The sequence below is a fragment of the Lycorma delicatula genome, chromosome 11 (genome assembly GCF_047948215.1).
Source record: "Lycorma delicatula isolate Av1 chromosome 11, ASM4794821v1, whole genome shotgun sequence".
Lineage (NCBI taxonomy): Eukaryota > Metazoa > Arthropoda > Insecta > Hemiptera > Fulgoridae > Lycorma > Lycorma delicatula.
Genome location: NC_134465.1, coordinates 20,973,803 through 21,117,981, shown reverse-complemented (window position 1 = coordinate 21,117,981; position 144,179 = coordinate 20,973,803). Strand labels below are relative to the sequence as shown.

Here is a 144,179-nt window from a genome sequence, read left to right as displayed (position 1 = left end):
TTCAGTTAGAGCGACCAAGTAATGGAGCTACTCACTCTGTGGCTTCAACCAGCCACTATCACTTACCTTGTACCATGGGCCAGGGTCAAGGCTTTACCCCACCTGGTCTAGTCTAGTGGTTAACTCATCATTGCAAGTCAAATGATTTCAAAGTCGAGAGTTCTAAGGTTCAAATCCTAGTAAAGACTTTTAAATGGATTTGAATACTAGATTGTAGATATCAGTGTTCTTTCATGGTAGGCTTTCAATTAACCACACATTTCAGGAATGGTCGACCTGAGTCTAAACAAAACTACACTTAATTTGCATTCATACATATCAATATCTTATGGTGGTTCCAGAGGCTAAACAGAAAAAGAGAGGGTCAGAGCAATGTTTTAGACCCCAGTTTACATCATCGATAGGTAACTTTCTCTTTTGATACTGCAGTTACTTTTATTTCTAACTTTTTTAATAATTTTATGTACATCTGGCATTAAATGTCATGTGAAACACAGAAATTTGGTATGGCAAATTACAATATAAATAAAATAAAGGAAACATCAGTATAATAAAGAGAAGAAACTTAGTAGCGTTACATATCAAGGTGCCAGTATCTGGTCAATGCTTAATTTGTCTCTGATATATATTTTATTTGAAATATACCACCAAAACACAATAATTAGATAAAATAAACTTGCCATATTAATTTCCACTGGCTGTTTTTCGCAGTACCCTGCATCTTCAGTCTGTATTAAATTCTATTTTTATTGCATTAAAACAGTTTTTTTAATGAGTTCTCTTTTTTTAATATAAATTATAATGTTATCTATTTTGAAATTTTAAATAATATTATGAACATAAATGTAGTTGTCAAAATATTTATAATGAAAAAAAATTACAAATCGATTAAAAAGAATAAGTTATAATTTATGCAAACTGAAGGTGCAAGGTACTGACTGCACAAACCAGTTACTGGAAATAAATAAGGTAAGTATAAATAATCTAATTACTGTGTTTAGGTGGTTTATATTTCATATAATGTTAAATTTTATATATATATATATATATACAAATATTTATGAATTTTGTTAGTTACTGCAGTGAAACTTCGTAAGCTTATTATGTACATCTTGGTGTATGATATTTCAAGAAGACTGTTATTCATATTTTAAACCTTTCTAATAATATTTTTAGTATTTATCAGTTAACAGTACATCACCTGATGTTTTTCATCATTGTTAATAAAATTGAAATGCAATATATAATTTAACTAAATTATTCGTTTTGTAGGCAACAATTATTTGTTTATAATGTAAAGAATAGCCATGAAAAACAATTGATTTTGAGAGATTTCATCATGTAGAATAAATGAAATAAGAATCAAATTATTCTTATGACAGTCATGGTTTCACTTAGATACCCCCAAACTTTTAATTATAATAGAAATGAATTTTATCTACGTTTACAGATCGAGAATGGGTTTTGATAGATGAAATAAAGCGATATCTTCATTTAATGTATTATTTTAATAGAAGATACACTGTGTGAAAATTTAGGAGTAGTTTCACAAGTTTTTTAATTTTTGACATGGAAATTTTGTTTAGTCCGTTATTGTTTTGCTTGCTTTGGCAATGAATCTCTTGCCTGACAGCGGTTTGAAAATTTAATGAAACCATGCTCGCACCTCTTTGTCAAAATGTGTAGAACATACTTACAAAGTAGATGGTACAGAAATAAATATTTCATGAATTTTAAATACCAGAGCGATCAAAGCAAGTGGAAACCTATACAAAATTGTAAAAATAATAAAAAAATAAATGATGCAGTTCATTCTACAAAAAATTAAGTATGATTTGAAAAAAAATAATATAAAAATTAATAAAAGGATCAGGTGGTGTACTGAACCGATATCCTGTATTGAATTTTGTTACCATTCAACATTATTCTTAGCTGAAAAGTTTAGCTCGGCCAAATAGGTTCATATAATACACATTCCTGGATGCGGTATAGATCTGTTACAATCTGTTCACATATCAGTGAACCTTAATTCAGAATAATTTTTTGCTCCTATTCTTGGTAAAAGCTCTGATCTTGTAAGAGAGAAATCCCTGCTGCCTTAAAAGAGGCTTAGAATTTCTTTGAGCGAGTCGTCTTGTTTAGCAATCCTGCGGATTACTCCTTTCTAACCTCCACTTTTTTCCTTTATTTTCTTCCACCTTGATCTATTAAAATTGTATTTTTCAATGATTTCTCACTGGATATCTAACGATGTGGAGGACATAAAACATTCAGTGTCCTTGGTATCTATCTAGTCTGGTGGAGGGTATAGCTTTTATTATGTACCGACATAGCTATTGATTCTATTTCTGTAAAAAAATCTCTGTATAAATAGTTCTACGTCAGGCTAAATATTTAAGGAGTAAAAATGGACCACCTAATCATTGCTAATAAATATTTTTGTTACAAAAAGGTCAATGCTATCATAAATGAAATGAATTTAATAACTAAAACAAAACTAATTTCACAACCGCTAAATGAATGTGTTATTTTTTTTTGTTTCAGGTAACTCAACGGTTCATTTAATAATCTAAGGGAGAGCTGCCATGTAAGTGGCCCTCCTTACATTGTGGTACTCCCTTTTACTATAGGGTAATTTTTTACTAAAGGTACTTTCTTTTGTTATTATTGTTTAATATTATAAATTTGCATGTTAGTAATTAAGTTGTGTAGTTTTTAAGTTGATAGTATAATATTCAGATAAAATCGCAGTAGGTCCCAAGTCCCGGTAGTGTCCACTGATAGGAACTTTCCTGTAGGGATTTTTTTGTGTACTTTTGTGTATGTTTCTGTTTCAACATAAATTTTACATTTTGTTATTATTGTTTAATATTATAAATTTACATGTTAGAATTAAGTTGTGTAGTTTTTAAGTTGATAGTATAATATTCAGATAATATTGCAGTAGGTCCCAAGTCCCAGTAGGGTCCACTGATAGGAACTTTACTGTAGGGATTTTTTATGTGTACTTTTGTGTATGTTTGTGTTTCAGGTTCAACATAAATTTTACATTTTGTTATTATTGTTTAATATTATAAATTTACATGTTAGAATTAAGTTGTGTAGTTTTTAAGTTGATAGTATAATATTCAGATATCGCAGTAGGTCCCAAGTCCCAGTAGGGTCCACTGATAGGAACTTTACTGTAGGGATTTTTTATGTGTACTTTTGTGTTTCAGGTTCAACATAAATTTTACATTTTGTTATTATTGTTTAATATTATAAATTTACATGTTAGAATTAAGTTGTGTAGTTTTTAAGTTGATAATATAATATTCAGATAAAATCGCAGTAGGTCCAAAATCCCAGTAGGATCCACTGATAGGAACTTTCCTGTAGGGATTTTTTCATGTGTACTTTTGTGTATGTTTCTGTTTCAGGTTTTATATTAGTTTTACATTAGAACAGTAGTTATATTAGTTTTACATTAGACAAGTAGTGTAAATTAAGTTTTATGCAAATAGATGTAAAATTTTGTATATGCTGTGTATGTTTTTTCAGGTTCAACGTAGATATTATTTTATTATTACATAGTTAAGTCGCGTCCGCGATCCTAACCCCCAAATAGGGTCCCAGTAGGTTTCCCCATTGATAGGATATGATTTTTTCAATGTTTTTGTGTCGCATGGGAACCATGTTCATGCTTTGTAGGTAGGTCCAGTTCCTATGTCACAAAGGGGGAGGTTTTTTAGTCGGTGCGAGCCCGACACTACCGTCTGTTGCGGGCGCAGACGGTGGCTGTGAGAGCTTTTTCCTCCTCCTACGCAAAACAAAAAAAAAAAAAAAAAAAATTAATAGGTTTTATTATGTACATTACTAATCTTTTTGCCAAGTGATTTTGAATTGTAGGAGCTGCACTGGGAGTACTTTTAAATTCGTGGAAGCTGTGATAAAAAATGGTTGCTGATTACTCAAATGTAACTTTAAAATGGAAAATGATTATGGACGCTAAAGAAAGTTTTAGTTAAAATGACTATTACCGTAGTTTCAAATCTGGATTGAATAAAAAGTGAGTGTTGTAAATGACTAATAGAATTTTTAAAACGCAGCAGAACAAAAAAAAATATGTATATCTAGAATCGTACATGGTGATTTTAACAAATTTTGGGTGCTGAATTCAAGATTTATAAAATTTTTTGTAATACATTGCATTTTTAGATACACACGATTTATTTACCAATAAATGCATAATCAGTGTGATACCAATATTTCAAAAAGTTATTATTATGTGTATGCATTTATAATTTGTTTAAATCAATTCATTTATTTGTTTATTCAAATACAGATAAATTGAAATACATTTTTACAGTTTTTAAAAGTTTAAATCACGATATGAATTTTTAAAAAATGTTGACAAATGTTTTCGCTTGTACGATGTTTGATCAATTTCTCTAAATAAAAACGCATCATTACAGGATCCAATTTTCCTTGGTATTGATGCTCCACGATCAGGATATCCTGATGGAAATGCTCTTACTGCTCAATACTTAGAGAGCCCAAATTTGTGGCGTTGAACGGCTCGCAATGTAAATAACAAAATCGTCAACAAATAGAGAACATGAGACAGGAGCCTGTACACAATTTGTATTACTGTTTATGGCCACAGAAAATAAGGTGGCACTTAATACACTACCTTGAGGTATTCCATTCTCCAAGACGACACTATCTGAAAGTGAATCGTCTACACGAACACGAAACGTTCGGTGATTTAAGAATCCCCGAATAAAAGCAAGCATATTGCCCTTGATTCCCCATCCCTTGAGAGTGTTAAGAATACCATGTCGCCAGGCCGTGTCGTACGCCTTTTTTTATATCGAAGAAGATAGCAACGAGATGCTGGCGGTTTAGGAAGGCGTTTTGTGAGGCTGTTTCCTTGACACTAAATGGTCAATGAAAGATCGTCCTTGTCGGAAACCATACTGTTCCGAAGACAGAAAGCCATGTTTCTCCAAGTACCATGTAAGCTTGCAGTTTACCATCCTCTCCATTATTTTACACATCACGCTTGTTAAAGAAATAGGGCGGTAGCTTGAGGGATCGGTTTTGTCTTTACCAGGCTTTAGTATTGTTATAATAAATGCTTCTGACCAGCCGGGCGGAAAGACTTATTGGGAGAATAAGCCATTGTAAATATTCAAAAGATGATGTAGTGCTGAGTTAGGAAGGTGTGAAAACATACCAATGATTTGAGAAATCCACCACCAGGGTAGCCATCTACAAACCCCGTGTTAGTTTTATTATACTGATTAACAGACAAATCTTTATCTTAATAAAGAGATGGTATTAGAGCCGAGTCCATTCTTTAGGAGTAACAATAAAAATCTCCAACTTGAACAGACAACTACAGTCTTTGAATGGCCTATAGGGTAAGGTTATGCGTTTTCATTCAGAAGAATAATAGCCATTGCGAGCAGCCTGCACCGTTTGATTTGTTTAACCTCCTACAATTCATAATAAGATTCTGATATCGCTGCAATCCCAAGTTCCATGAATTCTACTAGTAAATTCTTTTCTTCTGAAAATGTTGTGACAATCATTTTTCAGTTAAACAATACCAGTGCCATGCTTTGAATCAGCATGGCACGCTTCTGTCTGATTTTCTGGCATTATGACTATGTCCCTCATAATATTAGTATAAACATGAGATTATCATCTACAGAATTCAGATTCACTGTATGCTTGCTCACAAAAAATGAATTAGAAAACATATCTCACAGTTGGAAATAGCAATATCATCACGTCCTTCATCAATTGCTCTTTACCAGCACTAAACAGAATGAATTAGTGGATGAATGTGAGATTAGATGGTAAATTCCCGATCTGTGACTTCTGTGCTACATATGTCATGTGACATATAAGTGATACCATATAAAGTTGATTTCTTTAAAATTACGATGACAATATATAAGCTGTTAATGTGATGAACAGAGTAAAGGGACCAATTACAGGGCTGAATATCAGCTTAAGTTTAGTGGGTTTCCCGTGCTGATGTGCAATAATTTTTGCATACAATGCATCAAAAAAACACTCAAAATACTCATTTTCATTGGTAAACCTAACTTGTGATGTTGAATTTTTATTAAGATTGGCTCAGCGTTTTTTGGGAATAGATATATGTCATGTCAGGTTATCTTTTGAGCTATAAAAATATTAAATATCATTATTATTGTGAACTAGACTCCTTGAGTCGATTGGAATCCCTCATCCTCAGATAGATTCCAAAAATAACGATTGCATTTTTAAGCTTTGCTTTGAAAAAATTCTGGATATTTCTCTTAGGCTGAGGCAATAGCTACTTTCTTAATGGCACCTTAATAGAGCTATATCTGTCTGTTTATGTGACTTATTTCCCAGGCAAATTATTATATTAAAAGCACAACATACTAAACTTAGATGTCTTGATGAATTAATTTATACTTCTTATAATTTAATCCACAAAATTTCTTCATAACAAAAAGCATAAGATAAATTTTATAATTTATTTGTGGATTGAATTATGTATCAAGAGTATATCATTAAACAAAAAATTACACTAATACAACTTAGAGACTTGTTTGATATTTATTTGTAATAACTTAATAATAACTAACTGGTAAGTTTTCTTTTTCAGCAATGTCAGAAGGGGTACTGTTACGGAGGACTTTTATTCCAGAATTTAATCATAAATAGAATCTTCATTTTCATCAAATTATATTGGAGAGAAATGGTAATCTGTGAGTTTTTAATTTTATTATTACAATACATAAAATGTGCAATACAATAAGTAAAAACCATTAAAAAATTAATGTAGAAAAGTGGTATCATCAGTGTACATTTAAAGAGTGTCCAGCAGCTCTTAGGCAGGGGAAGAGAGTTGTAAAAAAAGATTACAAGTGCTTTACTAAAAAAAAAATAAACCCCATATGTTATTTTAAATTCAGAGAAAACATTTAAAAGGATTAGTAAACTTGGAATTAACTCATCACTTCTTGATTCTACAAATCCTTATTTATTTTATAATAATAACTAAGGCTTAGCTACACATTGAGGCTTATGAATGTAACTAAATTACATTGTATCAAATTTATTATGCCTAAATATTTTCTTTTAAAATGTGTAATGTTCAATTTTTAGGCTTCTTAAAAACATAACCTAAGAGAAAAAAAAAATGGGCTTTCAGATCATTACTGATGCATACTTCATGAAAAGGTAACTGTATATAATCAGTTGCTCATCAATTTATTTTACAATTAAATGATTTAGTTTTACAGAAACAATATTTTTCTGTTGATGAATTAAAAAAAGGACAATTATATGATTTATCTGCGACCAATTCTACATGTACAGATATTAGTAAATGCTCAAAACTATTTTCAGTAGCGATTTCTTTACTGTTAATTATTTTGTAGTAATATTTCATAATTAATTAATTTACCTTAAACGCCATTTCATGTGTTTGATTAAATAATTAATATGAACTTTAAATACATCTATTATTTTTTTGAAATTTTATAATTTGTTCCGATCAGAAAAAACATGTATTTATAAAGTAGAAAGTTAGGTTAAATAATTTATTACAACAAAAATAAAAATCAGCCTTACCAACAATTTATATATATATATAGTTTTCGTGATTGCTGGTTTCATAAAAATATTTGCAAAAATTTAATTTTTTAATAAAAATATCAGGGCTATAGTAATGTTTGTTATAAAATGTGTTTAGCGTAATTCGATTTATCTAAACACTCTTTCTTTATACTATTTTCTTTAGCTCTAATAGAAAAAGATCGGTTGGTCATACCAATGTATTCTAGACGGCAATCTTCACATTTTAAATTATGGACATCTTGTTTATTTACCATATTTATGTATTTGGAGTTTATTATTTTAGTAGGATCGTTATTTTCTATAAAATTTATTTTATTCGATTTTTATCGTCTTCCTGAAAAGAAGTAGAACGTAGTAATTTAAGTCTCCACCTGTCGTGCTGGTTGTAACCTCCCAGTTATAGTGGCGCCGTTTAAATACAGAAATACCTTGTAGGCTGTTTTTATATTATAAAATTTATATATTTTGACAAATTTAAATTAAAAGAAATTTAATTAATAGAACTTTAAATGCATTTATTTTTATTATTTTTCTTTTTTTTATAATTTGTTATGATCAGAAGAAAGCTTTATAAAGTAGTCAGGATAAGTATGGTGATCTTTGGTGGTTGGATTTCAAGTAACTACACAACTCAGAATGTCGAACTGAGACTGTACAAGACAACTCTTTATTTACAGTCATACATATCATGCTCATTCAACCTCTGAAGTATAATCTGAAAGGTAATTACTGGAGCCTAAACAGAAAAAAGAAAAGAAATTGAGATTGCCGCCTCTGTGGTGCAACTGGTAGCGTCTCGACCATTCATCCGGAGGTCTCACGATCGAATCCCCGTCAGGCATGGCATTTTCACACGCTAATTGTCATTCATCTCATCCTCTGAAACAATATCTGACTGTGATCCCAGAGGTTAAAAAAAATTGAATTATATAGAAAGCGTATGACTAAGTTCTCCCGGGATTATCATAACATATTCTGCTCATGAAAACAATGGAAAAAGTTCATATAAACATATGATTGTGACTAATGGCTAATTAAAGATTTCACCCGGATTTCAGCAACCTTGGTAAAATGAGGCCTTATATTTGGTTTATATTAGATTTATGTTTGACGTACAGTAACTTTGTTAAATGGGGAATAAACACGTAAAACTATTAAATAAAATTTGTTCAGAATTTAATTCTGAATAAAATGTGTCAGATAAGTAGAATAAAACAAAGTATAGAAAATTTAGAATTTTATTTAGAAACAGTATAGTAGATGGTACGTACCAGTTTATAATAAATATTCAAAAATAAGCCCGCCAGTTTCAAAACATTTCTTGGCTTGCTTCTGTAGCTCTTTAGAGTTCAACAGGGCTATTCTTAAGTTTCTCAGCAGCATCCATAATGCGAACAATTAATTCCTCCTGAGAATGTATTTTTGTTTTATATACGATATTTTTCATCCATCCCCAGAAGCAAAAATTTAAAGGTGTTACATCAAGTGTTCTTGGTGGCCAGAAAGGTGGACCTCCATGACCGATCCATTTCTCAGGGAAATGATGGATACATTATCCATTAGATTTATTTATTTTATCAATTTTTTTTTAACTAAAGTATTTAAATGCTTATTTAAATATCTTTGCAGATTTCATCAAATGTAGGATCATCAAGTCAGAGCGAGTACAGCACTTATAATTTAAGATCTAATCAAATGATCATCAGGTTCAGAAATTAAGGTTTTGTTACCTTCATTGGTTTGTAAATATCAAAGGTCTTAATGATTAACTAAAAAGCTGTTTACAAGGTATTTAATGTAAAAACCATTGACAAATTAACTAACTTAATTAGTTGCATTAATTTAAGAATATAGTGTGAGTTGTGTTAAAATAATATTATTTATATTTAAATTTTGATTCTTTTGAATACTATTGTTGATGTATTGAAAATTACTTTTTTAAATTTGATGGATGTTCAAATCCACTGAAATTGATGAAACAGACTTAAAGACTTGCTGGAATAGTCTACATTTAAAATAATATCAATTGGGCATTTTATAAATGCAGATATACCATTTTCAAAAATATTTATTCAGCTCGCGAAATTACTAAAAGCTCATTTACCATTGAAAAAAGGTTCCATACATTAAGTTAAATTAATTTTTATTCCAATAATAGGCTGTGCTATTATCTATATGTTTTATGTCTTACTGAGATCATGATTACACATAAACTTTGAACAAAGTTGAACATTTTGAGGTTGTAGAAGAATATACCTTCAAACTGATTTCATAATCGACCATCAGCTACATAATTCTTTCATCCAATAGTTACTGTACAACCAGTTATTATTCAAATTCTCAATTATGGAAGTTTTTTTATGACTGTGCAGAGGAGGTTGGGTCGATTGCATTTTTTAGTTATATTTGATGATGGTTGTGTCATTATATTGATCGATTACTACTGTGAAATCAACTAACAAACTTTAAAAATTAAAAGCGTCAAGTACCATAAAACATTTGATATTAAAAAAATCACATATTAATTGAATAAAATATTATTGTTGTTGACAATAATTATTTTCATAACTTTCTGAGAAAACAGCAACATTCAAACAATGAGAGTCCCCGAGTCATCTAATTGACAGCACATCTGTCCAATAACAATAACTTTAAAAAAAACAAGTGTGTACAAAATCAAGGTATCTTCTAACTGAGGACCTTAAGAGTTTAAAGATCAGGATTTTTATCGATACAAAACCTGTAACTACATTTATTTTATTTTATGTTCTACTCTTTATGAGTCATTATGTTTCAATTTCATTATTTTTTTTTTTTTAACTAAGAAGGAAATAATGTATATTCCTTCATCAAATTATTATTATTATTATTAAATAGTAAAGCAAAATAGGTAGCACAGTTTTTACAAGGTGGACAACAAGACTCCTCTCATGTTATGGAATAAGATCTTACAATTCAATTACATAATTATACAGGGCGACGCAAAAGTAACTTGACACTTGTTTATAAAAGTACTGAATCTATTTTGTTTTATTTATTACAGACGATACCTACAATTTAATTATTATTTTATTTTCAAAATGTCCATCTTCATTAATACATTTTTGCAGTCTTTTGGGAACACGGTTCACACTCAATGGCAAAGTTCTCTATCACTGCCCAAATCATTGAATGTGTTGTAAATGTAATATTTCAGTTTATTAATAGTATAAGGCTTCTAAAATCAAAACGACTCCTTGACAACATCCCATACTTAAAAAAAAAAATTGGTACAATATCTGAAGAACACGAAGACATGTTAGTATTCGCACATCTCTCTCTTCTGCCAATCATTTCATTCAAATAATCGTGGACTGCAATGGCATAATGCGGTGGAGCGCCATCATGTTGGAAGTAAATTTCTTGAATATTTTCAGCATACATCATGAGTCCCTGGTACTACATAATTTTTAAAAGTATGGTCGAAGTACACCAAAAGATATTGCCCCCCAACTCTCACAACTGATTGAGTTGTTGCTCTAACAAAAGATATTGGCTTTCAATGTTTCAGTAAGTGCAATTATGCCTAAATTGGCTTCATCAGACCATACAATTTTAATGAATAACTTCGGATCTTCTTTCTGTTTGTTAAGCATTGATTCACAAAACTGGAGACATCGATCTGTATCATCTTTAAGTAGCCCATGAAGTAAACGTGGAATGTAACCTTTAAATTTATGTTTGTGTAACATTCATTGTATGGACTTTCGTGATATCTCCAGCTCATAGGCTAATCTTCTTGTTGATTTTCATGGACTTTGCGTCACTGCTAAACATATGCGCAATTCATTTTCCTCTGGTGCGACTGTTATGAGGCACCCACATCTTGTTGCATCCATGATGTTCAAATATATATAACATCGTGGACTAAATTTATTGTATTCCACATTTTGCTATTGTAAATTTTTTTTTTAATACTTTTGCTGTGTCAAGTGACTCTTGCGCCACTCTGTATGTAATGCTATTTTTTGGTTATAAAATTACATGCCAGTTTTCTTTATTATTTAAATGTATATAATTCTATTCTAATGGACTACAAGATTCATCTGTCAGCCTCAAAAAAAAAAAAAATTAAATTATAACAATTATGTGTTATAATTATGAGAAGTCATCCTGAAGTTAAAAGTATTATTAAAAAACTGAAAAAATTGATTTATAAAACAAAAAGGAAGCAGATTCAAATACATGAAATAAAGAAAGGAATCAATTTTATAATGGTCATTTAAAAATATAAAATATGTGAAGAAGCAGATATGGATTCCAGTCAAAAGTAATTTATGAAGAACAATCTATTTATAATTACACTCATTGAAATTACACAATTAAAGAAAAAGGTTGAAAAAAATAAATGAAGTACAGTCAAATTAAATGAGAATGATGTAAAGTTAAAGCCAAATTAAGTAGGAATGAGTTTGCAAATTATTACAAAAGTAGATTCTGTAGAAAGCCAAACGAATAAATTTTAATCATGGAAATAATAAAGTTAATAGAGTTGATATATTAGAAGGAACGGATGAAAATAAGAATGTAGAAGACAAAGGATGCAGTAAACGGTATCAAGTTAAATGCATTCAATGAAAACCGGCTAAGGAAGATTGAAAGGTGCTGAGAAATAAGAATGACAATAATTAAAGGAAACAGTCGTAAGCAAAAGTAAGGGAAAATTTTAGAGAAAATAAAGCTAAAATGAAGTAGCAAAAGTGCATACGATAGCTTTTAAGGAGGTAGAGAGTTCTAATAAGTATCAGAAACATAGCAAATGACTATACAGAGTGTAAAGTTATATCTTTACTTAATCTGTAAAGACATTTGTAAATGTGTGATCTTAACATTAGGAGTAGGGCTCCTTCCTGACAAGAATATGTTAAAAAAATATTAGATTTTTCTTTCGTAATTGATTTTATTTCAGAATGTAATATAATTGTAAGAACATATAATTATTTGTGATTGTAACGTTTATTTTTTCGTAATGCTGAATGTTTTAAAATATTGTCGATATTCTGACCAAGGTTTTACCATGGTTTCCTTTGGTTGTAAGGTAAATATCAGAACAGTTCATTTTGCTTCCATGATTTGTGCTTAGATTTTTTCTGAGTGTATATTTTAATTTAATCAGAATAATCAAATGATATTTGTTTCATTGTAACACAAATTTGTTTGAAAATATTTAATAATAATAATGGACATGCTATAAAACCAGACAGGAAATTATGTAAGTCTATTTATTTGTCTTCACCTTGTACACCTTTTTTTATTTACCTTTTTTCTATTTGAATAGGTACTCAAATAGAATAAAATCTAGCAAAACTATTTAAAATTTATCTTCTCCATTGCCATTGCACATACAGTACAGTAGAACCACATGCAACATTAATGACTTGTGTTGTTTTACTTCAAATTTTCTTTTGTCTTCAGTCATTTGACTGGTTTGTTGCAGCTCCCAAAGATTCCCTATCTAGTTCCAGACATTTTATTTCAGTATACCCTTACATCCTACATCCCTAACAAATTGTTTTAGATATTCCAAACTTTGCCTGCCAGCACAATTTTTCCCTTCTACTTGTACCTCCAATATTAAAGCGGATATTCCAGGATGCCTTAATATGTGGTCTATAAGTCTGTCTCTTCTTTTAACTATATTTTTCCAGATGCTTCTTTCTTCATCTATTTGCCGCAATACCTCTTCATTTGTCACTTTATCTGATTTTTAACATTCTCCTATAGCACCACATTTCAAAAGCTTCTAATCTTTTCTTCTCAGATACTCCGATTGTCCAAGTTTCACTTCCATATAAAGCGACACTCCAAACATATACTTTCAAAAATCTTTTCCTGACATTTAAACTAATTTTTTATGTAAACAAATTATATTTCTTACTGAAGGCTCGTTTCGCTTGTGCTATTCCACCAAAGAACATCCACGATCTAGTATTCAAATCCGTGTTAAAATAACTGGCTTTACTAGGAATTTAACGCTGGAACTCTTCACTTCCAAATCAGCTGATTTGGGAAGACGCGTTCACCACTAGACCAACCTGGTGGGTTTGGTAACGCAGACTTATATATTTCCAACATGACGGAGCTCCATTACATTTTGATCGCCGTGTAACTCAGCATCTTAATAAAACATTCTCAGATAGGTGGATTGGCCGAGCAGGACAATAGCATGGCCCAACTAGACCGTTAGATTTCTTTTTATGGGGACACATGAAGTCGTTATTTTATGCTCAAAAATCCAACAATGAACGTGAGCTTTTATCATGGTTGCCGCCCAAGAAATAAAAAACAGCCATAAATGTTGGAGAAGGTAGCGGAGTTCTTAAATCGTCGCACTGAAGTGTGTATTACCAATAGTGGTGAATATTTTTAGCAGCTAATGTAATACTGTAAATTTATCAAATATCAAATTAAATGAAAATACTGTGGAATATTTGAATGAATATTTGCTTAAAATTATTTTGAGAGAAATAAGCCTATAATTTTAATTTTCGTTTGCAGTGTTCAGTTTTCATAACTGTTTAATCGTGTTTGATATTCAATAAAAACAAATTTTAAAACTTTGTGTTCAGTGTTCATAGATGCTGATTACATCACCTGTTTAAGAATTAAATTTTCTACAAGTTTTATCTGCACAAGTTTATATGTCCCCACACAGTTTTATCAATCAGTAAATGCATTTAGACATTATCTTTCATATTGAAGGTTCGAAGTTTGTATAAACAGTCTTTAGAGCAATTCTTAGTTGTAAATGGAGAATTGTTTAATTAATACTGCTCATAAGAGAAGATATCACAGTTTGCTAACCATGCACTTTTAGGCAGTCGCTGAATTCCAGAGCCTCTGTCAATCTGCCACCTTTCAAAATGTTAATTTAAAAAGTTTCTTATTGACTAAGCGTAATGAGTTTGAACTTTTATCTTGCAAAATGGCAGTTAATTCTATCCCAATCAATCAGAGCGAAGAATAAAGTAATTTTCAAGCATGTTAAGGTTTGAAATGCTGTTAAAACTTCTTTTGAAGTGGTTGACCTTATCAAGTGCATTTTTTGTTTTGTTTTTTTAGATATTGCTGCCCGCACCATTGCATGTGTAGATGATCTGTGATTTCCTCATAAAAGTGGAGATTTTCTTTAGACCAAAAATACATACTGAGATTATTATTCAGGTCAATGGCATGTTTGTTGGAAAAGAAAATTGGTTTTCTATGATTAAACATTGGGAAAATGCCTTTGAAAAGTATTGCAACAAGTTTCCCGTAAAGCCATATCCCAGTCTGAAACCTGAGCAAGCTTAAAGGTTTTAAATCGAAGATCTTTTTTCATTATTTTCTCAAGTATTGAAAGGAGAATATTTAGCTCAGGATTCCACAACAATATCAGAACTATTAAAGCCACTGAAAAGATATCTGGATTGTTTCACATTGAAGACTGATCCAGTGTAAAAGGCTTCTTTTTATCTTTTGAAGCATTATTAATGATTGTTTTATATGCTTATGGTCCCTAAAACTAGCAAGTCTTTTTTCAGTTGAATTTGTGTCTGCCATTTTAAATTATCACTGCATAAATCAAAATTTTCATTGAAAACCCATAAATTGATCTTCCATATGGTCAGAAGATGTTAGTTATTTATATCACAAATGTTAAACTTTTTTAATCACTGTCTTCACTGTTTGTAATAACTGCATGAATTTATTTGTAATTAATTGCTCTTGTGATCTTTGTCAGTGACATTACAACAAAACTAGTTCTGTGATTTTATTGCAGTTTTATTTCATAATCAGAAAGAGGATTATGCTAGTATATTGTTGAAAAATATATTAGATTTGACTTATAAATGTTTGCTTTATATTGACATTGCTATGTATATTTCATAACAATCATATATGTTATGATGTAGCCATTTCTTACTTTATTTTTGTTTATATGTAAAATATGCTTGATCGTAAGCATCTATAATGATTAAATTTCTTTTTTAAAACTGAATTCCATTTGTCAGTAATCTAGAACCTTATCCAAAGTGAGCACTTAGTTTTTTCTTTATTTGGTGAATATCTTATAGTTTGTTTTGTTTTCATTTTTTTTGTGTTGGTATTTAATGTTGGTATATTTTTAATTTGATTTTACAGTATCTTAAATGTTAAGTTTGTGTTCATTTTTTCCCTTTTGAAGGTGTTTTCTGTTTGGCCAATAGAGAAAAGGACAATTTGAGCAGTTCTCTTGACATATTTCTAAGTTATGATGAATAAATTCTTTGATCATTTGTTTTATGCCCTGAAAACTATTTTATATCAATTTTTTTTTATATTCATATTCACTGGATAAATTAATCTACTTATCTATTAGTTCTTTAATATTACATGGAAGAACCCGCAAATAGAAATTAAAAAAATTATGTTTTTTTTAATCAAAATTTATTTTTTTTATGCTTGTTCCCCGAAATCTTTATTAAACTTCACCCGGTGATAATATAAAAAAAATCCATTATGGAATGTAGGGAAGTAAATTTTTAAAAAGTTTGTGAAAGTTATCAATAATTCCATTTACTTTAATTGTCTTTGAATACTTTTTTGGTTAAAAAATCATAAAGAAACAATTGTGCTAATAGAAGGGACATCCATTTTGGACATCCATTCCCAAATGTCCAAAATAAAGAGAAAACAGTGTGGAGGAAAGTCAATTCAGATTTTATTTTTGTCTATTGAAATTGTTTGCATTAGTGCATCCTAAACATTTACTTTAACTAAAACTTTACCCATTGGTTTTATTTTTTGCCCATTTTTTTTTACTTTTTTTACCTGAATGAGAAAATGTCAGAATTTTTTTCAAGAAATTGGTTCTCTAGTAAATATTTAAAAATATTAAATATTTAAATTTAATATTTAATTAAATATATAAATTTTAATATTTATTTAAATTTCTAAATATTTAAATATTTAGAAATTGCAGTTGTTGCTAAAAGTTTCATTATGAAAATTTTGTGACTCATTAGAATGAGAAAATTTTCTAGTTATCAAATGGGTGAAAATGTTGGTAATTAGCTCTTTTTTTGTATGAAATGCAGAGATCTGTAAAAAAAGTGTATTAGTAATTTATTGACAAACCTTAACTGATATTTTCCATGTGGTTTGCTGTAAATAAAGTTAATATTTGGCCTTGTATGAAAGTTATAAAACAATAACAATTCTTATAAACCACTTGTAGAATGCTGAGTGTTTGATAAATGAAATTTCAGATTAACTTTTAAGTTTCTTTAATTAGAACTAACAAGTTTTCTTTTAACTTAATGGACTTGTCAGTTGCTTGAATTAAAAGGTGACTATAAAAATAGACTGTAAACAAATTTTTATAGGGATATTTTTTTATAATTATATATACATATTTCATAAAAAAACTATAACATTTTTTATTTAATACATAAATAGAATAGTAAATTCATATTACAAAATAATCTAATAATAAATTTTAAACATTTCAGTTATATATTATATGATGCGAAATATTACATTTGTAATAAATAGTGAATAATGCGCACTAACAAAATTTTCCGTTAAATTGCTTATATCTCAAGAATGCTTGCTACAAGAATGATTTTGTAAATAAAAAAAATTCCAAGCCCCTTCTAAATTTCTTTTGAAGGAAACTTGCGGCTTAAAATATCTTATAGAATATTACGATTTAATTGGCGACTCATTTATTTACACAAAAATTATTCCATAAGTAACCCCTCTTCAGTGAAGATTTACTGCTTCATGATAATTTTTGGTGTAAGTAGAGAATTAGGTGTAAGTATTAATATAATTAATTTAGATAATGATAATTTATAAATTTAGATAAATGATAATTTAGATAATGTAAGATAATTTAGGTGTAAGTAGGGAATTGGTGTAAGTAGAGATAGTTTTTGGTGTAATCTAGAGAATTTTCTGTTTATAATTATGATCTTTCCATAAAGTTTTACATTATGCTGTGGTAAAAGAATTTTATTCACATCAAACTATTGTTTGTCTATGAACATAGAAAGAGACTTTCTGATTTATTTATGATTTACAGATATATATTTTTTGACTTTGTTTTTATGTTTTAGAGTAATTTTCTTTGGCTTTAAATTTTTATCTATTTATTTAGTGTAGAAGTTATTATAAGTATTGTTATTTTGTGTTATTTGTTGTCGTGTGTTCGTGACTCGGTCAGGATATTGAGAGACTGACAATTAAAAATGTTTTTATAATTACAATTTATTAGTTTCAGAACATAATTAAAATCATAAAAATCAATATTAATAATAAGTGTCAATAACAATAATAAACAATGGTTACATACAAGATAGAATTTAAAGTAAGGTTAGGATTTATTTTCAGGTAGTTAAATCATAAAAACCAGAATTCAGTTCAATTGACAAAAGACATTATTTACTGCTATTATTTACATCTTTAACCTGTTATTGTATTACTACAAAGATAAGATTGGTCTGAAGTTCTTTTTACTGCAAATACCTTCCCTGTTCACAAATAAAACTACCCTACACTTTATGAAAGAATTTAATATTTTACCATTTTCACTAACTGTCAGTAACTCACCGAACCATTTCTTATTTTCATGTACTGGAATTACTTGTGATGTCACCTTAATCGAGTCAAACTTGTATGCACTAGAAATTCGCACCTTCACTGGCCTCCTCATAGAATACTTTCGCTTTAAACTTGCATAATAACTCCTTACTTAGAACTTTCTTGCAGTACTATTACAATTCCAGTATTTATACTCCTATCCTCTTAAGCTGCAGGACCAGACCCCCAGTTGAGTATGAGAACGATCGACCAAACCCTTTCTTATGCATTATAGTGTTGTATTTTAAATAGGTGGCGAAACATTTAATTCTTAGCCATTGATCAATTGTTTCATTCCAAGATAATAAAGACAGACAAGCCATTATAACCTATAGTGTTTATTTATTTGTAATTCTACTCATTCATGTACAAATAAAAAAAACAAAGAAACCTAGAAGAAACCTAAAAAAAGCATATCCGTTTTTATAATTCGTTGAAAAATTATTTTATTTAACACAGGATTGAAAATTTAATTCAGTATAATGCAATGTATCTCATAAATATGACTTTAAACTTAAACTTAGTGAACTACATTTCCCCAATCTAATTAAAGCAGTTTAACTCATATATTGAAATATAGAATATTATCAAATTGTCAAATAAAATTCATTTATATAATTTATTTTAAAATATTGAAAGTAAAATTTATAAAGCATAAATCTATGAATACCATTATTGTTTTTTTAGCTGATCCTTAACATAGTTTTCAAATAGAAAATCTTCCTTTGATAAATAAAAATAGATGTTATTACTATTAGAGTGCAAAAAAATTGACAAAGTATTGCAGGACCTTCCCGGCTATTAAAAATAACAAATTATTTACCTGTGTACAAAACAAATTGGATGTTATTAAAAACTCTTGGATGTTATCTCTGACCTCTATGAAAGAATGATAGTATCTATTTCTTCTGAAAGATATCGAATTCAAATCATGATTGACTATAGAATTTCACACTCACTAAAAACATTTTATATTCATAAATATTATATATTTATTTAATGATAATATGATAATGAAATAAATATAATATTCCCATGCAAGCTTTAAGCTAAAGTTGCATTAGTCTTAAAAATATAGTGAATTACTAAAAAAAATTCAGATAACAAAGATACAGATAAATCACTTACTCAGGAAAATTAAGATACAAAAATTTCAAAACAGAAACGAGAAGTTTATTTTTATTAGTAATAAACTAAAATGACTGATTTAAATAACAAACATTTCTCGGATAAGTAACATGTTTTTCAAAAAAACAAAAGAAAATTTTCATTAGATTTTATTTCAATTTATTTATTAAGCTATGTTCAAGACATACATTATTCATGGGTTTTATTCTATTATAGAATAAATAGCTGAGAAGATAATAGTGATGTTATATGGAATTTATCAACAATATACTTGAATTGTATGTAATTCCTATTACTGTTGGCTTGTTTATTATCTTGAGTGCTGGATAATGAATGAGCCATTGTAGATTATGTCATCACATCCTATAACAGTCGTTCCCAATCTTTTCCGAGTCACAGTGCCCTTTTTCAATTAAATTTTTTCCATGGTGCCCTACCCTAAGTAAAGGTATGACTATTTGTAAGTAAGAGATAAAAACAAATAAAACTCGTGTAACTTAATTATTTTTTTACTTTATTAACATTAAATTAACAATTATAAATGTCTTTGTTCTTTTATGAAACTTTTATAATATTTCACGGTGCCCCTGTGAAGAGGTCATGGCTCACAGTATGGGAATCAGTGTCCTATAACATGTTCAACATGTACCACGATAAGTGAGGTAGTTGAAGGTAGTACAGAAAATTGTACTTGTTATGAAAGAGTTGGTGCTCAGTAGTTATTACTGAGAAGTTTTCCTATGTCATTTGTACTTGGAAATACTGCATTAAAGCAAAGATCTTTTAGTCCTTAATTTCTAAAAGCTGACAGACTGATGCCTGAATTTTTGTGTACATTTAGCCCATTACCTTTTATAACCCAGTATGATGAAAGTACTTAATATTATTGCTCGATTGGTTTAATGTCTATATGTGTAATGTACAAATAATTATTTATTATAAGTACGGTTAGTTTTAATTCATTTTTATTATTCATTATTAACATCTTTATATTGAAATGTAATTTTACATATTTACTGATTGAGAAATTTTCTGAGTTACAGATTTTGATAGCTTCGTTTGTTTTGTTGTTTCATTTTGCATCTCTTAACAACCCCTTTTACATTCTACTTTTATATACAATATAATGTGTAAATTCTTGTTCTTAATGTTAGTTATTTATTTCATTTTGTTAATCTCCTTCAACATTGCATAATATTTAAATTCCCCTCCAATAAAAAAAAAATCTGAGTTATATAAAGTTTTTTTTTAAAAACTCTGTCTGATCAATATAAGGTTATTAAACTAATAAAAATAGATTATTGCTCTTGTTAAACCATAATATGAGATAATATAAAGGACAAAAAATCAGGGTACATTCATGTTGAAATGTTTTCTATTATTTTTTGCACTAGTATTAGATTATAATAAATAAAAATAAAAAAAATCTAGCCCTTCTTATATCTTTTTTTTTTTTTAATCAAATGTGTTGATATATGGAAAAGATCTACCAGTATATATATTTTCTGTCTCTGATCTAAATGTTTTATTACAATGAAAAATTTCCCCGATGTGGAGTCTTATTCTTTAAGACTCTGAGGGTTAGCATCCCCACAGGCCTAGCCTCTGCAATTTGTCTTTCCTGCTACGTACAGAGCTGCACAACACTTTACACTATACACATACACTACACCAATTATACATGGGACCAAAATAAGTACTGCACAGATAAACCCAATGATGGTTGGTGGTCCATCTAAAAAAACCACCAATATTAGTTTTGTGAAAAGATCTTGATCACCTTTGTCTGATGATGATAGTTGTCCTGAGGTAAATAATAATTTAAATGGTGACAAATCACACCTACAATGCGCAAATGGCAGAGTTATAGTTCTATGTAATAATAGCAAGGTGGTTCCCTTCATAAGGTGTCACCTTTCCTGATCAATAAGGTAGTAACTGGTTCAAGTGGCTCCCCCAAGAGCATAAGAAAACTGAGAGACAGATCAATACTAATAGAGACTATCAGTGATGAGCAAAGTCGATTGCTGTTACGGCTAAGCAATATGGGTGGTATAAGAATTAGTGCGGTATGTCATAAAACCTTGATTACTAGACGAGGAGCCATTTTTGCCGGGATCTTCTTGAGATGGACGTTAGCAAAATTGCCGAAGAACTTCGTCCCCAAGGTGTTGTAGAGGTGAAGAGAATAATGAAACGATCAGAGTGGGATGGAAGAACATACTCCCTCTCTTATTTTATCTTTCACCTTCCCACACCACTGGAGAAAATTAAAGTAGGATACCTATCAGTTAGAATATAAGCATTCACCCCTAAGCCACGATGATGTTTCCAGTATCAAAGGTATGGCCATATCACAACTTCTTGCCCAAATACCACAATATGTGCTAGATGTGCAAAAGAAGGCCATATGGATACTGACTTCAAGAGGAAGAAAAATGTATTAATTGTGGAGGATTGTATTCTGCTCACTTGAGAGTTGCCTAATTTTTAAAGAAAAAAAAGCAATTCTGAAAATTAGTACCAAGCAGAAACTGTTGTTTCTGGCTGCACGAAAAGAATAAAAAAAGATACTAAATACCCAGAATGTAGTTAAATCAGACGTCTCTTTTGTTGTTCCTACCAGCACCAGAACACATTTATTAATCTATGCATTTTATATCGCTACTGCTTCATCCATCTTTAGTAATTCTACTTCCCAAATAACAAAACTCTTCTACCTCCATAATCTTTTCTCTTCCTATTTTCACATTCAGTGGTCCATCTTCATTATTTCTACAACATTACATTACTTTTGTTTTGTTCTTGTTTATTTTCATGCAGTATTTCTTGCGTAGGACTTCATCCGTGCCGTTCATTGTTTCTTCTAAATCCTTTTTACTCTCAGCTAGAATTACTATATCATCAGCAAATCATAGCATCTTTATATTTTCACCTTCTATTGTTACTCCGGATCTAAATTGTTCTTTAACATCATTAACTGCTAGTTCCATGTAAAGATTAAAAAGTAACGGGGATAGGGAACATCCTTGTCGGACTCCTTTGCTTATTACGGCTTCTTTCTTATGTTCTTCAATTATTACTGTTGCTGTTTGGTTCCTGTAAATGTTAGCAATCGTTTTTATATCTCTGCATTTGAACACTAATTTTTTAAAAATGCTATACATGTTATTCCAGTTTACGTTATCGAATGCCTTTTCTATGTCTATAAATGTCAAGTATGTTGGTTTGTTTTTCTTTAATCTTCCTTCTAATATTAATCTGATGCCTAAAATTGCTTTCCTTGTCCTTTTACTTTTTCTGAAACCAAATTGGTCTTCTCCTAACGCTTCTTCCACTACCTTGCAATTCTTCTGTACAGAATTCTAGTTAAGATTTTTGATGCATGATTAGTTCTAAGAACTAATTATTCTGCATTCTTCACATTTATCTGCTCCTGCTTTCTTTGGTATCATGACTATTTTTTGAAGTCTGACGGAGCTTCCCTTTTTTTAAATATTACACACCAGTTTGTATAATCTAACTATCGCTTCCTCACCTGCACTGTGCAATAATTCTACAGGTATTCCGTCTATTCCAGGAGCCTTCCTGTCATTTAAATCTTTTAATGCTCTCAGATTAATTCAGATCTTAGTATTATTTCTCCCATTTCATCCTCTTCTTCGTCTATAACCCCATTTTCTAATTAATTTCCTCCTTATAACTCTTCAATATATTCCACCCACCTATCTACTTTGCCTTTCGTATTATAAATCGGTGTACCATATTTGTTTAACACATTATTAGATTTTAATTTATATACCCCAAAATTTTCCTAACTTTCCTGTATGCTCCATCTATTTTACTAATGTTCATTTCTCTTTCCACTTCTGAACACTTTTCTTTAAACCACTCTTCTTTCACTAGTTTGCACTTCCTGTTTATAGTATTTCTTAATTGTTGATAGTTCCTTTTACTTTCTTCATCACTAGCATTCTTATATTTTCTACATTCATCCATCAGCTGCAATATATCGACTGAAACCCAAGGTTTTCTACCAGTTCTCTTCGTTCCGCCTAAATTTGCTTCTGCTGATTTAAGAATTTCCTTTTTAACATTCTACCATTATTCTTCTTCATTTTCTACTTACCTTTTTTACTCAGACCTGTTGCAATGTCTTCCTCAAAAATCTTCTTTACCTCCTCTTCCTCAAGCTTCTCTAAATTCCACCGATTCATCTGACACCTTTTCTTCAGGTTTTTAAACCCCAATCTACATTTCATTATCACTAAATTACTGTCATTATCAATATCTGCTCCAGGGTAAGTTTTGCAGTCAACAAGTTTATTTCTAAATCTTTGCTTAACCATGATATAATCTATCTGATACCTTGCAGTATCGCCTGGCTTTTTCCATGTGTTTATTCTTCTATTATGATTCTTAAACTGGGTGTTGGCAATTACTTGTACTTTGTGCAAAACTCTATAAGTCAGTCCCATCTTTCTTTCTTTTTGCCCAGCCCATATTCACCCAGTAATATTTCCTTCCTTGCCTTTTCCAATGCTTGCATTCCAATCTCCAACTATTATTAAATTTTCATCTTCTTTTATGTGTTTAATTGCTTCGTCAATTTCTTCGTATACACACTCTACCTCATCGTCATAACGGGCGCTTGTAGGCATATAGGCGTTAACAATCGTTGTTAGTTTAGGTTTTGATTTTATCCTTATTACAATGATTCTATCGCTATGCATTTTGAAATACTCTACTTTTTTCCCCATCTTCTTGTTCATTATGAAACCTACTCCTGTCTGCCCATTATTTGAAGCTGAGTTAATTATTCTCAAATCACCTGACCAAAAGTCGTTTTCCTCTTCCCACTAATTCCTACTACATCTACATTTATCCTATTCATTTCCCTCTTTAAATTTTCTAACCTACCAACCTTTTTTAGACTTCTAAGATTCCACGCTCCGACTTGTAGAATGTTATTTTTTAATTTTTTGGTGACCTCTTCCTTAGTAGTCCCCACCCGGAGATCCAAACAGGGGACTAGTATACGTCCGGAATATTTTACCAAGGAAGGTGCCTCCATTATTGCTATATGAAAATGCAGAGAGCTACATTTTCTTGGAAAAAAAGCAGCTGTAGTTTTCCATTGCTTTCAGCTGTGCAGTACTTAGAGGACTGAGTGATGTTGATATGGCCGTTTAAGTCGTCCTGACATATGCCCTTAACAACTACTGAAAGAGCTGCTGCACTCTTTCAGGAATCATTCCTTATTCTGGCACTCAACAGATAACTCTCCGATATGGTTGCACCTTCGGTCCAGCTAATCTGTATCCTTGGGCACTCAAGCTCTCTCACCAACAGTAAGGTCTCATGATTCATAGAGGGAAGAACTATTACAATGTATTAAAAAATTGATGTTGCCTTTCTGTGTTTAGGTCAATATACCGAGGTATTGTTACTGCTCTATTGTCCCAAAATCAATGAAATAGATAAATAAAAAAAAATAAATTATTAATTTTAAATTATTTTTTTCAATCATTTTGAGTTTAACTATTTTGTAAAACAAGTTCTTATCGTGTAATGAATTCTTTAAAACATAGTTTTGCTAGCGTAAAATTGTTATTTCACTTAATGATTTTTAAAGCAAAATGATTAACTAATTAAAAACAATTTGTTTAAAGTTCTGGCGGTAAAAATGCGAAAATTTACATTTTTTAGACGTAATGAAGAATGTTTCAGCTTAGTAACTGTTTTTAATCTGTATATTTAAAATTTTTCTCAGTAGGAGCGGTGTAGTAGCATACAAAAGTTTACTATTATTATCGGTAGAATTTTATACACTGTGCTACGAGCCGCCATATTGGAATGATGTGTGGCTTTTGGAATAGTTTAATACAGTGTACACTTTATTCGGAGCTATGTTCATTCATGTTGGTAGTCGGTAGTACGATAGAAAAACGTAGCTTCTGATGTGTTGCCTCACTTGACTTTAGTCATCATCTGGTTTCCAGATCGTAATGTTGAGTCTAGTGTCGGGGGTGGGTGGGTTAGTTCCTAGTTTATCATATGTGTTTTCTTCCGTATCATAACAAGAATAAGAAATTATGTTTATTTGTTTGTGTAGTGAATTCGATTACTGATGATAAAGTAATTAAGATGTCACATAAATCAGACAATTTAGAAGTCATTCATGAAGGCTGGTTAACAAAATCGCCTCCATCTAAAAGGATTTGGAGAGCTGTAAGTGCCATTTTCAAAACTTTTAATTAGGTTTAGTTACGAGTGTTTACTTAAGTTAATGTTTGTTTAAAATTTACCAAAGATTATTTTGATTTTTTAACAGTTATTTCGTAGTGTGTTATGTAACCAAATTATTGTTTCTATGTTGATAAATCATTTCTTGCAATTATTATTAACTAAAATATCATCACTTTCGAGTTATTCTAAGGAATGTTATGTTCGAAATTTGTGTATTAGAATTTTCGTTAATGTTTTAATTTTAAGTATTTCCGACCGTTTTACAAAACTAAAGTGGATCATTTTTTTATAAAATAAGTTTTAAAAGCTTTGTTTAAGTCAAAAAAGTTAAATTTTATTCGTTGATGTAGTAGTTGTCTCGGATAAAAAGTAACTTTTAGCATATTCTCATATTTAAAATAAATCACAACCGTTTCTGTTGTACACTGTTAAGTTCAATACATCTCACATTATTTTCCTTATAATGTATTAAATTTGGTTAAGATAATTAAGTTTTTTGTTAGGATGTTTAAAATTCTATTTAATTGCTGGAATTTAATTTTAAAAGTTGTTTGGTATGTTATTTACATTCCTTGAAAGGTAAAGTTTGATTACTTTTTTTATGAAATAAATTTATAACTTCATCCCCTACATTTTTTATGGAATTTAAAATTGACTGCATCATAACCTTGTCTACATTTATAGTATGTTATACCCAATGTATAATTCAAATTAAATCTTGATTTATGTATTTATTTGTAGTAAAATGTACCGCATGAGTAATTTATTTCTGTTGTAAAATAATTTAAGTACTTAGTTTATTTAATTTATTTTGTTTGAATAGTTCATTGTTACTTAATGATGGTTGTATTTTATGGTCAAATTTACATAATTATTTCATTTCTAAATATTTAAATTTAGATTCTTATGAAAATTTGACAGTTTTTAAGCTTAGGATAATAATTGATTACCCTTGTAATGTAATACAATATTCCATGTTAGTTATACCTCAAATTTTCTATTATTTCTTGGAATAAAGCCTTGTCTGAACTTTTTTGTAGGAAATTATTGCCCAATTGAAAATCCTTAATTTCTCAATCATATCGCCTAAAATTTTTAAGTTGTTGGAGCTTGAGCTACATATCACATTATATATTTCCTTTTATGCCCCATTCCGTGTGTATTGTTAATTTTAGCTTGATTTTTGTTATAGAGTATTACAAAAATTAACTATTTAAACTGTTCCCTATCTATTGACGATTGGTTTTTTTTTGTTCCAATATTCCATTTTTTTAAGATATTCATTTGTGTTAGTATGTATTTTCATACCAGAAGAGTTTTTTTCTAACTATTCAGATAGAGTTCACATATTTGCATCTTAAGAATACTATTATATTTGTGGATTAATTCAAATAATGAGAAATGAATTCACAAATCTTTAAAGCAAGTAATTTAGATAAAAATTATTTAGCATTGGTACTAAATAATTTTAAATCTCTATTTATATATATTTACGAATGTGTAACCTCTGCAAAAAAGGTCATTGTAAAAAAAAATCATTTGTATCAAACTGAACAATGAAATTGTTTCTCGATATTTTGGCCTATGAGAAAGGATCTTGTTATGATTCTATTGCCTTCTTATAAATTTTCTAAGGATCTAAAAATTTGTGCAGTAACAGATTCATAACCTTCCTTTTATAAAAACTTATATATATATATATATATATATAAATTTTTTTTATCCTGTATCAATTTTATTTACTTGTCACCTTCCTATTCCTGTATTGCTTTTCATGTAATTATTTATTCTGAATTGGTATAATTTTTTATTCACTTTTTATTATAGAACAAGGATTTTTGTTTAAAATGTACTTTAATTACCTATTTTATATTATCAAGTATGGTTTTTTTTTTGAGTGGAATTATTCCCATATTTTATCCAGAAAGTTGTTTGAGTTAAACAGACTTTGTAAAATAATTATTTTAAAAAAAAAGGATAAATTAAATATGCTGATAAATGTAAAATATTACAAATCAAACAATTTTACTGTATCAACTGGTATAAAATTTCTATTTACATAAATAATATCTTATTTAGTTTATAATATTAAATGATTCATATAAACTAATATTTATACTTACTAGCACACCAAAAAATTATTTATAAAAATGTAATAAGATTAAGGGATATGATTGTTATAATAATAAAACACTTTAAACATAAATGTGATTATTTAAAATAAATAATTTTACTAATTACAAATGTTATAATTAATTAAGTTTTTTAATAACCTTCATTTATAAAATGAGAAAATTAAATCAAAAGTAACTTCATTACTTACAAGTAACTTCATTACGTTTATATGGATTTGAGTACTAGATCGTGGATACCGGTGTTATTTGGTGGTTGGGTTTCAATTAACCACACATCTCAGAAATTGTCGAACTGAGACTGTACAAGACTACACTTCATTTACACTCATACATATCATCCTCTGAAGTTATACCTGAATGGTAATTCTTGGAGGCTAAACAGAAAAAAAGGTAAGCCCTAGCCTTGCTTTTCTGTGATTTGCTAGCTATTCTTCTGTTCTCAAGGGACTGAGTTATTTGTTTACTTCAATATTTAAGCCTTGGCTGTTCCAGTAATTTTCTCTCACCTCTGGCTGCTTTCGACCTAATACCCTCCAGCAATCTTATTTGTTGTACGCAACATAGACTAGTCACCTTTACAGTGGCCATAATATCTTTATCGTTATTTACTTCTCTCCATATTCTTCAATTTTGTCCCTAGTTGATCGAACTAAATATTTTACATAAGGTTTTATTCTTAAATATACAACATTATTCTTCCTTTTTTTTTATAGAGCACAAGTTTTATAAGTTGGCTGGATTTAAGCTCAGTGTGTGTATAAATGACAGTACTTTCCTGCAATCATTCAGAATCTGTTTATACAGTTAAGTATACTCTCGATTTCTACAACTTCTGAAGTTATACTGTTTAAGTACTCTTAGGTACTTTAACTCATTCAGTATTTTAATGGTTAATTGCTTATGTTATAATTTTCTTTCCTGCCAAGTTATATCAAGAAAGAAGCTAGTAATATAATGCGATTGTATTTCTTTTTTGAAATAAGGTAGTCACAGTTCAACCGGTAAATTAGTTTATGAACTACAAGTGTAAGTCAGAACTTTCTTTTATCATATATTAATTATAAATATTAATATTTGGAACTTCTCAAGAACTTTAAAAATTAAAATTCACAGTGTGAATACCAAAAATAAATAGAATAACATTTATCTGTAGTATGTGCTTCTGAAATTTTTTAACAGATTTATTCCACTTATAAAATTGTGTGAAATTACATTCCTTTTTACAGAAAAACTAGGAAATAAACTAATGGCCTTGCAGTAATTTATATCTGTTTTATACGTATAAAAAAAGCACGTGAATTTTTTTTATCATATAATTTGCATTTGTAGTTTATTTTTTATTTTCATTTTATTTATTAGATTACTGGTAATCTTATAAATACCTTGTCTCCAGGTGAGTAGGTAATACGTACTAGGAAATCACATGCTCAACTAGGTTCATAGGTAGAGTTAGTTTTAACAAACTGCATGAAATCCCAAATGTTCCTTGAAAGATCCGGTGATATCTTTACATATATTGAGAAAAACCTCTGGAAGGACCGTAAAATAAGTTAAACAATCCCATCCGAAGGAGTATCCAAAAAATCCTATTCAGGCATGTGACAATCATCCTACTTATGATCTCTTGAGAGATGAAAATATATTTTTTTAATGGAAATATCTGTACCTTCAGTATTATTTGGTCGTGCTTGTAATTATGTTAAAGATGTGAAATCAGTTTTAGTTTCATACTTTTAATGAAATTGAAGTATTTTAATTAAAATAAGGCAGTTCTCCAATGATATTTTCAGTATTAAATAGTCGATTAAAGCACCAACAGGCATATTTGCTCAGGTATATTTTCTCTGGCATATTTCTTACATTGCACGCAGGAATTATCTATCATATATCTCCAAAACAAATAATAATATTTTTACCGCTAGTTCACGTACTTTAGAAGATCCCTTTGTGTAAATTTCAGGTTTTATTTTGAGTCTGCTTTTAGGTAAGACGTCAAAAATCGGAATTTTTAAACAAATGTCACATTTAATGGGTATTTATTGTTTGTATGAAAGAAGTTAAAAATTATGGACTTCTTATTTTGTATGTATTCTACCGCTAAATAAAATTCAGAGTACCGGTTTGTGTATGTATGTATCTTATAAATGTTTAAATTCATAAAATTATTTAACTCTTAAAAAAATTTCAAGCCCCAAGGTTTAAGTTGATTCTTATATTCTAAATAAAACATACCTACCAGGACATAAACGCTATACTTGCGGTTTGTAATTTTCTTAATTAAGAGGTTATTAAATTAAATTGATAACTTAATACGAGGGTTATTTTTTTTCAAGGTCCGATCGGTCACGAAATTAAAACCACAGTGAAAATAAAAAAAATTTTATTTGTAAAAAGTACTTGCATAGTTACTCTATTTGTCTACGTAGTCGTCACTCCGATTTATACATTTGTCGTAGCGTGGTCCAACTTTCCAATACCCTCGTCATAGAACGGAGCCGCTTCTGTTTTCAGCCATGTTTCTGAACGTGGCTGAAAACGCTGGTCTGCGGCTCGATATCTGTGCCAAAATGTTGTCCACCTAACCAGCGTTTCATGCGAGCAAAGAGGTGAAAATCAGATGGAGCCAAGTCCGGGCTGTATGGTGGGTGATCAAACAGTTCCCGACGAAAACGCTGCAGGAGCTTCTTTGTTACAGCCGCAGTGTGCGGCCGAGCATTGTCATGGAGAAAGACAACATTACTCTCCGCTTATTCTGAGTCGCCCTTCGTAGACGTTGAAGAGTCACGCAGTATGAGGCTGCAGTGATGTTCGTGCCGCGTTCCATGAATTCTACCAAGAGAACTCCATTCCGGTCCCAGAACACAGTAGCCGTTCGCTTTCTGTTGGAGAAGGTTCGCTTGAACTTCTTTTGTTTACTGGGAGAATGAGAACGCAACCGCTGTTTGATTGTTCTTTTGTTTCTTCAGTTTCGAAATGGACCCGTGTCGTGACCCCTGTGATAATTTTGTTCAAAAAATCTTCTCCTTCATTGTGGTAGCGCTGGAGAAACGTTAGGGAGGCGTCCATTCTCATTGTTTTGTGACGGTCGGACAGCATCTTGGGAACCCATCTCGCACACAGTTTGCGGAACTGAAGTCTCTTACTCACAATGGTGAAGAGAGCCGACCTTGAAATTTCAGGAAACGAATCGCTCAATACAGAAATTGTGAACCGACGATTTTCTCGAATCGCCTCGTCCACTCGCTCAACGAGATCATCTGTTGACAATCGGCTTCCTTCCCTGACCGCCTGCATCATGGACATCTGTACGTCCTGCTTTAAAGTTACTGCACCATTTCGCACTTTGCTGTCACTCATTGAAGTTTCACCGTGCACATTACTTATTCGTCGATGAATTTCAGCCGCATTACACCCTCTCAGCCTGAAGAAATCGAATTACCGCACCCACTTCACACTTGGCAGGAGATGCTATTCTTGTAGACATGTTTACGTGCCAGCTGCGTGTTCAGAACTAATCGAAGTGAAGCGGCGTGATTGAAGGCCATACTAGAGACGCTGCGCAACACACATATGCACAAAGGTTCTTCCGGTTTTTTCGCGACCGATCGGACCTTGAAAAAAAAATAACCCTTGTAATTGTAGAAGTTATTAGTAGAAACATAAATGCTTGAACAACAATTTTTAGTAGTTGGGGCGACCACTGGATGTTTTTCGCTTGAATATGTTTGTTCATTAAAATCAATTAATGTATTTCTGAAGTCCATAGACATAGAGAAATTATAGTAAAAAAAAACTAATTTTTCTTAGAAGGTGCTGCAGCATTTTAGTTCAAATCAACCCTAAAGTTTTAACTTTTAATTTAGTCATCATCTTCAATATAAAAAAAGCAAAGGATGAGATTAAATACAATATAAGTAAATTTAAATCAATTCATCACCCAAAAGAGTTATTTTACATGTTGTTATTTGATATTTTATGGAATCATTGTACTTCCCCATTTTTGATGTTCTAGTTGTTAGTTGTTCAACCGTGCCAGTTCCATATTGAGGATAGCAGAATTTTATTTCGCTGCATCCATGATGGGATGTGGTTATCTGGTACTATGTATGTGTAGAATTGCCCAAAAATCTCCATTAACTTCAAACAGCCCGATAAACGTAAAAGTTTAAGTACCCGCTGATTTAAGATGGGACTCCTAATCCTTTCCAAAATACAAATACAATTCCTTCAAAATTGTATAGGTATTTATAAAGTTCTAATTATACTGTAGAAATTGTTTGATTGGTTCCAGCTAGAGCAATATAATTTTTACAGTGAAGTTGTTACAACATTAGGTTTGCAACACTTGTAATATGGTGTCTCTTTATATTATGTTTTACATATGTTAGTTCTAATCATAGGAGTTTTAATTTTGATTCTTTTGACTTAAATTGCATGTTGGATATATTGGAGATAGCAAACTTATAAGATACCAACATTTAATAAAAGAGTTCATTACCCTAAATACCTAAATAACAACAAATCGATAAAGCCCATTACTTATAATTCCCAAAAAAATATATAACCTGCGATTGCTTTTGATTTAGTCCCTGACATTTAGGAATTTATTATTTAGGGTTTCATGGGTTATACGACCACCAGTATAAATATCTGTCCATGTTCGGTTATGATAACCAAATTTATATATATATATTTATTATAAGACCCACCAAATTTAACCTACACTTGCTTCGCTCACTAATCTTGACTAGCGAGCGTAGTTTCATTAGATTATTTCATAGTTTCATAAGTTTTGTTAGATTATATTTATACACTTAGATTTATTTATTATATAATTTGGTTATCTCATGACCGAACATGGACAGATATTTATAGCGGTGGTTGGATAACCCATGAGATCCATTATTTATCTAAAAATAGAAAATTCTTAATCTTACAAAAATATTAAAAAATTTATATCAGATATTAATAAAATAGTTTGATGAGTAAAATCAATTTTCTGTATTTTTAATCGATGTGACTTGATCTTATACTTTCTAAATCAATAATTTTCCAATTATCAGCATATAATTGATTAAGTAATAAATAAATTTTTTTATAGATTATTCAGAGGTCAAATAAAAGATTTTCCAACAGAGAATATTCTTTTATGAAATACAATATGTTAAAGATATGATTATTATTTAGATGTTTATCGGTTTATAAATACCAACAAACAATATCGAAAGTTTATATAATAGATTTTTTAATGCAATTCATAACCTTTATAATTCCAGTAGATTTATATAAAACCAAACATGCATAACAGTAATGATTAAAGTAGATACTTAAATGAAGTAGATACTTATTAATAAGACTCAATTATCCATATACTGTAATCTAATCTATAATAATAATTTTTGTAAAGAAAGTTTTAGATGACACTTTATAATATATTAAATTAGTATATTTACCAGAGTGTGTTACAATTAAACATATTGCAAATGGTAAAATTTTATATTTAATAAGTTATATGTGAAGAAAGAGTATGTTTTGCTTTGATTTATAATTAGAATTGTTTAATAATGATGATTTACAAAAAAACTGAAGAAAACATTTTCATATCACTCGTTAATTTCCCCTTCCAAAAAAAATACTTTAAATACATTAAAGTTTGTGTAATTGTTTTACGAGAGCTCTTTTGAGTGTAAGAATATTTCAAACTTATTTAATTTTAATAAATGTTAATTAGTTTTAACAATTATAATAAATTAGTGTTTCATGTAATTTTTTTTTACAATTGTTATGCTGTCTAGAACTTTTAATTAGATCGATTTTTTAAAATTAAACTAGAGTAAGGTTTACCGATTCTCTTACAGAGTAACAGAGTAACATAGTAATAATACATTGTTTCCTCAGAGAAGAATGCATTAATTTGTTGGTTTAAACCATCTGTTCCCTACTGTTTTTTTTTAAGTAGATGAAGCATCTAATGTGCCTGAGATAAATGAGGATAGTAATCAGAATAACATTTTTTTATACAGCAACATTGTGCAGTGAACTTAATGAAGGTGTCAATTCTTTTAAGTATCAGCTGTGTGCTGATATTAGCTTGGTGTAGAAGTTAATGAAACTACTTCGCTTCAATTTTCTCATTTCTTAATAAAACAGCAATTATAATGTATGCTTGTTCCTGAAAATGACTTTTTTCACATCAATTTGCTTATGTCGTCAATCTGTTGTGTAGTTTGAAATAATATTATTTTTTTGTTATTAAATTTGGATGTCTTTTTAATAAATGGCCACCAAATTTAATTTATTTCTAAAAGATTCTGCCAGAAATTTCTAACCTCATATTAAGACTTCTCCATTTTAAATTTTATCAATCAAACTAATTTTTAATATTATCCTGTAAGTTGCGCACAATATGTAAATTTTTATATTTTGAGGGAATAGCTTTTTCAGTGAATTAAAAATTAATTTTTTTTTTGTTCAAATAAACTAAAATGGTTTAATTTTTTGTAAATTTTATTTTTGTCTTCTTCTAATTTATTCAGACAAAGTATAACAATTTTTACAAAATTCCTCACCAACAAATTACTACCTTTTTACACCATAATCAAGAACTTATAATTAAAAAAAAAAAAAAATTATTTTGTTCTAAAAACAATATTTTTATTAAAAATATGCTTAATACATTGATAAAAATGATTTAAAATACTTGACATAATTTTAAAAAAACAATGGTTTTAAAGTAAAAATCCATCTGAAAATGGCAGAAAATGCTTGAACGGTTCTGTTTTTTTTTTAATTTATTGGTAAAAGGTCGATTTACATTTTTATTTTTTATTAATTTTCACTCTTAGGTTATGAATAAATTTGAAAAATTGTAGGAAAGAATATTGTAGATCGAGGTTTCACATGTGCAATTCTCAGACTAGATGCTAATGGTGTAAATGGTTTTCTACCCTCTAATTAAAATTTTGGTGGATTCATTAGAAATCTGTGATAGAGTGAATCGCATGTACTGATGCGATTCACCTCTATATGTATGGTTGCTTCATTATAGTTAGTTTTCATTTACAGATTTAAAGAAATGTCCAGTGTACCCAAGATACGTAGTATCAAAATATACAGAGGTGTACCATAAGGCTCTGTGTTAGGGCCATTATTGTGGATATTAGCTTATGACGGGTTTCTGGAACTACAGTTGCCCGAGGGGATGGAGATGATATCCTATACAGACGATCTATCAATCTTGGTGCGTGGAAGAAGTAAAGAAGAAATTCAGGATAGAGGCAATCGCTCATTGGCTATGATTAATAATTGGATGAGTGCACGAGGACTAAATCTAGCACCCACAAAATGTAGATACATTGTCATGACCGGCAAACGAAAAATCTGACCAATAAATTTAGTGGTAAATGGAAACCAGTTTATGAAACCAACTCATTAAAATATTTAGGAGTGTTTTTAGATAAAAGTGGAAAATTTACTGACCGTATCATCAATAGCTGTAAGACGGCAGAAAGAACGGTTAGCACGTAATACAATACTAACATCAAAAAGCGGTCCAAGGGCATCTAAGAGAAAGTTAGTAGTATCAGCGGTGACCTCCTCTATTTTATACGCAGCATCAGTGCAGGGGAAAGCCTTAAGAGTTGAAAAGGAACCTATCACGTGTGAATAGTGTGTACAGAAGAGCCCTGATAGGAGTAGTTTCTGCCTATCAGACAGTTTCATAAAAGCATTGTGTGTTCTTGCCTTGGTCCCGCCAATCGAGTTGCAAGTGAATGAAAGGGTAGACATAGCACAAGCCCTGAGTAAGCAAGATTGATCACCGAATGGAAGAACAGTTGGACAGCAAGAGGGGTGGCACAGTGGACCAAGAGGAACGTACATGATTTAGAAGCGTGGAACGGAAGGAAATTTAGAGATGTGAACTATTACACAGCACAGATTTTAACGGGACAGTAATTTTCAGAATTACTTACATTAAATTGGAAAATGAGAGTCATCAACCTGTATGTTTTGTGAGGAGGAATACTCTGTGGAACACACATTCTTCAGATGTTTACAATGGGACTGACTGTGGAATAGGGCTGGAATTACTAAGTGTACACCAAACGACCTTGCGGACTTCATGTTAAGCAGTGAAGATCAATGGAGGAGAGTAAACGCATACGCTGAGGAAGTGCTACAAAGTAAGGATCAAGAGGGCGGCACCTGGGCTATTAGCGTAGGGTAGAGAGGACAGCCCCAGAGGCAAGGGCTGGCATGCCTATGTGTGACAGTACCAATGAACCTCTGGGGACTCCAGGGGATAGTAGGCTAAACACTAGGAGAAAAGACCTGGCGCTGTGTTTGGCAGAACATTCCTCAAAAGAGCTGACCGGTGAGCCGACCTACCATGCCAAATATTCTCATTAGAAGAGCAACCAGACACTCCTTCAGGTGGAGTTATACCTACCAGTTTAGTCCGACCTGGAGGAGTAGAGGGGGAAAAAAAGATACATAGATCTATTTTTTAATAATGCAACATTATTTATTATGTTTTATTAAACAATAAGTTTTATTATTTTAATTATCATTTATATTTCATCTTTGTTATTTTTATTTTTATATATGAATTTAAAAGAACCTTGAAAACTATGTAAGAAATAATATTAATATATATACGCATATTTAATTACTAGTAAAAGAACTTTATTAATTAAAAAAAAAATAATACATCTGGACTGGACATCTGGTGGTACTACTGGTACGTGAGATTTAGGTGCATTAAATCAATCTAGATTTAAATCCTAGTAAACCCACCAGGTCGGTCTAGTGGTGAACACGTCTTCCCAAATCAGCTGATTTGGAAGTCGAGGGTTCCAGCCTTCAAGTGCTAGTAAAGGCAGTTACTTTTATACAGATATTAATACCAGATCGAGGATACCTGTGTTCTTTGGTGGCTGGGTTTCAATTAAACACACATCTCAGGAACGGTTGAACTGAGACTGTACACTTCATTTACATTCATACATACCATCCTCTGAAGTAATACCTTACGGTGGTTCCAGAGGCTAAACAGATAAAAAAAGAATAATATATTTTTATTTTTCTTAGATATGATAAGGACATTGGTGTATAAATAATTTCTATCTTTAACCACTTTAAAGGGGAGCCTTTATAAATGCCAGGAAAGTTTACCACATCCTCGTCCAGCCTTTTCTTTTTTTTTGCCTATATCTTGCTATCCTTTTTCAGTTAAAAACAGAGAAATTTGTATCTTTTTATACTAAAAGGTATTTTTTATTGAAAACAATTTTTTTTTACAAATTCTATGTAATAGTTATTATTATTCTTGTTTCTGTTGTATGTAAGTGTTTATTGTATACTGTCTCTATGTCACCTGTACATTATCCTGTTTCCAAGATTTATTTTGAATTTTTTATGAAAAATATGCTAGAAAATATTGGTAGATGTGAATGAATAATTTATATATTTATTTTTGCATAATCCTTCTGTCACCTTTATAATTTATTATAAACCGATATCTTGTTTCTTTTATTTATTTATTTTTGTTCTTTTATATTCAATTTGTAACTTTTTTTTTGGGTTGAATAAAAATAATAATGATAGAAACTAACAATGGTTATTTTATTTCATTTATTTATTTTCTTTGTACACTTTTGTGATCAATTTTATCATATAATATGTATGGTCAGCTGTAATTTTTATTGATAGAAAGAGCTACAGTAAATTTTATTGAGATAAATTCATAAATAAAAATTCTCAGAAACGAATAGTTTCTGAGAATCGTTTTAATTAATATACAGTCATCAGTAGATACTGAGGAATTAGTATTAAAAATCCCAGATGCTAGTGTAAAGTAAGGATTAACATTACAATGTTAAATAATTGTAATTGATAACAAAATAAATAATTTTTATTAAAACATTACGTGCTTTTAAAATTAAAATAATTAAAAATTGTACATTATTTTTAGATAAAAATAATGTTGCTTGAAAACTAGAGTATAATTTTATATAGTTTCAGTTCAAAGTCATTGGTTTACAAAAATACAGAAAACCATAGAATTTGGCTGTAACTGAAACATTTTCCTTGAAACTAACCGAAAATTTAGTTTATTTTTATCAGAATTTTAAAAACATCCATAATAAATAAGAATTATATAGTTGGGAAGCTTATCTTATTAGTGATGATGATGGAAACTTTGTTATTGAGTAATAATAGAGGATAAATGTATAAAAAATCCTTTTGTGAATGTTTTCTGTCATGAGAACATTAAATAGTTTCCCTTTCTCTTCTAAAGGCTCATGTTATGTTTAAGTTATTATCATGTCTCTCTTATAAAGGTGATGAGGTTGTGGTACCGATCTGGGTTTTAAGTTCTGCCACTTTAGATTCTTTTTTAGCGGCCAATTTTCCACTTTTGATTGGAATTGCCTAAAATTACTTCCTTTCTTTTTCCTGTTTACCTTCCAGTAATTACTATTCAGGTAATACTTCAGAGGATGAATGAGGATGATATGTATGAGTGTAAATGAAGTGTAGTCTTGTACGGTCGGTTCTACCGTTCCTGAGTTGTGTGGTTAATTGAAACCCGACCACCAAAGAACACCGGTATGTACGATCTAGTACTCAAATCAATGTAAAAATAACTGACTTTACTAGGACTTGAAAGCTGGAACTCTCGACTTCCAAATTAACGGAATTGGGTAGACTTGTTCACCATTAGACCAACCCATGGGTAAAATTACTGTGCATAGTTTTTGTGCAAAAATATTTTTATTTTATCAATGATAAAATAAAAGATGGTATGTGTTAAATAAATATTGTTTATCGAGTGTTATTATTTTATCATTTTTTTGTTTGTATTAAAAATTTGGCTTTTTCACATATTCATTGTTAAGTATCTACTAAAATCATAGCAATTAAAATAGCTATCTAGATTTATATTTTAATTATTTAAAAAAAAAATAAAAATATATATTATAATTATAATATGTATTATTGTAATTATATTAATTATATTTATTTAGGGAAGTCAACACTACTTGAAACTCGTAATAAACAATCTGTGTTCCCTGGCTATTAAAAGGCGCCTGCATGTCATTATTGATCAGATGGGGCTTTCCCAAGTTTATATTTCCATAGAAGAATGGATGAAGAATAAGGTGAAGGGATTTGAATTAGGGGATGATCAACTCGCATAGAATCCTCTGATCAGAACAGACAGTTTAATAGCTTGCCCAAGACCAGTGAATCGCTTTAGAGTACTACAATAATATAAATTGATCTGCTGAATGGAGTGCAGAGTTTTATTATCATATAAACAAATTTGATATTATTGTAGATGTTTGATAATTTAGCATTTTAATTTTTACTTTATTTAAAATTTTCCAATACATTCTGTATTAATTTAGACCACATATCTGATCTTTTGAAATAAATACCTTTGAATTGAATAGAGAATGGCTTTATTTTATTTTTTCATAATGACCCAGCCATTAATCTGAGTGGAATAGTTCTACCCTTAATAATACAGTTAGGGATAAACTTACTTTTTTAAAGAACTTATTTTGTTTAACTAATTCAAAATACTTCAACATTTACATTCAGGCACTTTTTTAAAAATATCTATATTTTATAATATCATATGACAAAATGCCTCAGCACTGGAATTGAATTTGTGGAACTTTTTTTTTAGTTAAAAATTATAAAAATGGAATGCTGAAGAGCTGTTCCAAAATATAATGTAGTATAATGTGCAAATTTTAAATAACCTATTAATAGTAGATACATGGAACAAATAAAAATAAAAACAAATCAGAATTAAGTGTAATTTTTAAAAAATAAATATTTACCAAACACTGTATTTGTTCGTCGTATTTTTATTGTTAGAGTGTTACTTTCTATGCTTATTGGTTTTACAAATCAGTTGTACAGCAAAGTAAATATCTTCAGCCTTTTTCCTGTGCCAGGATATCCCAGATCGTGATCAACAGTATATCTGTGTGTACTTTCTGAAACATCATTAAGCTAACTACATACCCAACTTTTCTGTGACCTCTTCATTTTAGGATTTTACAAAGCGCCTAATAATACTATATATGCGTTTTATATGATGAACATATAAATATATATATATTCTGAAAACTTCCAAAAACTTTGAGCAGCTAAACCTAATCAGAGCCAATAAGAAGCGTCTTTGCTTATTCCTAAAGCAACTGAACATATACTTTTAGACATTTTACCACAATATTTTGTTAATTAAAGTTTGAAATTTTCCTCAAAAATTTCACGTCTGCTTCATGCTACTTACTTTTTTCAGTATTATCTAGAGTCCAATCACCAATGCATATGTTACATTAGGCAGATAGCATGTCTCAAGACATGTAAGATAGGAATAAATTGTGCTTAACCTTTTAAGTACAATTATTGCCATGTATTTAGAAATTCTTTTGCGGCATGTCTGCTCTGTCTTGTCTTTTGTATCATTGCTGTGTATTTTTTAAATTATTTTTCAATATTTTGCGTTCTCAATGTTTCTAATTATGTACATAACTTAATCTGGTTATTTCCTCTTATCTCCATATACAGGTGGTTTATAAATAAACATCTTAGTAATAAGATCAGTAAAGTTGTAAAATAAAAATAATTATTGATTTATTACTAATGAAGAAATCAAATTACTTATTTTGTCCAAATGCTAATTAATTTAGCAACGTCATTTTTTTCAGATTCTTCAGAGATTTAGTGGTAAATGTAGTGCTAGGAGTTAAGCAATTTGAGGCCCGGCTAGATTAGTTCTATTTTAGTGCTAACAGTTTATCAGTATTGCCTTTTAATCACCATTAAGTTGTTAGATTTTAATTAACAACATATCCTATCGTGATATCTACAAGTACAGGGTGAGCAACATAAAATCGAATCCATAATGAAACCGTTAATGAGTCTTTCATAAACATCATTTATGAAAGACTCTCGAACAACTACTGCGACTAGTGGATGTGTATATTACTACTACTAATTGTTGCTGCCATTTTGTTGGAGTGCAATACTGTGAGTGCAGTTGTGTTTGTGTAAAATGCCGTATTCAATCCAAGAGAGGATAGCTATAGCTGACGCCTATATTCGTTCTGGATCTTTTGAAGAATCATGTCGATATTCGTAGAAAAATTTCCGAATGCCTGTATCCCAGCGAAGAGTAGCTTAGAAAAATGGCGTACAACAGGTTCAGTTTCAAATGCAAAACAAAATAGGCAACCTTCCGTTAGGACTTTAAAGGCCATAGCCGATATTGAAAGGAGAATTACTGCCGGTCCAAAAAAATCACTACGCAAGGTATCCCGACAATCCGGTATTAAATACATATCTTGTAAAATTCTTCACGACAGATAGACCCGATGTCATATCTCTTGTCAGACGAGGCGTGTTTCATTTATCCAGCCGTGTTAATTCACAGGACACAAAGTATTCGACGGTGAGGAATCCTCACAAGATGTTTGAATGTCCACTTTACGATGAGAAAATTGATGTTTGGTGTGCCATTTCTGGTAATCGTATAGCGGGACCAGTATTTTTTTGACCGGACTATCAGTACACAGGTTTATCTCACAATTTTCTAAGAATTCTACGTGCACTTAATCGATAATGAAAAAGAATACAGCTTCTTCCAACAAGATGGAGCAATGCGTCACACATCAAACGTTTCACTAAAGCACGTTCATGTAGCTTTCACAAATGAACCAGCTGTCAGCAGAGAATGGTGGCCTAGAGCTGTCTACTTGCGATTTTTTTCCTTTCGAGCTAATTAAAGAAGAGAGTTTTCTCATCTAATCCTCACACTATTGATGAACTGAAGGTAAACGTTCAACAAGAAATCAACACAATCGACAATGTTTTGCATCAGACAACTCTCAGTATGATCAGTCGAGCCCTCAAGGGTGGTCATTTTGAAAATCTTTTGTAACAATACGGTAAATAAATGCTACATTTAAGTTACATTTTATGTTTTTCTTATTTAATTTATCCGAATCATTCATAAAATTTCATTCCAACATAACCTACCGATTCTGCAGCGGTTACGTTATGGGTTTGGTTTTTATGATGTTGCTCACTCTGTATAACATGTAAAGTTGCTTTAGGAAGAAACAATGAAGCCTCTTATTGGCTCTGATTCAGTTAAGTTGTTCAAGGTTTTTGGAAGTCTTCAGAATATGTTAAGAAATTATTCATTTTAATAATAATAAAATAATATATATATATATATCACTGCTGTTAATAATCCTGGCATGGGATGTATGCTTGTTATCCTTATGAATGGATATTTATGTCATTTTCAGAAGTAATAAGCGACTTGAGTCTTGTCATTATTATTATTATAACGCTTAAAAAATTATTTGTTGCTGTATACATAATTTTTAAGCTAAATCTTAATTTACAGAAAAAAATAAAATTACCGTCTCCCTTGTAAAATATTTTACTTTATATGATGTTAAAAAAAAAAAATGTAGGCTATGTTGTTATTTATAAAAAGGAATTTTTTATATGTTTACACAAATAAAATGATGATACCTGTTGAAGAATGCAGTTTCATTAGAAAATTTGCAATCTCAGTTACATCACTGTGTGTGTGTGTGTGTGTGTGTGTGTGTGTGTGTGTGTACACACACACATATAGAACATTGAACTCTACGTTTATATCTTATTTTATGTTTATTGTAGATTTTTGTAATTTTTTTCTTCTTTAAATAGTTCATTTATTATTTGCTTTGTTTTACTAACATATCTCTAAATATATACACAAAAAATATGTGTTTGTGATACATATATCACATATAGATAGATATATATCAATAAAGAAATAAATCCCATATGTGGTGTGTGTGTGTGTGTGTGTGTGTGTGTGTGTGTGTGTGTTAATGAACTTTTTACTTTATATATATATATATATATATATATAAAGAGAATTTTTATGTTATTCATATTTTTTTTTACGTAATATTATTGGTTATTTTCTTCCCTTCCCTCCCCACCATTGTTTCACTCTCTTTCACTTCGTTCTTCGTCTCACTCTTTCCCTTTCTCTCTCTTCTATCATGGTACGTCGTAAATTTTGTATACATTACTTTAAAATTGAAATTTTTTGTGAACTTTGATCGGCGTATAATTTGTATATATATATATATATATATATAATTTAGTTTTTCTTGTTTCATACAACATTTAAAATAAATTAGCTTTCTAACTATTTTTAATATAATTTGTCGGATGAGGGAATGTCTCTGATTTTAACTATATTACTCGCGTTATATCTTTGCCGATCAATTTGAAATTTATTATATCGCTTCGTAATGGTAATCGATTGAGAGATTTTTTATTTTTTTTTTTTTTACTTCCCGTTCGTATTTCTATTAATCTGTATAATTTTATTTTATTTCTGAAATTGTTCTTTAATAAAGGTATTATTTAGTTCTATAAATGACACGACTAATTACGTAGATAGCGAGCATCACTGCTTTAAGAGAAAACCACTCGTAATCGGTTAGTCTACGTTTGTCTAAACCGTAATAACAGATATTATGAAATGAACAAACAGATTAATGATCTGTTTCCTTTGTAAGATTATACTTAATTGAAGAAAATATAAAAAAAAGAACCCTTTCAATTCTTTTTTTAAATTAATTCAGTTTTACTCCCTTTTTTTTATAAGATTACTTCACCAAATAAGCTAGAAGTTTGTTCACGGGAGTATGTAATGGAAATATTTTCCAAATAGCGGTGTTTTAATTGGGAATGGTAATTTTTTAAAAGCGGAAAAAATCTAGTTTGTCCTTTTAATGAGCCGAATAAGTAACTGATTATTTAAAGATGAATAAGTATTTAAAAAAATAATTGCTTTATTAACTGCTGTGGAAGGAACTACTTTAACGATCGCATAATAATATAGAAGACTATACCCGAGCTTTTTAAAAAGGACTTCGAAACTTTGAAAGCATATAAGAATGTATCTAAGATTCGACCGAGGTCTCATTTCGTAGTAAAATATATAGTTTTCACTAATGTATTTGATTAGTACTGATTTCAGCCACCAGTGCTATCACTATTGTTAAAAACGGATACATTTATCGGTGCGGAACGTGATGGCTGAGTGTTTTGGTTTCACAATTTGCAGGCAACAACTGCAGTTCAACGTAATTTTCGTAGAACACTAGGCAGCCTCCTAGTAGGCATAGAGTTTACTATCGGCATAAAACTTTCGTTGTTCTGTTAAATATACAAAATCACCAGGATGCCCACGCTTCCACGAAGCTGCTGTGAAACAATTCAGAGAAAGCTTTCCGCGTAATCTGAAGAAATCAACTCGACGTGCGTCACGTAAGACTGGCATTCCACAAACGACTGTTTGGGGCGTATTACGTAAACGATTAAACTCGAATTATAGAAACTAACCGTGGTTCAACGCGTTACAGAATAAAGTTGCTCGGCTGCGGTTTTGTATGGAAATGACGGATAGAACTGCAGACTACGTTTTTAGACGATGAAGTTTTTAGCGAGTCGACGTTTCACATCGGCGGCAAGATGAACACCCGTAACTCCCGAATACGGGGTAGCGAAAACCCTCAACAAACTTTGATAGTTCTAAGATCAATATTTTTTGTTTCCTAAGCAAACAAACTGTACGGCCCGTTCTTCTTTTAGGAGGCGACCCTTGACGGTATAGGTTATCTGGACGTGTTAAAGAAGTTTTGCTTAGACGATGATGATCAAGATGGACGCCATTATTATCAGCAAGACGGGGCATCACCTCACTACCGCCTCGATTCCCAAGTCGGCGGATTGTCCTGATGTTTCAGTCGCATGGCCACCTTGGTCCCCGGATTTGACTCCTCTAATTTTTTTCTACCGGGGTTTCATTTAAGTTTACGTATCGCCTTTGCCTGTTTATCATTTAGAGCTAAGACTTCGAATTAACGCCCGATTTGCTGGGAGGAAATGGACTTCAGGCGGGATGTGTTTGTCGCATTAAAAATGGAAGCCATAACGAACCGAAGTGAATGTCGGGTAACAAACTTAATAAGTTTTTCTATGAAACGAGACTTCAACCGAATCTGTAAGTTATTTCAATAAATTTCTATACGCTTTTAAAGTTGTAAAGTCCTTTTTGAATCACCCGGTATGTAGTAACGGTGGATTGCTCCTCATAAGATATGCACTTTCTAATAATTTTCTTGCCGATGTTGCAAGAACGCTCGATTCGATTAAGTCGAGAATATTTTTATTTTTTATTTTTTTTTACCCACAGGAAGTCAACTGATATTACTTTTTATTATTTTTGCTTCAGTTTTAAAACAATAGCTTAATTATGAAATGAAATTTTGTGATATTACAGAAAAGTGACTAGTCCACTTGTTTTCCCCCTTTTACTAACTTTAAAACTCATCGGCAAAGATAAAAGTCGTACGGTGCAGTTTAGGCCTGTTCCTAAATTGTTCCGCATCCACTTCTTGCCGAAAGAAAATAATCAACATGCAGCTGATATCAGTTTTTCTAAATAATTTTAGAATATATCTATCGAAACATATAAAATTTCCGGTTTGATTAAACGTTTTTATAATTCAGTTGACTATTTTAACGTTCCACTCAAGGATTGTTGGTTTAGAAATATTCCATCTCTTGACGAACAATTTTTTTGCAATATAGGTCATTAGAAAATCGTTAATTAAAAACACGCTGCTGTCATTTCCTGAAGGATAATTGACGAGGGTGGACCGCCATTGTCTGGAACGGTTTATGAGATTTAAACGTAAGTCGGGTAATTTATGTACTGTGAGGGAAGATATCCTTTTTCAACTCATACGTCTTTTTTTCTTGTACTTAATAATCCCTTTCCTACTAAGGATATCGTGGGTTCTTTTCGCTTCTCTGATCGTCGGTTGAACCCGACTACTGCATCTGAAGAAATCGAAATATGTAGAATATTCATTCTTGGTGTGATCTAATGAGGAGAGGTAGGTCCCCTTCTAGAAAGGTATTGGCTAAAATGACCTGTATCGTTACTTCCTGTAGAGTTATCGAAGATAAGAACGTGAAACGTATGTCGCAGAAGAATATTTTCACTAGTTTTATCGTTAGTTATTTAATGCCCCTCCATCTTTCGTGCGTATAATTTTGTTTTAGCGTCACTAAAGCGATGAACAATTTGGACGGTTACCGTTTAATGTGTCGTGGTGCGAGTGGTACCGTTTCCGCCTTTACCCGGAGGTCCTGGGTTCGAATCCCGGTCAGGCATGACATTTTTCATACGCTACAAATTTCCATTCGGGCTAAATGATCTTAGTAGTCGATTACCGCAAATCTCGTAAAAAAATCTGCTACTCTTATTATTTTTTTTAACGTCCTTAATTTCTTTTCGAAATTTATTTAAAAATTGCGTAGGTTTCATCGTTATTTTTATATAAACGTGTTATTCGACCTTGTACGACTGGAATTTTACGACAAATAAATATTTACTGTGAAAGAAAATAAGCTTACAACAAAGTCATTCAAACAGGTATCGATACGTACAAACTAAATTAACGTACGGATACAGAAACGAAAGTGTAAAAGTTGAATAATTTCAAGAAAGAATTCTCTGAATCCTGAAAAACTGTTTTAATTTTGTAGATGGATTCTTTTTAGTTAATAATGCATAAAATTTACATACAATTCGCTTCGTTATTTATATTGTTATTTATTTTTTAAATTCTTTTCGGATTACCAAGAGTGTACACGTCGCAACGAGAAGGTAGATCCTTCTGGAATTGAATATCAGCTGGAAGCCTGCGTTTATTTTGTAATTATACAAGGTAAAGACTACCTATTATCTCGGCTTAAAACACGAGACGATTCAAGTAATACACAACCTGCCGCTGTTTTGAAACTAGCTCCGCTTTTTTATTTACACAAAGCGATAAATGCCATCATTGATTTTACCAGTCGAAAAATTGGCGATTAATTACAGTTTCAGTGAACTTTTGTAGTATCTTATAGCCAACAGGGTGGCTAACACTCGCGGTACAGATACAGTGTTAAGTTTTCGTATACGGATCAATAGCCAGTCGTATAGCCGAGATGCGGCCTCCTTCAGTTACATTTCTAATCGGGAAGTGAAGGTTGGCGTATAACACAATAATGAACAATTTTTTGCCGTTTCATTGATGAATTTAATTTACATAAGCAGTTAAAATTGTACTAAGCTTCCAGTAAAATAATTGGTCGTGTCCTCTTTTTGTTTGAATTTTATAGTAATGGCGGTATTACCTTTTGTTTTTACTTTTATGTACAGAGGGGAACAAAAAAAATTACTCTCCGTTTGCTAGTACATACCTTGTGACATTGACGTGACAATTTTTGGCACTGAGAGAGGGTTACGGTTTGCATTCGAAACGACCACCAGCAGCTTCTATACAACGCCCCTGTCGTCGAATTGTACACCGAACTACGGCTGTCGGTGTATCTGGCGTAACGGCAGCATACGATTTTTTCACGTAGCTCGTCGATTGTTGCCGGTTCTTGTCGATACACGTCATTTTTGACGATCCCTTAGAGGTAGAAGTCCAAAGGTGTCAAATCAGGAGAACGAGTGGGTGGGTCTTCGACCCACCCACCGTACGGGTAGAGTTTTATCGAGATACAACCTGACATCTCGATGATAGTGAGGGGGGTCTCCGTCTCATTGGGCGTAAAAAAGTTCATCACCGTACAAGTTTTGGATGGCAGGCAAAATCCTTGTTTGAAGCTTATCAAGATACGCCTTACCGGTTACGGTACCCTCGAAGAAGAAAGGACCGATCAAAGTACACACTGATAAACCACATCGCACAGCAACTCCGGTAGATTCACTACCCTATCCGCATGAGCGTGAGGATTTTCAGGAGCCCGATAGACACAATTGTGGCGGTTCACAGTAACGTTAAGTTTGAATTGCGCCTCGTCAGTCCACAAAAAAACTTCTCTGTAAATTCCTCATCCTCGCTAACCGTGTGCTGAAACCGTTCACAGTACTCCATCCTTCGATACTTCGTCCTCATTCATCGCGTGTAGCAGTCTTGGAATGTACACTTTCTAATTTGCGCTCTTCAGAATGCGTCTTACAGTTGACCGGCTCACCCCGCTTTCGCGCGCTTCCTGGTTCACTGATTTTTGCGGTGATCGGATCTTTCCTTGTTTCAAATTCTCTCTGCCCCTGCCGTTATATGTTCTCGTACTTCCGGTACCGCTTCAGTACATCCTCGCGTTCAACAATCTGTGAGCGAACCTCAGCCGTGGTTGCTACTCGACTGTCTTCTGCTGCACTGGCTAATATGACGGCTCGTTCCACCAACCACCCGCGCATGCGCGGCATAAATTGCCAGCTCCGCCTACCACGACAAATTTAATACCTTACACTACACTGCACATTAGATTAATGAGTATGTCTTTTTTTAGATATTATTTAATTACACACGGGGAGTACATTTTTTGGGGCCCCTCTGCGTATGTTAAGATATGCGTATACCGTATTTGTGAACATTTTGTCCGTGTTAAATATCACAAATCTTTAAATTTACAGGAACGTTTAAAGAATTTCAATCCCGGTGTATTTTATGTACATACACGTATAATATTATTCTTAAATATATTCTTTGATGAGTTATCTTGTATTTTTTTAAATTGTTTTAAACTGTTGACGTTTCAGTATCTTCTTAGCTTAAAAAAAAACAAAAAAATATAATTTTTTTGGAAGATGTATGTATTTACGTTGAATATCTCCTGACTGGCTCAACATAAATCAACAAAGATTGGGTCAATATATATATATATGAAGCATTTATGGCAATAAACTTTGGACAACATAAAAAAGGAAAGAATAGTTTTCGAAATTCTGAATTTTTGACTATTTATATAGTGGTCGTAGAAAATTGAGCTTTACACGATAAAATTATAAAGTTATTTAAAATTCCAAAGTTTTAAATCAATCAAGCCTTTTTGAATAATATTGTACTAAATTGGGCTAACTTTTACACAATATATAAACTTTAAGCCTAAAAAACAATGGAGTTCAATGTGACCCTTACTTAAAATATAATTTTTACTTCCTTGTATGAAGTAAAGAAAGTATTGTGATCTCGAAAAATTTCGGTTTTCAGATTTCAACGGAAATATCCATTTTGACGACCATCCCTGAATCCATTTTGACAAGTTTTGGCGTAACAACTTTTGACAAGTTTCTGTACGTACGTATGCATCGCGTAACTCAAAAAAGATTAGCCGTAGGATGTTGAAATTTTGAATTTAGGACTGTTGTAGCATCTAGTTGTGCACCTCCCCTTTTGATTGCAATCGACTGCACCAAAAGTGTCCAAGAAAGCCCAAAATTTAAAAGATTTGGATTTTGGAGTTTTTGTTAACTGCAGTAATAAGCTCTCATTGAGAGCTTTTCAACGATATGTTATAATAGGTACTTATTTTCATCGGTTCTAGAGTTATATCCTAATGAAGTTTTAATTAATGAAATATTTAGATCTTATAAGAGGAAGACACATCGGTTTGAATCAGACTTCATCATCTCCTTTTTTTTAAATTTAAATATATTGATTTATTAATAATTATTACCTTTTGATTTTTAAAAAATAAATTACAATGAAATAATAATTCAATAATAATAAAAAATATAATAAATATGAAAAAATTTCAGAAGTTATTAACGAAATCAAATTTTACGTACTTTTCATTAAAAAAAAAAAAAGTGAATTGTAATTTAATAGGCGTACAAAGTAAGTCATGTGGTGTCCACATGTATTTTTTTTTTTTAATTTAAAATTTTCAAGATTGAAAATTCAACTGCATTTAGTATTAATGTAGACGACACACGATCTTTTTTTTATGCATTTTGAATACTATATCTGCTTTTCAAGTTGTGCCTGTTATTAAGAATGTTACAGAGATTAGTTTAGTTAATTGGACCCACATTTTTTTTACTGAAAATTTTTATCGTTTTCTGTACTTCTAAATATCGCATAATTAAGTCATTAATATTTCAAGTCCTTACGGGATATTTTAAAATAAAAATTTCTCAAGGAAAATCCGGGAAAATTATGCAACTTTTTGCCGGCTATTTTTTTTACTGATTTATTTATTTGTACAGTAACAACAGGCTTACGCTCCCTTAAAAATACCGATAGATGATATTGAATTTTGTAGCGTGTGAAAAATGCCATGCCTTACAGGGATTCGAACCGGGACCTCCGGATGAAAGGTCGAGACGTTACTACTCCGCAAAGGAGATAGATGAAGTTATTCTACTTGGTTTTTTCTTTGCTGATCTTTAACTTCAACAAATTTCTTATTATTTAATGCCTCGGTTAACTCTTATTCATTCAAAATTATGTTTTCCTTTTTCGTATTTTACCTCTATTATCAGATTAAGTAGCCGGATATCTATCAACATATTTCGTCTTCACAAAATCCTGTCGTAAATTTCGTATCTCACATAGCCGTCTTTCACTTTATCAGCCCAACTAATTTTCAACATCCTCTTTTAATACTATATTTCAAAGATGTTTTTTGCTTTTTCCTGTTGTACGTGTTTCGTTTTTAAATATGATGTAATATTCGAACGTATCGCATCCCCTTGATAAAATAATTCAGTTACAAACTATTAATTCGCATCGGTTGCTATGATAAGAATCCCGGATATGGAAAAAAAATTGTTGCAGACAGATTAGAAAATTTAACTTTCATTCCACTCGGAGACAATTTCCAGTTCTCTTCTACGGCGTCAAAATATTCCTACTGCAATTATCAATCTAGAAATAACTGAAAACTGGCAAAATTACCCTCGAACTAAATTTTTTCTCGTCCTTTTATATGAGAAAAGATAACTCTGACGATTTACATACAGCTATATTAAATGTATCTAAATCCAAATACATAATCTTCCAGTTAAAGGGTGAGTAAACTCTTAACTCGCATGTTAGATATCGTAATCTTACTTGCTCTAGAATAGCTGATAATATTGATAAAGTCGATAGATAGTATGAAATATCTTGGGGTAACTATTGATTACAATCTTTCACGGGAAAAACATATTCTTAGTCTAAAGAATAAAATGTTATGTTACGCCAGAAAGTTTTATTATCTTCGGGATTTCTGCGCGATTTGTGTTCTACAAATGCTTTACTTGGCTTTGGTTGAATATCGTTTAAGGTATGGAATTGAGTGTCGAGGTGGTGCGTATTTTAATAAGATCCGATTTATAGTGGTAGGCCAGAAACATCTTATATGTATAACACGTAGAACACCTGCTAGGACACATTCGTTCCCGTTTTTTTTTGTATCTTGAACTTGCTTCTTTTGAGGCATTTATACTTGGTTTAAGGTATTTAAACGTTTCTTTCGTAGGAGTGGAGGTAAGGCTCTTAAATATAGACTAATTGACCGAGATATGCGAAGCAAAGGTAATCTTGTACTTCCTAGACCCCGAAAGGAACCCACCGGGTTGGTGTAGTGATGAACTCGTCATCTCAAATCAGGTGATTTCGAAGTCGAGAGTTCTAAGGTTCAAATCGTTGCAAAGGTAAGTTACTTTTATACGGATTTGAATATTTGATCGTGAATACCGGTGTTCTTTGGTGGTTGGGTTTCAATTAATCACACATCTCAGGAATGGCCGTCCTGATACTGTACAAGACTACACTTTATTTACATTCATACGTATCATCCTCATTCATCCTCTGAAGTAATACCTTACGGTGGTTTCGGAGACTAAACAGAAAAAGTGAGACCCCGGAAGGAGTGTCTTCGTAGAATTTTCACTTATATGCCAACAAAGGTTTATAATTTTTTTCCAAATTGTGTGAAAAATAATCTAGGTTTTTAAACCTAGATTATTTTTCACACAAAAAAATTCGTTCAGAATTTCTCTTGAGCGCTGGCTTATTCAGTATGAAAACGTCGAGTTCTTTTTTGAAGGTCAGTTGTGACTGAAATTGACAAGTTATCGTAGGGAAGCATAACGCTTTTGGCTTTCCTGAATCACCTTTTGACTGACTTTTAATGACAAACCGAATGATTTTCTGTCTTTAATATTTCTATAATTTATAGTAATTGCATACTAGTAATTTCTACTCGGCTACTTCTGTCCTCATTTATATATTTTTAATATTTTTCAATGTTTTAATCATAAATTGATGGTATCTCCTAAAACAGGCTTCTTGTCCTCAAGGAGTACCTCATTTTCCAAAGTATTATTAAACCACAAAAATTATTATTTTAACATAAATAATATTTATCAGTTTTATATTAGGATATTTTATTAGCATCAGTTTTAAATTAGGAAACTGTAATTACCCTTGTGATCCTGTTGAAGGTCAACAGAAATATTTATATAATCCATAAGCTATGTCTAATTTATAATTCTGTTGTGTATTGTAAATGATATTGTATTGTTTGTCTTCAGTCATTTGACTGGTTTGATGCAGCTCTCCAAGATTCCCTATCTAGTGCTAGTCGTTTCATTTCGGTATACCCTCTACATCCTACATCCCTAACTATTTGTTTTACATATTCCAAACGTGGCCTGCCTACACAATTTTTTCCTTCTACCTGTCCTTCCAATATTAAAGCGACTATTCCAGGATGCCTTAGTATGTGGCCTATAAGTCTGTCTCTTCTTTTAACTATATTTTCCCAAATGCTTCTTTCTTCATCTATTTGCCGCAATACCTCTTCATTTGTCACTTTATCCACCTGTCTGATTTTTAACATTCTCCTATAGCACCGCATTTCAAAAGCTTCTAATCTTTTCTTCTCAGATACTCCGATCGTCCAAGTTTCACTTCCTTATAAAGCGACACTCCAAACATATACTTTCAAAAATCTTTTCCTGACATTTAAATTAATTTTTGATGTAAACAAATTATATTTCTTACTGAAGGCTCGTTTGGCTTGTGCTATTCGGCGTTTTATATCGCTCCTGCTTCGTCCATCTTTAGCAATTCTACTTCCCAAATAACAAAATTCTTCTACCTCCATAATTTTTTCTCCTCCTATTTTCACATTCAGCGGTCCATCTTTGTTATTTCTACTACATTTCATTACTTTTGTTTTGTTCTTGTTTATTTTCACGCGATAGTTCTTGCGTAGGACTTCATCTATGCCGTTCATTGTTTCTTCTAAATCCTTTTTACTCTCGGCTAGAATTACTATATCATCGGAAAATCGTAGCATCTTTATCTTTTCACCTTGTACTGTTATTCCGAATCTAAATTGTTCTTTAACATCATCAACTGCTAGTTCCATGTAAAGATTAAAAAGTAACGGAGATAGGGAACATCCTTGTCGGACTCCCTTTCTTATTACGGCTTCTTTCTCATGTTCTTCAATTATTAATGTTGCTGTTTGGTTCCTGTACATGTTAGCGATTGTTCTTCTATCTCTGTATTTGAACCCTAATTTTTTTAAAATGCTGAACATTTTATTCCAGTCTACGTTATCGAATGCCTTTTCTAGGTCTATAAAAAGTTTTTCTTAAAAAGTGTATTCTTAGTTTGGAAATAAAGTATTATTATTTTCGGCTACGGCCACCTGTTGTAGATATCATAGCCCTCCCATACTGTTAAACCTTTTTTTTCCTGTTTATCCTCCAGTAATTACCTTTCAGATAATACTTCATATGATGAAATGTATGAATGTAAATCAACTGTAGTCTTGTACATTCTCAGTTCGACTATTCCTGAGATGTGTGGTTAATTTAAACCCGACCACCAAAGAACACCGGTATCCACGATCTAGTATTCAAATCCGTGTAAAAGAACTGGACTTTACTAGGACTTGAACGCTGGAACTCTCGACTTCCAAATCAACTGATTTGGGAAGACGCGTTCATCACTAGACCAACCCGGTGGCTTATAGCAATAAGCCTGGCCTCGTTGGGATATCACCGATGTAAATGCTTCGGTAGACATTTACATCGGTGATTATTAACTCGGCTTTTGCCTTCGCTGTAGGCCTCGTCCGGATATCTTGAATGTCCTACATCGTTTCCCTCTGAACTAGCTAACCGAGTTCGCGGAAGCACGAACCCCGCGCCTAGTTCTACTTATATTAAGCCAATTTCTAATAAATGTCTTGAGATTCGAGGCAAATTTAACAAGATACCGCCAAAAAATGTTGTTCGTAACAACGAAATTTTGTCCTAATTTCTTTAATGAACTCGACTTTAGTTCGTACCCCAGACTTAGGTTAATTTACAGACTCCGGTCTGGTCTCCGCCAAAGAACACCGGTATCCACGATCTAGTATTCGAATCCATCTAAAAATTACTGCCTTTACTAGAACTTGAATGTTGGAATTCTCTTCGTAAGCTGATTTTCGAAGACGCGTTCACCACTAGACCAACCCGGAGGGTCCATACTGTCAAACCTGTAGAATCGAAAACCACACGTTTTTAATATTCTCCTAATTTGCCTCCTTCCGAATAGTTCCACAGAGTAACACATCTCAAAGATACCGGCCTATATTACAAATTATAACAATCCTATGTTTTCTTACGGTTAAGTTTCTTCTTTTTTACCATTTTTGACGTGCAATTGTTATTAATAACTTACTGTTACCAACATATTGATTTTATTGCTATTTTTATACCGATAAAAATACATATTTTGTAATATAACAATAATTCTTCATTTATCCTGTACGTTTTATTACTATCAGTTTGACTTTGACCTTGTTTAACTGAACTTTCCTGGATTTTACGTAATGCTTAAAATTTAACTTTTCCCCTTAAGATATAGTTGAAAATTATTATTATTATTATTGTGTTATGACCGTAATTAGTTTCTTTGTTTACTTTACTTAACGTAAATGATAACATTTAAAAAATGTAACAACAAAATTGTAGTTCTTTCCCGGCATCGATTATTATTTATTATTATAGTGTGGGAAAATAATTATACATGAAAAAAGTTACCTTAGATTTATTTTTTGGGGTGGAGGTAATGTATAATTTTGTTTTGTCGTAAAATTATAATTATTTGTTAAAATAAACCAAACATTTTTTTAAAAATCGGTATATTTTTGTGCTTCCCTTTTTCCAAAATCTCTTCCAAAAAATGTTTTTTTCTATATTTACAATGTTAAACGAAAAATTAAAAAGAATTCCACTAAAAAAACACAATCGATAAAAAAAAGTTACCTAAGCAAGTTTTTTTTTGGAAGGGGTGATTTATGATGAAATCTTATTGTAAATTTTTTTTTTAATTTCCGGGATCATCGTTAGGTGTTTTCCTTCAAAGGATGCGATGAATGATTTTATGAAGCGCGTGTAAAAATGTCATACCTGACCGGGATTCGAACCCGGTACCTTCGGATGAAAGGCCGAGATGCTACCACTCGTGCCACCAAGGCCGGTTCTAATATTATTTCCAAAATTTAAAATAATAAAAAAAAAAATCTGATGGAGACATCACACGACTTCCTTGTACTCTTATTAATAAATCAATATATTTAAAAAAAAAGAAAAAAAAAGATTGAGTTTGATTCGAACGGATGTGCCTTTATACGATCCAGATATTTCATTAATTAAACTTTTATTTGGTTATAACTCTGGAACCGATGAAAATAACTACCGCTTATACTATATCGTTGATAACTCTCAATAAGGGCTTATTATTGTAGTTAAGAAAAAGTCCAAAATCCAATTTGTTTTGGAATTTGGGCTTTTTTTGGACACTTTTGGTTCGATCGATTGCAATCAAAAAAGGAGGTGCACAGCTCACAGCTAGATGTTACAACAGTCCTAAATTCAACATTTCAATATCCTACGGCTAATCGTTTTTGAGCTATGAATATTTCCATAGCTTGTTTTGGTCAAAATGGATATTTCCGTTATAATCTTAAAACCGAAATTTTTCGCTATCGCAATACTAAAAGGAAGTAAAAAGTTTAGGAAAATTCAAAAATCTATATTTTTAAACTTTGATCGGCTTCTCCACCATAATATTGTTCCCATGGTATTTTTTTGAAGTCGCTTCCATTACTATTATGCCTAAGAAGATATTAAAAAAAAAATTGTTTAAAAATATGGGATAAATAAAAAGAGCGCTTTTTTAATTTTGGGGAAAGGGGAATTTTGGGGCAAACGTTTTTTTAAGTACGGTAAGGTAAGCGTGCCTGCATGTACTGAGCTTAGTATAAAATAGGGTTATGCTTGTAAAATTTTGAAAAAATTTACCTCAAAAAAGTATCTACCACACACAGATGTTGACCGCAAAATTTTACCAAAAAATTGCTTCATATATATAAATACGAGTCTTTCTTTTTTTCCTTACTCCCTGGGCCGGACATACAAGTAAGTAAAGCTCGGCAAAGGAGACTGTCATTTTATTCTAAGGGGGCCTCCCCACAGGTCAGCCCCCCCGGCCGGCCTTTTTATTTTCTGCCTGCCTCTAATCCCCGAGAGAGTGTAATCCGGGCCCGACTACGTCGTTCCCGGACCCCCCTCTCCGGAGACCGGGTCTCGTTCTGTACAATTTCGTGCCGTTTCTACCCCGGACCCCTACCCGGTGGCCTCGGTTTTTTGTTTACCCCTTGTACCCCTAACTACTTACGATTCTCTTACAAAATTTCACCGGAGTCGGTTTATCTAATCATAAGTTATTAAGTTTTGTTTAAGTTATTAATTATAAATCAGTACGCCAACACACGTACGTACGTACATTACCCCACCCCACCTTTTTTTGATTTTTCGGGTCCCTGGGTCGTGAAACGTCGAGAAATGAAAAAAAATCTATATCTCATTTTTTGACCGATTACCGTAGATTATTTCTTGCAGCATAGCTCTTAGAGATATGATGTCAGGAAAGAAAAACTAATAACTTATTAAAAAAATTAAAAGTTTTAAACTGCTCTTTATTGTTATAATTTATTATTATAAGTTTTTACTCCTCCGTTTATTAAAATATATATTAAGAGAATAAATATATACTAGGCACCGCCGATAAATTTTGTATATATATGTGTACCGTGGGTACGAAAAGAGATATTGGAATGAAATAAAAAACGAATAGATGTACAATACCTTTGTTATAAAATGGAATATTTATTTTTCAGTACAATCCTCTTTTACAGCGATACACTTTTCCCAACGTGTGACAAGTTTTTGCATTCATCACTGAAAACTTCGGGAGGTTTTTTGTCGCATACAAGTGACCGCAGCTTACTTCACCTCATCGTCGGCGGTGTAATGATTATTTTTCAGATCGCTCTTGAGATGAGGGAAGAAGTGGAAGTCGCACGGAGCCAAATCCGGCGAGTATGGCGGATGCGGAATAGGCTCAAACTTCAGCTTGCGGAGAGTCATCGGAGAGTTTGCGCAGTACATGTCGTGCGCTTACGGTAACCCAATCGCTCGATAATACGGCTACTCGTTCATCAGAATGCCTAACTGAATAGCGACTGATGCGTTGCCGGGTGATTCGCCGATCACTTTGAAGCAAATCATCCACCTCCTTTCGATGTTTTCCGTTAGTCACAGAAACCGGTCGTCCGCTGCGAGGTGCGTCCTCGATTTCCGCTTTACCGGCTTCACATTCGCGAAATTTCAACGCCCACCTATTCACAATATTTATCAGTTTCAGTACCTTAAATCGCTTTTAAAAGATGAAAAATATTCGTAGGATTAACATTTTCTGCTGGTAAAAATTCGATCGCTGTGCGTTGTTTTAACCGTGTTGACATATTGGCCGTACTCGATTCCACTTATTCTTATACCACTTATTCGATTCCAGTAACAGTAATCGTCAATTACTGACAATTACTGTTACTGAAAACAAACCGGTAAACGGATTTCAACGCATTATCGCAGGTTTGTAGAGGGGGATTTTAGCTATCACGAGCTACCACGCCCGACTCTATAGACTCTATATTTTTGTTTCTGTGTAGCACGCTAGTGTTCAAAATTTATCAGCCGAGCCTCGTAGAATAATCTTTAGCGGGAGAGGGGTAGCATTTATGTTATTTTATTTTTTCCAAGATATTTCCGATGATGTTTTTCGAAAGTTCACGAGTGAAATTTTTCAGGCTACAACAATCATATTAAAAACGCTCGGTATTTCTCCAAACCTTGATGGAATATTATTTTTTGCTATTACCAATTCTATTATTATCCAGGCTATTACATCAAATTTTACGAGTTTAAATTAATCTTTCCCTTGGAAATTGATAAAGAATTTTACTTCATGCGATAAGAAAACTTCAAAACATTAAAGAGTAAATAAAAATAATTTGAAGGTTTTTTAAGTATTATTCTACTTTCCCGGCGAATATAGTTAAATAAGCTAAATTAAAAGAGAAAAACTCTTTTGCAAATCTTTATGTTTTAAGGTCCAACTAGTTTATCTGCGTAGATCAAAGAAACGTATGTATATATATATATATATATATATATGTGTGTGTGTGTGTGTGCGTGTGTCGCACTGTTTTTGCCTTATGTCTCAGGATTGATGGAACCGAGTTTCTTCAAATTTGGCTCAAATATTTCTATATATGGGGTATTGATCTTTTTTTTCAAAATTCGTTAAGGAGTGGGGGATATCGGGGGAAAAAACAATCCCGATTTTCTTCAGAGGCATTTTAGAGTAAACATTATTATAGCAGATTTGTTAACTAAAATGCTCGTATAAATAATTAAAAATTTTTTTTTTTGTTCTTTTGCTCTCTCTTCGGTTAATTTTTTTTTTTTAATTTTTGAAAGTTTATATTTGACATATAGAGCTATGAAAGAAACGTCTACAATGTTATTTTTAAATTGTGGACCCTGGACCTAAAATACAAAAAAAAATTTTTTTCAAGATTTCCTTTTTCTTATTTTAGCTTGTATTAAAGGGAATATTAGATTTAGGAAAAAACTTTACTTAAGCAACCTATATATGAATATTTTTAGAAAAAAAATTTCTTAAAATTTATTTCCACCTGTAAAGAAATATATTTTTTGTTTTTTGTTTTCCCTCTAACTCTATTAATTTTTATTGTTAATTTTTTTTTGTATTTTTTTTTCATCGCTTAAAGGGTTATTAAAATAGCTTTGGCCCTTTTATTATATTCCGGACCAAATACGAAAAGCCAACTTTTCATAAAAGTTGTACTTTTATGAAATAAATGTACTTATATTTTTCAGTATTTTTAAACAGCCCCCTTTTAAATCGGTTTTTTTATTTTAGGATTAACGTATTTATAAATAACATTTTCCCAAAACTTTTCCGTAGAGGATAAAGAAGCCCCTAAAATTATATAGTTTTTTATTCGAAATTCGGTATTGATACTTAAATCCTTTTTTGGTTTCATCATAATCGATAAAAAATTTCCCTTGATATTTCGGCTCCCAAATTTAAAAAAAAATTGAAAAATTATTTTTAAAATTTTTTTCGACATCAACGTTTATAATACTATTTTTGGTTATTATTAATGTTATTATGTCTTTTTAATGCGGCAATATATATAATTTCATTTTAATGCCGTTTTATTTTACAATTTCGTAGACATTTTTTAATCATTTTCCTTATTTACATTTTGTTTTATTTTTTTTTTACGATTTTACTATGCTAGTTTTTGACTGGCATAGTCGGGAAAGTCATACAATACTTTGTCAGCTTTTATCCTTTTTGTAATATCCAGAAAAGTGTAATCTCAATTCTGTTCTAAATAAATGTTTGTAATTTCTGTATTCTAAATTATTTATCGAAAAAATATAAACTTTATGCGTAAATCCAAAAAAATTACAATTAAATTGTAAACCGTACGGTAAGAGTCTCGCAGATATTCCTGCCAGCCTCCGTCGCGCGAGCGGTAGCGTCTCGGTCTTTCATCCGGAGGTCCCGGGTTCGACTCCCGGTCAGGCATGGCATCTTCACACACGCTACAAATCAATCATATCATCTTCTGCAGGATGCCTAATGGTGGACCCGGTGGTTAAAAGAAAAAAAAAATTCCGCTCAAAAAACAGAAATCTCTAATTTAAATAAAACTGTTTTTAACTAAACGATACTCATATCAAAAAAGGTCAGACATTACATTTCTGTTATCAAAATCTGTACACGTTAAACATACGTAATAGTCAATAGATATACAATAATAGATTTGCTATTATATGGAACGCTAAAGCATCGCTTACCTTTTCTATTACATATATTTAACACGTATTTTTTTTAAACAATTCTAAATTAATAACAGATTTTGATAATAGAAATGTAGTGTCTTACCGTTTTTCATATCAGTATCATGTCGTTAAAAACAGTCTTTTTTTTTGCCGATCTTTTGGCCTTTAAGTTCTTAGCTTTTACTTTCTCCCAATATTTTGTCGTTCTTAACGATCTTGCATTACGATCCTCTTCTGAATAAACCCTTTTTGTATAATTAAAAGTTCTTACTTTAAAGTCGGTATTCGGATCTTTAATAACAAATTTTAATTTTTCGGATTTATTAAGTAAATCTTCGTAAGTCAATATAAAACAGTCATTTATATTACAGAAATTTTTGTTTTTTTGAGCGGAAGAAAAGCGTTTGCAACACTTTCCTACTGTTCGTGTTTTATTAACACGAATAATCTCTTGTCAACTAATATTTTTATTTTTTTATAACGAAGAGATAGTAATTAAAAAAATTGTTTCATCTTCAGTACTTTCATCTACATAATTAAAACAAGCTGCAGTATATTTTCTTTTAAATTTTATTATTTCAAGTACATTATCAAGTTTTTGTACGCTACCTAGTACTATCAAGTACTGCTATCTAGCGGCGCGATTCGTAAACCGACCTTCTTGAGGAAAAAACGACATATTCGAGTCCCGCGGTTCATCAAACGGAAGAAAAAAAAGGTTGTCTAACAAAATTCCAGGTATTTTTTGAAATTATTTTTTATTATAAATCTAATTGAACCGAAATATAATGTTTTCACGCTTATTTTTTAATTTTCATTTCACTTTTAAGTCAGGTCGTGTTTAGAACTGTAAATATAGTTCGTTGACTTCGACGTGCCGTCCGGTTTTGCTGATTCTTACCGGCGAAGTTCTAACGAACTCGATGTAACTAGTATCCCCGAGCTATACGGTTTCTTGCGTTTCCCGTCGCGGTCAAGGGTTGTTTAGCCGGTCAGGGTTTTGCTCCCTGTGGACCCCCCCCCCCCTTTACGGTGTTCATTTAACTTATGCTTGCGATAAAAACTAAAGTCTGTACAATTTATAAAAAAATATCATCGTATTGTAATTACTTCAGAGCAACAGTGAGATCGGTAAAGAACTCGCTAATTGGTTATCCTGGCGCGGCTTCAGTCGCGAAATACATAATGAGAATTACCATCACAGTGCTACCAAATCTCATACTGATTGATTTAGTAGCGGTAGCGTTAAGTTATGTTTTTTACTCCTTAAAACAATAAAATTTAAAAACCTGAAAATCGTTTTTATATATTTATCTGAAGATCATTTAGAAGCCCAAATCGAGTGAATATCGGGTATAATAGAGTCGGGAATGGGAGAAAATTTACGATCGTTGTTAGACATTTTTTAATAATTTAATCAAGCATAGCCCGTCGGTATGATTATACAATAATACTGATTTATAAAATCCACTTACCGACAACTTTTTTATGTGTTCAAGTACTTTCGGATACCAAATCCATCTTCAGGAACTCAAAAAACTTTTATGTTATTCTTAAAATAAAAAAACTAAAACTCATTTATTGTGTTATGTAAAATGTAAAAATGTACAACAGAGGTCGTCATGTTTTAAAAAATTATCATATAAAATCAAGTTGATATCTTCATTTGTTACAGAGAAATTAAAAAAAAAGTAAATTTATTGTTAGTCCATTTAGACTTGGAATTTTAAAAAATCCTTTCTTACTGGGTGTACTAATTTTCATCAGTATTTTCAGTAGTTTTTCCTGAGCGTTGATAATGAATCGCTGACGCATGACATGTTCTTTTATATAAATAGATATCTGGCTTTTTCATTTTTTCTTACTCGCCGTTACATATTGATTTTAAGAAAAATTTTAAATAGTAGAATCTTGGTTTTATAGAATACGTTAAATTCTGTAATACTCGTAAAATATGATTTTTTATATGTAATTGGCGTTTGTGTGTGTGTGTATATATATATATATATATATATATACATAAAGTTGATTGATTGATTTTACGGTTTTTCCTTAAGTTTTGCATACACTCAAGCGCCTGATTACAATTTGATATTGTCCAAGATAAGTTGCATTTATCTGTAATTAAATATTATACTTTGATAACGAATAACTAGAAAAGCGATTATTTGTTTTATCGGCGGCATGGATTTATTTGAATTTAAAAGATAAACAGGAATAAGATAAATAATATATATTTAACGTACGACTAATTTAAAAAGTTATTTTAATCGGTTATCAGTAAATTGATTGTTTTATTTACGCGTGAAGTTATTCCCCTGATTGTTAATCGGATTAAAATAAATTAAAAAAATAATCTTTTTTTGTAATTTTTTCCTCCTAATACGTACGTTGCAGTCTGTTCAACAAGTGAACAATAACCCGTCCCCTACGCAGTGTGGAAGATACGTACGTCATGTCGATGAGATTTAATCTAGTACAGACTCAGGCCGACCGTTCCTAAGACTAGTGGTTAATTGAACCTCGACCGCTAAAGTACACCGGTATCCTCTGTCTAATATTCAAATCCTATAAAAGTAACTAGCTTTTACTAGGATTCGAACCTCAGAACCTTGACTTTGAAAATCAGATGTTAAAAAAACTAATTTTTGGGACAAGTTAATCCCTAGACCAAGTTATCTTGGGGTATGAGTTGAGAAATACCGGGTGATCGTTTGAAAAGTTACCAAATTTATTATTCAACAGCTATCGGTCGCATCGTATTTCTGTTTACAGGCACGTATACTATTCTCGGGAAACGATTTTAAGACTATTTTCATGCGAGTGTGGAAAACGACTACCCCCGACTCAAAAATCTTAAACGGTAATGTTAACATTTGATTACATTACTTGACGACCCCAAAAATTAATGACTTTTGGTAAAAAGAAAATTAAAATCCGCCCACCCCTCCGCTCGGTAGCTGCGAAAAACCATTTGGGGGGGGGGGGGATAGTACTTTTTACTTCCTTGTACAAAGTAAAGGAAGTATTGCGATCGCGAAACATTTCGGTTTTCATATTTCAACGGAAATATCCATTTTAACCATCCCTCAATTTATTTTGATTACTTTCGGCGTGACGTTTGTATGTACGTATGTATCTCGCGTAACTCAAAAATGATTAGCCGTATGTTGAAATTTTGGATTTAGCCCTGTTGTAGCATCTAGTTGTGCACCTCTCTTTTTGATTGCAATCGTAATTAAAATTTTAATTAATGAATATTTGGATCCTAAAGATAATGCAACATCGGTTCGAATCAGACTTCGTCTCCTTTCATTATTTTTTTCCTTTTTTTTATTTTTTTAAATTTTATTTTTTTAATTTAAATGTATTCGTTTCATAATTATTTACCCGTGGTTGTAAAAAAAATTTACAATAAATAATAATTCGTCACAGTTTTAATCCACATATTACGATTATTTCAAACGGTTTAAGAAATAATATCGCGTAATTTTATAGTTATTTTTATCGGACTAAAATTTAAAAAAGTACTACCCCAAATGGTTTTTCGCCCATACCAAGCGAAGGGGAGGGTGGATTTTAATTTTCTTTTCACCAAAATTCATTATTTTTTCGGTTTGTTAAATATAAATAATGTAATCAAATATTACCATCGCCATTTAAGATTTTTGAGTCGGGGTAGTCTAGCAGAGTGGGTGGGTTTCACCCCTTTGAAAATAATTTTACAAAGTTCTCTTCGAAAACGGTTTACATGCCTGCAAGCAGAAATACGATTACAGCTTATTACTGTCAATATGTTTGAATTTTAGGCTTTTTGGACGCTTTTGGTTCAGTCGATTGCAATCAAAAGGGGAGGTGCACAACTAGATGTTACAACGGTCCTAAATCCAACATTTGTACATCCTATAGCCTATGGTTTTTGTGTTATACGAGATACGTACGTACAGACATCACGTCGAAACTATTCCAAATGGATTCAGGGATGGTCGAAAATATTTCCGTTGAAATCTGAAAACCGAAATTTTTCGCGATCGCAATACTTTCTTTAGTTCGTACAAGGAAATAAAAAAAAAAATTAAATGTTTTTTAAACTTTCTTATTATAATTATTTTCTTAGTATCTTTGGTTTGCTATGAAAAATTCATCTTATCGCCCCCTCACGAAAGAGTTTTTTTTTTAGCGTTGTAGAATATTATACTGTTTATTCTGGTAGGTAAATAATAATATTACGTTATAGATTACATCAGAAATAGGCAGATTTGCTACTCCACGAGAAAAAACTGAACTTCCAGCATTTGTTTGGATGGCTCAAAGGAAGCTTGGTAAAAAAACCGTGTTTAGAGCGTCACAAAATGCATAAGTAATTATAGCGTAACACGTATGACCGGTTAAAGTCCGTAATGATCATTAAGATATAAATGCCTTAAATATGCGAACGTACTACACGAATAACAAATTAAAATGCTTTATTGGAAATTATTTTAGCTCGTATTATATACATTTAACGGAGTCTGAAAACATTTTGTTTTTTCTTTTTTATTCTGTAACTAGTGTTATTTATAAACGAATCAATATAGTAATACTTATTCCCTTAAATAAAATCCTTTTATTTAATTATTTTTTTTTAACAAAAATAGCAAAGTATTCTGTTGAGTTACATAAATTAAAGTATAAGAATCGATGGTAAAATGCAAAACGCAGAAATTGTGTATAAATTTAACGTATTTGTACAACTACGATTTTATTTCTTTGTTATTCAGAGTTTGAGTTGTTTTATATTTTCTATCTATTAAAATTTGTATTACATTTATCGAAAAATATTAATTACTTTGTGTAAAGAACGTTTTATAAAGATTTTCTTTTCTCCAAAATATATTTTACAAAGTATATTTCTGTTAATTTACTGGGAATATCGGCCTTTTAATCTGTTATAATATTTTTTGGCGAGGTGTACAATGTTGATTCAAGACTAGAATCAAAGGACGTTAGTAGATCGATTGATTCGCTATATTTCCGTTTGACAGTGCCGCTAAGCAAAGATGGCACTCCTGAACAGAAAACCTTTTGCGATTTGCAGTGATTCTGTTGTTACAGTTCCAGCATGTATTCCGTAGAAAGTTTAATTGTTATTCTTCAAACGATAATTACTGGCATAATCGATTCGAAATGGCCGGACGTTTTGTATAAAGAAGACGACCGAAGAAAATGTTGAAAATATCGAGGAGTCTTTCTCGCTTAATCCTCAACGATGTGTTAAGAAGGTCATCCCCGAACTAATGATAACAGTTTAGAAATTTTTAAAGAAACACTTACATATGCATCCCTGCCGTTTATAGCTGTTACAGGCTTTGAAACCTACTGACGACGCTGTACGTGTCGGTAGCACATGTTTTTGGTCGTCGGCTAACTTCGTAATTTAGATGTTTCAGGATGATGATGATGAAATTCCTGATCGTATTATGTTGTTTAGCGAGTCAACGTTTCATCTTATTGGATAAGTTAACACTTTTTTTACCCAATTGAGCAACTGGTAACCGCCTAGAAGACGTTACTTCAGTCGGTCCCAAGTGACGTGGCTGAAGGACTAGCCCCCCCCCCCCCCCCTTAGTGCAGCTTGAAGCTGATCTCCCGACGGGTATAATGTCCATAGCTAGGGGTCAGAAAATCATCATGGCTTTTTTTAATGCGAAAAGGACTCCCCTAAATTATATGTTTTCTTTGTAATATTCAGACTTCTTTTGCTGAAGCAAGCGTAACAGGAGTTGCTTATTTGGATATGCCGCATTTTTTCAACTGCAAAATAGGTCAGAGAATTTAGTTGGTATCAGGATAGTATCCTTCTCACTAGCATAATTCTGTACGGGATAGATTGAATAATCTCTTTCCCAGTCGATGGATCGGTCGGGATGACCGATCCATCGCTTCCAACTTCACGTTGGCGCTTCAAGTTGGAAGCGGTCATCCCGACCACTTCCAGTCGGGATGACCGCTTCAAACTTCACCCGATCTTAACCCCATGTTATTCTTTCCTTCGGGATTTTATAAAGGACCTTGTATATGTCCCTTCGCTACCTATTAATTAGGTAGATTTATGAGAAAGCTACCTATTGTAACGGATACCGTGATTCGACTTCCGTAAAATTTCGACATATCTTCGCGTTTCACATCCCCAGAAAACCACCGTCAATTCAAAAGTTTATATATACATATATATTTCACTTTCTTCTGGACACGATAACTGCCGTAATTTTGAGCCAATTACTTTAAAATTAATACATAAAATAATAACGACCCAAAATCTCGGTTGAGTTCGTTAACGGGCAAAATCTGGCCGGGGGGTGGAAATGGGGGCTTTTTCGAAAAAAAAACTTTCTTATTAAGTAAAGTATCCAATTCGTTTAACGTTGCTAATATTCTTTGGATAAGGACCTAAAAGTAAATTTTTTTTGATATCACTAACCATTGGCCCAGGGGGTTGAAAAAAATGGGGTTTCGAAGACAAAAAAGAATCATACTTCCCTTAATAGACAGTATCGAATCGGTTTAAAATGGTCATTTGTCCTCTAAACATTACCTAAAACATTTTTCTGAAACAGTTTTTTATATGACCAACCCTTATGGCAAGATATGACCAAAATGTTGCTGGAATTGTAAGATGGGGCTTGTATGCTATACATGTGAAAGTTTTTTCACGTGCAACCGTTGTCTTATCGAGTAAATATGAAGTTTTTCTTAACTTTAAGATGGAAATCTTTTTATCCGGTACTTAGCAACGATGAAATGTTAACTACGCATTCCGGCGTGCCGATGGAATTTTTTTATTAACAAAAATAAAACCTATTTGAGGTATAGGATTGAAGCAGGTGTCCCTTAATTTACTCTGGATTAATGAAAGGTGCTGGTTGACAATACGGGACGAACTACGTGTGCGGCATGACGAAAGGTGCTGTATTGAGTTCTTGTAGGGAAAAACCGATAAAGTTACTTTTTCATTTTATTTATAATTCATTACTGCAAGTCTTAAGTTACTGCCCTTAAGTTGTTCGACCGATCTTAAGTTGTTTGACCGCCCTGCTCTTGCGGGGGCCAGAGACCGGGCCACCCTGGAACTTAGAGGTCAAGGGGGAAATTGGCCACTCACAAGCGGCGAGTCGGTGTGGCGAGAGCCGCATTGTCGGACCGTGTTGGAGTTCCTTGATGCGGTTGCTATGTTCAACCGACTTCAGTAGTTTACTTAAGGGAAAGACTCCTACCGCACTGCTGTCGGAAGCTAACCTAGAGATATATGGATGACCACCACCCGATTAAAGCTTCAAGCGCTTTAATATGGTGGACAAGTACTTTCTGGCATTCAGCGACCTAGGCGTGACAACGAATTGCTGCCTAAAGGAAGTAAATTTTAATTTACGGGTGTCATATATACTTTCAGTAGTTGACGGGGTGCGCCTACCCGTTTCAGTAAATATATCTCAAATGAGCGGTTGGGACATGTAAGCCGGTGGTGTATGGCACTCACGCTGTTAGGTAAGCTCTAGGAGCTATTAAGGACACTGGTCGCTAAAGTGTTTCGCGGCTCGGTAGCAGTTTGTGGCACAGACACTCGGTCTTATGCTTTAGGGCGACCGAATGGGGTGGTGGCGGCAGAAATGCCGAGCAAACCGATATTATAAAAATTCTTAAGTAAAAGTTACATATATATAAAATATATATGCAGTATTTTTATTCTTGTCGTTTATTTATTTTTATAATTAAAATATTATGTGAATGACGTCTTCCAGCACTTAACTTCAGGTACGTAAGTGTTTTCCTTGTATTATTTTTAATAGGAGTGTTTAGATATATTTTTTATTAGTAACGTTCTATATTCTTTTTATATCTTACTAATTTCCTTGAATATCGGTGAAAGCCGGCTCAATTACGATATATAAACTAATAAATATTATATCGCGACAACGTAACTAACAGTCTATGCGTATATTTATATTGTTATATCCAATATAAGTCGGCTAATAATTTTTCCCTCTCTTTTTTTTAATTATTATTTATTTACTATTTTTTTATGAGTAATATTTATGCGAAATGATTTCTTCATCGTGTACACTAATATATTTATTTTACTAAAAAAAAATTAAATTTTAAAACTATGTAAACATAATAATAGATTTTCTTTATTTACAAGTTGTCATTTCGAAACCATAATCTGTTAAATAAATATTCTCTTAACAGATTAAAATAATATAAATTATTAATTAGATTACAATTAAATATTAGTAAAAAATTATTATCGTAATAGTTCTTTTAATTTTAATTTGAAAAAAAGCCGACAAAAAAAGTCGTAGTGGTTGTTTATTCTTATATAGCGGAAAATAATGATATATGAAAAAATGTAAAGGTTCCAAAAGTCGATGATTTTTTGAACAAAGATGAAGAGTTTGGTGGCAGATGGTTTTTTTTAAACGGTAAAATATGCGTGTATCTAAGTACTGAACTTAATATAAAGTGGGGTTATGTTTGTATAATGTAAGAAAATTGACCGAAAGAAATTATCTGTACCATCCCCTGGGGATATTGACCCCCCGTCCCACCAAAACGTTTACCATCCCAACTCCGTAGCGGGTAGACACCCAGCTTGTGACGTTATCGGTCGCCACACCACCCTCTTCGTTCCACGTCCTGAGGGGCTTTACCGGAGGTCGTCTTTAGATCCTCTGACTGATTACATGTCACAGTCATCAGCCAGGCCTCGGTCGGGATGCCACCGATGTAAATGCCTCGGCAGACATTTGCATCGGTAAAATACATATCAAATTTCGCCTTCACGTAGGCCTCAAACGGACATCTTCACATCCAACCTAACACGATTCCCTGAAACTAACCGACCGAAACCGCGGAAGCGCGAACCCCGCGCCTAGTCCAGATTTGACAGCACCGTTCGTGAGTGTGAATGCCTCAGAAAACCGACGACTTTAAAGTTAAATCGGTGCTACACTCGTCGTACCGATAAAAATTGTCTTTTACGCAACATAGAAATTCAGACCTACACCCAAATAAGTCGACCGATTTAGGTCACCTAACAAGGGGAACGCAACCTCATTCCGGTCCGCACAGGAGTCGGGGTCAAACCCCGCACTCATACTCGATCCCATCACGGTGGCTTGCGTGGCATTACTAAGTCAAGATCACGCCCGCCTCCGGTCGCACGGGTTAACATACCACGGCGGAGCGGCCACTCCCACCAGCGGAAGCCCCATGCTAATCAAAAACGATACCGATATAACCGTGGCACGATGCCGATGCGCCTACCTCCAACCAATCCGATGCGTAAGCCGGAACCGTAGACACCCGGGATCTTACCGCGATCGAGTACCTCGATTAAACTTCCTCTGCAGACCTACACGCCGCAAGGACGAGAAGAAAACGGGCCGCTATAGAACGCTCCTCGCGGGTCATCCAGTTAATACGGAGATCCAGAAAGGAATGTATTCTCTCAAGTTCCCTCACAGATCGTGAACGTTCGATCTCTTATCGGGGACAAACGTAGAGGACGTGGTCCACTGTATCATCAGTTCCAATCCGGGCATCGACGAATCCACCAAACGAAACCTAGCCGAACTCGCCCGAAAGGCACCGTGTCCGGAGAGAAACTGTGTGATATACCGATCGGGGGAGACCCATCCGATCGCACCGAAATCAGACGCTATAGGAAATATACCATGCGGGTAGCGACCTGTGGGGGATTCGTCCCAGCTGACCTTCTAAGACGCAAGGTTCCGGCCTTCTATCTCCTGCTTTCGTTCTGATGTCAATAGTTAAACTTTTACCGATAAATTGTCTCATATGCATGGTATCTACGCCAAATTTCATCAAAATCGGTTTATCCAGTCAAAAGTTATTAAGCTTCAAACACGCCAACATACGTATATACGTACGTATGAACGAAAATATTACCCCCGCATTTGTTTTTGGTCCCTAAGTCATAAAACATCGAGAAATCTAAAAAACGTTGTACTTGTTTTTGTGATTTATTATTACACATTCCTGTTTGCAGCACAGATCTAAGGCTATATGATTCCAGGAAACTAATAACTATTAACGATTTAATAGATAGGAAACGAAGAAAAAGTGAATTCTAATTTAGAAATGATCGAGAGAAATATGTAATCCTTCATTGTTTCTGTATAACTTGTACGTAGAAAGAATATAGAAATCGATGGAAATTTTTTAAAATGGAGTAACCTTTCCAAACAGAAAAAGTAAAAAAGAGGATAATGTTGAATTAAATATTAATATAGCTGATTATAAAATGTTCGTTTTATTTAAAGAATTTAGTTAATAACGGACTAAAATTATAAAGGATAAATGAAGATGAGACATCAAAAACAGATCGCAATAAGCAAGGAAAGATTTAGTGAAAAAAAATTTTAGCTTAAAATTTAGATTAATAGTTAGAACGATGTTGTTAAAAATATTTTTTGCGTATTTTATTTTGCTTTATGATACTAAAATGTGAGCAGTATAAAAAAAATTCCCTTCGGAACGCCGGAAGGCGTAGATAGATTTCACCGGTGGTAAGTAGGGGGATAAAAACGATTTCCACCTTAAAGTTAAGAAAAACTTCAATTTTACTCAATACGACAACGGTTGAATGTGAAAAAGGTTTCACGTATTTAGCGTACGACAATCTCAATCTTCTTACAATTTCAACCAAATTTTGGTCATCCTTTGCCGCATCATACGGCAATTGGTCATATCAAAAATTGTTTCACACAAAAGTTTTAAGTAATGTTTAGAAGACTAACTACCACTTTAATACGATAACTGCCGTATTGTTGTGTCAACAAGTGAAATATATATATATATATATATATATATATATATATATATATATATATATATATATATATATATATATATTTCCTCACTATATATTAACCTATATATAAACTTTGGTTTTGGGGTCTGACGATTGTGAAACGCGAAGATGTCAAAATTTTCCGGAAGTCGAATCTTGGTACCCGTTACAATAGGTAGCTTTCTTATTAAATCTACCTGATACAGAAAGGAAACGAAGGCTTTGAAATATTCGAAAATTAAATTGAACTGTTGAGATTCCAAACGAAGTCTTTTGACGAATAAAGGAGAGAAATTTGCGGTAGAACCTTGTAAAGATACGAATTATGTCGGTGCGTGGTAATATAAGGGAATACGGTTGCCGGCCTCCGTGGTACGAGCGGTAGCGTCTCGGCCTTTCACCCGGAGGTCCCGGATTCGAATACCGGTCAGGCGTGGCATTTCACACGCTAAAAAATTATCATTTCATCTCGTGCTGTAGCAATACGTAACGTTGGTCTTTGAGGAAAAAAAGATAGGGATATATTGAAGGTAAAAACTCTAAATTTATAAAACGATTAAGGTTATAGTAAATTAAATCGAAACTGAATTCAACGAGTTAAAATTTTAAAGGTGAGTAATTGTACCGGATTATTTTTGTGTTGTTTTTAAATCGTTGTTTTTACCAAAATTGAAAGAAAATGTAACCTCAATTCGGTAGGTATTTTTTTATGTTTCAGCTCTATTCTCCTTTGAAATTTCTAATTTTTACGATATATTTTTTAATTTCGGTGAGGAAATTTATATTGCGATATTGTAACGTTTTTCCATATAATTTTAGTAAACCAAAGCGCGGTCGGTCTACCTAGACGCTTTGAAGATATAAATATAAAGCTGTCATGATTGTGACCTACAACTGTGGGTTGTTTGTGACGCAACTTAATTTAAAATATTTATCATTTTATTTAAATATAATGTTTTTTCGTTTATTTAATTCAATGATTCTAACTAAAGCGCCCGCGCATACCGTATTTAATTCGCGCGAGTGTGATGGTACTAGCGGTGACGATCGGCACTAACTAAACTAATATAATTTCACAACTTATAAAGAAGAAATTTCGCTTGCTTGGCCGGCAGACTGGTGTAGCCGCGAGGATGATCGCATCAGGTTCCGAGTCAATCGGACGATCGAGTTCGAGACCCGGCCAGACCGAGATAAATGCAACTTTGTCAAACGAATTGACTCGACTAAAAAAACAGTTTTATTAGTTGAACAGTTAGGTTGACGTAGGTCGATCTTTTACCAAATTAAATTTCGATGGGTTTTCTACAAAACATTAAGGTTTACGTACTTAAGTTAAAATTATATTTTTAATTTAAAATTTCAGAATTATTGCGCAAATAAATTATCAAACCGGCAACTTCCAATTATTTATTCGGTAATAACTTCGATATAAATCGAAATTTAAAATCGGTTTTATTATCGTTAAAAATATTTATATTTATTTAAAAAATGTGAATTGTCCTTAAAAAAAATCATAATTTAATGCGGGCACCGCATAACTTTCTTGTAGGCCTATGAAATTACGTTTGAACATTTTATTTAAATGAAAAGTACCTAAAATTTTACTTCAGTTTTTTTTTCATATTCTTTTATCGTAGTTTTTTGTTAGTGTCAGAAGTTAAAATCAATATATTTAAAAAAAGATGTGGCTTCTTCCCCGTGATCCAGAAGTTTCATTAATTAAAAGTTCGTTTGGCTATAACTCTGCAACCGATGAAATGATATCTATACACCTACGTATATATCGTTAAAAAGTTCTCTATAAGGGCTTATTGCTGCAGTTAAGAAAAAGCCCAAAATCCAAATATTTTGGATTGTAGGATTTTTTGGACGCTTTTGGTGCAGTCGATTGCAATCAAAAGGGGAGGTGTACAACTAGATGTTACAGCAGTCCTAAATCCAAAATTTCAACATTCTACGGCTAATCTTTTTTTAGTTGTGCGAGATACATACGTACGTACAGACGTCACGCCGAAACCGGTCAAAATGGATATTTCCGTTGAAATCTGGAAACCGATTTTTTGCGATCGCAATACTTCCTTTACTTCGTACAAGGAAGTGAAAATAATGAAAATGGCTTCCAAAAAGAAATTTTAATTTGTGAAACCATCAAAGTACTTCGTCAATAAAATAAAATAATCGTTGCCGGACGTTTTCCCGAATTGACATTCTCTTGGTGATCTTTTTCCCGAAGGTAAATTCTCGAACGTACTTTTTCCCGAATATACTGGAATATACTGTTTCCGGAATCGTTCAAATTACGCAAATAATTGTGCTCGATCTAATAATCTCCGTGGTTATTATTCAGATTTATATACCGACACTACTGTTTATTTACAGATTTTATTTACAATGCATTTGTTAATAAATAATATACAAAAATTTCTAATATGTTTTGTAAGTACATTTTTTTGCTTTTACAAGAAAATTTATGGCATTTATAATGACCGAAGCGATAGTTGCGAGCGAAACAAAATTAATTATCGATGGATACATCTACTTGCGGTCAAAAAGGGACGGTGCAATACTGGAATTGTAAGCGTTTGCGTATGAAGGAATGTATCGTTCATGCTATCGCTAGTTTGAATGGAGTCGTTTTTAAAAGGCCCTAATCGATCGCCGTACCGGCAACTACTATGCAGCTTTAATGATTCTACCTAAGCTAGGTAGGTATAGTCGTTAAAACAGTGCCGAAGAAGAAATGACAAATTCAAAACATTGTTAAAAAAATATCCAGAGTACGAACTCCGTCCGCTCGAATCTCTTCAAGCTCTTGCACGCAATATAGTTTTTTAATTTACTGATTTTTATAAATTTTTAAAATAATTTAGTTTTTCCGTGTAAATATACCGAAATTTCACTTACAATCGTGCGTTTTTACTTCCTTGTACTTAAAGGAAGTATTGTAATAGCTAAAAATTTCGGTTTTCAACGGAAATATCCATTTTGACCGGTTTCGGCGTGACGTCTGTACGTACGTATGTTCTCGCACAACTCAAAAAAGCCCAAAATCTCCCAAACAATGGATTTTGAACTTTTTCTTAACTGCAGTAATAAGCTCTCGTTGATACCTTTTCAACGATATAAGTAGTACTTATTTTCATTAGTTCCAGAGTTATAGCTAAATAAAATTTTAATTAATGAAATATTTGGATCGTACAAGGGGAAGGCACATCGGTTTGATTCCGGCTTCATTTCCTTTTTTTTTAAATTAAATATATTGATTTATTAATAATTATTCACCTTAAGTAATAAGTATACCTTAGGGGATAGGGCACTAGGAATTCTGGTGATTCGGGAATAAGAAATAATCATTTTAACCGGTTCATTATATGATGAACGGGTTTACTTGAATATAGAAAATAAACATAGAACATCAGAAGTTTAGTTTTACGAACTCAAAAATTAGAGTTTTGTTTAATTTTCGATCAGTTTCAACGCTTTTTTTCTCTCCAGAAACTCATTCGGTTTATTTCTTATTTATAAAAATAAAGCGATGAGAACGTCGCTCTTGCAGTTTTCATTTAATAAACGTTCGTGTATAGAATTCATTTCGTGTTATAAGATAATAAAAATAAATCTTTTAAACAATACATTTTTGGTGGATTATTTTTATATATTTTTATTATAAATAACTAAATTTACGTAGTTAATACACTACTATTTATAGAAATATTTTTCTATATACTGTATATATGTAATTTTTCAAAATTATTACTATTTATGTGACCTTGTTTACAATCTTAATTTCAGTATTAACAAACAAATGCTAAGTCATGTAACCTTATTGTATATTTCTCACATAAAATTCGTATTGTACATTATTATAATATTATTGTTTTGTTATTTTTATAAGCTTTTATTTAACTTGCTTTAGTTATAATTAAATCTTGCAACCGCTATATCTTTTGATCTATCGTATGAAAATCAATGAAATTTAGTACACGTATGTAACTTCGATGACAATACAGCACTACGGTGTCGAAATTTGATATGACCCACCCCCACGCCACCACGCGTTACCCCTACTGTAAATTCATGCATTTAGTTGAAAATTTTCATTTCTCATGAACTATCGTATGAAAATGATTGAAATTTAGTACGCGTATGTAACTTCGATGTGTAAAAATATGTAATGTCTTCCTTTACAGATATGCGTTTTACACATGAAATACTACTTGTAAGCAGCATTTTATCTATCGTAAAAAAACAGTAAGTATTCTTTCTTCCTCCAGTTATTTTCTACTGTACAGTACATAACGAAAAAATTTTTTCAATCTGTTAAAAATTAATCTGTTTTGTTGTTAATAAAAGTCGACATGTTTAAAATTTTATTTGTTTTCTGTTGACATTATTTACATCAATCTTCTTATAATTAAGTTCTATACGATTTACGTTTAAAAAATGTATGATTTATCGCCAATTTAACAACGTTATTTGTACGACAAACGTAAAAAAATGAGTTTTTTGACCCTATTTTTGGCGTTTTACACGGGATATTTTAGAAACTAAGAAAGATACAGTTCTGTGACCTATTTTTTTCGATTTTCCAACTCAAAAACCATAAGAAACAATCGAATTTGCCCCTTAATTGACCTTCCCAGAATTTCAGAAAGCCTTAATTTACCCGGAGAAACTGAAACTCGGGCGAAATCTTTCACCCTGTATAACTCGCTAACGAAGCGTTTTCGGACCTATGTTTATATGAACTTTTTTCTTATTTTTAGCCTCTAGAATGAGTTGTCAGAGTATTGCCCTATCCTCTTGAATCAACCTGTATATTAATTACGTGAAAAGAAATATTTTTTTCAAAACATGGGCGCTAGGTGACGCTGGGGTCGAGTTATTTAGAAAAATTGTATTTATAATCCGATTTGGATCATATTCAGAATATATATTAGGGAAGTGAAAAGAAAATTTTTTCAAAAAACTATATTCGCTAGGTGGTGCTGTTGTCGAGATATTTACGAAACAAACAAATATACATACAGACGTTTTTCTTATATATATATATATATATATATATATATATATATAAGGCAATGTTTGTATGTATGTCCGATGTACACTATAAAACTACTGGACCGATTTACGTTCGACGAAATGAGGAAAAGGATAAAGTGGCCACGGAAAGGGGATAGAGGAGTATGGGAAAATTGAAAAAGAAAAAAGGAAAGTGGAGAGGGGAAATTTGGGAATTGTGGAAATAAATAGGGAACAAGGAAACATAGAAATAGGGAAATATTGTAAAAGTGCAAGGTTAAATTTTGTCCCGTAATGTTCAGTTTTTTATTGTTTTATCATACTTTCAATCGTGTTAATTTAATATATATATACTCAAATCATACCATAGCGAACTCGGCATTGCCGGATCAGCTAGTAAATTTTAAATTTAAATAAATTAAGACATTTTATTTGAGATTTTTAACAGTTATGAAATTGCCAATTGTCTAAAAACATTAAGTGTTTTTTACATTTAAAAAATTATTACTTTGATTATCGTTTAAATATTAAAAAAAAAAAAAAATTTATTTTTTAAATGTAACACTTTCAAGTATTCGATTACCAAGTTTTACGAACGATTTCTTTAAATAAAAATTATTCATAATTATTAAAGTAAGTAATATATTTATATTCATTGTCGAAATATGTGAAATCATTTTAATTCATTTTAAATTAATTTTTACTTCCTTGTACGAAGTAAAGGAAATTGTATTTACGGCCCGATTTGGCTCGTATTCAGAATACTTGTTACTTACACGGAAAGAAATACCTCTGCAAAAAATGGATCCGCTAGATGGCGCTGGGGTTGAAATATTTGGAAAAATTGCATTTATGGACGTATACCCATACGTCCATAAATGCCCGGTAGACTAAAAGACTACCGGGCCGATTTACGTGCGGGGAAAAAGGAAAAATGTAAAGGGGGAAAAGGGAAAAATAAAAAGGGGAAGGGGAAAAGGGATAAAATGAAAGGTTAAATTTTGTGAAGTTCCGTAATGTTCATTTTTTTAGCGTTTTATCAAACTTTAAATCGTGTTCATTTAATCTTTATATATATTAAAGTCTACCGATAGCGCAAAGCATCGCCGGGTCTGCTAACAACTTACAAAAGTCTTTTTCTAGTAGAAAAGTTTATTTAAGTAGTACAGATTCTTTTCTTAATTGAATCTTTTACGTTCATTACCGATAAACCTTCATTTTTCTTGAATTTGCCATTTTCAAAATCTCGACGCGAAAAGATGCGGCCTTGATAATTTTTTTAGGACCTAGTAGGATCGAACAGCTGACATTGCACGTATAAGAATTTTATTTAGATTATTTAGAATGTAAAAATGTTTTTTTTTTTATTGTAAATCAAAACTACGCATTTGAAATAACACGATAGGTTTATAAACTCATACACAACTTATGCGTCATCTTATACATCAATTAATTATATTTTATAGTTAATGTTAATTCTATTATTAAATCACCCGATTTGTTTACGTCAGTAATATTATCTTTTAACTTTTTTTAAATTTCTTTATATAATGAATAATACGAAACTAAACTTTTTCTTTTATAATGAGATATTGAATCGGGTCTGATTCATTCTTTGTTGTCAATAAAATTAAAAATGTACTATTTTTTTTTTTCAGTGGTAAATTCAATATATATTATACAAATATATTTAGTATTATGTTCAGCCTGCGGTTATTTAGTCGCAGTTAACTTATTGTTATAGTTTATTTCATTATATAATTTAACTAGTTCTCACCTTTGTTCTCAGACACAATTTAAAACAAAAAAAAAAAATTGTACATTTTTCTTAGTATTAAAATGAACATGTTTCTCGGAAATATTTGTAAGCTAATTTTTTTTCTTCAGAAACCGCTTTAAAAATGGTTCTGTGATTCGTGATTTTCCAAAATGTTTTTAATCGTTGTCATCCTATTTGGATTAGATTATTTACGTGTTATGATGTGAAAATTTTTTAACAGTTCCGCGGTCTTCCCGCAGTTCCCGTTTCTAAAACACGATAAAATATTGCTCTTCCAAAAAATTTATTATCGTATAATAGTTTATCTTATTGTTTCCCGCATTTGTTTACTTTAACTATCGACTAATCTATAGATTGTACCTTCAATTCGCTCCTTATACGATGGATTGGATTGTACAATCCAATCTATATTATATCTATTGTATATCTATATCGCGACATCCCTCCCGGTCGCCACGGTGACTCTCCCGAAGAGGGCTGCCCTTCCCTTCCCTATTACCTAGTCTGGGTCCGGGTATGCACCACACGCGTACCCCCCTGAATCGCGCGCCCACCTCACAAACCTCGAGGGTCCTTGATGCGTCATCAGAACGTCCTGATCCAGCCATCTGAACGTCCTCAGCAAAGAGGATGCCTCCCTGGCCCTGCACGTATTCACGATTCGACCCCCTCGTGCACTTGGCCCCCCGTGTGACTGTCTTGGCTGATTTTTACTTTGCTGGCATCATAGTCTAGAGCATTCGTTCTCAAAGCGGGCGATAAAGCCCCCTTGAGGGCGTGGAGGCCTTCAGGGAGGCGGTAGAAAGTCCACAGAAAATTGGGGTCGTTCAGGAGCTCTAGGAAGGCGATGGCTGATTAAAAAAAAAACCTGATGTGGACACCACGTGACTTCCTTGTACGTCTATTAAGTTACATATACACATTTTTTTAAAATGAAAAGTACATCAAATTTTATTTCATTAATAACTTCTGATTTGTTTTTATGTTTTCTTTGTTTTTGCAATCGGAGGTTAATAATTATTGATAAATCAGTATATTTAAATTTAAAAAAAAGAATAGGCAACCTTCGGTTAAGTCTCCACAGGCCATTGCCGATATTGAAAGGAGAATTACTGCCGGTCCAAAAAACAAACACTACGCAAGTCATCCCAACAATCTGGTTTAAATACACATGTTGTAAAATTCTTCATGAATTAAAATTGAAACCGTACCGCGTTACAAATGTGCAACAACTGAAGGAAACAGAAAAACCGAAACTACTTGATTATTGGAACTGGCTTCTCAAAAACATTGTTGCTGGACAGATAGACCCGAAGTCGTATTTCATGTCAGACAAGGCACGGTTTGATTTATCCGGCCATGTTAATTCGGAGAACACCCGGTATTGGAGGCGAGGAATCCTCACGAGATACTAACAATTTTCGAAGAATTCTATGCGCAATTAACTGATGATGAAAAAGGATGTAGCATCTTCCAATAAGACGGAGCACGTGTCACACATCAAACGTTTCACAAATAAACGAGCTGTCGGCAGAGGACGGTGACCTCCACGATCCCCAGGGTTGTCTACTTGCGATTTTTCCCTTTGAGGCTACTTAATGGAACGAGTTTATGCATCTAACCCCCACAATCATCAAAATATTCAACGAGTAATCAAAGCAATCGACAACAACGTTTTGCGTCAGACGACTCTCAATATGATCGGTCGAGCGCAAAAGCCCATCGATGCCCAGGGTGGTCGTTTTGAACATCTTTTGTAACAATAAGGAAAATAAATGCAACATTTAAATTACGTTTTACGTTTTTCTTTTTTAATCTATCCGTATCGTTCATAAAATTTCAATCCAACATAACCTACAAGTTCTGCAGCGGTTACGTTACGGGTTCGGTTTTATGTTGCTTACCCTATAGAAGCTAATATTAGTTATGTTCATAAAGAATTATCGAAAATTTTGTTGTTTAAAACAGAATTAGTTATAATTTTAACATTTTCAAAATATATTCAGTTACGCGAGTATTTTGCCCTCCTCCTTATGTTGCACGGTTTATTATTTTTTCAAGAATTTGGTAAAACCTATCTCTTTTATACGGTAATGTAATTATGATCCATTATAAATTTGAATAAATTATATATCGCTCTTTAATGTTGATTTTGTTGACGTCCGTTACATTCCTTAAGATCTATCGGGAATAATTTGTAAAAAGGAAAATTATTTAGTCCATCTGAATATTTCATCTAATATCCATTTTTTTCCCGACGTCGGATATTTTTACCGTTTCGTAAATTTGTTTTCACCGATATCTACCGCAAATCTTTTACTGCCAATTATTACGAGTGGACCGTTGCTGTAACAGTTACGAAAGTTTCGCTAATATAGATTTACCAAACCACTGAATGTGAAAATAGGAGGAGAAAAGATTATGGAGGTAGAAGAATTTTGTTATTTGGGAAGTAGAATTACTAAAGATGGACGAAGCAGGAGCGATATAAAATGCCGAATAGCACAAGCTAAACGAGCCTTCAGTAAGAAATATAATTTGTTTACATCAAAAATTAATTTAAATGTCAGGAAAAGATTTTTGAAAGTGTATGTTTGGAGTGTCGCTTTATATGGAAGTGAAACTTGGACGATCGGAGTATCTGAGAAGAAAAGATTAGAAGCTTTTGAAATGCGGTGCTATAGGAGAATGTTAAAAATCAGACGGGTGGATAAAGTGACAAATGAAGAGGTATTGCGGCAAATAGATGAAGAAAGAAGCATTTGGAAAAATATAGTTAAAAGAAGAGACAGACTTATAGGCCACATACTAAAGCATCCTGGAATAGTCGCTTTAATATTGGAAGGACAGGTAGAAGGGAAAAATTGTGTAGGCAGGCCACGTTTGGAGTATGTAAAACAAATTGTTGGGGATGTAGGATGTAGAGGGTATACTGAAATGAAACGACTAGCACTAGATAGGGAATCTTGGAGAGCTGCATCAAACCAGTCAAATGACTGAAGACAAAAAAAAAAAAAGATTTACCAAGTCGGTAACGATATGTGCGGTTATCTTTTGGTGTCTTTATCTATGTCAGTATCTTGTGGTGATTAAATTGATCGTATTTTTTGACTTAAGATATTAAAATTAAAAGAATTTTATATAAATGGAAGTTTTTAAACCGATTCTTTCTTAGCGTATTTATTTTTGCACCGAGAGAATAATGTAGATTTTGTTATAAAACCATGTAAGATAATGTTAAGGTCAATTCAGTGTTGTTTTTTTTATTTTTTATTATTGATTAAAAAACAGATAATCAGACAAGAGTTATTTATTAAAAATCTTCTATATCGAATAAGATAATGAAAGAAATGTCTAAAAAGTTTTAACATACAAATTTTAAAAAATAATTCATTTTGACTTACAAAAGCGTTATGTAAACAGTTGTTTATTTTTTTCAAAAGACAAATACGTTACGTAATAAATATTTGTTATGAAAAATTCTATAATAATGAGACTTTTATATACGTAGTTTACTGATATTTTATAACAGCTGGATTTAGTTTCGACTATTGTATGTTATGACCTTGCAATAATCGACCCCACCAGACAAGAAGCGAGAGTGCGAGCGAGCGAGTGAGAACTGTGTCTATGTATGTGTGCATGTGTATGTAAAAGAGAGAACGAGTGAGTGAGTAAAAAACATGTGTGACGACGACGATGATTTTGATGAAGGGGGGGGGGGGGTCGTGATTGTACCGTTTCACCACATAACACGCCACACAACACAACAAATAATATAAACAAACTAAACATACTGAACTGTAAATATATTTATATTAAAAGCACGCTTCAACTTGCAGACTTGTAAAGTACAACGATTACTTCTCTCGTTTTCCATTAAAAGTTGTTTTTGTTACAAAACCGCAACTATTAAATTATATCTCGGTTATATTGTACATTTAATTTTACCAAAATGTCAGTTACATACGTTTAAGATATGTTGTATAACCTCATCGATTAAAATGCGTATATAGTGTTTTATTTGAAGTTAGTTTTCATTTGGGGTTTTTTTTTAATTCAAAAATTAATAAAAGGCCTTAATTTTGCGTTCCGCTTTCATAAAAGAAATTGCTGGTGTCAAATATACAATTAGAAATTAACAGAAAAATTCGTAAAATTATCGTTTGTATTGACTGTCAACTCGATGATGTATTCTGCTAAATGCCAAGTCCCTTACATCACCGTTATCTCCGATTGTTTTCGTCCCGCACGTATCATTTGCTTCATTCTTGACTTTGTTTATCGGGTTCGATCTTTTCCTTCCTTTACTCTTTTTTTTTTCATTCCACTGTTTTATCAAAGCTTGTTAATTTTCCATTTACTCTTAAAAAGTGTCAAATCTGTCCCAAGAGTACTTTATCCTCGATAAACTTGCTAAGTTTTTGAGAATTTTGAAGATCAATTAGAAGAAAAGGGATAAGACTGATCGGGAAAATATTGAGGTATTCAGAATTATTGGGAATTGTAGCGGATAAAAACAGAAAAGAAAGATAAAGATTGGAAAATGTAAATCGGATCGTTTATGACATCTCAACAAAAAACTTCCCATTTTGTCTTTAAAAATTCCCAATTAGTTTGTCTTTCTAGTTTTAATACAACCGTTCTTCCATAAATTGAATTTAAATTAGAAAAAGAACCAGGGTCGCTGCCTGAGATTTTGATTTCAAAGGATTAGAATTTATCCAAAATTTGGGAAGGATCTAGTATCGTAGATTTCTGATTATCCGTCTGTTTTGCTATCCTCGATCTCTGCTTTTCCCAGTTCAGTACCGTGGATTAGGCTCTCGCTGAATTTTTGCGGAGGCTATTGGGGCATATATTTCCGATGTATATTTGCTATTTTGTGATATCTTTGGTAAGAAACCTTCAAACGTATATAATAAGGCTTTCTTCAAGTAGTGGACGCTCATCTCCCTCGAATCCAAACACGCAGATTTAAAACTAGAAGACTATTTTTGAATCGAGTGTCTTATGCCGCGTAGTTGCTTTTAGTTTTTAATATCAAAGGAACGATAAGGTCAGGCTTTCCTGTCGAACTTCGTACGTGTTCGGTACAATGGCGTATGAAAGTATCTTGTGATGTGTACATTTAGTTAGACGCCCGTTGAATAGTTTATTTAAAAGGACGATGGAATATATATTTGGAAGATTGTAAATGTTGACATCAGAGGTACTCGTAAATTTTCCAGTTCCGGAACTTCTGATTCTGTATTACGGCAAGATTTGGTTCACAGCCACGGGCGACCGGCTACGTGAAATGTTATGAAAAATGCATTTCGATGTTTACGTTGATAAAAAATCGAAAATTCTTTTTTTCGTGAAATAAATTTTTAATTAGAAGTTTGTCCACCGATATTCAAGAGCAGAAACCATTTTCGTGAGGTCTGATTTCTATAATTTAAGTTATATTTCGGCGTGATGTCTGCACGTACGTATGTATCTCGCATAACTCAAAAACGACTAGCCGTAGGATGTTGAAATTTTGGATTTAGGACTGTTGTAACATCTAGTTGTGCACTTCCCCCCTTTTGATTGCAATCGGCTGAACCAAAAGAGTTCAAAATAGCCCAAAATCCAAACCAAATTGGATTTTGGAATTATTTTAACTGCAGTAATAATCCCTCATCGAAAGAATTTCAATGATATATCATAAGCGGTACTTATTTTCATCGGTTCCAGAATTATAGCCAAATAAATTTTAATTAATGAAATTTGGATCTTATAAGGGAAAGGCACATCACTTCGAATCCGACTTCATTCCTTTTTTCGTTTTAATTTTTATTTTTATTTTTAATATAAATATATTGATTTGTTAATAATTAATTAACAATTAATGTAAACCACTACTCTATTATTGTACTCAATTATTGTACTCTAGATCTTTCGGCCTACCCGGAAGCCATCATCAGGAGTTAAACTTAATATATTTAAAGTCAAAAGTTTAACAAATCATAGTTAAAAATTTAAAAACAGTCATGACTGTCCCGGTCCTACTAGTATATTACTATACAGTATACTGCTGATAGAGTATATTAAATATTAATTTTGACTTCTGATGAAAGCTTCCGGGTAGACCGAAAGATCTAGAGTACATATCAACGTGCTGGTTAGGTGGTTTACATTAATTGTTAATTTATTCATTTATCATATCAGCGGTACCGTGTTTGAGAAATTAATTATTAATAATTATTAAACTCCTCTGATTGTAAAAAAAGTACAATAAATAATAATTCAATAATAACAGCAAAAAAGTTTGAAAAAAATTAGAAGTTATTAATGAAATAAAATTTTATGTACTTTTAAAAAAGTGTATATGTAATTTAACAGGCGTACAAGAAAGTCAGGTGGTGTCCACATCAGATTTTTTTGAATAAAAATATAAGAGAAGTGAGGGTTAGGAATCGCACAAAAAAAAATAATATTCACAAAAACGTTTAATACATGAACATTCGTTACACGCTATTTAAGGAAGCGATAATATATTTCCTTTAGAAATACGATAATAATAAATACTTAAGGCCAGACTTTAGAACAAATTTTATCTGAAAGGCCAATTTTTTTATTTTTCCCATAAAGGTGTACCGGAACAGCGTTCCGGCATCAGTGTATCTTCGGTTGACATGATTTAGCGACGCGGTTATTCGTGTACATGAATTTTTATCTGAAACAACGAATGCAAATTTAAAGGCTTTTATTATTTAATAGGTTTATTTATTTGTGAATGAATAAATAAACAGGTGTGATTATACATTATTGTTTGTATCCTTTTATCAGATTTTTATCTTTAATGCTAGAAAATCCTGAGGAAATAAACCTTTTTTTCTTGTTTAACCTCCGCGACCACCGTTAGGTATCGCTTCAGAGGATGAGATAAATGTTTTGTAGCGTGTGTGAAAAATGCCATGCCCGACCGGGATTCGAACCCGGGACCTCCGGATGAAAGGCCGAGACGCTAACACTCGCGTCACGGAGGCCGGCTGGGAAAATAAACTTAAAGTTTAATAAATTACACCGTTTTTGATGCCGTAATTAAATAGTTGTAGCCAGTTGTCACGAGACAGAAGTTATTCCCAAAATCGACGTAGTTATTTTAAAGAATATTTAGCATCCCATATTAGGCTTATTTAGGATTGAGTAGAGGACGTGATTGTAATGCGATAGTAACCGCCACGATAATAATGTAAATGTAAATATTTAATGATTATTCGCCGTGTATGCATTGATAATACGAAATATTTTGACGAATATTCTATATCTCATTTTAACAAATTAGAAATACGAAATAAATTTTTTTATGTTATTTAAATAGCCCACCGGCCTCGTATATCGGTTAACTCGTCGCCATCGCTTGTTTAACGACTAATTTTCGAAGTCGAAAGACTTGAGGTTCGAATCCTAGTTATTGCTTTTATACGGATTTGTATACTAGACAGTAGATACCTGTATACTTTGGCGGTCGGGGTTCGATTAATCTACACGTCTCAGGAACGGTCGGCATGAGTCTGTTCAAGACTATACTTCATTTAGATGTCGTACATATCATCCTCATCATATTGGGTTCGGGAGGGTTGCTTTTTGTTCACTTGTTGAACAAATTGCTACGTATACGTAAGGAAAATAATATATTGTCGCCTGTTTGCAGCTCGATCAGGATATTGAGAGGTTGACGATTAAGTATGTTTATATAATTACAGTTTATTGATTTAAAAACAAGTAAAACAAGAAAGATCACTGCTAATGACAATGGTGATAATAATAGTAAGCGACAATAATAAAGCATTTAATGAAAAATAATAAATAAACAAATATTAATCACAACCACAATAATAATCAGAATAATAGGCAGTAATAATAATAATAACAAACAATGATTGCATATAAACAGAATTTAAAATAATTGTCAGGATTTATTTACAGGTACATAAATAGAATGGAAAAGCAGTCCCACAGCATGACCGCTAGTCTTAACACTTTTAATCTCTAGTTTTATATTAATAACAATAGTACAATAGATCAGACACGTATAAAGTTCTTTTACTGCGAAGACCTTTGCTGTTCACAAATAAAACTACCCTAACAGTTTACGAATGAAATTTAGTACATTATTTATTTCACTCGTCGTCTTACAGTAAACTGGAATTATTCGTGGCGTCACCTTAATCGTATCTAACTTAATACTCTCTCTTTTTCCTGTTTAGCCTCCGGTAACTACCGTTTAGATAATTCTATAGAGGATGAATGAGGATGATATGTATGAGTGTAAATGAAGTGTAAGTCTTGTACATTCTCAGTTCGACCGTTCCTGAGATGTGTGGTTAATTGAAACCCGACCGCCAAAGAACACCGGTATCCACGATCTAGTATTAAAATCCGTGTAAAAATAAGTGGCTTTACTAGGACTTGAACGCTGTAACTCTCGACTTTCCAGATCAGCTGATTTGGGAAGACGCGTTAACCACTAGACCAACCCGATGGGTCAACTTAATTAATACTGGAAATACGCTCCTTCACTATCTTCCTCGCAGAATGCTGTCGCTGACCGACTATCCTTGCTGGACTGACGTCGTAACGTCTCGCCGGGCCGGTTCGCAGAACCGATCTTTAGCCGGTCTTCCCGGGGGTATTTATACTCCTATCTACTTTACCTGCCGGGCTGGAGCCGTCTCGAAGCGTGAAATAGTTCGACGGAGCCCTTTTTGTTGCCACGCATTCGTTGCCTCGGTTCGGTAACTCTTCTCACGGTACAAACATTTGTTCAGGTATGTCATTAGCGGCATTACATAGGATCATTGTTAAACGGATCTGTTATCTTTAAAAAGGGATTTTTTCAGCCCCTTTCTGGATTACTTCCGTTGTTATATTTTTTGTTACTTTCTTCTTAATCGGTAGGAATCCGTTACTCAGGTCCGTTAACAAGTAAGAGACATTAAAGTTTATATTTTTGTATTTTACTGGTCCCTCTATTGACTTATACCTATATTTTGTTTATCAAACTTTCTTTTGTATTAATAACTAACAGATCCAGCAATGCTTCGCTATTGCTAGATTTGAGTATATATATATAATTAAGTGAACCCAATTGATAAAACATTAACAAAATTAACAATACGGAATTTCACAAAATTTAACCTTTCCCTTTCTTCCTTTCCTTTTTCCCATTTTCATTTTTAACATATTCTCCCCCCCCATTACCCCTTTCCATTTCCTTTCCCCGTTTCTCTTTCCCCTTCCTCTTCCACCTCTCCCACTTTCTTTTTGCTCTTTTCCCCTTTCCGTTTGAGTTTTCCGTTTTTTTCTTTTCCCCGTTTCCCCCTTTTCTTTTTTCTATTTTGCCCTTCTTTCCTTTTACCTTTTTCATTTTTCCGATTTTTCCCTTTTTCCCCGCGCGTAAATCGGTCTTTTAGTTGTTTAATCTATAGCGGACACGCATATTGGAATCACTGAAATGGAATCGTAAAATATTTAGTATAGCGTGTGTTGCTTTTACGTCCAACAGATAGCGCTGTTTTTATCTGTCACAGGTGTGACATCTTAGCTATATAAATAGTAGGTATATAAAAACGGTTGCGTATTCGAATGCAACGTTGTGTCAAAATTTCAAAGCGATCGGTGAAAAACTTTCGGAGATTTAAGATTTTGAACAAACGAACATTTACATTTTTATTTATATAGATGTAAGGTTAAACAAATAATTAATAATTGCGCTATATAACTGTAATGCTGTGTTATTCAGAATAATACGAGGTTAACTCTTGTTAAATAATTAGTATGTACTGTACTGCATTTGTGTACATCCCCTCAATTTTCTTTAATATCTGGCCGTTTGATCCCGGTTACGAACCGGTCCTATTGTCCGGAATTCACTGTAATAATAATAATAATAATAATATAGTTTTCTAAAGAGGTGTAATTTTTTTTATAAAAAATATACGTTGTTGATATTTTTATTCGATAAAAATATGATTTTATCTTATATGAAATATACTGTTGAAAAGGAAAAGAGAAATCTATTTTTATAATTATTGGAAAAGTGGAACTATCATATAAACTGGAAAATTCACTACGGTTGTCACATTACGGTCGGGGAATCCCTTATTGTTCTGCAACTCTCTCTGAAATCTTTTGTTAACTCGGTTTTAATAGAATCAGCTGCGCTTATTAATGATGTATATCAGAACGTATTTCTGTATTCGATTGATTTATTTGTGCGGTTCATTTTTAATAATGTGTAATATTCAAATGTTTAACGAATCAAAATAAGTAAATTTATAAATGCAGTCGATTATTAAGGTGTCCTTTATTAGGAAGCTTCACTTTATAAATTTACGTATATAATAGAAAATTATTCAAGGTGAAAAAGAAAAGTTTATATGAATTTATTATTAACGTCTGTCCTTCGTTAAATTATATTATATTATAAACAAAGCCACCGCAAATTAAAAACTAACTAGGAAGGACCTTGACAAAGAACTTGGATTTATTGAAGAATTTCACGCTCTATCTTAAAAACGTGAAAATATTTTACGCTTTTATAATTTTTATTAATTATGAGAATTTCTACGTTAAATTAATTTTAATAAATTAAACAGTAACATAGCCGGTATGAAGGTAACTATTATTTAAATTTTGCTTCTTTTTCTGTCTCTGTTAAGTTTTTTTTTTACAATAAAAAACCACTTGTTTTGAAGGAACAATATAAATTAAAAAAGCTGATGTGGGCACCACATGATTTCCTTGAACGCCTATTAAATTATATGTACACATTTTTAAAAGTGTATAAAATTTTATTTCACTAATAACTTTTGTTATTTTTCACATTTGTTTTTTATTATTGAATTATTATTTATTGTAAAAAATGTTTTACAACCAGAGGTTAGTAAGTTGTTAATAAATCAGTATATTTAATTAAAAAAAAAGTAATGAAATTTGATTCGAATGATGTGCCTTCCCCTTGTAAGATCCAAATATTTCATTAATTAAAACTTTTATTTGGTTATAACTCTGGAACCGATGAAAATAAATACTACTTATGATATATCGTTGAAAAGCTTTCGGTGAGGGCTTATTATTGCAGTTAAGAAAAAGTTCACAATTCAAATATTTAGATTTTGGGCTTTTTTTGAACACTTTTGGTTTAATTTGTTTCACACTTTGGTTGTTGGGAGACCTTGACGGTATAAAGGTAGCGATAAAATGTTATAACGGGCTAACATACGTTTGGTTTGCTTAGCGTTTCTCCCGCCACCACCCCATTCGGTCGCCCTAAAGCGTAAGACCGAATGTCTCTGCCGCAAACGGCAACTGAGCCTCGAACAGTTTAGCGACCGGTATCCTGACGTAGCTCCTAGAGCTTACCTAACAGCGTGAGCGGACAAGCGTGGTGCCATACAAGCGCCTTACATGTCCCAACCGCTTACTTGTCATATAACCTATATTACAAGTAATGTACGTTTATAACCGTAATATAAAATTTGTAATATATTTATTTCTGGACAGTGAAAGTATTATTACAGTAGGAGAGTACGCTATGCCGTTACAAAATAGTTGGCAGTCGGTTGCTTTTTCATATTTTACTTTTAAAAGCCTAATTCTTGATTTTTATAAAATTTGTTTTAAAATTTTACTTTTTCATTTTATTTGCGTGTGTGTGAGCTTCTCGAAACCGAAATTGATCTTAAACCGCCACCGCAAGTTATATTCTCCGAAAAGTATGTTCCCAAAAAATTATTTCGATACGATTTCAGCAGAGTTAACAGTCGCTTTTAAATGCTTACTAACCAAAAGGTTAACCAGAACTATCTCGAATTTGATGGTCTGTTTACGAGATCTGTTCATAAAATAACCGAACGTTTTTAACTACGCGCCAACGGAGAAATTTAGTGACGTGCAGTTGGCGGTATTGTGTTCCGCTTAACCTCCTCTGTAACCACATGTTCTTGTATTGTTGATATCTCGCTTAGTTTTTATGTTATTGTTGTTTGAGTACACGTCTAAGTGTTACTAGCGATCTTTTTATGATTGACCTTTTGTCTCGTGTCGTAGCCGTAAACCCGGCTTTCGTCTCCCGTTACGATCCTTTGCGTGAATGTTTCATCGTCATCGGCTCGTTCAAGGAGTTGCCGGCAATTGTCCATTCGATGTTCTTCCTGCTGTTCGGTCATCAGACGAGGAACAAACTTTGCCGCAACTCGATTCGCGTTCGGTTTTTCAGTCAAAATGTCACGGCACGATCCAATCGAGATGTTAACCCTTTCTGCAAGTTGTCTGACAATCAATCGGCGATTTGCACGAACCAGATCGTTGATTTTCTGAACGTGTGTGTCGTCAGTTGAAGTCGAAGGCCTTCTTGGTCGAGGGGTCATCTTCGATTGACTGACGACCGCTTTTAAATCGTAAAAACCATTCGCGGGGCATTCCGTACGACCCAGAGCATCATCAAAAGTTTCTGTGTAAGTTATTCCCGGTTTTACGCAAAATTTTACGTTGTATCGTCGCTCCCGAAAAACGCAATTACAAAAGTCGCTACTAGCATCTAAACAAATTGCACTCGAATAACAATAACTCGAAAACTAAACGAGTATCAACAATCCAAGAACGTGCGATTAGAGAGGAGGTTATGCGGAACACAATCCTGCCAACCGCGCGTGACTAAATATCTCCGTTGCCGCGTAATTAAAAAAGTTCGGTTATTTTCTGAACAGACCTTGTATAAGCCCTTATTTTTTACTTAATGTTTCATAGGATTGATATTTTTCGAAAATGCTTATACAAGTAAAAAGTGTGTTTTCCGCCGTTCTTTGCGTATTTAAATGACGCAGTTTAGATGTATAATTTTCTTTTTTTTTCTTTAATATTACTAAACATAGATAACAAACGTCAACGTTTCAACTTGCATCATCATAACGAACCGCATTTCTCACTTCTTGTCCATCTTAAATTTGTTCGATCTTTCTCTCAAAAACGACTCGACCAATCTTCAACAAATTTTTATATGCGCAACTTAAGGTACACACTACTTCAGCGTATTTAGATTTCAGTGAAATTCATTTTGAAGATTTTCGAGCCACAAAATATTATACATAGGCCTATAAATATACAGAATGTTTCTAAAATGGTGGGCTGGCTATATTTTTTCGGATTCTACTCGTAAAAATAAACAACAAATATCATTAGGAAAGATGGCAATTTCGCTGTTGAAATGTCGGACAGAATAAATGAAAACGAATCATTTTTAATCGTGATATAATTTTTACAGACGAAACCACATTCCATGCGAATGGATGACACACTTGACATGAATTGACTCGAATTGACTGACACACTTCACGAATATGGGGCTCTGAAAACCCACACGCAATTATCGAGAAACAACGCGATTCGCCTAAAGTTAATGTTTGGTGTGGTGCGATGAAAAATCGTGTAACAGGCCCTTTCTTCTTCGCTGAAAAAACAATTAATGGAGTCGTGTATCTTGACATGTTAACCGATTATCGCTTTCCTCAGCCTGATGACCTCGAAAACATTCATCGACTTCATTTCCAACAAGACTGTGTTCCCCCGCACTTCAATGCGTCGGTCACGGACGCTTTGAACGAAAAATTTTGAGATCGATGGATAGGCCGGCAAGGACCCGTACTTTGGCCTCCAAGTAGTCCAGACTTGACACCTTGTGATTTTTTCTTGCGGGGGTACATCAAAAGCGTTGTTTATACGCAAAAAATTCGCGACCTAAACCGCTTAAAAAACAGGATTAATGAAGCGATGACAACCGTTAACGAAGAAATGTTAACTGATGTTTGGAGAGAAGTCGAGTATCGTTTGGACATTTTTCGAGCGACTAAGGGCGCACATATTGAAATTTATTAATTGTGTAAAAAAATGATTGAGATGACAAATTTGAAAAATAAAAAAACATAAACTGTAAGTAATTCTGTTTTAATTTAACCATGTTCAAAACCGCACCATTCTTTTATGATAACCCTGTATAAAAATAACAAAATGGCTGACAGGGGGAGAACGAAGGAGCAATTGCCATTTTTCTTAAGGATATTTTTTTTTTAGTTTTACAAGTAGAATCCGAAAAATCATAGCCAGCCCACCATTTTAGAAACACTCTGTGTATATAAGGAAATCCCAATGTAAGTGAATGGTATTTTCGTACTCCTTATATCTAAAAACGTAGAGAAAATCATTTTCCCGCTCCCCCTCAATCTTACCATACGACCAAAAGTAATGCCGTTTTTTCTTCGAAAAGTAGGTAAAAAAGATTAGGCTATGATTTATGAAAGTTATATTTTTTTAACCGTAAGATTAAATTTTAATAGTTTTTGTCGTTAGCCAAAATATAGCTAATATTTCGATGCTTGAGACGTTAAACTGGTGTGTGTGGATTAAACTATTGTGGATTTGTATTTGATATAATAAATTTTCCCCCTTCAATCGTATGAATTGCAAATATCTGTATAGTCTCTTCGGTCCTGTCGTTTTAAGATAATAATTCTGATCATTTGCTAAATATCCCTTCCGACTTTGGTTGTGTCAAATTGACACAAAAATTCTCTTTTGAGATCATCATCAATTATTTTTTTCTTTCTTCATAATCTCTGCTATTTTCTTCTTTCTTTTGTGTCTATATATATAAAATATGTATATATTCACACAAGGTGACATAAAAAACAGGAACTTTTGAAATGTGTATTGGCAGTGGCAGCCATGCATAGTTGGCAGCACTACTTTATGCAAAGGCAACCTTGCCACTCAGTCATCATAAAACAATGCAACGGTCAACAGCGTGATTTTACTATAAAAGTGTTTTAAAAAATAAACTTTTGTCTGGAAGGTGCACAGAGGGAGTTCAAAATTTCCTTCCAGTTTTTTTTTTCGCCTAATATATTCTTTCTTGTAGTTAATTCTTCTATTCTTAAGTGCGGTTTACGAGAAATAATATGAACAACTAACCAAAAAATGTATTTAGTTAATTTTTTTCTGAAATTAACGATTAGGAAGGGATATACGCATTCTGCTAAAGCTGTTCTTTGTAAGGGACGTCTGAATCGGTTTGTCGATTTAAGAGTAAATTTATATTTAATGTTGCCATAGACTACTCGTTTGTTCTTTTATTTCAAGTCGTTATTTCAGTTTTGTCTCTTTTTTATAGAATTTCTTCTTTCCTTATTGGTAATACAGTTCCTAGATTACCTGCAAAACTCGTTTGTTTTCATTCATTGAATCCTTCTGGTACATTACGCAGCATTCAGTTATGTTGACCTCATGTTATATTTCATAGAATCTATATTACTTCTCTCTCTCTCTCTCTCTCTAGAAGCTGTTGTTATGCTAAGCCTTTTATTAACGAGTGAAAAAGAATATATCCCGGTCACCTATGAAGATTAAATTAGCTAAACAGATTTACCCTAATTTAAAAAATCAAGGCATCAAAAAAGAATAATTACTTTATTTTTCAACGGGTTATAATAGGAATATTCCGCTTGACTTATGTGATAGAGCGGTAGCGTCTCTTTATCTGAAAGGTTCCAGGTTTGATTCTTGCGCGATATAAAACTTTCATATCATATTACCGTGCACAGAATGAAAAAAAAAACTTTTTTTTACTGAAAAATGTTGATCTTTCATGTGACCTTAAATAAAAAAGTGGAGTGCTTATCGTTACAAATGGTTTAACAAATTTGAAGGGAACTCTTACTGTTTGTAACGGTGAATGTTTAATGCAAGGAAACGCTTTTTTTTTTAGTCGGATAAAACCAACATTATTTTAATGGCTGAATTTATTTTATCCTGTCCCATTAAAGGGCATATGTGTGTGTGTGTCCCTTATTTATTTTCTGTTTAACCTTCGGAACCACCGTAAGGTATTACTTCAAAGGATAAATGAGGATGATATGTATGAATGTAAATGAAGTGTGGTCTTGTACAGTCTTAGTTTGAGGCGTGGTTAATTTGAAACCCAACCGCCAAAGAACATCGGTATCCACGATCTAGTATTTAAATCCGTATAAAAGTAACTGCTCCCTAAGCTGCGTCCGTCCCCTTTAGCCGACAACATACTTACATATCGAACATGCTGCCCGTCAAAAAATCATTTGATTTTTTTTTCTTAAACGTTTATAAACGATAAAGAAAAAGCAACACCAACAAATAAGAGCAAAAAGAAAGAACGTTCTTACACGATTGAACATACTGCCCGTAAAAAAATCATAAGAGTTTTTGAAGGACTGCCGCATCCGCGTTGGGCGGGTGTCTTGCCGAGTTTTGAGGAGGTCCGCGGAGGAACGTTACGGTTCTGGGGGATCGGGCACCGGGCAGGGTCCTGCAGCGGTCCCGACAAACTAGGTCATTGTTTCGACTGCGGGATTGCGGGTTGTCCGACAGAAGCCAAATGTTCCCTGTGTAATGTTCGGGGTCACTCTTTGGGGGGACGCGGTTGCAGGGCCTGCTCGCCAAATTAGATCCGTCGCCTGTGCCTTGGAGAAGACCTGCGTTGGGACAGCCCCGTCCAGGAGGGATGGGCCGCTTAGGTGTCTCGCTGCCGATGCTTGGGCGGGGACTCACCTGGGATTTTCTTGGAACTTCGTATAAAAGGTAAATTAAGACCGCAGTCCCGGTGGGAGATCCCTTTGGGGTTCCTCATTTGTGGCTTGGCGTAAAGACAGAGTCCCGGGAGATTCTTTTGGGATATCCTCATTAGAGGCATGACGCGTAACTTAAAAGACCGAGTCCCGGCTACCCTTAACTATGGTTCTCAATGAGGTAGCTTGAGGCGATGGAACCCCGTGGAGCTGTGTTTCTGCTTAGTTGCGTGTCCGGGTCCAGGGGAGGGGATAAAAATGACGAATCAAAAAAAAAAAAACAGGAGTTTTTCGTAAATGTTTATAAACAATAACAGTAAACAGAACAGTAATAATAATTATAAAACAAATATTACTACTGTAATTCATTCATTCGATATCGTAGCAGATCTTAAAACAACTATTTTCGATAAAAATAAATCGATAATGAAAGTCCTATCGGTTATCCATTTAGAATCGTATATACGATTTTGTTTTGGCCTTGTAGTTACAAACACATATAGGCAGAAAAGTAGGTCAAATCGATTTGAGAAGAGAAGTTTTTGGGCACGAACTGTTGATCGTTGCGTTATCAAGAGTACGAGCGTGGAGTCGAGTGAAAGTGAAATTGTCTCCAGAGTATAGAGATAAAAAGAGTGGAAAATGCTGTTTTTAGAGAAATTTTGATAGCCTAGATTGATAAGTGATTTTTGTTTAGAAGAGTTTAAAAGTGCAAGCGGATATTTTTTTTGAAGTTATTTTGGTTTTAGAAAGCGCGATGATTGTAACCCACCCTAAAACTTATTTCCTGATAAGGAAGGTTGACTGAACCCTTTTTTCGCTATTCCTTGATTAATTTTCATCATTCAAAAAAAACAAAATTTACACATGAGATAATCAATTTTGGACACGTAATAATAGCATTCCCCGGAGATGCCGTCCGCCAGGGAAACCCGTCCGGAGGGCGTGCCTGTGGTACGCCTCTGCAGTTAGTATATATATATATATATATATATATATATATATATATATATATATACTTAAATTATTAAATAACTACATCTCCTTTTCTATTTTTAATTAATTTTTTAAAAAAATTAAATATATTAATTTATTAATAATTACTAACCCGCGATTGTAAACAATATTATACAATAAATAATTATTCAATAATGACAATAAAAATTAAAAAATTATGAGTAGTTATTAGTGAAATAAAATTTTATGTACTTTTAAAAATGTGTATATGTAATTTAATAGGTAATGCCTATTAAACATATATGTTTAACGTATATCTTTACATATTATATATGTATATGTAATAGAGTTGGTGAAACATCTGTTTATTTAATATTAATTGAAAATTAAAATTTAGAATCGTATTAGTTTTGGATTCTCTAGTTTAATATCCGTTTAATTTTATCTACATTAAAGTTAACTACAGAGCGACTGAAAAACAGACCCTCACAAGAACAACATATACATTGCCCGATCTTTAATAAACTGCAAAAAATTCTTATCTTTTAGTTCATTACAAACAGTATTCTTCCTAAGTCGGAGTCGATCATTATTTCGTTTTGTTTTTTGTTGCCGATCATTTAATCGCTCTTTGGTTTGATATAATTCTTAATTTGTGTACACCTTCTCTTTTACTTAACTTTTTCTTGGTCTATTCTCTCCTATTCTTTCCTTGGTCTTCTTCTCTCGTCGAGTAAAGTTCTGTTGCAGTACTCGTTCGATGCACTTCTTTATCGTCCTATTTAATTCATCATTAACATATACGCAGAACGATATTAAAAGTTAATTATATACAGTTAATGTATACCGACTGTATAATGTTAATTGTATAAATAAAGTTTGTATTTGATTTATTAATAATTGCTAACCTACGATTATAAAAATCTTTTTACGATAAATTACAATTCAATAAGTTATTAATGTAATAAAATTTTACGTACATTTCATTTTTTTAAAAACGCGAATGTAATTTAATAGTAATACAAGGATGCATGCGGTGTACACATCAGATTTTTTTCTACTTATTAGCATTTATTCTATCGTAATTTCTTTATTAATTAGTTCTCTTTAAATGATGGCTAATTATCGAATTTTCACCGGGTATTAAATCGTATGAAAAAAATTTCAAGTTTGTCGGAAACGGAAAATAAATAGAATATCGTTGTGTTTGTTTTCGTTATTATTAATAACTGTATAATTTATGTGTAAATCCGTGCAAATAATTTATTATATTTAACAAGTCGAAATAGATTAAGATAGGAAAGCAAAAGTCCTTTTTTTCTTAACTTTTACTTTGGACGTAATATGAAAACTAAACGCATCTTATCAATTATTTATTGACGTAACATTTAACAATAATAATATGTATATACGCATACATACTGACGTAAACTACATTTTCATCATATTATATCATATGATCGTATTGTATGCAGTATATTTATAGAGTGTTTCTAAAATGGTGGGCTGTCTATACTTTTTCGGAGTCTATTTGTAAAACTAAACAAAAAATATCCTTAGGAAAAAGCAATTTCTCCTTTCTGCATTTTGTTATTTTTATATAACAATTTATATTACAAGTTCGGATATACGAATCGCAGTACTATTTGGTAAGCGTATCGGTAATAACATTTTTAAATTAGCAAAAAACCAGGACATAAATACCTTCGAAAATTACAAAATGGCGTCCATGTTTATTTTTCAATCCGTTATATCTCCGAAACTATTGACTGTATCAAAATTTATATTATTTGCTAAAATATTAAGTCTTTTATTTTGAATAAAATGAGTTTATTATTTTTTTAATCTGTTTACAAATAGTCGAGATACGGGAGAAAATTGATCTTGTAATTTTGTCTCCTAGTTATTAAGTCTATTATTATGAGAAAATTATTTCTTAATTTGATACTAATTTACAATACTAGAATTAACAATAAATAAAAACAATTAATTTTTCATCGAATTGAACGTAAAGTGGAGGACATGAAAACAAACACATAATTATATCAATTTTCTCCCATAACTCGCCCATTTGTTAACAGATTTAAAAAAAATAAAATGTCATTTTGTTCAAAATAAAACGCTTAATATTTTAGTAAATAATATAAATTTTTATAAAACTAATATCTATAGAGATATAACGGATTAAAAAATAAACATGGCCGCCATTTTGTAATTTTTGAAGGTATATAAGTCCTGAATTTTTGGTAATTTTAAAACTTTATTACCAAATATTAATGCGATTCGTCTAGCCTAACTTGAGATATAAATTATTATATAAAAAAATGGCTGACAGGATGAGAACGAAGGAGAAATTGCCATTTTTCTTAGGGATATTTTTTGTTTAATTTTACGAGTAGAATCCGAAAAACTATAGCCAGCCCACCATTTTAGAAACATTCTGTATACTCGCGCACGCGCGTGTGTGTGTATGTGTGTATATACACACCTAGATAATGCTCACTGTGTAAAAATATGTCACTCGCTTATTTACAGAGATTACAATAAAAGTTTCTATTAAGTATGTGATGTTTAATACATTTAATATAATATTTTTAAATCAATTTGGCATTTTCTACACTTTTCTATGTAATTTTCAAAAACAATAACACAAGTCCCTCCTCTGAATCAGCGAGGAAAGAAATCTTCGCCTCGATGGAGCGAATTTACCACAATTTCTTTGATATAGTCGTAGGCATTAAAAAAATTTACCGTGTAGCATCTCCTTGAATGGACCAAACAAGTGGAAATTCAATGGAGCCAAGCCAGGATTGTATGGAGAGTGAGGTTGTATTTCCCAGTGCAATTTGTCTACGGTTTCTTAAGTTATCTGAGTTGTGCGAGGCCATTCGCTATCTTGAAGCTGAATGATGCCTTTCCGCTGAGATCCAGGGCGTTTTTTTGAACATGATTACTACGCTTTGTTGATTAGTATGTTGCATTGTTTCTTGTTTCCTGATCTTCCCTGCTGATAGGTTCAAAGTTTTTTCTTGACGAGGGAAATCGTACGCCTCCACTCCACGCCCGGTCTTTTTGATTCCGGTTCGTAATGTTGAATCTATGTCTGATTACAAGTTAGAATATTGCGCAAAAGACCATCACCTTCCTGCTGATGTTCAGCTCCGTGCACGTGCAAAATTTTGTCTCCTTATGGTGATCTGTCATCTCTCTTGCGCTTGTTTTACAGCGATTAAGCTTGTCGGTGATAATGTTATGAACTGTATCGACGCTTGCTTGTTGCTTGTAATTTTTCAGTTATAATCTTAAGCGTAATCTGTCTGTCTTCTTCGATGAGAAAGTCTATCCGGGTTTCACGTGCTAGAATTGAAACTTTAATCGGATATCCAGAACGGTGCTTGTCAATCGTTGAAGTTTGACCGTCTTTAAATTTTTCTACCGGCTTGTAAAAATTTTTGTCGATTGTAAAATTTTGGTCATATGAAAATAAATTTAACTGGTTTTTCACATTCAGAAAGTAAAAAACCGAATGCTGCATGCATTTCAACTAATTTGCAAACTTCAAGAAGATTTTCAATCGTGAAATGAGATTTTAAGATTACAAGCAAAACAATTTTTTCTCAAAAAGCTGATCAAAAGTCATCACAGGTTTACCAACCTACTATTCTGAAAGCGTCGTAAGCTTTCTTTTAAACTGTTTTGCCTTCAAAGCTCTTTGTATCTTTAATTACCCAGTCATCCTCATACATAGATCTGACCAGCGGTTCTTTAGTTTTAAGCTAGTGTCGTGCTACATAGTTGTCATTCTGATTTTGCAAATGAAGATCGATATGGTTTTAATGAATTTCATAATTTGATTGTCATTAATTTTATATAGTGAATTAAATTGTAGTTTTTCATTTATTTTTTAATTTTTGTTTTTCTATAATTTTAAATTTTACTTTTTTAACGTATGATTTCAGAAAATCCTCTTAATCGTTACGTTTTATAAACGAACATTCATTTTTATGCGCCTTTGAAGCTTATTGTTTATAATATCTATTCTGATGATTGTGTGGGATGTGCTCATATTTATGATATTCAACTGTGTCATTTTTGTTTCCTCCTAGATAAGAAATTATAGAGAAATAACTGTAATTTTTTTTATTAAATATATTGTATCTGTGAAGATAGAATTTTAAGCTTTGTTGCTTAAATATACATTTTTTCATCGAGTTATTTACATAATACAGTATGATCGGAAAATAATTTATTTTATATTGTGGTTATATTGTATATTATAGTTATAATTTTTTATTACGGCATTAAAGTTATTGATTTTTTTTTAAAGTTAAAATAATAACATATTTTAAACTTTATTGCGATAGCTTCATCTCTTCTGAGGTACTCTACTGTAATATCCAAATAGCAGTTAAACAATTTTTCTCCTATGTATTTCATTGAATTTATTTATGTAGTAAATCTATACTTTTTTTGTATTTTCTATAATCTTTGTTCATTTCATCTTACTAAATCTAGTTATGTTAACTTTACTATCTGTTAATAAGTAACTATTTTCATTTTATACTATTATTATTATTGAAATCATCTCAAAGTAGCATTAGCTGATAAAAACTCATTGTTTCTTGATATTTTCATTTTAAATAATAAAAATATTTGTGCAACCAATATGAGCAATGTTCATATTTAATCTGATCGGTTAATAAAAAGTACTTTATATTTTCTTTTTCAATTTTCATGAGCCATGGCTATCATGGTTGGTCATTTGATGTGAAATTTATAGCTAAAATTTCTATTGTATTCAAAATTTATATCAACTTCGAGTGTAATTATTATTTACTTTTTGTTTTTTTTAATTTAAAACGTGAAAGCAGCTTTGAATTTATCCTGTGAGTAAAGTAAATTTGCGTTAAAATAATTGTTATATATCATGCTTTTCAAGATTCTGGCAGCAGTGTAATATTTTTTAGTTCCGATTAAAGTTTTTACAGGAACACTGATTCAGGGCATCAAAATAAACTAAATATAAATAATCCGTGTGAACAAATACTCTGTCTCTCTTCATTTTAATTTTGTTTGTCATTTTGTTTTTTTTTCCAATAAAAATATATATCATAAGAACAAATTGAGACGTTTTAATGAAATTTGGTGGTGCATATACCCACCATCTTTTACAAAATAAATAAGTTTGAATATGTTTTCTTTGAAAATTCCTAATTGGCGACCATTAAAACTTTTTAATCGTTAATAGTTATATAAATATTAGTTTTTCTAATTACATTTTATCGGATAAAATTTCAAGCCTGTTTTTAGTTTAAACCGAATGAAAAGACCACACTTCATTCACATTTACACATATCCTCTGAAGTAATACAAAAACAGAAAAAACAAACATATTTTTACATTTCAGTTATTTAAAAGGTTTTTTTGGGGGGATATAAGTCAATACCTTACTGTGCTTCCAGAGACTAAACAGAAAAAGAAGAAAATATAGAACAGGCACAAAATTGTCAGACTGCATCATTTTTGTGACCCTTTAACAATTTCAGCCGTGCCTCAAACTTTTGTCAACCGATTTGAATAAATTAGATGTCATTTTGTTCACAATAAAAGACTTAACATTTTATTTAATAAAATATTATTCGATAAAACTAATAATCACAAAGCTATTAACAATTTCTAATGACCCTACCGTTTTGGAATTTTCAAGTTATATTTATTTACAGTTAATATATACAAAAAACCACTTACCGACAATTGAATCAGACACACTCAAGTGCTTTCGGAACTAAATTCCATATTCAAGAACTCTCATATTCGTTGTATTTGTATTAATTAAAACTTCACGTGTAAAATTTTAATGAAAACGTGATATTTCCTTAAAACATTGGTCGTCGTATATTTTTAAATTATTTCAATGTAAATGTCCTGTCAGTTTGGTGGTCTTAACTGTTGTTTATGTTTATTATACTGTTTTATTTATTTATTTTGTAGAAATTATTGTTATCGGGTACATGAATACCAGATTTCATTGAAATACTCAATATGATCTTTAGATATAAATTTTTATTAAAAAAAAAATGGTGGAAAGAAGGAAAATTAAGCATGTCAGGTTATTCGTCTGGCTGAAATTTTCTTTATTTTAATATACAAAATCAGTTTCATAAATTTGAATGATCTCTCAAGACATTCTGTATATTCAGACCGGCTTAGAAGTTAAATATTTCTACTGTTATAACCGGTTCAAATTATTCATGTTCCAAGGCTTCACCTAATAAATAGCAGATTTTATCAGTTTTTTTTGCAGTTGTGTAAGTTTTCCATATAATGTAATGAAAAATTATATTTTCTGTCTAGAAAATTTGAATATATTTTTCATTTAGTTATCGGCATTGTTTTTAGTTAATTTTTTTGTTAAAATGTAATGATATATTGTTAGAGGTTAGTCTGATTTTTAAAATATTTCCTTGCTAAAATTCAAGAAAATTATTTGGAAAAGTTATTATAAAATAATACGTTTTCACTTACCAGATAGCTGAAGATATCTTCATGCCCGGTAATTGTTATTTAATTTTGTTTTTTTACATTAGTTTTCATATTTTTTTTTTTTTACAACATAGGTTTCTTGTTATTTACATTTCTTAGAAATTATTTTTTTATCACCTACCATTATTTTAAACTAAATATTTTAATTGATCCCAACTTTAAAAAGTTGAAATTTAAAAAAACAATTTTTTTTTTTAAATAATATTTTTTTTGTAGTTTATTTTATCTAATAATTACTTTATCAAGGTTATTATTGTAATGAGTTTGCGTTGATACAATCTATATATATTATTAATTATTTATTATCAACTGTTGCATGCTGGTCATCAAATCCCTTGATAACAGTTACCGATTTTCATGTTACCAATTAAAGGTTAAATTATAGGGATAGTAGATATAATACATCTTTTTTTTCTAATTTGTTTTTAAATTTTTATTACATAAAAGTAAATACGATTCAGTACATGTTTTATTACGAGTAACTCTACCAGTGGATTCATTTGGTTATTGATCCTGGACGTACTGTTTTATTCAACCTTTGAAATGAATGTTTAATTTTATGGTTAAAATATGTAAAACAAATTAATATATAATTGGTTTTATAATTTGGTTAATGCATACGATATAATTCATGTAAGTTGTAGTTGTTACCTTAATGAAAATCTGCAACAGTTTTGCTAAACTCGCCTAATATTTAATTTAATTAAGTGTTTATTTAGGAGTTATTATTTTATAAGCTAAAAAAAGATATACGAGAATAAACTTTGCATAATCAATATTGTTTTCTTTTAGATATAGCGTGTTTTAAATTTCCTCTATTCCAATGGCTTTCTAGAATTTTTTTTAATACGGTTTCCCTGACATAGGTTAATGTATTATATGTCTTTGTTATATATTATACCATTCAAGAAATTTTAAGTAAAATATCTACATAGCTTCATATATACATACACGTAGAATTTCTTAATCAGATTTTTAGGAGTACAGTTTGATCAAAACATTTGATATTAAAAAAAAAACCTCTAACAGTATTTTTTTTTTATTTTCCTTTACTCTAGTCAGTAACTAAAAATTAATTTATAATATTATACGCTAAAGAGTCTTGGAAGGTGTTAAACTAGTCTTATTTATGTTTAATAGATCACGGGTAAATCATTCTTTTTCCTTTCCTTACCCTTCATTCTTCAGTCTTCTTCATTATCAGTTCTGTTGATGTAAAGTCTAACCCGGTTCTATGAATCTGAGTTAAATTACATTGATCATGGATATCAATTTTTGGGTATTTTTGCAGAATCCGACAGCTACTTTTTTCAATTTTTTCTTCCAAATCAGCGGGTACGTGGAGGTAGATATTTGCAGAGAAATTATAAATATATCTAACCAAACTTAACCTTCACTCATAAGAAAAGCGAGTATAGGTTAAGTTTACTTAGATTATATTTATAATTGTAAACAATTATATTGCACCTCTCTTAGGTACATTTGGAAGACCCGTGTTTGAATAAAATTGATAAATAGAAATAAAATAATAGGTTATAGAGTGAGCATGTGTTAAGTTTGGTTATATTATATATTACTGTGCAAATCCACCCTGATTTGGAGGAAAAAATTGAAAAAAGTGGCTGTTGGCTTCTGAAAAAGAACCCATTTTTGATATTATTTGTCAAGGGCTGAATTGTTCCTCGGGAACTTTTGTTTCCTGTTTGGTGGCGGTAAATGTACTGCTACCAAAATCAAAAATATTAAATTTAAATGAAATATTAAATTAAATTTAAAAACATTAAATTTAATGAAATAAAAGCTATTAAATTTAACGCTATTTAGTTTAAAGCTATACTGTTTTCCTTTAGAGTAGCTTGTGATTAATGTTGACTGTTGAACAGTTAAAATGTATATCTAGTTATAGAGTGTCATTCTTAGTGCCTTGTTCATAAGTGTTTTTTTTTGTTTTTATTTGTATTCATTATATGTTTAATTTAAAGCTATTTAATTTAATTTTTAGCTATTAAATTTAATGAAATTTATTAGCTAAATGAGTAATGAGTGAAATCAGTTGTAGGCTTCCCACATTCTATAAAAAAAATTATACGTTTAGTATCTTGTATCTAGGATATTTTCCTTCTTAATTATATATTAAGCAATTTGAACTCCATAATATGTCAAAAGCTGAGGTTTCGAAGATGATCTGTAGTAAAGTCCATAAGGGCACAGAACGGAGGGGGTGGAAGAGGGGGTTTCTACGCGGTCAGGATGTTTGTTTTATAATAAATTGTTGTTTTGTAAACAAAACAGTCAGAACATTTTTGTGTAGTTATGACATCAATTATTGTACATCATATGTCCAGGAAAATAGAAAGGTGTCGATAATTTATGTAGTATCTAGTTTATTAACGTTTTACTAAAACTCCTAAGTTGATTGGGATATTTAATTATATTATGAAAAAAAATTAGTCGATATGCCAAAATAAGCTTGTGTAGTAATTAAGTAAGAAAATTAAAATAGAAACGTTAGTAAAATGTTGTGTGAATCACTGTTGAAATTCTTAGTACAGATTTATATTCTATTAAGCATGGGGTGCGTAATTAGTTAGCATTCTGATTTGTATTTACATGATTCATAGCTGTTTTTTACATGCTTTTTTTTTGTTTATATATCTATCTTTTTTTGTTTCTGTGTTAAATTTAAAATGATTTTTATTTTTTAAATAAATTATCCTATTTTTTATTATCTTTTGATCTATTTTTCACATAGGTTTATGTAGATTCTGTATAAGTAAGAATGAGAAGAATAATCTACAACAGCTTATTAAAAATTGAAATCTGTTACTGAATGCACATTTTAACTGTTAAGTAGTCATCATCAGTATATACAAAGTAATAATTAATACACAAAAGGAAAACATAAATAACTAGTTGATTTTTAAACAGAATTAATGTTTTTTTAACATTTACAAAGCACCACAAAAAATATTTTGCAGGATTTTGTAACTTTTTTGTTTATTAATTTCGTGGTATTTTAATTATCATTTTCTAATGTTTTCCTTTAGAGTATCTTGTGATTAATGTTGACTGTTGAACAGTTAAAATGTTTATCTAGTTATAGAGTGTCATTCTTAGTGCCTTGTTCATAAGTGTTTTTTTTTTGTTTTTATTTGTATTCATTATATGTTTATCGTACTTTTTATTTGTATTTAGTATTATAAGTGTCTGAATTAATTGGTAGATTAAAACACTATATGTATTAATTACACTTAATATAACATATAGTCTGAAGGTTGATATGTATCTTTCCATTAGTAACAATGCAATACATAGCATATACATCTATAGGTTGTTTGTTAATCTAATAATAATTATAAGGTAAGGCCCGGTTACTTTAGTTTTGAAATTATTTATGTATGGTGTGGTAAGTACAATTATAACTCCTATAGGCGACCTAATGTGTCTTAAATCAGTCCTAAAAATGACACAGATATACACAAGAATAATAAATACACTATGCCACAGTTACTAAAGAAGTAAAGAGTGAGTTTCTTCACTGAGCTGAATGTACGGTTGTGTGTCAGCATGCTAAGCAAATAAAAATGCATCTAATATTCAACCCTACAAAAGCCTACATAGCCTTGGCTATGTTCACTCCAGAGACTGGTTTTATAGTAAACAGCATTACTGCTAGAGAAAGCAACTGTAACTGGTGCCCCTTGTACCCCGTACTTTACATGTGTTGAAGCCGTAAAAAATACTTGGACAGATAGCGGTAAAGAACAAATTATTGTACCCCTTTTTATTGGGAAAAAATGTTACGTATAATACTTTAACTCGACAGAAGACATTTAAGCCAATTTACTACTAATATACTAATCGATATATTAATAGGATAAGAATCGATTCTGTATACTCTATTACTGTTTACTCTTTTGTATTCTTTAGAAGTAGTTTACCAATACTATGATTGAACCGAGAGACAAATTCTTAATTAGAAGAATATATTACTTGTATATTATTATATTGTCTTTAGGGAAGGAAAGTGTAAAATATTTCAAATAGATTTTTACAAATTAATAAATATATTCAAAGTATACATATTTTTATGTGCTATGAAGGTAATCCCCCTCCAAGTTTAATCTTTGAACTATATGTCGTAACGCATTTTTAAAATTAAGAATTAAACAGTGTAGGATCACAGTTAGTAATGTTCAATCAACTCATTAAGGAGGTAAACCTGTGTTAACATCCTCATGGATTTGGCGTAAGTTTGATTTTGATAATATTCAAAAAATTTCTGGTTTTTTTTGTGCAGTTGTGTTGATTCAGAACTTATAGTCCGGTGCACTCCTTTAATAATGAGTGTACATAGTAAAATTATATAGTCTTATATGGAGTGTTGTTATTATTTAGAATCCAACAACAGAATGGCAAGTCAGAGCCTGTACTAATAGTATTAAAATTTTACTAACCATTTTGGGCTTGAAGTGTATGAGATACACATTTCATGCCTTGTCATAACCTTTCTTTTTTTTTTGAGGGGTTTAGGAGGCTTGACTGTATTCAGTAGACAATCCAACCATTAGGATTATTGCACGGCGAATAGACTAGGAACAATATATTCAGTTTGTCACTCTTTAGATCCTAGCATCCTTGGAGAACAAAGTAGGGTCAAACTTGCACTGATAGTTGGAGAAAAGGGATCAAGGATAAGGAAAAAAGGTTGGTGGTGAGTAAGGACAACCTAGTCTTCTAGTTAGATGGGGGCTATTTTAACATCATGTTCGTTGTATATCCTTAGAGCAAATATTTAAAAACATTAAATTATTAAAATGCAAATGTGTTAGTAGAGATGTTTCAAAATTTTCCCGACATCCACATCACATTGTCTTGTAGATTGATAAAGATGTTTCAAGGCAACATTAGAGTCACGGTTGATCAGATTGCTTGGTCATGGTATATAAAAAATTCACTCTTAACAGAATATTGCACTACAATTAAATTTTGGCTGATTTAACTAATTGTAAGAAGTAAATTAATAGCAATATCAGATATTAGTTGTAGAAAATTTGAATTCTGTTATACTGTGACGTTTTCAAATGTGGATATTTTGTAAGTAAATATTTATATAAAACACCCTGAAGAAAAAAATTAAATTAAATCTTCTTAAGATTTTTATTGTTAAGATATATAAGTTTAAGTTTACTGATAATTTAATAGTTTTTTTTTTATTTGAAACATAAAAAAGAATTCTTTGAGAATAGTTTATTGAGTTTAGTTTTTTTTTAAATTGTCAGATAATATTGGAGAAACAGCTTTGGGATCTGGTTTTTTAAATTCTTCCAGTCATATTACACATAAAACTACAAGATTTCCCATAATAGGGTATCCATAGAACTCAGTATGGTATTAATTTTAATTTTATGTTTTTCAAAACAAAAAATGTTAAAATTTTTGAAAATTTCTTTTGGCAGCAATAAATGGAAAACAAAACATTATTGGACCTATTTTTATAGAAAATATTTTCTTTATTTTGACCTATAGAATGGATTCCTAAGTTATTTTCATTTCTTTATGGTGTAGATCCTATATTCAGAGTTGTAAATTTTTGTTATAACACATTGCATTATTTAAATCATCATGGTTGAAATATATCTTTTAGATGAATATTTTACTGAAATATTTATTTGTTGTGATGTTATTCTTGAATAATATATATAAACTAACGCAATTTTATTCTATCAAAAGAAAATCTTTGATAGATTTTAATTTAAAAAATAACAAAACAGTTTCAAGATCTGTTTAGTTATTCCCTTTATTTATGCTTTATGTTTTTTTTCTTTTTTATTGGATTACATCATTAAAACCATATGTTATAAAATTATTGTCTTAACATTGTACACACTTATATGTTACATATGTAACTTAAGAATATAGTGAGCACATTCAGACCTCCTCTAAGTTAAACTGTTTCAAAATAACTCATCACCCCTTTTTATTTCTTTCAACCACATCACACTTGGTTTGTTCTTCTTTAAATCTGTTGTGTCTTTATTTATATATATATATATACTTAAATTAGTTGACACGTGGTGAGTCTCTTTGGATTCATTACTTTTTCTTACAAACCTATTCACAGACTAAAATCATTTTTTTTTGTATTATCTATGTTTGTGTTTGTTTAAAATGTATTAATTATACTTGTTTTTAATTATAATACTTAATTTTTAAACAAAAATTTTATGCAGTGTTAAATTACTTTTTACTTTATCTCCGTAAGGAAATCGTATAATACTATTAAAAAAATGTATATTATTACTGTAATAAATAATTTATATCCAGTGACCTTAAACCAATATTTTCTAATGAATTTTTTTTCATTTTTAAATCTATTCACATGCATTTAGACATCAATTTTAAAGAAAGGTGATATTGATGATATCAGTAAAAATTCTAAAATTAATGTGCGTGTAGTTAATTAATAATTAATGATGTAATAATCACTATACCAATTATTTTGGTATATATAACTTTTATTTATCATGAAGATGAACAGTGTAATTTATCAGATGATTTTGATTTTAGTGTTAATAGGTACTAATTCTTTATTACGTGGATAGGTTAAGGAAGTAGTTATGCTTTCTTAACATATAATTATTTAAAATGAAGATATTTTTGAAATGACTTTCAAAAAAATGTGCATATATATGTATATTGTATAAATCTCTGATTTTCTACGTTTACATATATATATATATGTATGTATATATATCTACAAATCCTGTTGCACAGAAATTTTTTTTTACATCTTTTTTATCTTTTTTTTTTTTTGTTTGTATGGATTATTGTATAAGAAGTAGGGGCTCCTCTAGTAAAAGCAGTACTTGTAAAATGGCTTTTATTTATATTAAGCACTTATGATGACACTTCCAATGACATAAAATGTTTAGGAAGGAAAACCCATTCCCAGTGATAGTTAAGAATTAAGAACAGTAATTTTCAGGTGGATCTTTAGTTCAGGCCCTAGTAAAGGCAGTTACTTTTATACGGATTTGAATACTAGATCTGGGATACCGGTGTTCTTTGATACCTGTGGTCCTTGTGTACCAAAGAACAGCCTACCTGAGTTGACAGCCTACCTGAGGCTGTCAACCTCAGGTTGACAGCCTCAGACTACACTTCACTTACAATCATACATATCATCCTCATTCATCTTCTGAAGTAATACCAGACGATAATTCCTGGAGGCCAAACAGGAAAAAGGAAGGTGGATCTTTAGTTTCTGAAAGGAAGATTAATTGGTTTTTACATATATTTAAGTTTGTCAATACAAAATCAATATTAATTATGTGCTTTTTACATCATGTTTTAAAGTTCTTTAATCTAATGATTAATGGCAGATAGGTATTTCCTGGAAATACCTTGAAACACTCCTTTTGGTCCAGAAGTGCACCCATAAATTTCCCAGTACCGGTATGTTTGATTTTGTATTATAGCAGACCGCATACACTGCCGCAGGTCGCTGGCTTCTTGACAGTGTTACAAAAAATGCACATTCGTTTCAATATCTATATTGATAAGAGGCTAAATGTATTTTCTTCATGTCATTGTTTAACTTGTATTCGTTAATGTATTTTAGCAACTTATTTTGTTGCCATTTGCTTACAGGTATCCAAAAGTAAGAACAATTTTTGGGTAGTGTGATTTTTATAATTTAGTTTATATTTTTTATCAGCTCATAATTTGTAATAACATACCAATAAAAATTAAAGTGCAGGGATTAGGAACCAGACCAGAAAATTTTAATATCCACAAAAACGTTTAATAATGAACATTTAAACAACTTAACAATTAATAGTTGAAATATCAGAGTACAAAATTTTTTATTCATTGAAATAGTTCTAACTTGTTCATAGAGTTAAAAAAGCTAAACAACCTCCAAAGTGGTTGGTTTTGCTTGTCTCGTTTGGGTATTTTTTTTGATATTACTCTCTGTCTGATGTAAACAATCGGGTCAGTGACTCACAGTGCTTTCTAGGTATTGTAGGATATATTTAGGCGACACCAGTGCCCTTTGTTGCACACCATTAAGGAAGTGATAATATTCATTAAAAAATATGATAATAAATACTTAAGATTAGATTTAAATTAAAATAAATTTTATGTGAAAGGCCAATTTTTAATTTCTTCTAAAAAGTATTACCATTACAGCATTCCAACATCAGTGTATCCATATTTTGATTGCATTTTTCTTGCTTTGCATACCTGTAGGTAGATTGATTTCTCACTAATTGTCCTTCTTTCTGTTATTCTTGATCTTTATGATGTTGTTCTATGGATTTTAGCTTGCCAACCCGTGCTGACTATTTTTAATTATTATATTTTTGGTACAACTTTCTCTATGAATCTTATCAATGTACTCAGTTTGCTTTCAGATAGCTATTCAAAACGTCCAACCAGAGGCTTGGTTGTTCATCGGATAAAGCTAGCTCCTTGTAATCTCTTATATAATTCATACACAAACTCGTACAAGATAATTTAGATTGAAAAAATCAATTAGATTTTTGCCAATTTTATGAAAATCGCTTACAATCGTTGAAATACAAGAAAAAGTATTTTATTATGTAAAATAAATTAAAATTAACACCTTAAATAAGTAAGTAGCTTTTGTATTTGACATTACTATTTATACTATTTGAGTTAAATTTAGAATAGAATTTAGAATGTTTTTGTCAAAAACTACTATTTCCACCATTTATTGATATTTCCATGACAGCTGAGTTGATAAAATGACATGACAGATGTATCAAAAGTCTCAGGTTGTATTCTCATCTTGAATTTGGATTTTTTTTCATCAGACATTATTTTATTAACTACACTTAAGGAAGAGAAAAAAATTTTTTATATGTAAATTTTGTGTTTTATTTATAGTAATCAGGTTTAGCGTTACATCTCATTAAATTGTATAATTATATTAATTCTGTTTATTTTCATTAATAGTATTAATGATAATAATATAAATTTGTTATACATTTAAAAGTGTGATATATGATATAAAATTTTCCAGTTATTTTAATTTTTGTTTGTTGATTTTGTTAATGTACTTTTAATTAATGATGTCAGCTCATTAGATTGCTTATACCATTTAAATCTTTTAATAGTCTGGCATCACTGTTTGTTACTTACATTGAGTTTCTTTTGACTTCAACTGATGTTGTTTGCTTTAGATTTTTTTTTATTATTATCTCATTTTTTTTAAATAAAATTTTAACAAGGAAATGGTTTTCTTTAAAAAATATTGAACTTTTTTTATATATGATTTTAATTCATTAACTGTTTTAGTATGAAAACAGTATGATAGTTATAAATCATATTAGTATATATGTACCTCTTACCTCTGATTTTTAATTATTAATTTTATTAAGGAATTTTCATAGGAATTAATTTTTAACCACTCTTCGAATGATCTTTATTTCTCAAAATGATTTTTGGGTTATAAGTTTAAAAATAATTTTCATAAAAACATCCTCTATTTTGACTTTACTTTTCTGGTGAATTAAAGGGGGAAAGTATGGTGTTCATTTAAATCTATACGTTTTAGGGCTGAACTAGTTCATCTACACCAAAAAAACCATATGTATGTTTGTGTGTTCTCATATCTATTTATGTATGTTGCACTGCTTTTGGCATTATATCTCAGGTTTGACTGAACCAATTTTCTTCAAAATTCGCTCAAATATTTCTTTGTGCGAGTCCTTCATCATTTTAATTTGTTTTTCGACATTTGTTGAGCGGTAGTATGATATTGCAAAACTGATTTTGATTTTCTTCACAGGCATTTTAAAAAAAAATTATTTAAACAAATTTTCCATGTCAATGTATATATAAATAATTTTCAAAAAATCAACCTCCATTTCATAAAATTGAAATGTATGTTTTTTGTTCTCTTGCTCTATTTCCCTTTGATTTAAATATTTTTTGAAAATTTATATTTTATATATAGAGCTAACAAGAATTGTCTACAATTTTTGTAAACTATAAATCCTGGACCTGAATGCAAAAAGGTTTTTGAGTATTTCTTTCTTATTCTAGCCTTTGTTGAAGAGTATTTTAGATTAAGAAAAATTTTTACTTAAGCAAATTTGTGAAGCTTAAACCTATACGTAATATTTCTAGAAAACTCTTTCCTAAAATTTATTTTCCACCCTTAAAATATATATATTCTGCTTTTTCGTTTTTTGGCTTTGACTTCACATGACTTCACAACACTGCTAGCTTCTTTTTTTATTTATTTATTAATTTTTCTAATTTTTGACTGTCCCAAATGTTGATTTTAATATTTCTTAATAAGGTACTGGATAAGTACAAGCTTTAAAATTTATTGGAATTTAAAGATATTGTTTAAACAGTACCTCCTCCCTTAAACAGTATCTATCAAAGTTTTTTTAAGGGCCCAATGTAATTTCTCATTATATTTCTTTTATGAGATATTACATTAAAAAACCCTTCTGAAAAAACTCCTTTCCAGTTTATCTAACATATCAACATTGAAATTTTGTTTATTATTTTTCTAAGAGTTGTTTTATTAATATGAAAATATTTTTAATTGTGATTTCAGTAGTAGGTAAATTAAAAATTATTTTTTGGTAAAATAATATTCTATATAATCCACCGTTTTGGTCTAGTGGTAAACTCATCATCGTAAATCAGCTGATTCTGAAGTCGAGAGTTCTCAGGTTCAAATCCTAATAAAGGTATTTGCTTTTATTTGGATTTGAATGCTAGATCATGAATAATGGTGTTCTTTGGTGGTGGGTTTCAATTAACCACACATCTCAGGAATGGTTGACCTGATTTTGTTAATACTACAGATTTACTGGTACAGTTACATTATACTGATAAGTTGCTAATGACTTGAATTGTTGATGCAACTATAGATAAAGATATTTTTAAAAAGTATTTAATAAATTTGACCTAAAATACTTAAATTATATTTATTCATATATATATATATATATTTTAATTTTTAAGGATTCTCATAGGTTCATCTCTTGTATCCTAGTTTACAAACCTCATGATTAATTCTTGTATTCACATACAACAGTGTATTGTCTTCTTTCTCCACACACTTCCCATCGCACAATTTATTCAAGCCCTGCATGATTAGCCATGTCTCTTTCTCCACTCTTCCAAGGTCACCTGTGCGATTGATCCTTACAGTTCCAAAATGCCCATATCTCTATAATCATCTATAACTTATATCTTCTGTGGCAGGGCTAGTTACTGACATTTTCCATGTTATTTTTACCTTCTCCTTCCAGAAATGATAGAAATTTTTGTGCTCTTTTATGATTTCCACTTCCATTGTTCATCATCCTTTATTTCTTCATCACCCTTTGTCAGCATTTAAAATTATTAACCATTTTTTTAAAAATACTTATCTTTGTGTTTCCGTAATTTATCTACATTAAATTTATTTACAATGGTCCAGACTAGAGCTAGCTTTACATATTATATTGAAAATAAAACTGAGATTGTCAGGGTAATAATAATAATTATCAACTGTATCATTAGAGGAAGGGGTTAAATTTTAAACTCGATTAGGGGACCAGGATAGTTTAATAACATCGTGACAGCCCTCTTTTTTTTTAATTTAAGGACTGAGGATCTGTAGCAGTGATAGAAAATTTATAAAACAATTTTATATTAATATCCATATTATTATATATTTGCATTAGCCATTAAAATAAATATAATGTACATATATATATAGTATATATGTTGTGTCATAAGTGCAATGATTGCAGGCGAACTGACACAAGGTAAACTCACTTCCAAAAGTTACCAACCATAAAAAAAAACTAAAAAAAACAAGCATGGTGTGTTAAGCTTGTAAGGAATTAAGCAGTCTTACATTGTTTTCTTCATTGAATTAAATGGTGTCCTGAAAGGTGTTAACAAAACCTTAGGCAAACCTTTGATTCAGGACATCATCATAATAAACAATAAAGTTCATGTGGATAAATGCCGTATCTCTCGCTTCATTTCTCCTCGTCGTTATTTTATGCTTTCAATAAAAATGTTCATCTTAAGATCAGATTGAGAAAATGAAGAAAAAATCAATGAAGTTAGATGTACATGTACCAACCAACACTTGTGCAAAATAAATAAAGTTTGAAAATTTTACCTTTGAAAACTCCAAAATAGTATCTATTTAAATTATTTAATCGTTAATATCTCTATAAATATTAATTTTATCAAAAAGTTAATATTATGCCTTTTATTATGAACAAAATGACATCTCATTTTCTCTGCCTTTGGTTCACAGAGCGAAAGTGGAACGAGATAGGGCATTTCTTCGCATGAACGTTTTTGTTTATTTTGATGTCCTGAATCAGCCCCTTAGATCTGGCTAATACATTTCAGGACACTCTGTATATTACATACCATCATGCCAAGCCCACTGAAATGCAAGTAATATCCAGTCATGCAAGTGACAATCTCTCTATTCACTAGAAGATTTAAGTATAATGAACATCATTATTCTCAGAAAGAGCAGCTGGGGGATTACTATTACTTGTACCTTAGATACTTTACATGCTTTTCTGTGCATTATTTCATTTGATTATAAGAATTGTGTAAATACTTTAACCTTTCTCTTTCTTTTTCCTGTTTAGCCTCCGGTAACTACCGTTTAGATAATTCTTCAGAGGATGAATGAGGATGATATGTATGAGTGTAAATGAAGTGTAGTCTTGTACATTCTCAGTTCGACTGTTCCTGAGATGTGTGGTTAATTGAAACCCGACCACCAAAGAACACCGGTATCCACGATCTAGTATTCAAATCCGTGTAAAAATATCTGGCTTTACTAGGACTTGAACGCCGTAACTCTCGACTTCCAAATCAGCTGATTTGGGAAGACGCGATAACCACTAGACCAACCCGGTAAATACTTTAACCTAATATTAAAAAAAAAAACAATTTTTTCATTCTTGCTTACCATTCAGAAGAACCTACTTTACCCATTCCTCCCCCAGTTTTTTACAGCATCCATTATAATTTATGATTTTATAGATTTATTTTTTTATTTTTTGCAGAGATGGAGGCGGCGTTGGTTTGTTTTAAGACATTCTGGTGAACTTCCAGGTCAATATTTCCTATATTATTATACAGATAGAAATTGCCGTAGATTAAAAGGACAGATTGACTTGGATCAGTGTGAACAGGTATAAATTTATTTGTTTAATTTTGCTTAATTATTAATTTTTTTTTCTTTAATGTTCTTTGTAACTAAATAATATTTCCTTTAAGATAAATGTAGATTTTTGCTTATTAATCTCTTTCTATTGCTGTGTGAAAAGTTTTTAACATTCAGTATCAGCAGTGCTATATTTATTATGCGATGCAATTTGAAAAATAACCTAAGTTTGTCGTTTTACTATATTAAATAACTAAAAGTTAACAATTTAATGATAAATAATAGTATATATATATATATCTCGAAAACAAGTAGGAAATGTTTTGAGATAAAATTAATTAATCAGTAATGTTGCTTTTGATTATTTGTTTTTATTTTTTTTTTTTAGGTTTTATTAACCAACCACAAAAAAGGAGGAGCTTTTTGACTATAACTTTTTTCCTTATTTTTCATTAGATATAACAAATAAAGTTATTTTTCATGAAAGTTGTGAAAATTAACAATTCTGTTCCTGAATAGTGAATCTTATTGATTTTGAAGAAATAATCACTTTTATCAAACAAAATTCAGTACATAAATAATGGAAATGTACATGATGAAAATAAATAAAAGAAAAAAAAAGGCAAAACATATCTTTTATTTCACCAGGAGTTAGCAACTGAATTACTCTTAAATATAGGATCCTTATTTACCTACATCATTATGTACTCAGCTACACACACTTATATATACCCATACAGAATCACATTAAATAAATTATGCTATTTTATGTATTAATATAACTAATCTCTAAGTTTCCTATTCAACTATTGAATAAATAGGTTATCGTTCTTTTGAAGGATATTAAAATTCAAAAATACAAATCCTTTTGAAAGGAGGAAAATGTGGCCTGTATACATGGAATACAATATTTACCATCTGTTTAGTATTGTACCAAAAATTCTTCCAAAGCTGCCAATCAATTCTTTTTACCACTTATCTTGTAAAACATCATCAGAATCTTAAAAAGCGTACAATAAAATCATCATTATTATAAATGAAATAAATTTCTATTTGATTTCATTCAATTTTTCAGTCTTATATAAACCTTTTCACTTATAGAAATAGATAAAACCTTTGGTGGCAAGTATTAACCAAAATTGTAATACTGTATTCCACTTTTTTATAAGTCTACAGAATGTCATTGTAAAGAGTAGGGACAGAGATCTCAGATAAAAAGTAATCGCCTGCGATAATTTAAGCATTAATTTTTTTTAATAATTTGATTTGACCTGTAAGTTGTATTTTTTTCTAAAGCCTTACTCGTGTCCAATTACATCACGATATTTTAAAAGGATAATTTCCCTTATTTAGGAATCATATTGGGGCAAAAAAAAATAGTGTATTGCCTCTAAACATTGGCATTTAACAGTACAAATATAATGAGTAAACAGGAAAATATTTTAAAAAATTGTTGCAGCTTATATCCTTTTTTTTAAAATAAAAAAATAGTTGTATTTGTTGTAGATACATTCAAGTAGAAGGCTAAATTCAAGGCTAAACATTTTTTTTTTTTTATTATTCTGCTGTCATATGTCATAGCTAGATTCTTTTTATATATATATATATAAAATACCAAATGGAAACGTTACCCCGTGAGTAAATAGTGTACGTAGAAAATACACCTGTAATAAAGATTATAATATTACAGTTTTAGGCCCAATCAGGATCAGGTTAGTACAGCAGATAAGTTTCTAAATCCAGAGCGAGTTAACCTTCATGTAGCTATCATATTCTAATTAAAAAAGGATATATTTCAATTAAATGTATTGTTTTACCGAGTGCAGTTTAGAATAAGCATCTAGTGTTGTGAATATACAAGGGGCATTCAGGTCAATCCAGTACTATTCATTTTTAATAAATGTAGAACACACTTATGATAGTAAAAAGTACTTTTATTTCTTGATGTAATCACCTGGTCCATTTATCCCAGCATTTCACTAGCGCTTGGATACCCGCAGTGTAAAAAGATTTGTCGAAAATAAGATAGGACTGACTGCTTCACCGCATTGTTGCTGTTGAAATACTGACCTCCCAGGAACAATTTCAAGGGCTCAAACGGGTGAAAATCGCTGGGAGTGAGGTCTGGACTGTACAGGGGGTGTGACAGTAACTCCCAACCAAGATCTTGTAGCGTGCATGCCATGTAGTGGATGGCTGTACGCAGTCGTGCATTGTCCTGCAGAAACAGAACACCTTTAGCGATCACATCAGGCCGTTTTTTCTTGAAAGCAGTATTCGCATCTTGAGGAACTTGCAGAAGTACTCGCTGTTAATATTGACTCCACAGAGTACAAAATCGACCTGAACGATGCCATTTTTATCCCAAAAACCTGAGGCCATAATTTTGGTGGCTCCAAAGCCACCTCGACCAGGATCATCCCTCACTGATGTACAGCCTTCTATAAAATGTACGGCCACTCAAATGTTTTATTACAACTAAGTCTTATCTATACTGTGCAAGGAATCGCGAATAACGAAACGAGTTTTACGCCTCAGTTTTACGAAAGGAGTTTTACGAAAGGAAATGAGTTTTACGCCTTCATTCACAAGAAGTTTAATTACAACATGCTGTTCCACATATCCATTGACTACATTGGACATCATGTTCTTTACGACTGACTGTTGTTGTTTAATGTTGTTTCACATCAGCATGCCTTGCAGTAATAGCTGACACTTGTACCTTATCTGTACAACCAGTAGAATACACAGGTATCCCCAATTACAATTTAGTTAACTTAAGTCCTGGATTGACATGAACATCCTTCGTATATTATATATACTGTTAGTATCTCTATGTTAAATAACACGTAAATCATTTATGCTATCTAAGTTGTAGATTCTCCTACAAAAGCTGTTGTTTTAGAGTATAACAGAGTTGGAATCTTTTTACCATTTATTAAAATTAAGAAACCCCTTGGCTTTGAAGTCATGAGCAAGAAATTTACTTAAGAAAAGTCCTAAGTGTGCAAATATTTGTATTTTGTCAGATAGAAAAAAGTTTTAGATGCTCTGGAAGCATGTATTGTACATTAAAGATTGTTTGAAATTGTTTTATAGCCCTAAATAAACCGGCTAATCACAGTACGATTATCTAATACCCCATATGTGTACATGGATTAAATGATATTTGGAAATGAAATGGTGGGCTAATTGTCTGAAAAGTTTATTATTGAGCAGGACCACTAAATTTACAGAAGAAGAAATTTTTTACTAACCTGAACAGAATGTAGAAACCTAGAAAGGATTATTTTCCTCTCTTTAGAAGGCTATTTTTCAGTATTTACTCTTAGTTAAAAACCATTTTGCCTATTAGTAAGTCCACTTACTTATCATGGTCTTCTTTGATACCGTATGTTGGGAAAATGTCATTTGGAAATCTACAAATATTTCCAGAAATCTAAAAATACACAGAAGAAGAAATTATATTGTTTCAGAATAACTGAATGTCGAAAATTGTATTTCTTCAAAGAAATACACTTTCTTGTATATCTGAAGAAGGCAACTTTATTAAATACTGAGATTACAAAGGTTTGATCCCAAAATTATGTGTAAGATTTGGAAGATGTTTAATCTCTGAAGACTTAATAAAAGGTTGAACCACAAAAGAGTACTTAGATCTTTGTAATAATGGCCTGAATCTCCCAAAAAATACTGTTCAACTAAATCTACCAGGAATTTTACCAAATTTCCAGCCAACCAGTCTTCTATTGGCCAATGTTAAGTACTAATTGCACCTTGTAACATTTTCTTAGACCTCAACCCATTTTCAGTAATCATTCTCTGTATTATTACTTAGGATGCATGGAAAAAAATTTATATGAAACAAAGATCATGATATTTATAGAAGGTTTTTGCTTAAAACTTTATAAAAGTCATAAATTCTAAAGTTAGTGTTGATTGTCTGCTGTTACGCAAAGCCTAAACGGCAATAAAAGAAGTGTCCTAGTTGTTTGTAATATTCATAGAATAGCAATCAGTGTCTTGCCATTTCAGTATCGTGTAATGCCAACTAATGACTTACACTACAGTGTTAATGTACAGCACCCTATGTCAGTATTAGCATGTACTAACATCATTAGTTACCGGAATTAATTACTAGAAAACTAATTTGTTTTTATTAAAATTTTGTAACATTCTTTCACACGTAAGATGAATTTTAAATAAAAATTTTATTGAAGAAGGATCTAGATATTAAAACCAAAAAAATTAACTTTGTGTAAATTGAAACTGATTCGTGAAATTTTGAATGATTGAAAGATTGATATAAAGAGTACATCAATTTTTATAAAAAGATTGAAGTTAGAATTGTAACTGTTGTAAATGATTTTTTTTCGTTTACATTCAGCTAAACCTTTATACTGTCAAGGGTCTCTATTTTCATAAACAGAGATTTTTTTATAGTAAATGAACTATCTGTATTTATATTACATTGAGTTTAGATTATATATTTTAACATATTTATGAGTTTATAATAAATTTTATTTATTGATTATTTCTTAAATGTTTAATTTATGATATACATTATTTACATCAACATAAATTATAAATTGTTTTCTTTTATGTAAAGTATTATTATTTTAAAATATTTTGTCTGTTTATTTAACCTTTGTTTTTGTTTGCTTTTTTATATTTGCCTATTTATGTTTATGCTATGCACATGAAATTAAAGAAATTTTATTAGGAATGAACTGTAATATGAGATCTTTCGCGTTATAATAATTGGTGATAGTGTAATTCAGTTAGTACTCGTGTGTGTATACCACACTTAATATTAAATGAGATTAAACAGTGGAAATTTGAAATCATACAGAAAAAGTCATGGTGAATTTTTTAAGGATGAAGTCATTGTTTGTGACCTGAAATCTGTTAATGCCTGTGAACTGAAAAACTGAAATTGCTCTAATACAGTGAACTTTTTGTGTTGATTTATACAGATTGTATCACAAAGTTCTCGTGGAACTTTCATAACCTACTCTACTTGTGAAAATAATGGAAAATGTTCAAATATATGCTCTAAAATGCTTCGTTTGTGAGTTACAGCTAGTGAAAGATTTTGCTCGGATTTCTACTCCCCGGTGAAATTAGGTCATACTGAAATTTTTAGGATGTTAATTAAGGACCAAGATTAGTGATTTCTTATGGTTTTTGACATAAAAATCGAATAAAATAGGTCCCAGCACCATATTTGCAGTAGTTTTTGAGAAATCTTGGATGAAAACCAGTAAATTGGGTTAAACAACCTTGTTTTTTTAATGTTTGACGTACAGTAAATTTGTGAAATGAGTAATAAACAAATAAAACTTTTAAACAAAACTTTTAGACAATTTAATTCTGAACATAGTGCTATAAGATAAGTTGAATAAAACAAAGAAAAGTTTAAAAAATTTGAATTTTATTCAAATTTATAAAAGTCCCAAAGTTCCAGTAGAACTTTGTGATATACTCTGTATAGAGTAGAAGTGCGGAGATTGATTGGGTGTCATAGAAGGATTAGGTGGACCATCAAAATTTTAGATCAATTAATTTTAGACTTGTTTCCATCAATCGAGTACTTACTAGATTTGGCAAGGATGCCAAGATTATTAAAAAAATGTATAAAATTTTTCAATTTTATACATTTTATGCATTTGGTTCACCGTAGAAATATGTTTGAGAAGGTGTGATTTGATAGACATCACAAATGTTTTGTCTTAAAAATCCCAAAATCTGGTTTCGATAGAACACTATATTTTTAGGCTCACTTGGTTGCTACCAGGTTGGTAAACAAGAAGAACAGACCTATAGTGTAATATATTTCTGTGTTTAATGGTTGCCAGTAATAATCTTTTTGATCATTTACCATTAAAATTTAAGAAAAAAAGTATGGCTGTGAGGAAAAGTTCAGCAATATCTTTAGACATCTTGTTTTTTTTTTGTTTTTATAATTTCTCACTAAGATCATTTTAACTCTTATTTATCTACAGGATGTTAGAAAGAACCTTTTAACACCCTTTAGATAAATGAGAGTTAAAATAAATCGTACTGAGAAATTATGAAAACAAAAAAAAAGACATTGCTGAACTCTTATTTAACTAAATTTAAGTTTTGCAACAGCTTTTTTCACAGGTAAAAACTATCTTGAAAAAAGCTCAATCCCTATTTAATAAAATTATATTTTTTCATAGTAAATTTCAAAGAAATATTTTAAACAAAATTTCAAGTAACAGGTAAATCAAATTTGTATATTCATGTAGTAGAATCTGTAAATTCAAGTATGTAATAAAATATTTAATAATTTCTTTTATAGGAAAACCTTTTTTACATTATTTACTTATTGTTTGTTATTATTTGTTTGCTTTTTAATTAAGCTCTAACCGAAAAAATTTACCAGTACAAATATAGAACGTGTTTGTAGTAACACTAAAAATACATCATAATACATCATAGTAAAATTAAAGTTAATTTGAATTTTCAGTGTATTGAATGTTTACTATTAAGTTTAAGATAAAAGTTATATTTTATCGACTTATTTTTTATAGGTTGATGCAGGATTAAGGTTTGAAAATAGAAAACAAAAATATCAATACATGTTTGATGTTAAAACACCAAAACGGACATATTATTTGGCAGCGGAGACTGAAGAAGATATGAACAAGTGGGTCGACTGTGTTTGCCATGTTTGTGGGCTAAAAGCATATTTAACTGAGGAAAATAATTGTAAGTGTTTAATTTTCTTTTTTAAATTATTTGCATTTCTTAGAAGAAAACTTTCAGATCGTACATTTTTCATCAAAAAAGCAGTTACAATGTTCTTTTCTATCGATAACATACAGCAGTATAGGCATATATTTTTATAGCTTTTATTTGAAGTTAATTTTAATCTTCCTGCTGTAGACGGTCAATAACATGTTGATAGAGCTGCAATACCCAACACACGGCTGATTGCATATATATATCAGATACTTATCTGTTTTACACTTTCTACTTCCTTTATGTTTCATCCAATTTATGAATAACAAAGCTTTTAACATCTGTGTAGGACACTTTTCTCATTCTCACATATATATTTGAATAGAAAAAAAAATTAACAGCTTAAATATTGTGAAAAAATTGGACCAATTTTCTCAACGCTATGGATGAATGACAAAAGAGTTTTGTTTGAAGGGCTGGCATTTTTATTATCCTACATTTTTCACCTTTTAATTTTTGAATAACATATTTTTTTTTTATGAATAACATATTTTTTTATTATGAAAAGTTCTTTTCAAATAGTAAGAAGTAGAAAAAATATGTGGAAGTAATTTTTTAATATGATAGTGGACTTAAAAAAAACAATTTTATTTCACAGAAAGAAATAGACTCTAACCTAGATTATACTAAAGATAATGATTTTATATATTCCCTACTGTGTAACTCATTTTATTTCATAATAAATGCTTTTATCAAAATGTAGAGCTTTTATCAAATATTTAATTGCCTATGTATGTAAGCATAATTTTATTATTTTCCCAGAATAATGTCATTCACCATATTTTAAACAAAACAAGGAATAAATTGTTTATTATTCATAATAAAAATAAAATTGTATTGCTTAAGAAGTAATAAATTCCTAGTCTGAAAAGTAAGCTGTTCAATTGCATTAATTTTCACAGTTTCTTTCAGAATTCTGCAGCTTTTCATTCTCACATTGAGCCTACTTATATGTTATTATATTATTTTATTATTTACTGAGATTTGATTAGTTACTGTAATCTCTGACAAAATCTACACACAGTGTTATTTAAGAAAAACTTGCTGTTGTACATTTGCAGTAATTATATAATGAAACTTATTTGTTCTTATTGAATGGACTAGAATTTGAATGATTTTAATAAAAATAGTATTAAGATATTGAGAAAGGAAACTTATATATTTAATAAGAATCAGGTAATTATAATATGAGGAAAAAATGAGAAAAAGCAAGCTACTGAAAGGAATTAGCCAAAGTGTGTCCCCCATTACTTTTCAACTTACATATGAAAAGAGCAAAAAAGTTGAAAGAAAAATTCGAGAGCAGAGTAACATTGAAGGAACGAGCTGCCTGCATTTTCATGTTACAAAGATGAAGGCGTCTTTGTTGGTAAAATATGTTTTAGGTAAATTAGTCCCCTGTTTGGATCTCCGGGTTGGGACTACTAAAGAAAGGGTCTCCAGAAAATTAAAAAGTAACGTTCTATGAGTCAGAGCATGGAATGTTTAAAAAAGATGGAGGTTAGAAAAATTTAAAGAAGGAAGTGGATAGGTTAAATGTAGATATAGTAGGAATTAGCAGGGTTCAGTAGAAAGAGGAAAACGACGTTTGAACAGGTGATTTTAGAATAATTAACTCGGCTTCAAATAAAGTGCAGGCAGGACTAGGTTTCATAATGAACAAGAAGATGGGAAGAAAGTAGTGTATTTTAAAAGGCTTAGCGATAGAATCATTGTAATAAGGATAAAATCAAAACCTAAGTCAACAACAATTGTTAACGTCTATATGCCTACAAGTGCCCATTATGATGGTGAGATCGTGTTTATACAAAGAAATTGATGAAGCAATTAAACACATACGAAGGTCGTTCAATAAATCCTTAGAAAATCGAAGAGATGGCGGTCGTAGTATACCTTGAGGCAAGAATTCAAAGTGTACAATTTCATTAAAATCAAAAAACAGAGAGCATTACTTTAACAGTGAATCAAGACTGATGTGCTTTCTTGGGGCATGAAGATCTTTGCTAATTGATTGTGATGATTCAACTTTTGTCTTGATGTTGTAGCCGTAAACCCAGCTTTCGTCTCCCGTTAAGATTCTTTACATGAATGTTTCATTGTCATTGGCTTGTTCAAGAAGTTGCCAATAAATGTTCACTCGATGTTCTTTCTACTATTCAGTCATCAAACGAAGAACAAACTTTGCTGCAACTCTATGCACGTTCAGTTTTTCAGTCAAAATTTTATGGCATGATCCAGTTGAGATGGTAACCTCTTCTACAAGTTCTCTGACATCAATCAGCGATTTGCACACCAGAACATTGATTTTCTGAAGGTGGTTTTCACCAATTGAAATTGAAAGCCTTCCTGGTTGAGGTTCATCTTCAATTGAATGACAATCATGTATAAATCATGGAGGTTATGCAACAAAACTACCTCTTTGAGGAGGCAGAACAAAATGCTGCCAACCGCACGTCACTAAATATTTCCATTGGTGCATAATTAAAAATGTTCAGTTATTTTCTGAACAGACCTTATACGTACTTCCTTGCTATACTTTTTTTAATAACATAAGACACTTAACATGGTAAATGTAAATCATAAACAGAATGAAACTACAGTATATGTATTTACAGACATTTAAACAATCATAGTGTGTTGTATAACTCAGAAGACTAGACTGTGCTGACATGTCAGTATCTACAGTAATTGAATTATCATGTACATACAACTATTGTCTTCATATTGTTATGTTTATAGCCTACCTTTTGCTAGAAATCATTAAAAATATTATTTTATGTACATAAGTTATCCCTAAAAAATACACAGAATTCCACAAAAGCAATACTTCAAGAATGTTATCACACAAAAACTGTGGGTGAAGGAAAAATTCTGATTTTTTCTTTGAATTAGCATAAAAGTTACATCAGGAACAGAATAAAAGTATCATGTGTCAAAAACTGTGATTATAAGTATTATTGGTGATAACATATGTAACTGATAACTCATGATTAGTACCAGTTTCTACACATCCTTTCTCTTAAATACTTTTATTAAGACACTACTTTTAGTAACCTTTATTTATATACCTTAGAGACAGCTTTTTTTAAAGAGGCATTTTGGTATTTGAAGGCTTTTTATGAATTTAAATTAAAATAAAATCAAAAATTATAAAATGAAATGAACTTCAAAGAGTATTAAATTAGGTAAAAATTTACTTTTCTTAGTTTCTTTCTTCTTCTGCATCATTATAAATTTACTTTTCGAAATCGGCACCAAATTGAAAATTAGTAATTGGTGGTAGTTGTTTTTAATTCGATAATGACACTTATAATTAAATAAAAATTATATTTATACTTATACATTTATATTATTTATTTTGATAGTGGATTTTATTTTTCAATAATCAGGAATAACGTGTAATTTTCTTCTCATTTTTATTGATTTTATAACGCTACTAATTTAAAATAATGATGATATTCAGACTTGATAATGATGATATTTAATTAATAATGTAATTTCTTATGTTTTTTTTTTTCTACAGATTTTGGATATGGTGTTGAAGATGAACCATCTATTGCAGAAGAGTCTACACAAAACACTGATTCACCTCCTGTATCACCAGCGAGTACTATATCCGGTCCTTATATACCGATTAGTGAATGTATATCTGGTAAACCTTTATCGAGTCCGGATGGCCTTAACAGTTTCCTTGCGCTACAACAACAGCAATTACAGCAGCAAATGATTCAAACACAACAACAACAGCAACAGTTAAGTAATCTTCAATTACAGCAGTCGCAGTTGCAGTTACAATTACAACATCAGCAGCAACAGCTACAACAACAGCAACAGCAAGTTCCACCAGTAAATAAAAAAACAAATGGTGTTGTAGAGCTGTATGATGCTCCACGAAAGTTACAACCACCCGATTTAGAGCTTAGGGCATCAGGTTCAACAACGCCGCCGATGCAGAGCCCAGCAACAGATGCTGAAAGTGTTTTTACGGATGAAGAATGGGTAAATCCGCATCCAAAGCCGGTGGTTAACTGGGAAACATTTCCAAGACCGTCAGACAGTTCTTTAGAAGGTGATACTCCATCGATTAAAATGACAACAATTAGTGTTAATAAAAGATTTACACGGGTATTAAATGATAGCGATGGTGTACCTATACCACCACCACCACCACGACCTCCTAAACCGGCTCATCTTTCATCGCTTGATAATCCAGATCAGCATCAATATTTGAATTTAGAAAATAATGATAATAAAGATAAGGAAACAAGTAATAATGGTGGTGGAAATAATATAATTAGTGGTGGTATATCGGATGATATGTACGACTTCCCGAGAACTCATAATATTAATGGTGACATCGAATCAAATTGCAGTGATGTTAACGGTGTAGTGCCTCCAGTTCCACAAGCTAGACATTGTTATACCAATGCTGCACCGAGTAAGGTTGGGAACGGTAATGTTTTCCGGTATGATTTTGATATTAATCAAACTGATGAATCAAATCAACAACAACAACCAAATCAACAAATTCCACAGCAACATCACCACATACAGTCGCATAGCATTGAACCTACCTCACCTGCCTCAGAAAGTTCGTCGACAGCTCTCTATTCAAATTTACCATCGCCCTCACCATCTTTACAAACTCCAACGCTATCGTCTTCAAATATTAGTATGATTAATACTACGCTTGTTAACACATCTGGGCCGCCTATTGTTAATCGTGAATTGAAACCTGGTAGAAAAACATCAGATTCAGCTGCATCTAATGAACCTTCTCCAATACCTTTATTAGCTAGTAATCAGCCACCACCTAGTGTCGATAGAGCGTTAAAACCAACACCTGCTGCTCGTAAAAAGCATTTACAAGAACATTCTGATGATAGTAAGTATTAAATGTTTTTTTGTTATGCACCCTAAGGTTAGTAACCATTACATTATTATCGATTGATATCAATTTATGAATTTCTTCTATTTTTGCTCTAAGATGCTTTGTCTGTTATAGACCTTTATCTCTAAATTTGATAATTTTTTGAAACCAGTTTGTTATGCCTAGCTTCACAGCCGTTTACTTTTCTAAATCATTCATTCGGGATTTTCCAGTGATTGTAGAATCCAGCAGGTTGTAATAAAGTTCATCTTATTTTCTGGAATCTAAAATTATTAACTTTCTTATTGCAATTTATCCTTACTTCACACCCTTCAATTTCCTGGAAGGTGTTTCCTGAGGCATTGAAATTATTGTGGATCTCTCAGATCCACAATAATTTGTATTTTTTACTCAAGACCTACAATATTTTTATCCTAGTATTTTTTTTTTAATACCTTTTTTGGGTGATTTCTTTTTTTACTTTGTTTTATTCATACTTATTTTTAAATTGAATTTATCTCCTAGAGATGATTCATCATATTTCATTCTAAGTAAAGAATTAAGAGTTTCCAAGTAAAGAATGATGGTGAAATTTTATTCTATTATTTTATTTCATTTCTTCTAATTCGACTCATTAAACAACTATTTATATACAAAAGATGAAAATATAGTTAAAATTTTAAACAGAAATAGAAAAACATAAAAAAGGAAGAAAAACTAGATTAATTACCATTTTGGATAAAAAAATTTATTTAAATGTAGACAAGAGATTAGTCATTGTGATGCTTCTTGAAGTATGTTGTAAAGTTATTTTTTCCATTGGTTTTTGAATTTTATATCAAGTTTATTGTTGAAATTGAAAACAAACATTGCTTTATTAGCTGTCACACCATTAAAATTGTATGAGAAATTTTCCCATTCTACCATCAAGAAGGTTACATTTAATATACTTTATATTTTATGTAAAAGCCAAGTGTAAGAAAATTTAAAATTAGTATAGATCAATCACAATACTGATCGTAAATAACCAAATAGGTAAATTGTACATTTTAGTTTCAGAAAATAGACTGGCTAGGGTATTCTCTCAGAGTGCATTCCTTTATGACAAACCATCTGTATCTACATTGCAGTCATATTTTAAAGATGAATTAATTCATTTTTGAAAAGATTCTTCACATCTAAAATGATGGATTCTGATTCCATTTTCTTACCATATTTTTCTTGGGAAATCAAAATTCGATGCTACCTCAGAAATGTACTGCAAATTTCTGGAGTACATTGGGAGAGTTCCTTATTTTCTTCAGTACTGCATCATGTTGAAGTGGTATTTTTATAACTTCATTGCTCTCACCGTTATCTGAATTCTTACTTACTTATTTATTTTATTTTACTTACTTATTTTACTTTAACATTCGAAGAATGAATGAATTCAAAGGTGGGGATTATATTATATTTTCTCATATTCCCTGTGTGTTACTTACAGAGATATGGAGGAATAAGACTTTAATGTCGATTTAAAATAGGTAGGTATAGTTTTTATTAAACCGGAATATCATCTGTATAGTACAGTCTAATTTCACATCTACTTTTTTTTATATGAACTGTTAAGATCGCTGCCAAATAAAACAGATCAAAAACAATTACAGTATGCTTGCATGCTGACAGTTTTACATGTGATATATATTGCCACAGAGTTTTTAATTATGTTCCTGATACGAAGTTCAATAGTTGTTTATGTTAAATGTTGTTTATCATCCCTAAATATATTTGAGTTTTTCTGTGGGGTAGATTGTTGTTGTTGAGGTGAACTTGTGTGTTCTTCTGTAGTATATTAATGAGGTGAAAGCGTGTAACCAAGCTCTTGATTTAGTTGGGCTTGGCAGGTGCCTGCCAAGGCCATGGAAAATATTCACTTGATAGGTTTAGATCATCATAAGATGCCCTATTTCTTTCACATTTGCTTTCAAATGTAAAGGAAAAATATCACAGAGGAAATAGTCACGTATTATGTGATTGTTATCCGATCATCAGAATATCCTATTTTTTTAAATATCACGGGCATGTCAGCATTCTGTATGTTAGATAATTAGGAGGTTAACAGACTTTAGGGAATGGTTGGATTTCACTGGCATGCTGCTTGTTTTACCCGTAATCACTCAGAATATTTTGCTTAGCATTCCATTTAATAGTTGTGTAAGTTTTTGGCAAGATATAATGTGCAGAAACTTGTAAATAAATTCTTGTATCTAGATAGTAGAGTCAAGTTGCTGCTAGATTTAAACACAACTGACGTACTATACTGCAAAAAATATTGATAGCTTAAAATGTAAACATATTGCAGTTTTAAACAGCAATACTATAAATAATGCTTCAATAAATTATGAAAATCTTAAGAAAGGTGATCTGATGATGCGCGATATCATCATGCATGTATAGGTATTTTCAATAATTCTTTTCTGTTATTGGTTCTGTAGGTGTAGATCTGATGTGACTAGATTCTTACACTGTAGATGTGAGGACCTGTGGAACCAACGATTTCTTGGTGTTACCTGGTAGCAGGGACTTCCTGTGGACTCCAGCACTCCCTTTCATATTCCCCATCTATACATAAGCCTAATTGCTAAATCCATCCTTATCATCTAAAGCTAGGCCTTCTAATTCTTCCTAAAATACATACCAATGTCGTAAATAGAAAATTTTGGTTGATCGATTGACTTGTTTGCATAATAAAGCGCATATATAATTTTCTCAACTACTTCACTTGTGTTGTCTCTTTTATAACTTTACATATAGAAGGTACAGCAGTAAAACACATTATCATGGTTAAATTTGTGTTATGTTATCGGTATTCAGGTATGAATATTTAACATTTTATTCCACAATCCTTCTTTTTTCCTTTTATTATCCATCTTACTTTTGAAAAAATGAATTGTCTGAGTTCTATTGTATTATATTTTGTTATAATTACTTTTACTAATTACAACATTATTTTTTAAAGTGTTATTTTTTGTTTTTAGATATAGCAAGTCCACTGAAACTGTGTCCACCCCCGCTTAGTCGTGTATCTGTTTCTAGTGGTGGTGATTATTTAAGTTTACGTAGACATCGAGCTGCACCAAGTCCTACACCACCAGTAGGCAATCCAAGACGACATTCAGATACTTCTGAACCCGATTTAAGAACCATTAATAACGAGGTATTAATTTACTACTTACTGCTTTTATTTTATTTAGGTTTCAAATATATATTTGAAAATCGGATAAAATGAAATACAAAAATATTTTATTGAAAAAAGTTTATTGTTTTATCAATAAATCTTTTGATTAATTAAAAATAGGCACAAAAAGGACAACTTAGGTTTTTCCCATAATAATTTTTGAACAGTTACTCTTTTAATGGTAAAAGGGTGACAATCATGACTGTATTGAGTTTTCTAATAGATATGAAGTGTTCTTTACAACACCTAATTAGAAAAATTCATATTAAAATTTAGAAAAGTTCATGTAAATGTTGGATGTGCTCAGCTGAGATTGTAGATTTGGAAGTCAAGAGTGCTCAAAGGTTTAATGAAGCTGCAGTGCTTTGGGATGAAAACCACTTGCTCTGTTATAAAAGTTTTGTTTTACTGTAGCAGGGGAAGACGGAGATGCTGTATCAGATAGATAGTTCTGCTTTGGTCTATAAAAACCGTGATTTTTTTGTTTACGTATGTAGTTATCAGAAGCCTCCATTTTTTTTTAATGTAACCCCCATCCAGTTGCTGGATTTTTTAATGATTTTTATGTTATAGGGAAGAGGAGTACTTTGAGGGGGCAAGGAGCAATAATCTGTAAAATTAATGATAAAAAATAAAGTTTGGTTATTTTCTGAACAGCTCTCATATTGTCAGCTATAATAACAATTATTATTTTTAATAAACTTAAATTATTATTTTTAATGAACTTTGTTCGAGTATATTTTTAATCATCATAGTCTTAAACAAAATGAAATGCTGTCTAATTACATGTTATTTTGTTCATATTGTAATTTCTTGCAAACCGTTTGAACATCGGTTTTAGATGTATTTTTAATATATTTGTATAATGCATTATTTACTAATCGATTGTTTATTTATGTTAAAGGTTCGTTTTAACGATAAAAGATTATACAGCGCCACTTTGCACAGTTATGACAGTTCAAAACGATGGGATGAAATACAGTATCTTGATTTAGATTTAGAGGGAGGTGGCGCCAATACAGCAGCTTCAAATTCATCAACTTTGCCTGCACCTACTGTTTATAAAACAGTGGATTTTATAAAGACTGTGGCATTTAATAGGACACGACAAACTGTTGAAGCTGAACGTAAACAATGTACTGATGTTATGTGACCTTGATTTAAATATAGTGCCTTTTTTTTTTAGTTGTTTTTGTGTTTTTAAAGATTTTATTTTTTGTTTTTTTTTTATGTTCATATTAATTTTTTAGTCCTATCTATGTTCTTTTTTTCCATGAATTTTAATTATTTGATTTTTATTGATTTCTCAATTAAATTTTTATGATTGATTCCTGAATTATATACCTTAAGGAAATATTGATTATTCTTATTGTTAATAACAGTTAGAAAATAATAAAAATCAGTTAATTAATAGAAAAAACTAGTTAAGAATTAGCATTAGAACTTCCGTCAACTTTATATTAAAAAAAGTATATATATATATATAATATATATTATTTATGTTTTTAGTTGATATTATTTGGAGACTTGAAATACTGACAAAGGTTATGAATATCTGCTCATATATGCATTTTAAAATTATTTGAGGTAACTTTTTTCTCCTTTACTTGAATGTTATACTTTTACTTTGCTACTTATACAAAAAATATTTATATATATAATTATATAAAATTAACTTTTTATAATTTGTTTTTTTTATTTTATTTTAATATGAGTATATTTAAGATTAAAATAATCAGATTTAACAATTAAGTTTGCCATGTTTTTGAAAGTAAATTATTGTTAGAGTCTTTAATGTGTAATCAGTGCTAGTTTTTATCACTTATAAAACCCTGTCCATAAATTTTAATGATTCAGTTAGGGAAATGAAGTTTTTTCATTAGAGGATTTAAAGGATTGAATCACATTATATGTTAGCCTGAAATTAATAGTTACAACTTATATAATCATAAAGCTAACAAATAGATTAATTAGACAAAGAGTAGGGTAAAATACTCTGATTAATTTGAAAATTCTTGGAAGTTTGGACGTCATCCAACCCAAAAAAATCATTATACCTTTTCAATAAATGAAAAATCAGGATAACACCTGTGAAAAATAGTCTTTTCGTAAATCTTCTTATTGTTTCTTTCCTGTTATAAATCTTTATGTTCTGAAGTTTGAAAGATACCTTCTAAAGAAACAAATTTCAACTCTTGAATTCTTTAAAAATGTCATTGATTTGAGAATTTTAAAATTGTTATCCGTAAGGTTCAAATAAGTGAAATGAGCATTTTAAGTATGTTTTTTTTATCGCCCATGCTAAACATCGTAGAGTAAAAGTTTAGTCAAAATTTAATATGAGTTGATAAGGGCTGCAAGGAACTTTACACCTTTTGTGGGGAGGGAGAGGATAGGATTACTGCTTGGATTACAAGTGAAATGATGCCATAGAGCTGAACTGTAGAATGGTTTAGATGGGGTAAAAATCTGTTTAACCATGTTAAACAGAAATGTTAAGAAATGATTTCAAATGGATGTCAGGCTAATCTAGTATTGGATTTAAAAGTTTGACTATTTTGGAGGATTTGACTATTTTGATAGGTATTAGCATTTTGGTAATGGTCTCAAATAACCTGTAATCGTAGTTGTAGTTGAAATGTGAGTGATGACTATCACAATAGACTCCCGGAAGTTTCAGTAGACTTGTATTTGTTGATTCCTGTATGTCTATTTTTTGTTCTAAAATTGTTTTAATATCTGAGTAAAACAACGTTTCAAATATATAAGTTGAAAAATTAACAGATTAGGCCTTGATGTGAAAAATATAATATAATTCCAATAGAGAGGACCAATAACTCCAATTTTACTACTCAAATATCAAGCAAGAAACTAGTCACTCTCTCTCTCTTTCTCTCTCTCTCTCTCTTTTTTTTTCTTTCTTTCTTTTTCTCTCTGTTGATCCTTTTAAGTATTTTCTATTTTTCCTTCAGAGATTACAAATAGTGTAGTTTTATAGTTGAAAACAATCATTTCAAATATGCCTGGGTCAAAGAAAGATAGCTTAAGCTGCAAAATAGTAATTTTAAATCGCTCTATAAAAAATAGGTTAGATTAAATTTTTTTTTATTATCTTTTATCTAGAACCAATTTCTGACAATAGCAAATGCATTTTTTATCATCATGCTTATGTGAAATAGAATGAAATACTTAATTTAAAATAATAAATAGTCATTTCTTTGCTTATTAGTTATAAATTTTTTTATAACTTTTATAACTATTTTTTTTAACAGGAAAAGTTAAAATACCTTTTACAAAATTCAGAACTATTTAAATAACATTTTCAAAAATGTTTATGCAACAGATTATTTTTTAGTTAATTATATAGTAATTTCCATGTAGCAACAATGTTTATTATTATGTCTGAGCACTTTTGGATATTAATCCATCATCAAGAACATTTATGTGTTATGTGCTATAATTATTTCCTATACAGATTAATATATTAAATGAATTTTGTATTTTAAAAACAAAAATTATTAGCTTCCTACTGACGTGATGGACAACAACATTAATTTTACCTTTTGACAATCAGTTGTATTTCAGATTTTTGTTTTTGAAATTCAAAATTCATCTAATATATTAATTTGCAAAGGAAATAATTATAGTGCCTTACACATAAATGTTCTTGATTATGGATTAATATCCGAAAGCACTTGGACATAATAAAAATTGTTGATAAGTGGAAATTATTATATAATTAATTTATATCAATACCATGGACCACAATTAATAATAAAATTATTCTTTAGTTTCAAGTGGTTTTGAAAGTTATCAAAATGCAAACTAACATTATATAGATATGAAAGTAAGAGTTAAATTCGAAAATTCTTAAAGTTAATTCTTATTACATTTTTGCCAAAAATCTTTGAAATTATTTAGAAACCTTTAAAAAAGTTTTTAATTTATTTTCTTGTATTTCTTTTTATTTATCATTTCTGGATGGATGATATCAAATACGAACCATAAATTTAAAATAATATTAAAACAAGGAGCTAGTTTTGAATTTTACAGCTTACACTATTTCAAGAGTATTAATGTACATTGCGACAAAATTTAGTTTGTATTTGCATGAGTTTGAGTAGTAATAAAATCAATATTTTCTTTTTTAAAGTTTGTTAATATATTTTTTGAATGTTTGTGTTAATATATATTTTTCCTTGTGCTTTATCACGCCTTAAGAACCAATTATTAGCTTTTTCCATACTGAAATTAATATTAATCATCTAATTGACTTCAGCTTGTAACAAAAGTAAGAATAGATTTTTCTAAATGCTCGTAAAAAATTTTAAATCTTTACCTTTGTTTGAAATTTTTCTTTTAATACTACTGTTCTAAGAAATATTTCATTGTATTCTTTGTTTCAGTGTTATTAGTTAATTTTATATTCTCTTTATCAAAAATTATTTTTTTAATATTTACCAATTTTTATCTTCATTTTATTTACTTCATTCTGAACCCAGAAACCAGAGTTAGTGAACTTTTCATTGTGCACTGCAATAGTTTGTTGATTTTATAGGTGATAGTTCATTACACAGTCCATGCAAGATCACAGTATAGATCATGCAAGATCACAGTATGCAAGGTATACTAACTCCTGTCTGTATTTCTATGTTGATAATGAGTTTCTTCTTAAAAATAGCATTATTTTTAACAGTGAAAAACTATCATTACCTTTTTAATGTGGTTATTTATTTTAACTAGTCATTTTGTTTGGAATTATTTTTTTGAATTTATAGACCGATCGAAATAACTCATTTAGACGGGTAAAAAAATTGTCCCCTATACATTTATAAGTGGAAATGGTAAAGGGGCTTATAATTAATATAACAAAAATAAATGCATGAGCGAGGTGGTAGAGGGTTGATTTGGGAAGTTGAAAAGGGGTGAAAAATGGTATTATTGCGATTTCCGGCAAAAGTTGACATCAAAAACATTTTTGGTTATTTAAGACACAGAAAGGTATACTTTCATTAAGTTTTGTCAAAATTAAATTATTTTTGCAGAATGAAAAATAAAAAAACAAAAAGAAAGATTATTCTCAGAAATTTTGAGATTTTGTTAAACAGTGACCTCTACAAAAGTTGTGGATCATGCAAAGATCTACAACTTTTGTATTGAAAAAAATTTTTTTTCAACCCCTAATCGCTCCCCAAATCGCCTCTCCACCACCTCCGCTCATGCATTTATCTTTTTATGTTTATTATAAGCCCCTTTACCATTTTCACATATAAAAGTCCAGGTAACAATTTTTTTTTCTCTAAGTATAATTAGGTTAGACTATTAATGTTTTTTGTAACTTATTTTACAGATATATTGCTCATTTACCTCTTATTTTACAATGAATTTTCTATTAAAGTACACAAAATAATAATTTTAAAATTGACAGTGATATATTGTAATTGCTACTAGTTAATAAACAACATGACTGTGAATAACTTACGTAAACATTAATAGAGTTATTTCAATGCTAATTTGATATTGCATATTTATAAACTGTTGTGAAGCATTTTATATAAGATAAATGTTTTACAACTTTGGATGTCTTTATAACTGATAAAATAAAAATAAAAACACTGTGAATTTATATTACTTATAAATTTAAGTATTTCTCTCATGTATACTTCTACGAGCAGATTTATGTACACATACTTAAACGTAACAGGTAAAAGTATATATTTCTAATGTTATTGTTAGATGTACGAGGTGCTACCCAAAAGTTCAGGAAATTTAACCATAAAAATATAATAGTTTACCATAACTTATAATTTCCACTGTCTCCTTCAAAGTAATCCCCTTGGGCATTGATACAGTGATCCCAGCATTTTTCCCATGATTCCATGCATACCTGGAAGTCTGCAGGTGTAAGGGTTCAAAGCACGTTCTGCGTTTCTTCCTGAATCTCCTCAATTTTGTTAAAACGACGGTTTGAAAAAAGTCTCACGGGGCAAGGTCAGGCGAATAGGGTGGGTGGGGAATCACTACCGTCATTTTGGAAGCCAAGAAATTCCGAACGGCTAGCGATGTGTGCACGGGCACGTTGTCATGGTGCAGAACCCAGCTGTTGTTACACGTATCTGAACGTTTGCGCCTAACGCTTTCATGTAACCGCTTCAAAACTTCACAATAGAACATCCCATTGACAGTTTGACCAAGAGGAACAAATTCCTTATGGATAATGCCTTTGATGTCGAAAAAACAATCATCATGGACTTCACGTTGCTGCGAACTTTGCGTGCTTTTTTGGCCGCGGTGAACTTGATGACTTCCACTGCGACGACTGCTGCTTAGTTTCAGGGTCATACCCGTACACCCATGTCTCATCACCGGTTATGATGTTAGAGATGAAGTTAGGATCATCTCTTGCTGAATTTTTCGATTCACTACAGACAGCTACGCAATTTTGTATCTGGTCACTGTTCAACAGTCTCGGTACGAATTTTGTAGCAATGCGTCTCATGTTCAAATTGTCTGACAAGACGCGTTGCACGGAACCATATGACATTTGTGCAATTGCACAAACATCATGGATTGTTCGTCATGATCTGCAACAATAGCCTCTTGCACTTCCACAATGTTTTCCAGTGTTGCGCTTGTTGATGGTCTTCCTAAATGCTCATCGTCATCGACTGTCGTTCGTCCATCTTTGAATCGCTTGTACCACGAAAAAGTTTTACTTTTACTCATAGCATTGTCACCAAATGCTTCCGCAAGCATGCGATGGATTTCTGCGCCAGTTTTTTTAAGCATGAAGCAAAATCTGATGCAGGTCCTTTGCTCTTTAAAATCTGCCATTTAGAACTTCGCCAAAGTAGTAAAACACAATGTTACACAACCGCACGAAAGTCAACAATGCAGCCTCCTCACCGTCAGCTGTTGGAACACTGATTCACAAAGAGTACTGTTAGCCACATCTAGCGGCAGCAGGTCGTACCAGCAATGGTTCGCGCGCGAAATTCAAATTTTCCAAACTTTTAGGTAGTACCCCGTATTTAATTTCAGGAAAAACACTCAATTGATTAAAAATTAAGAATTATATAAATTCAATAAAGCTGATGTTATACCTTCCAAATTAGTAGATGTAATATATACATAGCCTGTGTAGCTATGTATAGATTAGGTAGCTTGTGTCAGTTGGCTGACAGTAACATTTCAAATGATCATAGATAAAATATAATAACAAATGGGGGAGGGAAATAAGAATGGCTGAAGGACCACCCTTAAATGTGTGCCCATGTAGGGTGGCAAATGTATCAGTCGACTGACTGACATATCTCAAGTGATCAGGTAGATAAATATGGAAAACAGGGAAAAATAAGCGAAACCGTCTATAAATATGAATAAGTATGCTATTTATTATCTGCAGATAGCAAACTTATTTTTTGAAAATTACATCAGATAAATGACCTCGATTTACATAATGAATTGTAAGCGTGTCTGAAAGCTGCCAGAGATGCTTCCATCAATGCCCATAATCTTATTAACAATTGCTTGTTTGCATTCTTGAATAGTCGTGATAAGCCTCCAAAATACACAAGCCTTTCAAGTACTCCCACAGGAAAAAATCTGGTACACTAAGGTCAGGCAACCTAGCAAGCCTAGCAGTATTGCTGAAGAAAAAGATAATAGTTCTTAAAATTCATGAACAATAGTCATACTGTTTTGTTTATTGCAGGCTGTTGTTCCATTCTGCTGAAAATGAAGGACCTAGGGGTCAGTACTAAGCTGCCATAATTGAGGTTCAACATAGTCGCATAACATTCTGAATTAAGAGTCGCTGTTTCTTTTATCATTTTCAAAGAAATATGATTCTACAATCCCAGAAACACCAAGTCCACCGTGTCACACAAACTCTTGAAAATACATTAATATCACTTATTATTCAGGACATTGTGTTTTCTCGTAGTAAACCACTTATGGCAGTAAAGAAAGCAACTCTTTGCTTTCTTGTCTCTGATATGAAGACAAGTACAATCTGTAATTTATAAGGGTGGAATTTGCGTGCTAAACATCGAGAACTGCCTTCAAAAGCTTCCCTCACTCTGTGCAGTTTCCCTGGCATCCATATTTTTTACGAAGCTCCATGCTTTGTGTTGAGCCCATCACCATATCAACAAACACTGAACTATTGCTTTAAGACGCACCTTTGTCACAAACGTAGTTCCAAAGCTTTTTATTTTTTGGTTGATGAATTACAAAGAAGCTTGTACATGTATGTGGAATATTGTATTTTTATAGCACATGTAAAAATGCCTTGCCTGACATGAACCCAGGACCTCTGAGTAAAAAGTCGAAATGCTACCACTCCGCCACAGAGATAACACAGATAACACATTGTTCCACATTTCAACACTCCATTGTAACTGATTGTATGAAATGGCATCATCCTCTCTATTACTACCCTTCCAACCAACCATGACAAGCTATTGAATTTTAATTTATTTAAATTCTAAGTGTCTGTCAGCTCTGTGCCACCCTAGATGGTTGTTGTTATTAACAAGCAATATCTTTATAAATGATTAGAATTTGATTTATAAAAGTTCAGAATTGAACATTTTACCTTTGAGAAAATTATTAATAAAACTAAAGTTGTAATAAAGAAGGAGAATAAACATTAATAAACAGTTAAAGGACAAACAATACCATATTGTGTGATAAAAAGTTTTTATAAAAATGACGATAGTTAGTATTAACAGAAGTAATCAATTATACAGAAAGAAAATTTATTTGTATTCAAATTTTTTATACATTAAGAAAAACTTTTATTTAAAAAATTTGATTATATTACTAAGTAACTTTTAAAACAGTATCTTATTTTAATAGCTGGTATATGTTTTAGAGTAATTAAAATTATGAAATTTTATTTTTTACTACTATTTTCATAGATATTTGTTGTGTAAATTTTATATATCTTATTTTTATAGTATTTTAATAAACACTGTGTTGAAGAAAGCGGTTTTTTGAAGATTTTAATGAGTTATTTATAAAAGGTTTTATACAAATATGAAGTTATATATATTTTAATAATAAATAAAATGTATTTGTGTTTTACTAATAAATTTGGTTATTTACTAATAAATCTGTTTTACTTATAAATTTACTAATAAATTAGATGGACAACAGTAATCCATTAAAACAATGGTAAAAACCCCTCTTTTCAATTATGTATTCTGAATGTATTTCTTCAAAATAAACTATTATCCTGAATTATATATATATAATGCCTGCTTAGTTTTATCTTTAGAAAAATTTATAATTATTGTGTTGGCCTCTATGTAAATTAACTTTTTTCTAATAATCATATATCAGAAAAGAGCATCATTTTACAGTTAAAACTATTTTTTACAGAAAACTATTTTTAAGGTTTTACAAAATGTAAAATAAAGTTAAAAATTCGTAAAAAAATTAAGTTTTGATTATATCATGATAGAAAAGCTCTGCCACCAATGGTGAGATCATTAAAAAATAAATATTCAATTAATTATGATTTCAGTTTATTTGTGGTATGTGATTGTTAAAGGAAATTAAGAATACACTTTTATCTAACATGATGAACATTTCTTCGTTCTTGATTTCAAGTACTGTAAAGTATTGTAATATTGAACATGTGAAGATTATACAAAATGTATTATGTTATCCTGTTTGTACGTTCTTAAGCATATACAATTATGTGTAATTTTTTCTCTGCCTCTGAAATCCTACTTTATATATATGTATAATTTTAATACATAATTAAGTTATGTCAGTTAAAATGTATTTTAGAAATGCATATCTTCTGTGCTCAAATAGTTAAATTTTGCACAAGTATATTGCTAAATTATAAATTAATTTTAAATTATAATATTATAGCAATTTTTAGATAAAGTAATATATAAAAATATGTTGTCAGACAAGTTAGTCAAAAGACATTTCAATATGCAATTGATTTAGTAAAGGAAGTTGTAATTATCTTTTTTGTATATATGTTATTCAGTACTTGTGAATAGTCTAAATCTTACACGATGGCTTGTTAAATAAAAATTGTAGCCCACCGTAAAACAGACTAAAAAATCATTCATTAGATTTAGATGAGTGATAACTAACTTAAGTAATTTTTATCAAAAGCAATTCATTATATTTGTTATGACGGTTAATAATATTTTGTACAAAAAATAGGAGTTTGTAAAAATTATGTAGTTGCCAAGTATAATGAAAACACTTCAGTGAACAATTTTTTTTTAATAGAATTTTAATGAATATTAACTAGATAAAAAGAAATGTTTGTTATTTCATATATTTTTATTCTGCTACTGGTTTTAGTATTATATTTGTCTTTATCCATCACTGCTATTAATTTAAATTAGGCACTTCAGAACATTGTGTTAATTCTAAAAAAAAAAAAAAAACACAGATATGTAAACATATTAAAATGGAATTATATTATCATAACCACATTAAAACTGTAATCAAAAGAATACATCATTTTTTTTAAATTAGAATCTGTATTCAATTTGAATACTGAAGTGGTTTAGTCGAATAATATAATAAACATGAAGGATACCAAAGATTAGGTGTGGCAAAGATTACTTAATTTGCTGTAAACAGGAATGCACTGGTCCCAGAACGCCATTCTGGGTACTGCTTTTTGGGAAAAATAAGTTATATTTTCACATATAATTTATTTTAACTTAAACCCGATAAAAAATATAACCTAAATTATAAAAATCAGACCGTACAAAAATGGTCCTTGCTTTTGGATTACTAAGTTGTGTCCATTCTTATTTCTAATATTACTTTATTCTTTTAATTGCATTTTTAAAAATGATGGGCAAATTAATGTTAGTCAATTTTAATGTTTCTTATACTATTAAAATTGATAAATTTTCCTGATAGTCATCAATGGCCAGCCACGATGAAGTAATGAATGATTTGTTAGCTATTAATAATAAGAGAAGTAAATTTAAAAAAATAAATATATTTTTTTTCACAAAATGTTTTAAAAAAATTGTTTTTATTTTAACTTATGGCGATAAAGAAAGCACCTAACTGTTTGCTTTCTCATCTCTGATATAAAGACAATTACAATCTGTAATTTATGAGGGTGGAATTTGAGAATATTGGCATGCTTAGCATCGAGAACTGCATTCAAAAGTATCCCTCACTCTGTGCAGGTTCTCTGGCATCCATATTTTTTATGACGCTCCATGCTTTATGTTGAGCCCATGACCACATCAACAAACACTGAACTATTGCTTAAAGACATTCTGCACCTTTGCCACCAACTTAGTTTAAAAGTTGTTTATTTTTTGGTTGATAAATTACAAACAAGCTTGTACATGTGTATGGAATATTGTATTTTTATAGCATATACAAAAATTCCTTGCCTGACATAAACCCAGGATCTCCTTTTAAATAGTAATCAGAGTAAATTGTATATTTTAAAGAACATGCTTAAACTTAAGCTGTTAAACGAAAAAAAAAAGTAATAAAATTTGGGATAAATGTTTACAATGTTGCATATATATATAAAATAAATGTTACAGATTGACTGTGAGAATAAAGCAATTTATTTTAAGTACTATAGTACTTAAAATATGATATAGAATAAATACATCTGAACAAGGATGATGAAGTGGTCTAAAAGCAACTCTGATGATCGTCATTGTGCATAGAGTTGAATATTTTAATACATTTATAAGAGTAGATTTAAGGTGTCATACAAAGATGTTTTGTCATAAATTAAGTGATGTGTGAAGGTAAGATAAGCTCAGAATCAGTAGCACAATAAAAGAAAGGTAATTTTTATTACAATTAATAGTCTGGCAGCATTAGTTCTAGAGAATATATTACAGCAAATGTTGGAAATTTCATCTATATCATGAAATAATTAAATGCTGTAATATATATATATATATATATATATATATATAAATATTTTAATAAGTTATCAGTTAGTCACGAGACTTTTTGCACTTCAATATAAAATTAATAATAGTCTAGAAATTCACAGTTGTATTTTTTATATAATGTGCATGTATTCAATGATAAAATGTATTTTAAGGAAATTAAATTTATATACAAAACTTTTAAAGATTATGACTAATATGCTTCATATGACTAACTGCTACAAAATAAAAATGTATTTTTTTATCAAAATTTTCATATGAGTAATCTTACAAAGTTTATCAACCTTCATCTACTATTACAATTACAATGTCTACTATCACATTACAGTTATATATTATTTATATTCTGCTGTAAATAAGTCTTATATTATTATATTTTGATCTCCTATGCATATATATATATATATATATATATAATAATTATAAATATTGCTCTCTTTTTCTTCTTTGTTCTGTCATGTTTTATCGTAACTTAAAATATTTATACTGAATTCTCAGTCATATCCAATTTTTATATCTAAACTATGTTCAATATATGATAAAAGAATGCTTGGGTCAGTGTTTATTGTAGATTTAAGTTTTCTTATTTATCTATAAAATATAAATAAAAATTTATAAGAAATATAATTTTGAATATAAGAAGATACATTTCACTTTTCTTTTTTTTGTATAAAATAAATGTTTAAGTAGATTGATTTTTTTTTTAACAATGGAATTTGCGCACAATAATTTCATAACATGGTATTTGCATAAACTGGAATGGCACAGAAGGTTAAAACCCTAACCTCCTGAGTGATATGTTGATAGTTTAATGTCTGGCTGAACCAGTAATATTTTAACACTAATGGCTTATACTGCCTTCCCCATCCATCATTCTGTCGTTGGGTTCTAATCCTGGCATGGTAATCCGTGGATGTAATTTGTTATTAGTATAGCTTGCTATAGGTACCCTAATTATATGATAAGGGACGGAATGATATCTATGTTACCCAGAATGAATGAATTAATTAATTATATGAATTAATCAACCCAAAGATGTTGCAGACCTGTCCTATTATTACCCAGTATAACCAAATAACATTATACCTAATAATAAAATTCATCTTTACAGGTATTTTTTGTGACTCTCCTTTTTGCCTTTGCAGTCTGTTCTGTTCTTGTTCTTTTCTTTTGGAATCCTTCATATGTTTTGAATTTTTGTTTAAATATGTCTTATCTGTTTGTGATTTTGTGTGTTTCTTTATTTGTTCCTTGATTAGCCTATCTTCATCCATCCATTCTCATAATGTATCTGTAGAAGGTAAGACTGCGTTTCCTAATCATGTGTGGTAGTTTGTCTAACTTCCGATAAAGTTCATTGTTTTTTCATAGTTTCCAACCATCGTCTGCTTGCCTGGTTTCTTAGTATTTTTCTTACTATTTTCCTTTCTATGTTTTCAAGTTTGTTTATTTCTCCCTAATCTGAGGTTGTACGTAGAGCTTGGCTCTTACCACTGTCGTGAAATAATGCCTAAGTTGTTTCCCTATTCTTGAGATTCGTTTCATATTATATATATATATATTCTTGTTCATTCCATAAGCTTTTGTGATCCTGGATTTATTGGCTTCTTTATCTAGGTCAGTGGATTGTATTACTTCTCCAAGATACTAGAAACTGTCAAGTTTCTAAAAATTCTAACAATTAAGTTGATTATTTTTATTCTTTATTTGTCTGAATACCTATATTGCTTTTTTTATTTCTTTCTAATTGAAATATGTTAGCGCAAAATGTTTCATTTTTATTTTTTGTTAAATATGATTGTACGATTGATTCTAATACATTCTCTTCAATCTGTCCAGAACTACTGGCTAAGAAGATTTTTTTGCAACTAGCAGTTCTTAATGTTATTACAGTCTTTAATCAGTGCCTTCACATTCAACGTACCTATATACTTTCTACCTCTTAACCTTTCAATACACTTAAAATATCTCCTTCATCCATGATATAGGAAGCCCATAATAGCTATGGGATAGATGGAAAAAATTTCTAAACATATTTTATAACGGCTGTTAAAATTTTAATACATTTTAATTATTTTTACATCAGACACAGACAAACTAGTAAAATCACTTAATTAGAACATTTTCAAAATGTCACTCATCATCAACTACATTATATTAATTGCACACTTACAATTAATAGGTAAATAAAATTGCTAAATACTGAAATTTAATCCTTACAATTTGAAGTATTAATCTTTTTTTTAACCGTGGTCAAAGTTAGTCTTCGGTGTTGGATAGTCTCAGCTCTGACTATAGTCAAAGGAGGTTTTATTTCAAATGATATGACTTGTGTTAGCTACTTAGCAATTTTATTTTATTTTATTATTATGATTATGTCACGTTAATACAAGTAGGTGAATCTCCTTGAAATTATAATACAGTTTTAAAAAATACAAGAAATTCATTAAAGTGGTATAGTACGACTTTTCACA

At 31.1% G+C, this 144,179-nt stretch overlaps 1 protein-coding gene across 1 annotated transcript; it reads left to right on the top strand.

The window, feature by feature from the left end:
* Positions 1–25,247: 25,247 nt before the first annotated feature.
* On the top strand, positions 25,248–131,117 carry dos (daughter of sevenless). The gene is made up of 6 exons (XM_075378789.1): positions 25,248–25,629; positions 114,823–114,951; positions 121,484–121,661; positions 125,218–126,579; positions 129,582–129,760; positions 130,686–131,117. The coding sequence occupies exons 1-6, from the start codon at positions 25,456–25,458 to the stop codon at positions 130,932–130,934; spliced, it is 2,271 nt and encodes a 756-aa protein (XP_075234904.1). The 5' UTR covers positions 25,248–25,455; the 3' UTR covers positions 130,935–131,117.
* The last annotated feature ends 13,062 nt before the right edge of the window (positions 131,118–144,179 follow it).

Bases quoted from the DNA above. Each gene is read 5' to 3' on its own strand.
- dos (XM_075378789.1), top strand. From the start codon at position 25,456: ATGTGTTTTCTTCCGTATCATAACAAGAATAAGAAATTATGTTTATTT. The intron at 114,952-121,483 runs GTATAAATTTAT...TATTTTTTATAG, and splicing joins ACTTGGATCAGTGTGAACAG to GTTGATGCAGGATTAAGGTT. The intron at 121,662-125,217 runs GTAAGTGTTTAA...TTTTTTCTACAG, and splicing joins TTTAACTGAGGAAAATAATT to ATTTTGGATATGGTGTTGAA.